This window comes from Sinohyriopsis cumingii, chromosome 1 (assembly GCF_028554795.1).
Source record: "Sinohyriopsis cumingii isolate HCF-2022 chromosome 1, ASM2855479v2, whole genome shotgun sequence".
Lineage (NCBI taxonomy): Eukaryota > Metazoa > Mollusca > Bivalvia > Unionida > Unionidae > Sinohyriopsis > Sinohyriopsis cumingii.
This window is the reverse complement of record NC_142961.1, coordinates 56,637,586-56,759,481: the sequence shown is the minus strand read 5'-3', so window position 1 is coordinate 56,759,481 and position 121,896 is coordinate 56,637,586. Positions and strand designations below refer to the sequence as shown.

The window sequence follows — 121,896 nt, the reverse complement described above, 5'->3', positions numbered from 1 at the left end:
CCAAAATTTCTGCAATCAAGTGTGAAAATACGACAGTTGACAAGCATATATATATATATATATATATATATATATATATATATACATACACACACACACACACACACACAATCCACTACAATTTAATGCAATCTTTTACAATCAAACATTAATAGGTCACAATCGACAAATAAATTTTTAATGTTTAACAAATAAGTATACTTTTATTTTTATTATAAATAACATGTTTCCTTGCTCGCATAAATAGCTTTATTCAAGTGTACATTAGGAACAATGCAAATGAGTTCATAAGTATTATACATTTTAAGTAATGTAATTATTCCTATTAGATTTATGGTAAATGGCCAATTTGACCATTATGTGGATAGGATAACCTAATAATGTTATATTAGAACTTAATTTGGCACAGCTCAGCTACTTGAAAAGTTCATTACTAGGGACTAGTTAATACAGACTCACTGACAGTCACACACAATTTCAAATTTCATAAGTGGAAAAAGTCAGATGTTAAATTCTGAAATATGTGACATCTACAGATGGACATTTAGAATTGTGGAACAGAGGACACAGGAAAAGAAACCAGGAGAAATAAAAAGGAAAATAAAGAAACAGACAGTCACAAAGACTAAGAGAAAGAAATAATCAGATATCAATTAAAAACATATGCTGAGAAACCTATGTTGCATTATCATAATGTTATTTAAGTATTTATATTTCAATAAACACATTTATTTGACATGGTTATTTCTGTGATGCAGTAACTACACATGTATATACTAGTAATCTGTCGGAATCAGCCTGCACACATGAGAATGAACAACATTATTTGTCAACACAGCAAATACTTTAAATCACAATATTTTTCATTGTATAAAAATGTAATAAATATACAATTTATTCATGATTTGTACCTTGTATAGCTATCTTAATAATTTCATACGAAGTATATGCTGAATTTATTGAATTAATGATGGGATAATATTGCTGAAATATTGTGTTTTACAATAATTAAATTATGAGTCTGTAACACAGCCTGTATCAGACCCAAACTAAAAGGTTGTTCTTGTTGTATGCTGAATAATTTTCTGAGACATGTATACACAAATTTGACATTAGCAGACAATCAAATTTCTTAATCATAAAAAACAGAGGTTCATAAAGTACAATTACTTTGAGTAATAGTTGTTCGGACATATTTTTTCACCTCTTCCTTGCAAACTGGGCAGTTTTTAACCTTTCTGACATCACATTTGACACACACAGCAAGATGTCCACAGGGAAGGAGTGTAAATCCATTTCTCAATTCTTGATTACACAGAAAGCAGTACTCTGACTTAGCTGCAATGCAGATAACATAAATATTTAACAATGTTACTTATTTACATTTTGCTTATGACATTAATTGTATATTGGACTGGTGTTAGAAATTAAATAAAAAGTAAATAAGTGGATTTTTCTTTGATAATACTTACCCAATCATGATACGTTTAGAATATGACAACCACCTCATTAATCCAGCCTCCAAGTTAACTTTCAGCTATAAAAAAGCCACAAGTTGTCTGTCCACAAAGTGGGAGTCAGATTAGAGTGATCTCCCCATGGACATAAGGACTGGAGCTTATTTTCCAGCCATACTTTGGAATGGAATGCAGCTCTGCCAGAAAGATGTAAATCCAGGGATGTTGGATAGGTGTATCTCTATTATGATTTATCAACATATTTTACTCCAAAAATTGGTTTACCTGATCATAATACATTAGGAGAATAGGTAAGAGATGGAGGCAGCTGCATCCTCTTACCCAGACAGAATGCGCCTGCTCCAGTCACCTAATGGTTAGAGTGTCTGCCTTGGATGTGGGAGGTCACGGGTTGAAACCATAGCCAAGTCATACCAAAAACTTATAAAAATGGTACTAACAGCTGTCTCGCTAGGTGCTCAACATTAAAAGATTAGTGTTAGGACTGATCAGCCTGGTGTCAGGATAATGCAACTGGGTGGGACATCATACTACATGTCACTATAAACTTCCACACTGCAGACATCGTAGTGATATGACTGAAATTTTTTTAAAGCTACGTTAAAAATCCAAATCACACACACACACCTTGAGATTGCTCATCTCTGGTCGCCCAACTTGGTATGGCTCACGAGTTTTCAACACCCTACACATGGTCGTGGGGGACTTAATACCTTCCACATTTGCTCTGCAGTGGACGGATAAATATCTACAAACCACCATTGTGTCTCAGCAGCACACCAATGGCAACTCCACTGTGGAGGGGTTGTGAACATTACTGACTGACATCTGAACAGCCAATATATGAAGACCACTGATGGAAAGACTGAGATGTCAAGAGTTTACAACCAGATACCACTTAAAAAATCAATCATTTTATTTCAGTTATATATTGAGAAAATAAAAAATTGATTTCTAAAGTCTTGTATATTCAGTACATGTACATTTAGAAAAGGTTGATCAAATGCTTCTGCAATAATTTTATGCTTTTTCAAACGTTCTGAACAAATTTATGCGCTGACTTGATGAGAGGCACATCTTGTGCTTCTCCTGAACAGCATAAATTTATCCTCTGAGATACAGATAAATGGTTTCCAAACTGACAACTGCTTCTGTTTAAAACAGCATCCAAACAATCAGGAAACACTACAATGTGAACCATGTGCTTAGTCCTTAAGCAGCAATAGCAGTCATGAGGCTGAATATAAACAACTTTGAAATATTCACTGCATGTGTACAGTAAGGGACTTACAATTTAATGTATGGGCTAGAATGTTCTTTCTGACAACTGGGTTATTGTTTTCCCTTTCATCACAAGATAAGTTTGTTTTAAGAAAAATAAGGAATGAAATAATGTCCCTTTTTATACTACAGATCAGAAGCAAAGAAAACAAATGTTGTTGATGGCTTCTATTGTGCTAGGTTATTAATTTGCACATGAGCATTTATCTTCAACAAGTGAATATGACAACCTACATGCATCTAAAATGATTTTTGTGACCATTTGTGATGAAAAATAATTATTTTAAAAAAATCTACTTGGATAATTGACATAAAATAGTTCAGTTTAAATTAAAATAAAGCTATGAAACCATAATAATGCTCTTTAAAGCAAACATATTTGCTTGTGCATGTTGATGTAGCAACTGCCAAAAAACTATGCCTATCAATTACTCCTCTATAATGCTGTGATTGGATGTCAGAAGAAATTATACATTATGCTAATGAGAGTTCATGCATGGGGTAACAAACGGAGCTTGTGCGATTTTCTTTCACTTTTAGGAATTACAATGAGATAATTTTCTAATAATTCCATGCCTTGCCATTTTGTGAGTTATCATGTGATACTTTGGTTAACTTTTAATTATTTATATGTTTCATATGCTGTAGTTCTTCTGGTTATTCTTTTTCTTTGTCTTATTAATTCCCAAGAACCCATGGAGGTGTAACTTTCTTATTTCTCCCACATACCTGCCCATGGAGGCATAGCATTGCTATTTCTCCCATATACCTCCTAGTGGTAACACACATAAAATGCATGATTTTGATATATAAAAAAACTGGCAATAATAAGGAAAATAAATAAAAACGATTGGCTCATACCCCCAAATTATCAAATAAAAGTCATCATTTGGCTGCAGCTGCTTTAGACTTTGGTAGTCAGCACACAAATCAGTTGCAGTAGAGTGCAAGCATAGTGGGAGTCCCTAGAGCAGCACTTGTAGGTAAAAAGTTAATAAAGATGACATAAACCTTCTTATTCAAGATAACAAAGTATAATAACTTTTATTTCTTCAAAATGCATATCTTTGATTTACATAACTTTAATATGAATTGCCAATATCCTTAATGAACAAACAGTACTCAACATACTCAGATTAAATTAGATAACCTGTGCAATGGTGGTTGGTCTCTGACCACCTTTACCTTTAATTGCTTCTATGACAATCAATTGGGCAAAGTCTGCCCAGAGTTGATAGTTTCTGATGATCATTAAGCACCAACATTTCTTGACACCTTGAAATAGGCCTCTAACCTTAATGTAGACTATTGGAAAAGTAAAGAGTCATGCTTCTTGTAAGAGAAGTTGAAAGCATTGTCTTATTGATGATTACCTTTCTCTTTTGTCTCATCATTCATGGCAAAAATTTCATCCAGGATCAGGTTTAAATCTGTCTGACCTGGAAAAAATGGAATTTTTAAAGTTGAAATTCATATTCATTGGTTAAAAAATGTAGTAATCTGCCTCATTCATATACATGCATGTCAATTATACAAAATGTTAAAGAGTACACATGGGGCCCCAAGTGGCCGAGTGGTCTAAAGAGCTCACCATTATGGATCACTGCCATCTCAACTCTGCGTTGCTTTGTGTCTTGAATTCAGCCAATGTTGGTATGTGAGAAAGCTTGCCAGTAGCTTCTCATGGGTCGGTGGTTCTTTCCGGGGTTTTCCCAGGTTCTTCCTCCACCATTAATATTGGCTGCCATGTATAGCTTATCATGTGCTGAAAAATGGCGTTAAACTCCACAACAACAACGAGTACACATGGAGAAAATAAAAGCTTTTGTGTATACAGAGATAATCAACCAAAACTGGTTAAATCTCTTTTTGACTGATTTTGGTAAAATTTTAAAAAGAAGTTGCATACAGAATATTAAAAGATATAAAGATTTAAATAGCCACACTGTACCTCATTAAGATGCATATGTAATTTCTTTTATTGAAGTCATACTGCAGGTTTTACTTTACTAGGTTTTTTTAATCGTGTAATTCATAATTGTTAAAAATACACCAGTGAAAAGTATCCCAGCAACACTTCCACTGGTACTCAAATTTATGTCATTTTATTGTATCTTTACCAAATTGGGCAAAATTTTAAAATAAAAAAGTGTTTAAAGAAAGGTCCTTATACCAAATGGGTATCTTAAAAATGTTGATACGTTTCTGAACTAGCAGCAAAGGGTGCATAACTGAACAATTTTATTGGCAGCAGTGTCTTAAATGGAAGAACTTTTGCTGAAAAACGACTGAAGTGTGGTTATTCAGGGACTGAACTCTTCCAAATGAAATGGAATGCTAGAAATGCAGCATATTCAAGGTTTCATTAATATGCATATGCAAGATAACTTTGGCTGAAATGTAATATTATTCAGTAAATTAATTAGTGGAAGAAAAGTTTGAAGGATGAACCATCAGTAACCATAACTCTTCTAATGATCATGTGGAAGACTTGAAATTATACTTATTCAAGATCTGATACCAAATATGGCTGAAATCCAACAAAGCTCAGTAAAGTTATATTGCAGGAACCAAAATCAGAACGATGAGCAATCATGGATCATAACTTCTTTAAATGATGCTTAGAATGCTGGAAATCAAATTATATTCATGGTCTCATCAATATACAAATGCATGCCAAATTTGTTTGAAATGCAACCAAGCTATTAAGTAAAGTTATGCTGCAGAAACCAAAGTCAGGATAATACATATTTTGAAGCCATATTAATGCCTGTAAATGATGTCATGAAATGCTGGAAACCAGAAGCACACAAGGTCTCAGCATCCTGAAGCCATCTAATTTGATTTAAATCCAGCAAATCGACAACAAACCCATCAAAGAAGCATGTAAGTCTACAAGACAATGTTCATACCAAATTGCATAAGAATGTTTGAATGGTTCTTGAGCTTTGCTAATTACATGCAACATACCATGTGAAGATATAAAATTAATTACCAATGGTCTTAGCAATATCCAAAATGGATTCAATTAGTCAAAATCCAATAGGGCACATCTAGGGCTATAAAGAAATGGCACAGAGTGCATTGAAATACCATACACTGAATGGTTCCTAGGCTATGCTGATTACAATGATTACAAGAAATGGCTGTTGTGAAAATATAATACTAAAGGAAAAAGGTAGTAACAATGTTACAATTGGACCTGCAAACACTAAAGTTTTACAAGGTACAGTCAAGCATGTCCTAACCATCACCTCAGCGGTCACCTGTTCACAATGGTCATTCTAATTCCCCACCCATCCCCAGCAAATTTTGTATATAAATGTCCTGCATGTAATGGTCACCTGCCTTCCATGCCCAGCAGCCAGGTGTATCTTAACCAAACAATGGTTCCTCCCTGAATTAAGTGATCACTGGCAAATTTCTACAGTGATTGCTCAGTCTATTCATACTAATTATTTGCTTCATGAGGAAGAATTGCTTAAAGGGGTATCATGTGAATTGATAACCAAACATTTCTTATCTTGTCTCTATTTCATACTCTAGTCACAATGACAGAGTAACTCAGAGGTGTCAATATGTAAAATTTTAAAAGCGATGCAGTTTTTATTGTTAAAATTGTAAAATAATCTGCAAATTCATATACATAATTGCTTGCGATTTAAAAGGTGAATTGTCTATTACATTATTTAGTTAACAATCATGGACCTTAATTATTCAAAATGTAGATGAGTCAAAACCTATGATCAAGGATTATCCTGGTCTATGGGACAATATACACACTAAATTGCATCAGAATATATTGAATGGTTTCCTAATCAGTATCTTGGTTACTAGACACGCATTAGTGAAGATGTAATACTAATTGAAAAGGGCAATAACTCAATCAGAACCGGACCAGAAAAGATCAATTATTAATATGCGATTCACCTACCAAATTGGCATCCAATTATAAGTAAATATTAACATTTTAAATAATAACGAATAAAATTTTCTGATATATAAATAAATAACAAAGTTTGTTTAGTTTGTTGCTTTAATTATGACAATAATTGTAAAAGGGGACATAATTCAACATTAGAACATTCTGTAATAGAACATGATTGGAAAGAGATATATATATATATATATATATATATATATATATATATATATAAATAAAATTCAGCATTTTGACACTGGCAGACATTTAAACATTTCTAAATCTAAGAGTATATGTAATCTTCATTCACTAATAAATTCATAAATTATTAAATAACCAATAAATTATTCATATTTAAAGGGAAATATAAAAAATATCTCTTCATATATGTTTCCTTGTTATAGTTTCAGTAAAGATATGTGTATCTTAATGATCCAGTTTCATGAACCTTTTAATATTTCATTTTTTGCATGTTATATATGCATTTAAGACTAGATACCTGACAACGTTTCAAAAGCCAAGTAGGGAAACTGAACAAACAAATCGAGAAATTGGGACCTAAAATCTGTAGTTTTTTGCAGCATTTTTTAGCCTCTTTTTCACTAAATATTGACCAATCTACTGTGTCCATTACATGTGACATTCTCAAAGGACATGCCATTTCTACTGTGACATGCCTTATTTTCCCCCAGGGTGTGCCCTCCTTAGATATTCTGCTCAGATGTGTTCAAACTGCACAAAAGCTAAAAGTTAGTCATAAGTAAATAAGTAAGTGCAACTTTTTAACATTTATTCCTTATCATTGCAACTGCAGTGTATCTTGTGAGAAGGACTGCCCCTCCAACATAATTCAAAGAACTCATGTTCTACAGTGTGTTATGTAAACACAAGCAACTGATTGGCAAATAATTCATGACCTATTTTGTTGTAACTAGCAATACTTAAATACGCCATCTGAAGCTAGAGTACATGTGGCAACTCATTTTCATGTGTTTTTTTTTATCCCACCTTATTTCAGTATTCTGAACTCAAAAGGCATTTAACATTGTTTATTAATTAATATATAATTTTGAATTATATTCTGAGGGCACATAAGCTGTGTGATATGTTTCTTCATTTCTTCTTTTAATTTAATCATGGCAATTAACATTTGTATATACAGTACAGCAATGTCAGGTGTTCACTCATCTAAGTTTCTTTGATGGGAATGGAGATGCTACAGCATTCACAGTGATTTCTTGGGATTGAAATTAAGTGCTGGCAATTTTATTTCTGTAGTTTATTTTTTGTGTGGTTTGTTTTCTGATTTTAGTATTTTGTAGGTTTACAAAATTTAAAATTAATGTGAATAATGTTTAAACTTAACACTATTTGCTGAAGAAAAAATTATTTGCAGTGTGACAATAATTATGTCACAACACTTCACAGGTGATAAAACAGAACATGGCTTCTGGAGTGCATAAGATATATCTATTTGTGTAGGATTTTAAAAAAAAAGTAGAAATGAAAATTGACAGACATAATCTAATAATCAGAGGTTCTCTGCAAAAATTGGGAGATATTATGAAATCAGGAGGCAGGCATAGAATGACTCAAAAAATCGTGAGTTTTTCCTAATGGTGTGAGATTTAACAGGTATGAGACTAGCTAGAACATCTCAGAATGGTTCAAGTTAATGATATCACCTTGTTTATGTCATTTTGTTTATAATGTTAATCTCTTAGAAATCAAATGTATTTATTATTGATGTAAACAATAATTTGAATTCTGACTGATGAAGCAATAAAGCAAAACTGGTCACATATTGTACATGTTGGTGTTGCTTATTTTTAAAAACTATTTAACATAAAAAGACTGTTGTAAACAAGAAAGAAAAAAACACTTCAAAAATTTCATAGGTCAAGCAGGTAGTCATTTGTTATGGAATGTGAATGAGACTAAAACACATGTTGTTCGCCGCCACTGTAGTGCAAAAGGTGTAGGAATACAGACTGAGATTAATCATTCTCTCTTAAAAGGAATGGTCATGGTTTAAAAGCTTATACATGTATTATTTATCTGTTGTGAAAACCCACACAATGCTGATATTTTTTACAATAAAAAATCTTTTTAAAGGAATTCAATGTAGCCATTGAGTACATCATTTGTTTCTGGAGTCTATAATGCCTAGTGTGATTAAGGCATTTGTCCTCAACTTTAATCAAGTGAGAATCAGTTTTCCAGATCTGATTATCCTTGTTAATGGGTTGTCTTATTTATTGCTTTTATATGTTACTGTGAATACAACCCACACCAAGGTATTATCTGTTCACCTAAGTGTAGCCAGCAACAGCATTGTTTATAGAATTAATACATTTATGTCAATGGTGGATGGTGTTTTTGGCTGTTGCTGCTAAATAAATTTATTATATTTCTAGATTAGTTCATTATGTCCTTTGGTTTCATTTTTTCATTCATATATATATATATATATATATATATATATATATATATATATATATATATATATATATATATATATATATATATATGTGTGTGTGTGTGTGCCATATTTACCCAAAGTCTGATAAAAACCGCTACAGTTGTTTATTATAACTGATCATTGATTGATTGTAACAATGACAGAACCAAAAAAGAATAAAATTCTAACACTGGAGGAAAGAACCAATGTTATTGAAAGAAGTGAAGTTAAAGACATACTAAATAAATATTACCTTAGTTAATTTTAAAATTAATATGCCAATACATGTACCTGTGATCTTCAAATATAAAATGTTAATGTTTTATGATAGATACATATCTATATTGCTGTGTAAAATTATTTTCAGCTGAATGTATGGAATATTTAACTTGAACTATATCAAGAATAATAATCATCATTGTTGTTTTTCTGAACAGACAATGGAAAAAAATTTGTCTGTAAAACATTTGTGTCTGTAGTGCAGATCCAAACAAGTGTCCCATGTGGGCTGAATATGGCTTATATGGCTTACATAACAGCTGACAATTTCACTAAACAGGTTTATACAGTATCGTAAGAACACAGCCTATGTAAACTGTGTCATAATTGTTGTATCATGTTGATTTTACCTCAGTTTTACTATATCTTGATTAAAATTCTTGATGAAAATAAAAACATAGCTAACATGTGCAGCATTTAAGTCATCCAGAGCTTGATGATAAAAAACCTATTAACATATTAACCCCTCAGGGTGAAGAGTTGTTGTTGTTGTTGTTGTTGTTGTTGTGGGGTTTAACGCCATTTTTCAGCACACGATAGGCTATGCATGGCGGCCAGTATTAATGGTGGAGGAAAAACCCGGCAAAACCCTGGGAAGAACCACCGACCCACGAGAAGCTTCTGGCATGCTTTCTCACATATCCACATTTGCCGAATCCTGGACTCGAACCCACGCAGACAGAGGTGAGATGGCAGTGATCCGTAACAGAGAGCACTTTACACCACTCGGCCACTCGGGGCCCCGGGTGAAGAGTTTAAGTGGCAGGAGGTAGTAGCCTACTGCCGAGCTCTGTAGCGTCATGGTCATGTATGATACACTAAATTGGGTGGTATTATAGAAAGGTAGACAGATTTAGCTCTACAATGATACCAAATAATCTGGGATTTCTAGTTGCACTACAAAATACAGAGGAAAAAAACTCATTTTTTGGACCCGATTTTTTTCTGCCCAAAATTAGCTCGTAGTCGGAGTCCGATTTTGTCAGGATTTTAGACTTTCTGGTCTCAGATCTAAGGCAGACAGGTATGAACTGCAAAGAGACAGATGAACCTTTGCAAAAAGTAGGATAAGATGGGCATTTGGAATAAAAAGTGGTCTCGATACGAAAATAATGTGTCTGTTAAGCAAAAGGAAAAAAAAAAAAATTTTTTTATTATTAAAAAATCCAACTTTTACCCTTCTGCTCATGCGCAAGCCAAATAGCCAATGAAAAACAATGTTTCTAGCACAAATAGGCAGTATGTTATTGCATGATCACCTGGAAGTTGGTGTTTTAGGATGTGTTCAGATGTAGCTTTCAAAATGTGTTTCCTACTTGAATTTCAGACAAAAACGACAAAAAACCCTAGGGGTTAATGTGTTACCAGATCAAAAATACAGCTTCAAGAGTGGTAACAAGGTCAGCCAATCAGATGCAAGAGCACCTCATTAATATGCACGGCTCCCACTTACTTTCAAAGTGCCTAAGATTTTGATTATATAAGCCCATATTTCAATTCTGATCAAATTTAAATAAGAATTATTATAACTTCCAGAATGGTTACCTAAATAAGCTCAGCCAAAAACATGTAAAGTTATAAATATTCATGAATCTTGCTCATCACTGATACAGTTCAAGATCTCAATGCTATACACGTATCATATCTTGACACAATATCAGATCAGAAATATTGCCTCCAGCTTGGCCAATCAGATGCAAAATCATCTCATTAATATGTGTAGATTTCACTTATTACTGAACTCATCCAAGAGCTTGATGAAATAGGGGGCCCTGAGTGGCTGAGTGGTCTAAAGAGCTCTCCGTTATGGATCACTGACATCTCACCTCTGTCTGCATGGATTCGAGTCTAGGATTTGGCCAATGTGGGTATGTGAGAAAGCTTGCCAGTAGCTTGTCGTAGGTGGGTGGTTCTTCCCGGGGTCTTACTCCACCATTAATATTGGCTGCCATGCATAGCCGATCGTGTGCTGAAAAATGGCATTAAACCTGACAACAACAACAAGTTTGATGAAAGAAGGTTTATAGTTCAAATCTGTTTAGAATCAGGTCAGAAATCTGGCCTCCAAAGTGGTAACAAGGTCAGTTAGCCAGATGCAAGAACACTTCATTAATATGCATGCATCTCATTCATTACTGAACCAATCGAAAATCCTGATGACACTGTAAAACCTGTTATGAGTGACCTCTGCAATAAGTGACCATCTGTCATTGAAGACCACAATCATAATGCATGGATCATTTTTTCTGTATATAAACACTCTGTCATGAGTGACTACATGCTGAATGTGACTGGCAACCACAATGTCTTAGCAAAATATGCATTTTGACACTGCAATGAATAACTGCATTGCAAAAACTGGGATAAACTCCAGCAACCTTTATTATATCCTTGTAACAATGACACAGACAGACACCAATTACCTTTATGTAATCATTTGTAACAACGACCACTCAGACTGTAAAAATTATTCTAATAAAAAACAAACACACAAAGAACAAAAATATGGAGTCTGGCTACTAGTTTGTAAATATGGCAAGTCAAGCATATAGTGACATATGTTATAGATAGTAAACCAGGTTAATGTACATGTTCTGAATTGCCACTGTAGAGTCGAAGTTAAGGTAGTGTTCATGTATACTGTTTGTCTTTAGAGTGAATCTGTATTGCCTGGGGAGTGAATTAGGTCTTTGTCTATTAAACCATCAATTGAGAATCATTTCTGGGATTCAAATGATAGTGTTTAAGGCTTGTGATGTTTGTTGCTTTTTTTCTCCTTGATATTATGGTGATTACATTCCACACACCAAACTGTTATCTACTGAAGCTGGTGCAACTGCTTACACACTTTACTTATAGAGTTAATCCCCCTATGTCTTCTGTGAATTAATCTGTTGACTTTTGTCTCTGAACAAATGATTCTGTTTCTGATCAGATAATTGTTTCTTTTTATGTAATTCATTGTTAGATATGATATACAATGCTTCTGTATAGAATTTTCATATTTTCCCAACCCTAGTCAAAACTGTCTTTATAAATGATATTACAACTGAACACTAATAATGTTTGCACCTAGTACCTTAACACATTAACCCCTGGTGACAAGTTTATGTGGCAGGAGGTAGTAGCCTACAAGGTAGACAGATGTAGCTCTACAATGATACCAAATATCTGGGATTTCTAGTTGCACTACAAAATACAGAGGGAAAAAACTCATTTTTTGGACCCGATTTTTTTCTACACAAAATTAGCTCATAGTCGGAATCCAATTTTGTGTCCGGATTTTAGACATTCTGGTCTCAGATCTAAGGCAGACAGGTATGAACTGCAAAGAGACAGATGAACCTTTGCAAAAAGTAGGATAAGATGGACATTTGGAATAAAGAGTGGTCTCGATAAAAAAATAATGGGTTTGTTAAGCAAAAGGAAAAAAAAGGAAGAAAAAAAGAACTCCAGCTTTTACCCTTCTGCTCATGCGCGAGCCAAATAGCCAATGAAAAACGATGTTGCTAACACAACTAGGCAATATGTTATTGCAAGATCAACTGGAAGTTGGTGTTTTAGGATGTATTCAGAAATAGCTTTCAAAATAATAACATTAATGACCTTATTTAAAGAGATTAACACAATTAGCTAAGAACTAATCTACCATGAGGCCCTCATACAAAGGAATTTATTTATTTTAGCTGCATCTCTGAAGCCACTGGATATACTGGGTTTGGAAGAAGGAAATAGAGTGGGTATTTCTAATCTCAACTGGAATACTATTCCATAGCAAAGTTCCAGAGTACTGGAAACTTTTTTAAAATAACTCCTTATTTGGTATGGGAATTTTATACTGTTTGGTAGATATGAATCGCAGGTGGGGAGTATTACCAGGAAGCCTATACTGGAATAATGAATGTAAATATTCAGGAGCACTATTATGGGATATCCAGTACATTAATTTGGCTTTTCTCAAACAGATTCGGTGTTTAATAGGTAATATTTTTAACTTACAGCTAAATTTTTCTTGCTTTCTTTCTTGATTGATATTAGCCCAAATGCTCTTTTTTGAAGATGTGCCAGCTTTGCTCTTTTTTTATCATCTGAATTACTCCATACTGTATAACAGTAGTCTAAATAGGGTTGTATGTAACTGTTATAAAATAGTTTTCTGTGCCTTTCAGGAAGAAAATGTCTTATCCTACTGAGAAGCCATAAACTTGAATTGATACTTTTTTACTGATATGTTTGATATGTTCAGTCCATGATAGGTTATTATCTACCAGAACACCAAGTAGTCTATCATGACAGACCATTTGCAAATTTGTATCCTTCCATGTCAGACATAGTTCATCACTATTAAAATTTGTCCTTTTCTGCCATGTTGAGAAAAGTAATATTTTAGTTTTACCAGTATTTACCACCATGCCATTGCATCATCATGCACCAGATTTCCAGTTTGTTTAGGGCATTCTGTAAAGAAATTTTTGAGTTCATTCTTTGTGTTTTGGATGTCTGACAATGTTGTGTCATTTGCATAGAGATCTGTAGATGATATTGAGTCTCTTAGTAAAAGTGTTAGAAAGGAATTCATTTATTTAAGCTGCATCTCTGAAGCCACTGGATATATTGGGTTTGGAAGAAGGAAATAGAGTGGGCATTTCTAATCTCAGCTGGAATACTATTCCAGAGCAGAGTTCCAGAGTATTGGAAACTTTTTTTAAATAACTCCTTATTTGGTTTGGGAATTTTATACTGTTTGGTTGACATGGATCGCAGGTGGGGAGTATTACCAGGTAGCCTATACTGGAATAGTGATTGTAAATATTCAGGAGCACTATTCTGAGATATCCTGTACATTAATTTGGCTTTTCTCAAACAGATTCGGTCTTTAATAGGTAATATTTTTAACCTACCAGCTAAACTTTCCTTGCTTTCTTTCTGGATTGATATTAGCCCAAATGCTCTTTTTTGAAGATGTGCCAGCTTTGCTATGTTTTTATCATTTGAATTACCCCATACTGTACTACAGTAGTCCAAATAGGGTTGTATGTAACTGTTATAAAATAGTTTCCTGTGCCTTTCAGGGAGAAATGCCTGAAATGCGAGCAGGAAACACATCTTGGGGGCTATTTCTGAATATAACTTAATACATAAACTTCCAAGAGATTTTCCATTAGCCTAATGCCTAGCTGTGTTAGAAACATCATTTTCCATTGGTTATTTTGCTCGTGTATGAGCAGAAGGGTAAAAGTTGGAGTTCTTTTATTGTTTTGCATAATGGACCCATCATTTTTGTATCGAGACCACTTTTTATTCCAAATGCCCACCTTGTCCTACTTTTTGCAAAGGTTCACCTGTCTGTGTGCAGTTCAGACTGGTATGCCTTAGATCCGAGGCCAAAAAGTCTAAAATCAGGAAACAAAATCGAATTCCAACCATGGGTGAATTTTGGATGGAAAAAAAAAAGGTCCAAATATTAGGTTTTTCCCTCTGTATTTTGGAGTGCAACTAAAATATCCAAAGTATTTGGCATCATTGTAGAGCTACATCTGTCTACCTTTCTATAACACCACCCACTTTAGTGTATCTTACATGACCTTGACACTACAGAGCTTGGCAGTAGGCTACTAACTCCTGCCATGTAAATGTGGGCCAGGGATTAATGAGTTAAAAAGGATTTTGGATTTTTTTTTACAAATTAGTCATGGAATGGCTAAATTTGGAATTTATGTGCAATGTTGATCCACAAGTGATTAAATATGCAAGGAATATTCAAATTTGGTTACATCATCAAAATGCACCAATTAATTTGAAATGCCCACTCTATTTCTTTCTTCAAAAATCAAACTATCCACTGGCTTCAGAGATGCAGCTAAATAAATAAATTCCTTCACATGAGGGCCTCAGGGTAGATTAGTTCTTAGCTAATTGTGTTACCCTCTTTAAATAAGATCATTATTATTATTATTATTATTATCATTAACTCATTAACCCATGGAGGTTTTTGTCATTTTCGCCTGAAATGTGAGTAGGAAACACATTTGGGGGGCTAGTTCTGAATACATCCCAATACATCGACCTCCAAGAGATTTTCCATTAGCCTAATGCCTAGTTGTGTTAGAAAAATTGTTTTCCATTGGTTATTTTGCTCACGCATGACTAGAAGGGTAAGAGGTTTTTGTAAGGGGGGTGGGTGTTGTTGCTTAACAGACCCATCATTTTCTTACTGAGACCACTCTATTCCAAATGCCCACCTTATCCTACTTTTAGCAGAGGTTCACCTGTCTGTGTGCAGTTCAGACTGGTCTGCCTTAGATCTGTCTACCTTTCTATAATACCACCCGCTTTAGTGTGTCATACATGACCTTGATGCTACAGAGCTTGGCAGTAGGCTACTAACTCCTGCTATGTAAATGTGGCACCAGGGGTTAATGAGTTAAAAGAAAATTAGCTTGCTTCCTCACCACAAGAGCAAACATTCATGAACATTGCTGAAAGATGGTGATGTAAAAAAAGCTAAAATATTTAAAGCTTTCTTCCATGGCATAATACTGCAGCCATCCACAAAGTTAGGTATATATACAGTGTGACCCAACCACAACACGCCCTGCAATAATGTTAATTTGGATATAACATGGTCATGGCGTGGCTCCCAACATTTTTATATTCATTTGCACATGAAAAATAAATTTGGGGGTTCATTGTATGTGAAATAGTGTATAAAAAATTTATTATCATTTTGGGGAAGAGATCGTGTATGAATTCGAATGTAATATGATCATGACATGGTTCCTGAAATTTTAAATACATGTATGTGCATTTTTCTTGTACCGGGAAAAAATATTTTTGTAAAAAGTACAATAAATAGTTTATAAAACATTTATTATCATTTTGGGGAAGAGTTCACATATGAATTTTAATATAATATGATCGTGGCGTAGCTTCTGAAATTTAAGAATTTCACCAGGTTCTTTAAGTGTTATGCCAAAAAACAACATTATTGGAAATGTTACTTATTACTGATCCATGAGTAAAGCCAGTAAGTTGTCTTTGTGATTGTCTTCAATTAATTCTGTGTACAATTGTTGCTCAAACAATAGCCAACATAAACATCAAAAATAAAAGCTGCCAACATGTTTGCTGGGCTTGGCAGTGTTATTAGAAGCAATCAGTTGACCAGTGAATAATGTCTGCTTTATTAGCTGGAAATTGAAAGGGTATGAAATTGTACATGCGTTCAGCTTAAATTTTTTTATAAAAGTGACTAGTGACTATTGAAGGCCAACTGCACTTGGTTCTTGGTTTTTACATGTGTATGGTGTTTGCTTATGAACTCATTATTAATTTTCTATTTTTTATAAAATTATTTTACCATTATGGAAAAGCAAGTTCACAAATGCAAGTCATTCTCTACACTTTATGCAATGATTATTATAGTAGTTTTCACACGTTTCTTTCGATATTCACAAAATCTGAAGTAAAAGTTATATGCACAGTGAAAGCATGAGTTGATTGTTAATTATTCTTGCTGTAGCCATTCAAACAAATCAGTGTACAAAAGTTAATTATTGGAAATTTACAATGGATAAATGTACATGGAAACACATATGAGAAAATGTTAGCAGTATGAAATTTGTACAGACATTGTTCATAGACCCTGAAACAGAATGAACTGTACACGTGCTTTGTCTTTCTAAACCTAATTTTGCTGTTAATTTTTCCCACTGAATTCAGACACACAATGATCTGTGATAAAATTATTGAATAGTTTAAATATGTATGCAATTTTGCAATGGAATTGCATTATGGATTAATTGCAAGCCTAGACAGTACGATATCAGATGGCAAGTAAATGGTGTTAATACTCTATTAATGCTATATATTAGACGCTGAATTCAGACACAATAATTATGGGACAAAATTATTGAATATTGTAAATCTGTGTGCAATTTTTCAATGGAATTACATGCATTATGGATGAACTGCATGCCATGACGGCATGTTAGTAAACAGTGTTGATACCCTATTCATTATATACATTAGACATGAGTTGTTATCTGAAAAAAGTAAAATACTGTAAAATCCCACATTAATGTGACCTTGCTATCAACGTGATCCAATTCTTTGGGTGCCAATTATTGTGTTATAGCGGGGTTCCATGTACATATATATATATATATATATAAATTCCAATTTTAATGAATTGACTGCGTTTTCTATGTTTTGATTGGATGTAAACGGTCATGTGATACTGATCTGGAATTTTTTACACATCGATAAATTCTGTGAACTACTTTTGGTTCCCTCTTACCAGATCATTTGATGTGAAGTTTTATCTATATCAACGCCTTACAACCTAATAATAATAACAAGCTCCCACCCACCCACTCCTGTGATTTCTGATCAAAAATGACAAGCCACAGCATAAAATCGATCATTAGAAGTTCAAACAAAATAATTGTACAGACCTTTCTGCACTCCAACACTCACCCCTTTTGCCAAAGAAGGCATATTGTAGGTCTAAGCCAATCTTCAGAAATTATTGCATTTTACCTCAACAACATGTTACATCAGTGGTTATTAAAGGTCAGGGTCATATGTCAACCAAGGGATGACACTAAAAATAGACATGATTTTGCTTTCAAAAGACCAAAATGTGTAGAAAGTAACAACACATGCCATACGCAAGCGTAATTTAAAAAAAAGAAGGAATATTCCTAGTTTAACAGCAACAACCATTTTTTTATATATTAAAATAACGATCACAACAGTATATCACTGGCATGACCCACTATGACATTCAACCCAGTATCACTGTATAAAGAATTGATGAATCTTGGCTAGCAAAGATAGGGTTATGTATTCTATCGCAGTTGAGAGGCTAATGAAAGAAAACCTCAATGTACATAAAAGTGAATGTTTTGTTGGTATCCCCTGATCTGATGTTAGGAAGGAAGTTAATTGGAATTATAAGGATTAAATGATCATGGTTGGGTATTTATCAATGCATAAATTTTACATAATCACTCACAAAGTTTACATAAACTTTATTTACTTTGTGAGTGATTAGGTAAAATTTACACATCGAAAAAACTCAACCATGTTCATTTAATCCTATATTAAATTAGATAATATTGGAAAGAGTCAAAATACAAATAGGGCTTGTTGTTGTGGCAACCAAGAGGTAATCAGGAGAGTCATCAAATTTCATCAAACTTGGATCGTCTCATGGATTTGCTCAGTATGAAATGGAAATTCAATCATGCATAAATAACAAATTTTCATACAAAATGCTTTCTAGCAAAATCAGATATCTGCCACTGACTAAACCCCAAAATTTGTTGATATCTTACTTGACAAGCAAAATCCAGTATAAATCCTAGGCAAAATGGTTTCTGTGTTTTAACAATCCAATTCTGCATCATCATGGCCATGGATTTGTACATAATATTACAATACAAATTTTAAGTTCAATGGGTACCACTCTGCATGATACAAAGTATACAGATCATGCACACTTTGCTGTATGCAAATGTTTCCAGGATCAATGGGGATGGGTTTGAGCCCAAGCATGAAGAACATTAGTTCAATTTAGTTTATCCTGAGTATGCTGGCAAATGTCTTCACATTGCAAACCATGCATAATCCTCATCTTTTAACATGATCAATATACTAAAAGCAAACAAAAAATAGTTTTTCTGCATGAAGAACATGTGCTCAAGACAGCATTTGCAACTAATTATATAACAAAAATTGTATGTATTAAACAAGTTGTAACTAGCTGGATCATGTAAGAACATTGACATACACTGACTGTAAAAGAGTCTTACGTCTCTTGTTTTGATGCTTCGTCAATACTCTCTGTATTATATCTGGTTTGCAGCCCATGTCCATCAATATTTGATATGTGTTCTGGTCAACTTGAAATGAGGGAGTTGTGTCCAACGACACATTAGACATACCTGCAAATTTAAAAATGAAATGATCAGAGAGTAACAAAATCCAACATGTACAGTTAAACATATTAACACCTTTTAATCATCCTGTCAACGTGACTGAAGTTATGAGTATATGTGAGATAAGAAATGCTTGCACATCTATTCACATGATAATCCTTTATCTTAACAAATCCTTTCTCATGAAGCAAAATCTCAGCTTACATAGAGTGAACAGGTATGCTCTAGTGACCACTTAATTAAGGCAGGGAGAAACCACTGTTTGGTTTGGAAACAGCTGGCTGCTGACCACCGAAGGCAGGTAACTGTTACATAAAGGACATTTATGTAGGAAATTTGCTGGGGGTAAATTAGAATGGCCACTGTGAACAGGCGACTGTCAAGGAAAGCTCACCTTTAGGACAGGTTTAGCTGTATGTGAAAAAAATTAGTCTAAATTCATTGTCTTTAAAGGTGCACCAAAATTGTGAACGATGTTTTGATGCTTCATTGTTCCAACAACACAGTTAAAAAACATAAAGTTTTTTCAAATTTTAAAGAAAAGGCAAAGATATATATCCAAGGCACATCTACAACTGAATGAAAAGATCATGAATGTGCATTCATATAAATTGACACCCATGAAAACAAATGAATTTACCATATGTATGAAGTCAGTTGCAGAACAACAGAATTAAAAAAAGTGTAGTCATAATTAACTATAATGCAAAGTGCTCAACATTAAGAGCTCAGTGTTAGGACTGGTTGGCATGGTGTCAGGATAATGTGACTGGGTGGGACATCATGCTATCTGTTTGTGGCATGATGCCCCAGTGCAATACATCAGTCTAAACTGCTACTCTGCACATACACTGGACAACAAATTTTTACAAAAGTCATGTTACTGAAATAAAATTAGTCAATTCTTATCAATTTTTATGTGCTGAACACGAATATGACAGTCAAATTGCAAAATTGGCTCTAGTTTTTTTGTAATCTGCAAGAAATTAATGTTTACATAACGAAATGCATTCCAATAGTAAAAGGTCAACTGTAATAGCCTACCTATAAAAAATCAAGTCATTGACTACATCTTAGATTTCTTCGCCTGTCTCTTGTACAGCTGTTCGGGAGCATCTCTGAGGAGTGTCCAGCAGTAGTCAGCCAGCATTGTAGTGGACCATTTTCCCTGGTATCTTTGTTCCATTGTTGCGATATCTTGATGAAAACGTTCGCCGTGTTCATCACTAACAATACCACAGTTGCTAGGAAAGAAATCCAAATGGGAATGAAGGAAGTGAATCTTTAGAGACATATTGCAGCCAAGTTTCTTATACTTCATCAACATGTCTTCTACTAGTTCCTTATAGTTTTCTGCCCTAACATTTCCGAGGAAGTTTGTAGAAACTAGGCGAAAAGCATTCCATGCTTGTTTCGCGTCACCTTCCAGCAAGTTGTTGAACCGGTCATCTTTGAAAAGCTCTCGAATCTGAGGACCCACAAAAACTCCCTCTTTAATCTTTGCTTCGCTGAGTCGAGGGAATTTTTCATGCAGGTATCGGAATGCTGGCAAAGTCCGGTCAATGGCTTTCACGAAGTTCTTCATCAAACCTAGTTTGATGTGAAGGGGTGGTAGCAAGATTTTCTGAGCCTCAACCAGAGCTGGGTGTTGGATATTCTTCTCTCCAATGGCTACATTCTGCCTGTGAGTCCATTCCTTCCTCATGTAGTGCATTTCCCTTGCTCAGCTATCCCACTCGCATAAGAAACACATGTATTTTGTATATCCTTGCTGCAGTCCCATTAAAAGGGCAACTACCTTCAAATCACCACAGAGGTGCCAGCTGTACTTGTTATACTCAATGGAATTCAGTAGCTGCCTTAAGTTATCGTATGTCTCTTTCATGTGGACAGCATACGCTACTGGAATAGATGGAAGAATGTTTCCATTGTGCAAAAGCACAGCCTTGAGACTCAGTTTCGAAGAGTCCACAAATAGTCTCCATTCTTGTGGGTCATGAGTGATTTTTAAAGCATTCATGAGGCCCTCAATATCGGAACAGAATATCAGATTACTTTCCTTTCTGAAGAAAGGCTCCAATTGCTGGTGGCGCTTTCGATATGCAGTAATTGTGACATCTTCTTCTAGAAGATTCCATTGTTGGAGTCTTGATCCTAGCAATTCTGCCTTGTTCTTTGATAAGTCCAAATCACGAATCAGGTCATTTAGTTCTTCCTGTGTTATTCTGTGTGGGGTTGATGATGCACCACAGTGAAAATCTGGATCACTGCATGCTGATGGACCAGGAGAAGAACAGGTCGACTCACCTTTGTCTTCGTCAGATGAATCAAGAGAATATTCTGCTGGAGGTTCTGGAATAGGAAGTCCCTCACCATGTGGAACTGGTCTCAATGCAGACGGAATGTTTGGGTAGACTATTCTCGACTTCTTTCGCTTCGTTATTCCGCCGGAAAGAGGAGGAACCAAGCAGAAGTAACAGTCATTTAGGTGGTTGCTTGGCTCTCTCCACACCATTGGGACTGCAAACGGCATTGATGACCTTTTGCAATTCAACCACTGTGAAAGCTGTGTTGTACATGTAGCACAGCATATATGCGGAGCCCAAGGCTTGTCTTGGTCACCAACCTTGCATCCGAAGTAAAGATGATATGCCTTCTTCACTTGAGAATTGATACTTTTCTTCTGGTTGGCAAATGTCACTTCCCCACAAATATAGCAAAAATTGTCCGCGGTATTAACACACTTTCGAGGCATTACTGTTCTTTATTGTACGTAAATGGATAAAATAATAAGTTTTATGTAACAGTAGCTTGAACTGTCTCGCACAACGTCTAAAATATTTTAAATGCTGAACCTATCTGATTGGGCTTTATATAGTACACTGCTTACGTCAGCTTCAGCAGCCGCCTGGCATTAGTATAATAGGCCTACACATGTATAGTACACTGCTGACGTCAACTTACTTCAGCAGCCGCATGGCATTAGTATTGCATTGCATCAGAAAATGATGCAATCAACTGTGGATGATGTGAGCATGATGGTATTAAGCAATGTTACATCATTATTCCGGATGTTGCTGCAGTCCTACTGGAGAAATTTACACAGTGAAACATAGAAAATGAGGTATATGAATATCTTCAAAACGAGAGCCAATATAAATTTTTCACGGTTATATTCGTGTTCGGCACACCAAAATACTGCAGATTAGGGCCTTTTCAAGTCAGTAATGATTTCACTGTTGACCAGTGATATCATAGTTATATGACTGAAAAAATTTTAAAGTGAGGAAAACTAATTTTTTTATAGATATTTCAGTTCAAGAGTATGTGAGACAGCTTGCCAGTAGCTTCCCAGAGGTCAGTGGTTCTTCCCAGGGTTTTTCTAGGTTCTCCCTCTACCAGTTATACTGGTGCTGAAAAAGGAGGTTAATCCCACAACAACAACAATAACAGCAGCAGAATTTCAATTCAAGACAATTATTCCATCATGCCTGGCACATTACAATTATGCCATCATACCTGGCACATTGCAATTATGCTATCATATCTAGAACAATTATAGAATCACACCAGGCACATGGCAATTATGGTGTCACACTTGGCACATGACAATTTATACCATCATAAGAGGCACATGACAATTTATACCATCACACCATGCATATGACAATAATAGTATCAAACCAAGCAATACCATAAAACTTGGACATGAGGAAGTAAGGAATGGTTTAAAAAAATTACTCAAATTTGGAACTAAATTCACTAGAAGGAAGTTGTATAATAATAGCATAATAATAATACAACAACAAAGTTCAAACCAAAATCATATTTTATAGCATGACAATGATCATAATTAAAACAACACAATGACATGAAGAACACAACCACCAATCCTCTCTTGATGACCGCACTTTGTTATGTCAATAAATCCATGAGAGGGACCTTTTAGGTTATTTATGCAAGGGATCAGGAATGAAGTCAATACCCTGGATTGTTAAATTAAATCAAAAATTTATTTATTTATAAAGGCTTGATGGTGTCACCATAATATATGTAAAAAGTACAACGAATACAAACTGTTATCTCCCAGTTAAATGCGTAATGGTAAACTAATAAAATGCAGTCATGTTTATAAGTCCTATTTTACAGTTGCTAATCCCCATTTTATACGAAAATGAAGCCCTATACTGTCCACAGCTCAAAAATGTCAACTGTATTTGCACAGCAAACAATAAACTGTGATTGTTACATACAATTGGTAAACAACAAAGAGGCTTAATGACACTTTTAATTTATTTACCATATGTTATGTCAAAAAGCGTGGACGATTTGATCCCAGTGTGTTTATTTAATTATTAACACCCCCGTCGGTGACTAGCTAAAACAGACATTGTTTATACAATCGCTGGTTACAATATGGTCACGCTACTTAGTTATTGATAGTGGCCATAGATTCTCAGGGGCTTCACTACTGTGTTTTATGTATTATTCTTCTGATTGTATTTTCACATACGATTTTTCGAATTTTCTTATTTTTGGACAGATTATTTCCGGATTATCGAGACAAGTTTTAATGTAATTTTACACTTTGGTCCCCAATTTTGATTTCCGGATCCGAACGCAGATTTCTTGATTAACGGAGCAAATTAACATTTAGGAATTCCGTTCCCATTGAATTATGTCCAGATAGCGAGGTTTCCGGATAAACGGAGTCTGGATTAACGAGGCTCCACTGTATACAACTTTTAACAATCAAAGAATGTATTGAAGACAAAGATAATTAGTTTGTTTTGTTATATCTAAATTATTTTCTTAATGTTAAGATCGGCACTGTTGTTTCTAATTAAGTTATATGTGATAGAATAAGCATGAGAGGCAACAGATCTCTGCATATTGTCAGATGTTCCTTTTCTTCACAAATAATGGCACCAAATCTTCACATTTACATTTTTTATAGGGATAACAAACAAGATGAAGTGACATGCTTTCTTAATCCCTTTCATGTGTGACCCGGGACTTGCGTCGTGTGCTAATGTGCATGGTTGTTGTGAGTGAGCGAACGAGTGAGCGATTGATCGCAGTGCATCATTCCCGTGTGTCACGTATATGAAAACCACCTTTCTGCGATACTAATAAAAGGCTAGGGAATGACTACTCAAAGAGAGAGAGAGAGAGTCATACAACACCTCGAGCAGTGCGGAGATTTGTCTTTCACGCAAGTGAAAGACAAAGGGATTGAATAAGTTAATATATTTCGGGAAAGTAATACTCTTCGAGTCTGGTAAGGGAGTCTGGTAAGGGATTGTTTTTATTTTTGTGATAAAATTATAAATGCCGGTGGGTGGGTTATATAATGTGTATTGTATTTGTTATATTATGTATTATGTTCGTCTTGTGTTCTAAGTATGTGTTTTGTTTTGTTTTAGGTTTTTTTTATTGTACCTCATACCAACAGTCATAAATCCCACAATTGACAACAAGAGTACTTATTTCTTTGCGAGAGGAGTGAGAGCTCACACACGCATAACCTGAACAGATCTATTTTAAATTTGTCTGTGCTATTTGTGCTAAAGATTGGTGGCCATAAAGACCTGAGATAATTGCTTATAATGACTGGTTGCTTGACACCAAAACATCTGCCTAAGTTACAATGTAAAGAAGCTCTTTTCATCTTTTCCGCATAACCAAAGTTGCATTTTCTTTCGGGCTTAACTAGCAATCGAGTGGCTTCCATTGCAATCAGGTTGAAAATGTAACTCTGACCCTATCCAAAATCTCGATCCTCAACCATAATTTCATAGATATGTTCCATATGATATGTTCTACCAATTAAAGTTGTTTTCATTTCAATGTGATTTAATTTTTTCATTGTTTCCTATTTGGTTTCCATAGCACCAGGTGGGAAATGTAGTTTTGACATCTTACAAAGTACCAAGCCAATCTTGAAAAAACTTGCTAGGAATGTTTGTTATTCTACCGAATTTTCAGCAGGCTCCTGTGTTAACTTGCTCCTTGGATTGCAGCATGTGAAAAAAATGTAATTTTCTGAAATTTATGAGCCAGTTTTCAATCAAACCTTGTAGGGATGGATATTCCTCAGGACATGTTCAACCAAACTTGCATTTTTTATTTTGTTTCTATAGCAATTATATGCTTTGAAAGCAACTAAGTGGAAATGTACTTTTTTCATCTCCAAATCTGCTGGTCGAAATTGGATAAAATTTTATATGAATGTTTCTTCAGACATGTTTTACCAAAGCTGTGTTTTGGGTGAAGCTTCTTCAGCAGTGTCTACCAAAACAAGAGGAAAAAATGTATTGCAATGTAAAGCCACCAGACCAGTTTTGACCAAGCATCTTATACTTCTTGAGCATTTTAAAGAAAACTGCATTGACAGTTGTTATTTTTCTAATGTTCTACCGAGGTTGAGCATTCAGAGACCTCTCTAACAAATGTTTGACTCCCATTGTGAATATCTATACATCTACCACTTCATCCAGAAATTAAACAGACTGATGAATATTTAGGGGAATAGGCACAGTTTTTTGCATAACAGTGTCTACATTTGTATGTGACTTCAATTTATCATGTCCAGGTACATGTATATAAATAACATATTTATAAAAAAAATTAAACTGTTTGATAATTTAGCAACAAATGTTCTCATAAGAGAAAAATGTCATTAAAGGTAATATTATCTATGTTGGGGTCTGCACTGAGACAAGGAAATCCCAGTCAAGGGGTTACATTATTTGTCTCACCTTGAGGCAGAACCTGTGACTGGGTTTTCCTGGACTTGGTACAAACAGTGACAGAGATTACTTTTCTCATCCAAGTTTTTTTTCCAATTAAATTAAAATAACCCTCCATTTTTACAATTTAATTAGCAGATTCAACATATTTAGTATTAATCAGAAAATATTACTGCCTCTCACTTTATATAAAGGTCATAAAGTTTTGTACTCTTTTTTTGAAAATCTGAATAATTATCAAAGTGGAATCTACTTAATTATGCAGCTTTTGAATATTTTAATGACAGGAATGGGGTAACCTGTTGAACAAAATAGACAAGTTCTACACATGGCAAAATAGAAACATAAAAACATTTGATGTTATTACTGTATTATCACATTTAATCAATGGATGTCACATGAAAATAACAACAAGTAATTAATATCTTTTATACAACAAGTAATTAATATCTTTTATACAACAAGTAATTAATATCTTTTATACAACAAGTAATTAAAATCTTTTATACAACAAGTAATTAATATCTTTTATACAACAAGTAATTAAAATCTTTTATACAACAAGTAATTAATATCTTTTATACAACAAGTAATTAATATCTTTTATACAACAAGCAAGTAATTAATATCTTTTATACAACAAGTAATTAATATCTTTTATACAACAAGTAATTAATATCTTTTATACAGATAACTTTTAACTTTCATCAGTTATAATTTGGAAGACATGCTATGGTAAGAACGGTTTGATACTTTTCTGTACAATCCTGGATACGGCTGTAACGAAGTGTGTAATGACTGTGAGGAGATTTCTAACTCATGACCTTCATGAAAACTTGTATTTTCTGTTCTGGAAATATGGTAAGTGTTCCTATTACAAGTGCAATGATATGATATGTGGAAATCTTCTTGTGGAATATTGTGTACTGATGAATGAATCACTCCGAATGGTAAGTGCATGAGTTTTCATTTGCAATTACATTATTATGTTTGAGTCAACTGGAGCAGAAAGGGGTGTTTGACAAAGTTTGAAGAAACCAGTTTGACATAAGACACTTCTGGTTGTTGCCAGCTTTGCAGCAGCTCTTTAAATTTTTGTAGCCAATAATGTGTATTGTGTGTATTGTCTGTGTCTGGAGCTCTACCAAATAGCTCAACTTCATGTGGATGTATGTGTCTCTCTCTCAAAATGTTCTGTATACTGTGTTATCAAAGTTGGAGAGACCATAAGTTGTTTTATTAGTGAAGTTTTATATATATCTATATATATATATCTGTTGATGATATACTTTTTTGTAGAGGGCCTCAAGGGAATAAGGTCTATTTAACTACCTGAGTTTCCATATATATATATATATATATATATATATATATATATATATATATATATATATATATATATATATATTCCCATCTGATGAAACAGTTAATAGAATGATTCTATCATTTAAAGTGCAACAGTCACACAAAAAAGACAAAGTTAAAAACAAACAACAGTTTCTTCAGAAAATGCTTAACAAAACTCCTAATGCATTACACACAGCACAGCGAAGTTCACAACAGGTGGAGTTATTACACCAAATAAAACATCTCAATATGCAGCATGCAGTTGTTACATAAAAGGATAAAAGGATGGACAATAGTAATCCTGCATTGTCCTTCTTATTTTATTCCATATTTATTACATTTATATAGACTTAAGAAGGTACATACAGTTCCTTAAGTGTAAATTGAAGAGAAGTTTTAAACAAAATCACTATTCTAACACAATTTTATTTTATTATAAACATCATTTAAGAGAAAACATCTGACATTTCTTTGTTTCAATTTTGGAAAAAAAAAGTTATACACATTGCTTCCATGTTACACAGACATCTATTCTGAATGTAATGTCCTAGCCAAAAGTAGCAACAAATACCTGGTAACTTATTAAGATCAATGGCCATAATTTTTGCATTATGAAGTACCCAGTGATATCCTTCCTCTGTAACAACATTAATTCATGACAGAAACAAACTGTTGGTTTTAGAAAAAATAAGACATGTAGCTTAACAATCATGCCAAGCAATGTATACATCATACTCACATTAAAAAACAGAGCTGAAAAAGTGGAATGTTGTAGACCAAATGTTTATTCTGGTAAAACAATTACTGGTTCAGAACCATAGTTTGTGTCAAGATTTTAAGCTTCCTCTCATTAGATATAAAGCAGACCAGTCCAAATATCATACAGACAGACAAATTTGTGCACAATTTTGGTTACGTCTGAGATTTGGAGGAAAAGGGTTCATGGTGGTAAAAGTCATGGGTCCAATAAGCCATAAAAAAAGGCCCCCAGAAGTCTGAATTTCACCATCTGTTCATATGCAGGCAAAACAGCCAATCCAAAACAACTTGTTCAACATACAAAGCAACTGGTGATTCTGAATCATACATACATTTAATTGGATTAAATCAGAAGAAACAAGAAAACTTCTTGCCTATTTTATTCCTTCTACATTAGAACTAAACAAATTCCTAAAATATTCATTCTTAGGCAATATTTAAAAAATTCCCCTCAAAATCCATCAACCCATCAAGACAGAATGTTGTAATTTTGCATCATGAAGAATTGCTCTTTTCTTTGGGTCTGTGATACTGTCACAATTCAAGACAGACCCATGTGGGTGGTATGAGAAAAAAGAAAAAATATGCAGTTTCATAATTATGCCAAATAATGATGATGTTCTCCTTGTGTTTAAAAAGCACAGCTCAAAAAGTGTTTTACTATGGACCAGAGATTATTTTAAGGCAAAATAGTGTTGCTTCTAGAACAAGAGTTTGTGACTGGATTTTAGACCTTCTCTCATTTGATCAAAACAAACTGTTCCAAACATCATGTGTACAGATGAACCAAAATGTTGGGTAAGTCTAAAATCTGGAGAAAAAGGAAGCCTGGAGATGAAAACCATTACGAAGTCCAACAAATATTAAAAAAACAATAATTAAAAGTCCATTTTTAACTTACCTGCTTATTTATGTGTGGGTGAAATAGCCTATCTGATCAACTGATGATAGAACAAAAGTCTTTATGAATCAGACATACCGGTACTTGGATAAAGTCAGAAGTAACAAGAACATTTTGTCTTCTACCATCATCTCGGGTGAAAATGAAAATAATATCTTGACCATGATGAGTTAATAATTTAAGGAGGGATGTAATTCACTGCAACTCACTAAATTTGAATATATTTTTACTTATTTTGATTGTGGTTGTATAAAATTGTAAAAAGATTATGAACATATTCATCCTTGCGCAATTTACAAACAAATCCAGAAAGTCCTTAAGGCTGAATGATGTAATTTTGGATTATGAGGTATAACTTAAACCATGGTCTGTGATAGCATCACCATTCAAGATTGACCCAAGCATGTGGTGTGAGAGCAAATGGAAATATGTAGCTTCACATTGATGAAAAATAATGGAGATGTTCTACTGATGCTAAAATTATACATATCTAAAAGAAGTAACTCTTGCCCATTACCTTACCTTGCCACTACTCGGTGTCACCAGTTTTAAGCTAAGCAAACTACTAACAAGGATGCTCACATGCTAGGGTCATTGGGAGGGTCTTCAAGTAATGTGATCTGGTAAGTATTCTCAGAAACATAATTCATGATAAAATTTGCTTTCTCCTTTTCCCCAATCACATTAATATTAGGAGAATAGGAAACAGGTGGAGGAAATGCTAAGTATCCTACCTATAGACTGGATATTCTTCTTGGGAAGAAAGACTGGATTCCCCATATGAATGATAACTCATTCTCCTGCTTAAAGCAGCACAGCGTATGGTTATGTGATTCATCATTGCTCTATCAGGTTATGCTGATTACTGAAGTCTTCTTACCGTCAAAATTCACTGGCAATCCAGCGAAGTTAAGAGGCTGTTATGGTACAATTGGGTCTGATGGTTATCTGGGTCACAGCCACAGGACCCACAAGATTCATATTATGTCTCTGAAGCTAAATCTCCAAGATAAAAATTCAAATAGGCTGATTCTGCATGCCAGCCAACAGCTTCTGTGATGTCACAGATCAAAACACTGTTGGAAAAAGATACTTTTGAGGTTTCCGTGACTTGTCTCTGTGCACTTCAAGTACTGCTTGCAGGCACGGACAGGATCTTGCATGGCCACTTGTCTCAACTTACCTACAGATGAGATGGAGCATATGATGACTCTCTGATCTCTCAGACTGGTATCCAGTTCTTGCCCATGAAGCTTGGCTGTGTCACAAGGATCACCAAGCCATTCAATCTGAACTGATGACAGCTCTGGTTGACTGAAAGGGTATTATAACTCACTCACCCTACAAGCTGGTTATGGCTCAAACTTTTCTTAGTTGTTCATGTAGGACCCAGAACAGATTATATTTTGGAAACAGGTTGAGGGATTTTCAAAATCAAAATTGGCTAGTAGGTCTTAATCATGACTTAGAATCTCCTCTGCCATGGTACCTTAACGTGTCAGAAATGAAGTAGCGGTAGCCTTTGATGGTAGTTGGTACCAATGTTTTGTCCTCATAGAGCCAGTGGTAGAAGAGGAATTGAGACACTCAAACAGACAATGATACTGACAGACTACACCAATGAAAACATGCCACTTTCTCTTATAATCTTCCAGAGTGGAGGGCCTTGCTCTTAAGATTTTCTCCACAATCTAAGGTCTGAATTGATTCTCTCACAAAACTATCCTGATAAAAGCCAAGCATGAAGGAGGAGATGATTCAGACAGGGGTGAAACACCTGCGACCTTGGCTGTTTGAAAAGATATGGCTTAGCTATAATCTTGTTGGGGAGGTCATACTCCAGCTCAAGTCAATCATTAACCCAGGACTTGTCCCATTTCAAGAAGGGCTATCAGAATTATCTTGCATATCTGACCCTGTATTATCAGTATTAATTTTATTACTAAGACTGTAGTGGGGGGTAAGCAAAGGCCCATAACCCCTCCAACTGAGAGACAGTACATCCAATGCCCAAGCTTGTGTGTCTGGGGCCAGTGAGACAAAGGTGGGCAGCATGTGGTTCCACCTTGTCATAAACAGGTAAATCATCAGACATCCCCAATGTGCATGAATCTGATAAAAAAAACGATGGATGAAGGGACCATTCCGTATGAATAACCTGACCTTATCTGGGCATATCATTGGCTAGAATACAGACTCTACCAGGAATGTGTCTGATTTGCACATCGATCTGAAGTTGGTAACTTCAACATATAACCTGTCAGATTCTTCCCAGTTCACTAGAAAACAGAGATGATTAAAAACGGGATAGAAGATCATTTTTGGCCTTAAGGAGAATAGCACTTACCACAAATTTTTGAAGGAGATCATCCAGATATGCTGCCATGGCCAAAGAGGATTTTGATCAGTACAATTTCGACCACACATCGTTTGAACTAGTCCAAACCACACTCACACTGGAGCAAAGGTCAGTACATTTTGTCTGCCTATACTGCCCTCCTCCTAGTAGAAAAAACAAGCTGGCTGACTCTCTCTTTTTGGAGCAGTTTCTGAATCTCCTGGAGTATGGAAATTCGATAGGTGGCAACCTAATTGTTCTTGGAGATTTCAACTTTCACTTTGACTGTCCCGGAAACTCAAATACATCAAAACTCCTAGATTCCATTAATGTTTTCAACCTCAAACAGTCAGTTAAGCAACCCACCCATAAACATAGTCACATTTTAGACTAGATTCTTCATAGACCTGATGACAACATTCTACGGTCCTCCCTGGTATCCCATGACCTTGCATCAGATCACCTCTGCATTTTATGCCATCTTGACGTTTCAGTCCCTAACCCTCCACTTTTATCTACTACTAAGAGAAACCTCCGTATGATAAATAGAACCAAATTAATGCATGACATCCAAGCTAACCTAACAGCTTGCTTACCTCCTACCGCAGAACAACTCGATAACTGTCTGCGTTCATTACTTGACAAACATGCCCCAGCTACCAAGTGCAGAGTATCAATTAAAAAGTGTTCTCCATGGTATAGCAGTGTTAGGGACCAGCTTTGCACTGCTAAAAGAGACCGCCGTAAAGCTGAGAGGCTCTGGCTTTCCACCAGACTCACTATTCATAAGCAAATATATGAAGTCGCTAAGAAGAACATCACAAATATAGTCCATGCAGCGAAATCAGCCCACTACACTACTAAGATCATGGAAAGTTTCGAGATTACTAACAAGCTAGTGTCAAGGAACAAATCAACACCACTTCCAACTACCTTCTCTCCAGTCGACCTTCCGGACATGTTTGCAAATTTTTTCCATGACAAAGTACAAACCATTAGAGATAAGCTTGACACCACAATTTCAATTGACTCGTCGTCACCATACAGTTGGGATACAGAATTTGAGTGGCAACCATTAGCAGCATTTGAACCTGTCTCTATGGATTTCGTACGTACAATCATGATGAAGAGTGCACCAAAGTCATGTGAACTTGATCCAATTCCAACATCACTGCTGCTTGAGTGCTTAGATCCAGTATTGCCTTCACTAACTTATGTTATTAATACCTCTCTCTCATCTGGGAAATTCCCAACATTTTTCATAACTGCCATTGTAAAGCCTCTGCTGAAGAAGCCAACACTAGACCATAACGATTTAAAGAACTACCACCCAGTTTCTAATCTCCCATTCATTTCAAAAATCTTAGAAAAGGTTGTTCTATCCCAGCTTGTATCTCATCTAAATTCAAACAGTCTTTTTAGCAATGTACAATCTGCATATCGCCCTTGCTACAGTACTGAAACTACTCTTTTAAAAGTAGTTAATGACATTCTCTCTGCATTGGACAGCGGAAAGATTACAGTCCTCACCTTCTCTCTGCATTGGATAGCGGAAAGATTACAGTCCTCACCCTCCTTGATTTGTCTGCAGCATTTGACACAACAGACCATGATGTATTACTTCACCGTCTCAAGCATGTATTTGGCATTCATGATACTGCCTTACTGTGGTTCAAGTCCTACTTGGTCAACAGGACACAAATTGTATCTGCAAATGGAATACACTCCAACCCAGTTGATCTATGTTGTGGTGTTCCACAGGGGTCTGTTCTTGGACCTGTTCTCTTCATTCTGTACACTCAGTCGCTCTCAAGTGTCATAGATCATCATCCAGTGTCTCATAAATTGTACGCTGATGACACGCAAATATACAAAACTAGCCACCCAACTGAAGTTGATGCTACCATCCAAGGTGCAGAGAGGTGCATTTCTGATGTGAAATCATGGATGACTTGTAACAAACTGCAGATGAATGATGATAAAACTGAGGCCATTCTGATCACAACACAAAGACTTTCTCATTCACATCCTTTACCTAAAACAATAAATATCAGCAACGCCAACATTAAATTCACACAATCAGTACGAAACCTAGGTGTTACTCTGGATAGTACTCTCACATTGCACCAACATGTCATGAACATATGCAAGGCTGCATATCTTGAGCTGAGACGCATCAGCTCATTTCGCAAATATCTTTCAGTTGATGCCACTAAAACACTTGTGTGTTCATTAGTACTTTAAGACTGGACTACTGTAACTCAATTCTGTCTGGTTCATCTCAATATCTGCTCCAGAAACTTCAAAAAGTTCAAAACACAGCTGCTCGGATCATACTTAGAGTACCACGATCAGAGCACACCTCCCCACTGCTCTGTACCCTATACTGGCTATCCATTTGATCCAGAATCAAACACAAAATTTGTTCTCTGTGCTACATTTCACTGTCGGACTCTAGTCCAACATACCTATCTGACCTCACTCATGTGTACACACCAGCAAGATACTTACGCTCCTCTTCTGACAATCGTATACTCATTATTCCAAGTATGAAAACAAAGTCATATGGACAGCGTTCTTTTGCATACCAGGACCCAGCAACATGGAATGAATTGCCCACTGAACTTAGACACAAAGACACAGTGATCACATTCAGGAGGGCTCTCAAAACTCACTTATTTCGACAGCAAGAACAAACTTAAAGACCTAATAATGTTTCCTACCTGAAATATTCTCAGCATGCTTTTTATTTTTTTTATAATGTTTATCTAATTTCATATTTGTTTTTGTAATAATATTATTATATTTCTTATCTTATAGGTGTTGTCTAAAGTTGTAAAGCGCTTAGAGCTTCTAAAGATTAAGCGCTATACCAAGTCCTCATTATTATTATTATTATTATTATGATGACGCAATCCATAATTTTGGTGAAGACCTAGGGGCTGATATTTAGACTAAAGGGAAGGACTTGAAATTGGTAAACTTTGTCATGGTAAGCAAACTAAAGAAACTTTCACAATGTCAGGTGAATAGGACATGAAATTAGGCATCTGTGAGATTGAGTCTGATTGCAGACTTGTCCCATAGCTGCCAACCTTCCAGGCTCATGATTAGTGAAAATAGGGATAAAAAGTCGTGAATTTGGACATGAATTAGTGAAAAATACCATGACAATAACTCCATCCACTCTGACTGTCAATACTACATTATATCAAGTTCGCAATATAAAACTAAAACACTACATATATGCAGAAATATTTATTTATCAAGACATGATACTGTGGCAGACTTGAACTTCCTTAACTGCTTGATCGTAAATTTGTTTTCTAAACAGTTCAGACTTCTTGCCTGCTAGTTGATCTTGGTGACTAAAATTGCTGACAAATTTTCTGCAGCTAAGGAGGCCCTAAAGTCTGTCTTATTTTTCCTCACTAGAAAAATACTCTTTCGCTGTCACTGTTGCTGTGAGGAATGCACAGGAGCTGCAGCACTTTTGGTTCTTCCACAGGAAAATTTGGAAGCGATTTTAAAGTCCGGGAACATTTGTCAGAACAAATGTTTAGCATGGTCTCCAGCTGATAAAGGTAGAATGTGTTCAACAAGAAAACTCACAAATAATGCTTCAGCGTTGGTAGCCTGCAGGTCTTCCGCCGATGGCTTAAAATATTCCAGAGCTGAAATCTGCGAATTCTTAATTTTCCCAACTTCTACGTGTTTTTTGCAACCGACATGCTTCTACACATCGTCTCTGCGATGGCACACTGAGTGCAAAAAGCATGATGAATATCAATGTTTAATGGCAGAATGCACGGCCAATTTTTGATATATTCCAAATTAAACTTCACTTTTCGAGAAATACATTTCTTTTTCCTTGGTGGTGAAGATATTTTCAAGATCTTACACGCGATGCCAAACGGTAACTCAAATCAGTGTTGGTGATGCATGCGCGGAGCAAAATTCCGGTTAGGCCCCAATTTCTCTCAAAAGCATTTGTAAAACTACTCTTATACATATAGATTAAAATAGGCTAAAATGCTTGCTACCGGGCCAACTGTACTAATGGGCTGTAGATCTACTGATATCACGACCAGCAGTACCTGACCATATCGGCAACTGCGAATATCACAAATAGCGCTTAACGGGAAATCGGTTATTTTATTAAAGATTAAAATAATTGAGGATTGGAAAATTGTGAATTTTTGGCTTGGGGCGTGAATCCATGAATTGCTGAAAAAGTCGTGAAATTCACACCAAATTCGTGAGGGTTGGCAGCTATGTTGTCCCTTTGGATGGAGAGTCAGATAGACCTTGCCGTCTCCATCTTAAACTTTGGCAGAAAAATGTGAATTCATGGAGGCAACTCACTCTATCATCAGCCTCAACTTGCTGTTGGTCTTTTTGACAAGGAACAGCCATGAATAGAAATCTGGAGACTGTTGCTTTCATAGTCTCCACGACCTTTATTTTGGTTAACGCTTAACCGTGTAGAACTGTTGTTTATATCTGACAAGTTTTTTAACTTTTAAATCACATACACAAACAATATAGACAAAGCTAACCTGAAACTTTCATCCTCATGCTAAGGACTTCATCAGCAGACTGATTTAATCTCTACTGACTGATAATATCAACTGATCGAATGGTGAGTGATGTTAATAGATTGTCCCAGTATCATGGCACATCCACAACATTTGCCTTGGAACTCATTAAAAATCCTAGATCGAGAACAACCTGGTTTGAGCAGGCAGTTAAAGAAACGATCTTTCCTCTGTGCACAAACTGACACTGAACAGGGATGGGGGCCATTACACTGCATATCTGGGAGAATCTGTCAAGTATGTCTCCAGCAACTGTTTGTTGATGACTGCAGAATTCTGGTGCCCACTGGTAGGCTGTCAACAGTTGGTAGGGGTGTTAATTCAGCATTTGGAAGCCAGCAGCATGGCTTGACAGATTTTCTGCTACCATCCCAATCCTATGTGTATTTATGCTTGGCTATATGGACTATATGCTTGGCTATAAGATTTCCATTGTTATAAATATACAAAGTCATATGTCTTGCTATATGGTTGCACCTCTCATTAGAATCCCAGTAAGTGAGCCCTGGTTAGGAATGCTGGGCTGGCTAGGCAGCCGGTACAGCTCCTGACAGTGAGATGGTACTAAATGTTGGATCCATTGGAGTTGAAAAGTTTCCCATGCGCCTGGTGTTACAGGCCAAGAATGGAATTGTGGGGATACTTACACCCATGGGGCTGCCTAAATTCAAATTATCTACAAAAGATGGAAAGATAGCTCAAACTTGGACTGAAGTCAGAAATTGCATTGACATATCCTATACCAGTTGACATATCTGTTGCTGCAAGGCTGGTGTATCCAACTGCAACTACTGCATTTATCTCCCCCAAATCTGTTGATGTTATAGTGGAAGATGCAACCCTTCTCATTGGGGGGGGAGGGACCACAGTAGCATCCCCCATGAGGTTCACAACTGATTCTATATTTAGATGTACACTTATTACATCTGTACTGGTCTTGTGTGCTTTCCCCTACTCTCTTTGTCGTTTGCTGATTTTTGCAGAATGGTTGACCAGGTGTCTTCAGACTACAAATTGTACATGTTGCAAGGGGTAGATGGTACATGTCAGGCATAACTCATGCTTGTCTTCCTTTGCTTTGTATTTCTTGCATTTATTGCAATTAGAAGACATGTTTTTGAAATGATATAGAAATATAAATGGATAAATTATTATGTCAGTGTGTTAACACATAAACCTCTGGCGACAAGTTTACGTGGCAGGAGGTAGTAGCCTACTGCCGAGCTCTGTAGCATCAAGGTCATGTATGATACACTAAAGTGGGTGGTATTATAGAAAGGTAGACAAATGTAGCTCTATAATGATACCAAACAATCTGGAAGTTCTAGTTGCACTACAAAATACAGAGGGAAAAACCTAATTTTTTGGACCTGATTTTTTCCCCCCCCAAAATTCGCCCATGGTCGGAATCTGATTTTGTGTCTGGATTTTAGACTTTTTGGTCTCAGATCTAAGGCAGACTGGTATGAACTGCAAACAGACAGAGGAACCATTGCAAAAAGTAGGATAAGATGTGCATTTGGAATAAAGAGTGTTCTCAATATGAAAATAATGGGCCTGTTAAACAAAAAAAAACAAAAAGCAAAAATTTCTTTTTGATGATTCTGCCCATGTGCGAGCCAAATAGCCAATGAAAATTGATGTTTCTAACACTAAATTAGGTAATTGGAAAATTACCTGGAAGTTGATGTATTAGGATGTATTCAGAAAAAGCTTTCAAAATGTTTCCTACTCGAATTTCAGGCAAAAACGATAAAAAAAACTACAGGGGTAATGTGTTTATAATTCATTAAATAAACAGTGTGCACAAACATTTTAAAGTCAACATGCATCAAAGATATAAGCCTGAGAAAGTGATTAATATTTCACAAATATCTGCCAAATTCAACAAATAATGTATACCACCAGCTTATGAATCAATATTAGTCCATGTGAATCCAAAACTTGGAATGGATGGTTTGGATTTCACAATCAAACATTTATGGATTAACAGGAGGCTTATTTCACCCAATGTTGTGTATGGAAATGAGGCTTTAAAACTGGTGACACCCATCAGTGACAAGGGGAGGTAATGGGCAAGAGTCACTGTCTTTTATCTACATGATATAGACAGAAAAGATTCATTTTAGTAGGGCTGGATTCTGGAGGTAGCAGGCTTATATTCCTAATGTTAATGTGATCGAAGAATGTGTTCAAAAGAGAAAAAAGTTAATCCTTTATGCATGTTCTTCTTAGCAACTGGTGATATGAATGTCACTCTGAATCAGATGTGATTGAATTCAACCAGAAATAACAAGAAGACTTTGTCATTTACCTCAATCACAGGTAGAAATGAAAATAATCTTGCAGTGTTGACAAGTAAAATTTCCCTAAATCAGACACTGATGGAACAGGAATTAGTTTACTTTAATGAAGTGGCCAATATAAACTACTTAGAAAAATTATTAAAACAGCCTCACTGAGATCAAAGTATATGACCAGTTTTAGAGGAAGCCATGTTACACGTACAATGGCTGATTTAGGGAAGTTTCAATGTATAATGTCACAAGGCAACTTTCAACAAGGGACTCTTGAATGGACTGACACTCTACCCGTATGAAATAATTAGGCGGATTCCACCTGGAACTTAAGCAGACTCCACGTGGAATCTGCCTAAAATGTTAAAAATCTGGTTAATACAAAGGCGGACATGGAAAATTTGAGAAATCAAAGATGAATCCATCTAGAGTCTGTCTAACTCTAAGATGAACTTTTGTCAATTTCCTGCTATCAATACATCTTTAGGCATAATTTTGAACTTAGTTGATTTTCCACCCACCATCTAGGTGGAATTAGGAACTTAGTCACTCACATCTATTATATGAAAGGAGGAATCTGGACTTAGTTTATTTTCTAACCAACATCTAGGCAGAATGAAGAACTTAGTCATTTACTTCAGTTAAATAAGGCATAATTAGGACTTGGCTTTTGTGTGTCTGTAAAGTTAAATGACTGAAAATATAGTGATATTTTGTGATTGTAATATCACTGACAGTTCAATAAAAATATCAATAAGATATAATAACATTTATTGTTTCTTGTACAATTTGAATGATTTTCAGCAGCATTTATATTTCCTGTTTCTGATAGCTGTAATTTTATTGTTTATTTTGGGCACAATTTATAACTTCTTTTTACAGCTTTCCATGTTAAATTTCTTTTAAAAATTTGTTGTTGTTGTTGTATTTTTGTTTAACTTCAGTTGGATTTAACTGCCCTCAAACAAGTTTTCATCTTGTTTTCTGTTTTAAAACATAATTTCGCTTTTCTCCTGATCTGAATTTCCTCGATATGGACCCAATGTTTAATATCGTCTCTGAAACTTATTTTAAAATAATGCTCCATCCGGTCCCATTCCACAATGAGCTTTCAAATAAGTATTTGTTCCGTTTATTGTTGAACAGATGATCGTTGTATAAAGCTTTCTGATTGGTCAAAATATTTTAACTGACCAATGAATCGTTGCGTAACAGAAACTGATGGAAAAGAGCATGTTTGCTAAACATGGCGATTCAAATTTTCGAGCGGGACAAGAGACTGAATAACCGTTTGAAAAATGTGTGGCAATGAGAACACCCTGAACGCAAATTTGATGGGAACATAATTGATGAATCTGTATGAAAACTGAACGTCAAGACAAGCATTTTGCATTTTGTGCCATAAAGAGCTTTACAGTAGCGGCTAACGTGCTAAATAAGACAAGGAATTGAATCCTGGAATCAGGATGATTTCGAAGTTATACAACTCCAAACTGATTAACTTTAAGGAGGGACAACGTGTAGATCACTGGTGGGAATTGTTGCCAGATATCCATGTCTATCAAAGATAGTCATATCTTTGCGAAATTTTCTTAGCTGAAAAGTAGAATCTACTTTCAATCTCGTGAGGCATTATTGTGTATATTATCAAAATATTCTTGGTGTGTTGGAATTCAGTGTAAAATAAGAGTAATTATATCATGATAAACATTTGTCACGGCTGCTTATGGAACAAGGACTAATTCGAGAGACCACAACAACATCATAGTTTGTGCAATCAAAAATCCAGTCTACAGTACAAGTGACATAAGGCAGGCTCCTAGCTTTTCTTCTTCTCATAATCAAATTGTCTCAAATGGGTGATTTTCTTTAATTTTGCATTATTTTCACGGCTGAATTTTTCAATGCAGATTAATAATTTATATTTTATATATGTTTATGTGTTCACAGATGCCTGTGCATATGTTCCAGGCTTGACACTTGTATTTTTAAAACCACTTAATTATTTAGTGTCAGATACTTCATATCATGTTGCATGTACTGTATATGTTGTACATCACAGAAGGCCTCAAGGTAGATTAGTTCTGTAACTAATTGAATTACCTTCTCTAAATAAAGTCATTATTATTATTATTAACTCCCATTTCTCTTGCCTTGGATGTCATATAATTACAACATCAGTATAATTGTTTTCATGCACACTTAAATATCACCTTGGTTAATAAAGTCCTGTTTAATTCATATCCATTATTTCTTTGAAACCTGCTGAAATGTCTGAAACACTAAAAAAAAATTCAGTAAAATACAATATAATGATCAAAATTTTAGTGAAATCTTACAAAAGTTTTAGTCAATTTTTTTGTGAAACCTCACACATATTTCAAAGAAATTTGAGTGAGACCTCAACATAATATCAAAGAAAGTTTTGGTCAGAATATTTGTGAAATCTCCCCAAACTTTAAAGTGAAATGAAAAATACTTCAGTGATGCCATGTTGGATTAGATTTTGTATGCAAGAAAGAAAATGGCATTGCCCCTTAGGACAAGAAAAACCTAAATCTTATTTGATAATGTCTGTCAAAATAAAATTTGTGATCCATTTTAACAATTACTGTGAATATTTATCATTGATTCCCAATAATGCCTAAAAATCATTAGGCAGTTTAATAGAAATCTGAAGTATATTTTTTATGGTTTAGACAGAAATTGCTTTAAAAATCTGTCTGAAATCCGCCTTGACATTTTCATTCTTGGATGGGATTTCTGCAGGTATTTCCATCTAATTAGGCAGAAGTAAAGATTCCGCCTAGTAACAGTAATATGCGCATTTCGAGCTATATTCCACCCTGAATCTGCCTAAAAGTGATAATATGGGGAATATAGGCTAAATAAGCGGAATAAACAAATTCCACCTTGTAGGCGGAATAAACTAATTCCGCCTAGTAGGCAGAATAAACAAATTCCGCCTAGTAATAGACGGACTAATTTGCATATTTCAGGCTGTATTCTGCCCTGAATCCGCCCTGAACCCATCTAAAATTTATAATAAGTGGAATCTAGGCTTTAAGTGAAATCTGCTTTAAAATTCCACCTGGAATCTGGTTAAAGTCAGGGTGGAAGTTTTCGTACAGGTACTGACTGAAATGAATTTCCAAAAATTCAAGATAAGACCATTTACTCTTTGCAATTGCTGAGTGCTGAAACCATCTCTCATAATTTCTGACCATCCATTCAGGATAAGTACTAATTACAAGATTGTCAAGTTGGATATCAGATCATTATAATTTTAATTTGGGCAAAACTAGAGACCAAGTTTTTCAGCAGAGATTCCATGTTCATATGACATTCCATTTAAGATGAGTAGCTATAATAAGATTTTCAAGACTGCTGATATGGTGGCCATATTGGATGTCAGACTGGCACCATTTTCATTTTGATTGCCTATCGTCAGAAATATTCTCTTGAAAACACCAAACTGATGTAACTTTACAGTTAAGAGTAGTGATAACAGTCATGGCAATAATACTGGATGTCAGATTGGCACCATTTTTATTTAGGACCAACTAAACATCATATGAAGTCTTTTGGTGAAAACACAATGCTGATATGACCATCTATCTAAAAGAAGTAGTAATGACACGTTTTTTAAGACGACTACTGTGATGACCATAATGGATGTAATTGTTTTCACTTAGGATCAAGTAGATGTTATAAGAAATATTTTACAGAAAACCATATGTTGATATGACTTTCTGTTCATAACAAGGCAAAAAAACAAGATTTTCAATACAGTCAATGTATTGGTCATATCCGACAAACCATAAGAAACCTTAAGGTGAAAACCTCATGGTGATATGAATCTCCATTCAGGAATAGCAATAATGTTTTAAAGATGGCTGCCATGTAGAGATACTGAATATCAGATTGGTATCATTTTCATATAGAAGAGCCAGACATCAAAAGTCAAGTATTTTAGTTTAAAAAACCCATGTTGATGTGACCATCCAATCAGATGGTGTAGCAGTTAGATTTTCAAGATGGTGTGGCAGGAAGTCCAAATGGTACCATTTTTTTAATGATCATTAACCAGACATCATGTCTTTAGCTGAAAATATCAAATCAATGTGATCATACATTCTAGAGGGTAGCAATAACAAGATTTTCAACAAAGTAATTGTGGCTCCCACATCTGATGCCGGCAACCAATACCATTTTCATTTAGGACCAACTAGGCATCATAAGATTTCTGGTAGAAATCCTATGTCAATGTAAAGTTCTGTTCAGAAGGACTAGCAATAACAAGCTTTTCAAGATCGGATATCATGGCTGCCATGGTACCCATATTGGACATCAGAATGATACCATTTTGAGGTAGGACCAACTCGATATCATAAGAAGTCTTTTAGTGAAAACCCTAAATTGATATGACCATTCATTCTGGAGGAGTATCAATAACAAAACTTAAAAGCTAGCCGCTGTGGTAGCTATAATGTCTGTGTCAAGTTTCATGTCAATCCTCCAAGTACATAATAATAATAATAATAATGACCTTATTTAAAGAGGGTAACACAATTAGCTAAAAACTAATCTACCTTGAGGCCCTCATAAAAAGGAATTTATTTATTTAAGCTGCATCTCTGAAGCCAGTGGATATATTGGGTTTGGAAGAAGGAAATAGAGTGGGCATTTCTAATCTCAACTGGAATACTATTCCAGTACTTTAGAAACATCAGTGACATAACACTTGTGCTAACTGGCAGATATTCAGACCAAAGGCCATTGTTTAGGTTTTATGGACCTTGATTGAGTAGAGATAAAAACTGATGGCAGCTGCCAACTTCAACCTCAGCCTGTGCCCTATCTAATATACAGGTGCTATAAAAACAATGACAGTTGTACAAACACTTACCATTGGTCAAGCTGTCCAGTTGCTGCCAATTATTTGTGCTGCCATTTGTTCCTTGAGTCATTGTTTGGGTGGGTACTGAGGGGATGTTGCTTCTTGCCTGTTGTTGCTCCTGAATATTGAATATAATTAAAAATATGTAGCTTTATTTCTTGTCACTACTATTGTAAAAATAAATGTGCATGGATTAAGGTCACTAAGGTCAGGTTTTAGCAAAAGATTCTACATCATGATGAACTCTGAGCAGTGCAAACATCAAATTTTAAAAATTATTCCATATATGTTTTAACAAAACACATATTATCAAACAACAACAGTCATATGTAGTTTCAGAAACACATAAATTGTCATAAAAAGCAAGGACGAAATGTCCAAGGTATCATAAACATTTATTTATAATAATCTCTGAATCACTCTACCCCAGACTTGTCCAGCATAAATGCTGCCCAGCCATTCTCTTCACCAACCCTCTTCTGTACATAATTGTCAACCATCATCTCATATCGTTTTGGGTATGAAACCAACTATTACTGGAAAAGTTCTGTCATGGGCAGGAGTAGTACTTATGCTGAGCGTATTGTTGCAGATCTGCTTGTTGTGCCTGTTAATGGTTTTGTTCTTCTTAAATTTTCTGCAACCAGTTTGATACTATTTTCAAGCACATTAAATCCAGTTTGACCCAGAAAGAAACATCTCAGCTGAGTGAGATTCCTTCTCACATGGTAGTAAATGGTAAAGTCTTTATATCACTGCTGACACTTTAAATGATAGAGAAAAAAATGAGCTTGTAGCAAAAGGATAGGTAGAAGGCAAGGCTAAAGTTCATGAACAGATCATGGGAAGTTTCACATGAAATTCCATATAAATGTGATCTGGTTGGTGTCAGCTGATGCTCAAATGATAAAAACTAACGGAACAACAGAAGTGACAAGAAGAGCGGCAGAGTAAATCATGAGGCCTATCCCAAGTTCACCAAGACCATATGATACATTGTGCCAACCATAATGTGCTACTACATGGTGCAAAAATAAGAGTGAAACATTACTACACCAAAAACTGTTATGAGCAACCTCTGCTATGAGCGACCACCTGTCATTTCCAACCACAATCATAATGTTTGGATCCATTTTATTACATGCATGCTCTGTTATGAGTGACCACCTGCTGAATGTGACCAAAATGTCTTGACAAAATATGCATTTTGACACTGCTATGAATGACAGCATTGCTAAAAAAACAGATGGAAAACCACTGACCTTGACTTAATCCTTTGCAAACATGAGAACTCAGGATACATGTAGTATGCAAACAAAGTGCACATTAAATAACACTACATTTGAACAACCATATAGCGAGATAAACACCACTAACCATCATTTAATCCTTTATAACAATGATTGCATAAATAGTAAAGATTGTTCTAATAAGGTATTTTATATATAAAAAATTTACAAGTCCAGTGTATGGTGTTATTTGTAAACTGCAGTGACCAGACTAAAGTACAAGTCACTAGCTGCCATTGTAGTGCTTAAGTCATATGAATAGCCAGTAAGATTAACCATTTTTTCATTAAAGGCAGTAATGATGGCCATACAGTCAAATTAGAGGTTTGTATTTTTTCTTTATCTTTGCGAAAACCGGCACACAACATCAGTAGTCCTAATGTCCCAGTGAGAAATCTTTTGAATTTCAAAGGGCATCATTGTAGGGTTGAGTACATCGTTTGTCTTTCCAGTTAATCCGTAATGCCTGGGGTGGGTGGGTGGGGGTGAATGAGCTTTTTATCTTTAATACTAGGAAGTGAGAATCATTTCCAGATTCTTTATTTAAATAATTTATTTTGTTACAGTGTTTCACCAAACCACCATCTGTTTACCCAGGTGCAGATGGCTGCAACCTTTGTTTATCAAGTTATAATGCTGATGATTTAAACTTCATCTCAAAATAAATGTTTCTTGACGAGTTAATTACATGTATGTCTTTTGGTTTCATTCATTGGTACCTTATATATATGTATTCCATATTTATTCCATATTTCCCCAAAACCTGATCAAAACCGAAATACATCTAGTCGTTATTACGTCAACACTAATAACAGTGGCAGAACCAGCTCCAATGAAAAAAAAAAAAATCTAACACTGGAAGAAAGAATTAATGTAACTCAAAGAAGTGAAAAAGGGGTGACCACTTGCAAAATAGCAGCTAGGTAAATCGGGTACTTATCCAACTGCAGACATTGAATATAGTGACAATGAGTCATCTGTTGGTGAAATTCTGCCTCAGGTTATTTCACATTCTACTGTCATAAAACATTTAAAGGAGATTAAAGAATATGCTTTACAACATGGCAATCCCAAACTTTTGCTTCTTTGCTCAGAAATGGATTTACATGTTCAGACCAAACAGCTGAGTAAAAAATGTCAACAAAGAAGTATAATGGATTTCTTTAAAAGAAAAGTGATTAAGTGCATAGAATAAGATATATATATGATAGTTAACTGTGCAGTTTTTGTTACATCTGAAACAACTATAAAATTTATGGCTGTGTGAAGTTACCTTATGGATATGATAAATCCCATACGAAATAATTAGGCGGATTCCACCTGGAACTTAAGCAGACTCCAGGCGGAATCTGCCTAAAATGTTAAAAATCTGGTTAATACAAAGGTGGACATGGAAAATTTGAGAAGTCAAAGATGAATCCATCTAGAGTCTGTCTAACTCTAAGATGGACTTTTGTCAAATTCCTGCTATAAATACATCTTTAGGCATAATTTTGGACTTGGTTGATTTTCCACCCATCATCTAGGTGGAATTAGGAACTTAGTCACTGGCATCTATTATATGAAAGGAGGAATCTGGACTTAGTTTATTTTCTAACCAACATCTAGGTGGAATGAAGAGCTTAGTCATTTACATCAGTTAAATAAGGCATAATTAGGACTTGGCTTTTGTGTGTCAGTAAAGTTAAATGACTGAAAATATAGTGATATTTTGTGATTGTAATAACACTGACAGTTCAATAAAAATCTCAATAAGATATTATAAATAACATTTATTGTTTCTTGTACAATTTGAATGATTTTCAGCAGCATTTATATTTCCTGTTTCTGATAGCTGTAATTTTATTGTTTATTTTGGGCACAATTTATAACTTCTTTCCACAGCTTTCCTTGTTAAATTTCTTTTTCAAATTTGTTGTTGTTGTTGTTGTATTTTTGTTTAACTTCAGTTGGATATAACTGCCCTCAAACAAGTTTTCATCTTGTTTTCCATTTTATAACATAATTTCACTTTTCTCCTGACCTGAATTTCCTCGATATGGACCCATTTTTTAAAATCGTCTCCAAAACTTTATTTTAATTAAGGCTATATCTGGTCCCATTCCACAACGAGCTTTCAAATAAGTACTTGTTCCGTTTATTGTTTAACAGAGGATCATTGTATAAAGCTTTCTGATTGGTCAAAATTTTGTAATTGCCCAATGAATCGTCGCGTAACAGAAACTGATGGAAGAGCATGTTTGCAAAATGTGGCGATTCGAATTTTCGAGCAGGACGAGAAACTGAATAACTATTTGAAAAATACCCTGAACGCAAATTTGATGGGAACATAACTGGTCAGTCTGTATGAAAACTGAAACGCCAGGACAAGCATTTTGCATTTTGTGCCATAAAGAGCTTTACAGTAATGGCTAACGTGCTAAATAGGACAAGGAATTTAATCGGGACAAATTCGATTTAGGTTTTTCTTGTCCTAAGGGGCAATGCCATTTTCTTTCTTGCATACAAAATCTAATCCAACATAGCATCACTTAAGTATTTTTCATTTCACTTTAAAGTTTGGGGAGATTTCACACATATTTTGACCAAAACTTTCACTAAAATTATGTTGAGGTCTCACTCAAATTTCTTTGAAATATTTGTGAGGTTTCACAAAAAAATTGACTAAAACTATTTTACTTAAGTTTTTTTAGTGCTTCAGACATGTCAGCAGGTTTCAAAGAAATAATGGATATGAATTAAACAGGACTTTATTAACCAAGGTGATATTTAAGTGTGCATGAAAACAATTATACTGATGTTGTAATTATATGACATCCAAGGCAAGAGAAATGGGAGTTAATACTAATACTAATAATAATGACTTTATTTACAGAAGGTAATTCAATTAGTTACATAACTAATCTACCTTGAGGCCTTCTATCTGTTATGTACAACATATACAGTATATACAACATGATATGAAGTATCTGACACTAAATAATTAAGTGGTTTTAAAAATGAAAGTATCAAGCCTGAAACATATGCACAGGCATCTGTGAACACATAAACATATATAAAATATTAATCTGCATTGAAAAATTCAGCCGTGAAAATAATGCAAAATTACAGAAAAGCATCCATTTGAGACAATTTGATTATGAGAAGAAAAGATAGGAGCCTGCCTTATGTCAATTGTACTGTAGACTGGATTTTTGATTGCACAAACTATGATGCTGTTGTGGTCTCTCGAATTAGTCTTTGTTCCATAAGCAGTCGTGAGAAATGTTTATCATGATATAATTACTCTTATTTTACACTGAATTCCAACAAACCAAGAATATTTTGATAACATGCACAATAATGCCTCACAAGATTGAAAGTAGATTCAACTTTTCAGCCAAGGAAATTCTGCAAAGATATGACTATCTTTGATAGACATGGATGTCTGGCAACAATTCCCACCAGTGATCTACACGTTGTCCCTCCTTAAATTCTGAAGTTAATCAGTTTGGAGTTGTATAACTTCGAAATCATCCTGATTCCTGATTCAATTCCTTGTCCTATTTAGCACGTTAGCCGCTACTGTAAAGCTCTTTATGGTACAAAAAGTAAAATGCTTCTCCTGGCATTCAGTTTTCTTACAGACTGACCAATTAAGTTTCCATCAAATTTGCGTTCAGGGTATTCTCATTGCCACACATTTTTCAATTGGTTATTCAATCTCTTGTCCCGCTCGAAAATTTGAATCACCATGTTTAGCAAACATGCTCTTTCCCATCAGTTTCTGTTACACAACGATTCATTGGGCAATAACAAAATTTTGACCAATCAGAAAGCTTTATACAATGATCCTCTGTTAAACAATAAATGGAACAAATACTTATTTGAAAGCTCGTTGTGGAATGGGACCAGATAGAGCATTATTTAAAAAAAGTTTCGGAGACAATATTAAAAAATGGGTCCATATTGAGGAAATTCAGGTCAGGAGAAAAGCGAAATTATGTTTTAAAATGGAAAACAAGATGAAAACTTGTTTGAGGGCAGTTAAATCCAACTGAAGTTAAACAAAAATACAACAACAACAAATTTGAAAAAGAAATTTAACAAGGAAAGCTGTGGAAAGAAGTTATAAATTGTGCCCAAAATAAACAATAAAATTACAGCTATCAGAAACAGGAAATATAAATGCTGCTGAAAATCATTCAAATTGTACAAGAAACAATAAATGTTATTATATCTTATTGACATTTTTATTGAACTGTCAGTGATATTACAATCACAAAGTATCACTATATTTTCAGTCATTTAACTTTACAGACACACAAAAGCCAAGTCCTAATTATGCCTTATTTAACTGATGTAAATGACTAAGTTCTTCATTCTGCCTAGATGTTGGTTAGAAAATAAACTAAGTCCAGATTCCTCCTTTCATATAATAGATGCCAGTGACTAAGTTCCTAATTCCACCTAGATGGTGGGTGGAAAATCAACCAAGTCCAAAATTATGCCTAAAGATGTATTTATAGCAGGAATTTGACAATAGTCCATCTTAGAGTTAGACGGACTCTAGATGGATTCATCTTTGACTTCTCAACTTTTCCATGTCCAAATTTGTATTAACCAGATTTTTAACATTTTAGGCAGATTCCGCCTGGAGTCTGCTTAAGTTCCAGGTGGAATCCGCCTAATTATTTCGTACAGGTGTACACAAATATAAATTTGATTCATATTGTTAGAAAATGTATATCTTTATTATATAAAGTTATTTTGAGAGGAATGCATGCAATATTTAACAAGATTTATGAATAAAGGATACGATACATGTACAGTATAAGAATTTTTTCTTCTTCAACAATGCTATTGACCCTGGAAACCAGTCCATTTTCACACACCTGTTATGAGAGACTGCTTTTGGTTGGCAGAAGGGGTGGTCCCTCAAAACATGTTTTACTGTAATGTTTATTCATAATTTTTTCCTACACCTCCCTCAGGCATCCTGCTGCCTTCCTGGCCATTGATCTCTCCCAGTTTTGCAACAGTGGATGATGGGCTATTATTACTACCAAAATCATGACAAATCCTGCTAACAAAAGTGTCCAAGTAGTCAATGGCACAATCACTACAATCCAAAACATTTTGCTTTGCTGTGATAAAAATGGTAAGCTTCTAAATAGTTTGACAAAATAGCAAAATCTGTCAGTTAAATCATCTGTTGGCTCATTAATATTTAAGAAATATTATACCACCCATGATTTTTTTTAATCACACAATTTTCAACAAAACTGAATAAATATTTTTGTAGTAAGTCAGTAATTGTACAATTGACACACAATCCAGTTTTATTGACTAAATATGTGATTGAAATCATCTGGGTGATCCAATCAGATCAGCAACACATTTCTGAGTTGTATTTTAATGTTCTGTCTTAAACTCATTGTAAGAGTGATTTATTGGGTTAAAGGTTTGGCCTTCTTCCCGTACGAAATAATTAGATGGATTCCACCTGGAACTTAAGCAGACTCCAGGCGGAATCTGCCTAAAATGTTAAAATCTGGTTAATACAGAGGCGGACATGGAAAATTGGAGAAGTCAAAGATGAATCCATCTACAGTCCATCTAATTATTTCGTATGGGTAATAAAACAAATGCCATAACCTTTTACACAAAATTGTACATGGTATAACCACCAATAACAAGAAACAAGTATTATGAATACAAAATTGAATTGTTCATCAAAATCAAAAGTTCTTCAGAAAATTGAAATTTCACAGCAGGACATTTATAACCTGGTTTATATTCATTCCATGAGACAGCTTGAGAAAAATGCCATTAAAATTTGATCAGGCCTGGATTTCACCAACAGAACTTAAATTCTGAACTTAATTTAAGCCTAGAATCCACTGATATGAATAGCTGTAATATAAGTCTGACTTACAATTAACCAATCAATTTTATTAAGACTGAACTTAAGACTTAGGTATGTTGATGAAGTTGGGGTCAGATTTAGTTACAAAAATGCAAATTCAGGAATGTATGTCTTGACCTTTCATTACCTCATCAATATCAAGCTGCCATTAAAAGTTTGCTGAAATACAATAAACAATAAGAAAGTATAATGTGCAGGAAAAAAACATGAGTGGATTTTACAATCATTGGCTTTAAAGGGTCAGAATGCTGATAATCAAACTTTGCCAAAGTCTCATTAAAATCAACCTGCCTAAAAAATTTAGTTATAAAATCCACTTATTTTGCACAAACAAATGTGTGCCAGACATTCATGGTTTGTAACCATGCTAAATAGTAATGCAGAATGCTGATAGCTGAACTGAAATCTGATTCAAATCCAATAATAATGGGTATTTACTGTGATTACCGTGGTGACATCAAATATTCAGCACAGGAATGCAGGTACATACAGCCAATACAATGCCATCAGTGTGGTTAAGCTTTGGACACAAAGCCAAACCTCACACTAGCTTTATGGAATAGGAAAAGGGCAATGATGCCATCTCAACTCCACAGGAAGACTATTCAGTGGGAGGACCAATCTATCTATCAAGGACTGTCATATACACCAGGTATCCCGTGTAAAACAGATTTGATCCCCTTGCTGATGCATGTTCTGAATGTGGAAACTCACCAGGTACTTACCAGGTACTTGTACAGATTTAAATATGACTGATAGTTCAGATTTATACAATGATTATAAAAGTAGAAAATGCAATTGTTGAAAAACTAATTTTTTATACAGTAATGATATGTAACGATGATCAGCGTGAACATAGTTTTAATACTTTTAATGTCTCCATGAGTGCCTCTAATAGTATTGATATTAATCTCATGAATTTAGGAGTTTCTAGCAAAGGTTTACACACAGGTCATTTAAATATTCATGGTTTTTGTGAAAAGATTGATCAAGTGAAGTTACTGCTAACCTCTCCATTTATTTGGACTCTCAGAAACAATGTTAACAGAAAATCAGGGTGAAAATTTCTTGTATATCAATAGCTACGACAAACCTTATCGAAAGGATAGGAAAACAGGTGGTGGTGGGCTCCTTGTGTATGTTAGAACTGGTACTATTTGTAAAAGATGGGAAGACCTAGAAATACAGGAAATAGAATCCATTTGGTTACAGATCACTCCAGAAAAAACTAAGCCCTATTTAGTAGTTTTTGTGTACAGAACCCCATCATCACATACTAATTGGTGTGAATATTTTGAACTTCAAGTAGATAAAATTTCAAAAGAAGAGAAAGAATTTTACATTCTAGGTGATATAAATAGAGACCTTCTCAATGATCAAATAAAAGTGAATTGGATGAATTTTATTGCTTCATTAGGTATGGGGCAACTAGTAAATGAACCCACCAGAGTAACATCTACCTCTAAAACACTTAAAGATCATATTTATACCAATACAAATGAAAATGTTTTGGAAGTAATGGTTCCAAAGATTGGTATAAGTGACCACTTTGCAATTTTTCTAACATGTAAAGTCAATGGCAAATCAACAAAAAATAATATCCATAAATCCATTACGTACAGATCCTTTCAAAACTTTGAAACTGTTAAATTCCTATAAGATCTGAAACAGATTCCATGGAATACAGACCAAATCTTTGAAGATATTGATGGTGTTTTAGATACATGGACAGATCTGTCCATCAGTATAGTGAACAAGCATGCCCCTTTAAAAACACACAGGATAAAGAAAGACCACCAGCCAGGCTGGATCTCCCCAGAAATTTTTGAAGCAATAAAGCAAAGAGACCAACTAAAATCAGTAGGAAATCAAACTGAATATAGAATTTGGAGGAATAAAGTAAATAAAATGATACATCAAGCCAAACAAGCGCACTATAAAAAAGTGTTTGATGAAAACCAAAATAATCCCAAAGCTATCTGGAAAATGTTTACAGGGTTTGGTGCAGGCAAATATAAGAGTAAAGCTGAAATTTTATCCCTCAATCAAGAGGGCATTTACACTGATAATCCAACTGACATCTCAAATATTTTTAACAAATTTTTTGTTCAAATTGCTGAAAAACTTAAAGAACCCAGAACTTCATCTGATCATCTGGAACTCAAACATTTTTGTGCTAAAAAACTACCAAACAATATAAAGTTTGAAATTCCTGGAATGAGTCCTGAATTTGTGTTGAAATATATTTAAAAAATGGATGATTGTAAAGCTACATGACTTGATATGATTGGACCAAGGCTACTAAAGGTAGCTGCACCTGTAATTGTAGAGAATATAGCTTTCATTTGCAATGAAAGTATTAGGTCTAATAAATTTCCACAAACATGGAAAACTGCCATGGTTATACCACTGCATAAGGCTGGAACAAAAGATGATGTAAATAACTACAGACCCATCTCTATCCTTCCTTGTCTTTCTAAATTACTAGAAAAACATGTACATGATTATTTTCTCAACTATTTAAACACTTATGATCTTATTCATGATAATCAGTCTGGCTTTTGCCAGAATCACTCCTGTGAAACTGCACTTGTATCTTTGATTGATAAATGGCTGAAAGCAATAGATCAAGGAGAAATGGTGGGCACCATTATGGCTGATTTTCGTAAAGCTTTTGATCTTGTAGACCATGAAATTTTGCTTCAAAAACTAAAAATCTATCAATGCAGTGAAAACTCCCTAAACTGGTTTACTTCTTACTTAACCGATAGAGTGCAAAAAGTATCTTTAAATGGTCAACTTTCTGAAAGTAAAAATATTAATTGTGGAGTACCATAAGGCTCTATCCTTGGGCCTCTGTTATTCATTCAATTTATCAATGATTTACCTCTTAAGATTGGAACTTCAATTTCTTCCACTGACCTTTATGCAGATGATACTACACTGTCTGAGATTGGTAAAACCAAGACAGTACTTGAAAATAACTTAAAAATGCTCTCAACAGACTTCAAGTATGGTGCAAGGAAAACAGCATGATCATAAATACAGAAAAAACAAAAGCCCTACTAGTTACAACACAACAAAAACAAGCAAGCTAGATATTGACAAACTCCAGGTTCTATTTGACAACGTGAGCCTCAATATGACCTCTCAAGATAGAATTCTTGGTGTATTCGTGGATAACAATCTTACTTGGTTTTAATTCACATTAAACATATTTCAAAAAAGGTTAATTCTTTTCTTTGGCTACTGAGGAAAATCAAAACATACATTCCTCTTCAGTATAGGGTCATCTTTTATAAAAGTTATATTCAGCCATATCTGGACTACTGTAATGTAATTTGGGGTAATACGTCTAATTCAAACATAACAACACTTTTAAGACTCCAAAAGAGGGCTTGCCATTTAGTTCTAGATCAAAATATAGAAAATTTTCAGGATGCAATGAATAATATAAAGGTTTTAACAATACATGAAAGAATAATTCTTAGAAAGGCCAAATTGATGTATAAAGTATCCAGAATAGACATTCCTGTCTATCTAAGCAATATCTTTCACCAAAGAGATGCTGATGGCATTCCAAATTTAAGGTCCATAAGAAGAAAAAAATTACATTATACCAAGGCCAAAGAAGGAATTGTTTAAAAAAAGTTTTCAATATACTAGTCCACTGGTATGGAACAACATTCCCAGCGACATAAGGCAGGCTCCTAGCATTTCATTTTTTCACAATCAATGTCTTAAATGGATGAAATCTTTAGAAAATTGGACAGTTATAGTGCAAAAAATACCACCTGCTTTTCTGTAATTTTACATCATTTTCGTAGCTGAATTTTTTAAATGCAGGATAATATTTTATGTTTTATATATGTTTATGTTTTCACTGATGCCTGTGCATGTGTTCCAGGCTGGATACTTTGAATTTTAGAATTACTTAAATTATTTAGTGTCAAGCCAGACTCTTCACATCATGTTTTATATACTGTATATATTGTACATAACAGACAGAAGGCCTCAAGGTACATTAGTTCTGTAACTAACTGAGTTACCTTCTCTAAATAAAGTCTTTATTATTATTATTATTATTATACTGTGCATGAAAGAAAGTGGTTGGGTCTGACAATCAGGGGCTGTAACTCTGCTAAATGATGTTGTTGAAGGCTGACAATCGAACTCTGCCAAGATTTCAGCAATAACAAGCTGAATACCAAATCTGCATAAAATCCAACAATAATAAGGAGAGTATGTGTCTGGAAATAAAAGCTGATGGGCCTGAAAAACAGGGCTAAATGAAAAGGCTGAATGCTGACAAATTACAAAACAGCCAAGGTCTCATCAATATCATGCAGCATACCAAAATTGATTCAATCTAATATTAAGGGACTTATCATATGTACTTCCTTACAAGATCAACTACAAACAACACAGACCCTTATATGTCATCACAAAATGCACTGGTAGATCAGGGTCTATGTACTGTTCTACCGATTACTCCTAAAAAACTGCACAGACTCAAATCTGCTGGCACAGTATGCAAGAGCAAATGTTGGTCTGTGCAGTTTGCAGGAGGACTCAACTAATAAGCAAGTACCATATTTACCACATATGTTGGGACACCATATTTGTTGGGACACCATAAATTAATTTTAAAAGTAATTTTTTGTGCACTGTATGTTCTGGGACACATCGTTTTTTTCGAGTCGTAAGTTGTGGGACACCTTTTAAATCATTCGAAAATTACATGTCAGAAATTGCAATCCAACTGAAATTTTATTTTTTAAATATAAAACTGTACTTGAGATAAAACTCTTTAATCCACTGCAGCAGCATCTCATCAACACAACCCTTCTCCTGCACACGTACGGTCTATTATTTTGGTACATGAATACTTTTTTAACTTTCTCATACCGTGAAAAATTGTTGGAGGCAACACACCACCTGAAGTGGAAACTGCAAGAACAAAAGGAAGATTTTTTTCAAATCTGCACTGGTCTTGCTAATTCTCACACTTTTGATGCCCATCTTATCATCAGTCCATCCAGGAATGCGATCAAAGTACACTAGAGTTTCATCCATGTTAATGATCATATTGTCGGCGAAATGATCTGTTTCTCTTCTGGCCATCATGAATTCATCATGTTGATTTTATTTTCTCCAAATCTTCTGGATGATGCTGGGTCATCGATGTTTGCACACGAAGCACTATATTGTGCTACTTTAAAACTGTTCCATTGTTTTACTTTATTGTCAAACTTTTTGTGAATACTGTTGAAAAGGAACCAAAGTTAGCTTCCATATCTCGGCCGTCTTTGTATATTCAAAGCTAAAAAAATAAATCAGCACACTTAAAAGAATCCAGTAGTTGGCATCTGAGGTCAGCTTGCTTTGCAATAAAATAACCTTTGTATTGATATCCTTTAAAAAAATTCGGCTTCCAAGTCCAAAGTTGGCTTCCAACATCTGCTTGCTTTGTAATAAAAATAACCTTTGTCTTTGATGTCCTGTCGGCAAGTTCAAAGAAGTTTACTGCTGGCTGCCAGTTGTGTTTATTTACCACCAGGGTTTTATATGTGCTTGGCATCTTTAGTAATAATTAATACAAAGGTGCACTGATGTCTGCGGGTAAATATTAATGATACTTATGTAACCCACGCTGGCGAAAAGATTGCCACTTGCACTCAAGTGAATGTGTTTTCAAATAATGATTTTTTTTTCTTTGAGATACTGGCATGCAGTATAGTTATCTCCTGGCCTTAACGAATTCATCACATGATTTTATTTTCTCCAAATATTCTGGGTGATGCTGGGTCATCGACATCTGTGCACAAAGCACTATATTGTGTCACTTTAAAATTTGTTCCATTGTTTCAATTTATTTTCAAAATTCCCGTGAATACAGTTGAAAAGGAACCCAAGTTTGCTTCCATATCTCAGCCATCTTTGTATATTCAAAAAAAATAATAAAAAATCGGCTCACTTCACATAATTCATAGTCAACTTCCGATGTCGGCTTGCTTTGCAATAAAATAACCTTTGTATTGATATCCTTTACAAAATAAAGTAACCGATGTCGGCTTCTGAGATTGCCTGCTTTGTAATAAAAATAACCTTTTGTCTTTGATGTCCTGTCGGTAGGTTCAAAGAAGGAGTTAACTGCTTGCTGCCAGTCGTGTTTATTCACCACCAGGGCTTATATGTGCTCGTTATAGTAAGGATAATTATGTAACATTAGCTGGTGAAAAGACTGTCACTTGCACTCAAGTGAATGTGTTTTCAAATGATGATTTTTATTTGCAACATATTGTCATACAGTAGACCTGGATATAATTCAATATTGATTATTTTGCACCCAACACTGTGTCATGCGTGAATGGCGTCTTCAAGATATCAGTTGACTATTTCCCTCTTGTACGCGATTTTGTTGGCTCCAGTTTTCAGTCAGATAACATGTTCAAACCTTTGAGCACAACCACACACAACTGTTTCTCAGTGTTCATGTCAATGAACAACATGGTGTGTGGTATCGGACATAATTGATACACGCTACAGTATGGAAGCCTATGCTACTTATACGGATTTCGTGGAAATATTTTATTCTTTAATGCTCATGTTGAAAAAATGAATAACTGATAACAACACAAGGTTAGTTTCTTTCTTTTTATTATCAATTAAGCGTTTTATTTATCTATTTTATTGCGACGTGCAGTTGGGGGGGGGAGCACAAATGCAATACAAATTTATTTCATTTCTTAAGTCTTGGGACATATGAAAAGTGAAAAAAATGTTTCACCATAAGTTCTGGGACAGGAAAAAAAATAATTATTTTATAGTGTCCCAACATATGCGGTAAATACGGTATATACAGTACCTGCAGAAACTAAAGTGAGTGGGTCTAACAATAAGTGGCTATAACTCTGTTAAAATGATGCTGTAGAATTCTGACAAATGAACTTGTCCAAGGTTTTATCAATGCAGTATCTAGTTGAAATTAAATAATAATAAAGGGTGTTACTGTTCAGAAATGAAATTGGGATGGACAGACAGACCCAATTTAATGCCCCCATCTTTTCTATTAAAAATGGGGAATAATAATGAAAATTTATGAAAAATGCAATTTATAGGAAGAAGCACAAAAGCACCATGTAGCCCCTCCCACTGCCTTAATGGAATTTTTAGAAAAGTTCTATTGCAGGCACAGTTGGTTTTTTTGTGATAACCTACCACAAACTGAGAACCCTTGACTTGGGCAACATAGGTGCAGTTTGAAGACAGGCGTGCATGCTCCTTCCATGGTTCATCATTATCCTTCCAGTCTTGAAAACCCCTCCCGCAAGAAAAGCAAACAACTTTATCAGGTGCTCCTAAAACATCAAATGGAATATATATTTTTAGTGAAGCTCAAGAGTTGCAATATAGTGACAGATACACATATAATTATACCAACATTTCATGTGATGACATCAATTTACCGAGGCACACTGCAGAGCAATCGACTTGATGAAGAATTAAGAGATGGCAAGTATGTTATCTAAGTATAATTCTATTTCCTCTACTAAATTACTTATATGGTCATGTGTTGAGTTCAAAATTACGGTGATCCAGTGACTCGACAAAAGAGCGCACGACAAAAGAGCACTGACAAAAGAGTGCCAACATAACGGCACTGATAAAAGGGCGCCGACAAGAGAGCGCTGACAATTAAGTGCAATAAAGTGAAGTTTCTTTTCAAAGTTTTGAGTAGAAATTAATTATTGAGCTAAGAATCAATGATGACATTTTGCATATATAGTGAAAAGTGTAGTACAAACTTTATTTGTAAAAAGTTTATTAATAAAGAAACATGGATAAGATCGAATCACAGAAAGGAAAGATTATTGGTCGACGGCTACAGATATCGCAAAGACAAATAAAATGCTGATGGAAGTACGTCATGGAGATGCTGCAGGAAAGATGGTTGCCGTGGAAGGATGAAAGTGTTAAATGACAATGTTCTGTCATCACTGGGACACAATCACGCTCCGGATCCAGCTAGAAACGTAGCAGCGATGGTTGTGTCTGCTACAAGTAGACAAGCAGTGGAAGGGGTGGAAAAACCAAGGCAGATTATATAACAAACTAGAGTAGGAATTTCAATGGAAGCTGCACCTCATTTACCATCATATACTGCATCACAACGTACAATAGAAAGACAAAGGAAACGTACACAACCCTGCCATACCCTAATCCACAGAATGTTGTGGAAATAATGATTCCCGAAACTCTTCAAACGTCAACACAAGGATCTAATTTTATCTTGTGGGATTCAGGAATGAATGATGAAAACAGAATCCTGATGTTCGGAACAATGGAAAATATAAATGGTCTCCAATCAAAAGAACATTGGTTTGTGGATGGAACTTTCAAAGTTGCACTAGCACTTTTCTATCAGGTTTTTACAAACCATGCTCTAATTGATAGTAAGTCAGTTCCATTGATTTAGGATAAAGCAGAAGCAACATACAGACGAGTTATGGAAAGAATTAAGGAACTCTGACCTGCTTTGAATCCAGCAAGCATTATGTGCGATTTTGAAAAAGCGACACTATTCAGTGCATCTCGTCGGTTGCCTTTTTCACTCAGGGTAATGTATCTGGAGAAAAGTGCAAGAATTAGGTCTCTCCCAACTTTATCACGACAACAAGGAATTCCATATGGCAGTGAAGATGATACTGGCCTTGAGTTTTGTGCCTGCAAATGATGTCGTTGCTTCATTTGACAATTTGGTGAAGGCTAGTCTGGAAGAAATTATGCCACTTGCAGATTATTGGGAGGATACGTACATAGGAAGGCGAAGAAGAAACCATAGAGCTTTGCTGTGGATATGTGGAATGTGCATGATCGCGTTAATGAAAATCTTCCACATACAAATAACTTTGTTGAAGCCTGGCATCGGGCATACCAACAAACTGTTGACTGCAATCATCCATCGATTTTCAAATTGATCAACCATTTCCGGTTGGAGCAAGATCATGTCGAAATAGAAATGGAACGTCATCTATCTGGAGTGATTCAGCCACAAGCTTCTATGAACAAATATGTCCAGCTCAACAGAAGGTTACAAGCACTTCTTCCAACATATGCTAACGATAACATGATGGATTATCTACAAGGCATTGCCCACAATTTAGAAATTTAAATATAAATCAAAGTATGTATACGTTATTTAAGTGATTTCTAATCTTCAAAATTTTTACACTTCATTTAAGTTATTTATAATGTTTTAATATTACATTATTTGTATAACCTGCACTATTGTATCTGGTGCTATTTTGTCGGGTAATCTGGCACTCTTTTATTGGCAATTAAAGGGCGCTCTTTTGTCGGCACCCCTATGTCAGTGCTCTTTTGTCGGTGTGCCCAAAATTACTGATATTATGTGTTATGTTCCAAATTACTGATATCATCAAGTGCTAAGTTCAAATAGTTCAAGCAGGAGATTTATGTTCCCCATGCATGAGGTTGGCAGTTCAATAGCCAATTTTTATTAAATATAAATGCAAAATTAATTCAACTTTTATCAATAAAAATTTCAAGATCAGTACAATTCTTTAAAAATACTAAAAAAGTTAAGGATTTCTGTTAGCTTCTTGAAACAAAAATGATTAATGTAATACATTAATGTTATACAGCAGTAAACTTTAGAGCCAATAAGTTCCAACACATAAACACTTATCAAACAGGCATAACAAATTCCATTTCAAAGATGTAGAAATCAATGTGTATTCAGTAAACAAGAAGCTGACCATGACCTTCACGGTGAACCTAGCCCTGAGTTTAACTTTCATTATACTGAAAGCAAATCTATTTAGCTAGAAAATGAAAGTGTATATTCAAGCTGTATTACAAATTTGAAGGTGGGACAAAATGATACCTAAACAAAAGAAAAGGAATGCATATAAAGGGTTTGATGGACCTATGAATGGATATGCACATGGATGCCAACGTGAAGATGATCTTTCCACTAAGGTGGTCTAAACATTACAAAGCTTGGTTGTTTGTGCTACAAGGCTCCCACTCCATGCACTTTGCTCTTCCCCAATTATATAAAAAGACCACTGTATTAATCTGTCACAAAAGCTGCAATATCTGTATCTTCTATTTGTCCAATTGGAATATATTATTGTAAAAGCTTAAATGGTATAAATCTATATGCATCTTAGAAAATTAAACAAGTTGCTATAGTAAACACAGTTGGTTTTACTGACTGATAGGTTTTGAAATGTAACTAGCTGACAGGTTTATGTATATTATCAATGTGTATAGTAGGATGCATATCAGTATGGGCTGAAAAAGAGGATTCAAGGTGATGTAATGGCAAAATTAGTAAGAAATATCTTTTCATGGAAAGGCCCTTACTGGGGTTGAGCTGACTCTTGAGCCTCTTGAGATGGGGATCAGTGGATGGGGTCATAACTAGCAGTGGGGTTAAAACTGCCAAACATTTGGTTTATTCACCCTTCCTGCTGCTTTCTTTTTTCCCTTACTTTATTCCAGTAGATTCTCTTGCATGATTTGTTCCCTGCAGTGCACATTGCAGGCATATTTTGCCTCACTCTAATCCACACTTGACAAAAGCATACATGCTTTGCCAATTAGTGAATTTTACAGAACTCATTTATGCAGTTGTTGTTGTTGTTGTTCTAGGGTTTAACGCCATTTTCAGCACAAGATAGGCTTATAATACATGGCGGCCACAATAACTGGTGGAGGAAGAACCCTGGAAAACCCAGGGAAGAACCACCGACCCACGAGAAGCTACTGGCAGGCTTTCCCACATACCCACGCTAGCCGAGCCTTGGACTCAAACCCACGTAGACAGAGGTGAGATGGCAGTGATCCGGAACAGTGAGCGCTTTAGAACACTCAGCCACTCGGGGCCCCTATGCAGTTTTTGTTTTGCACTTTTTAGTAAATCCCATTAGTGTCCAAACATGGGTTGATACCCAGTCATTCTGATATATCTTAACACTATAAGTTTTAAATCAAAATTTGTGGCATTGAAAACAGCACTTAATGGCTAAAATGAATGGGCTGGCTAAAAGAGTAGCTGTCTTTTTTTTTTTACAAACATGATATATGATGGCCCCACCCACCGCTACTGCAGATATTGTTTCAAATAAAGGAAATAATGCAGTGAATAATAGGAAAGGAAAGATCAATCAGGAAAACAAAGCACCTCAGGTTAAACTGTTCAAAAGAATAAATGATGAAATGAATAAGTTTGATAGCATGTACTGCCACTGATGAAGTATTAAAAATTAATTAGATCCTAGGGAATACACAGGAATATTTGACAAATTTTGACAGTGTAGATGTATGACATTATTTGACTGAGGTGAGATTAAAAGATGAGAGACAAACCAAAATATATTGGCAGAAACACCTGTATAAACAGTTGTTAATAGCTTTATTTTATTAATTTTTTCTTTTGCTATGAATCAAAATGCCACCCGTAATGTTTGGCTGAAGTATGTGACGTAGAACTGATATTACTGTGCAGAAACCATTTTGATTCTTTCAGTCACAGTGACTTTGTTATTTGGACTAAACATCGAAAGGGTTATCTGCCATCCCAAGTGAATGTCATTAAAAATTTTTAGGAAAACATAAATGATAAAATTAAGTTATGTGCAACCCATTTTTCTTCTTTCAAAGTAACTTTGACCTTTGACTTTTCAAAACCCCAAACTGATATGGTTATTCATTACCCACAAGTTACAAGATGTCAACAAATTTGGAAATGGTATATGGTATATAACTTATTACTGTGCAAAAACAATTTCTTTCTTTCAGTGATTGTGGCCTTGACCTTTGGCCAGATGCAAGTTCTCCACAAAGTCTGGTAGCTGCAGATGGTGGAGAACTCAAATTATTGTGCAGAAACCCTTTATTTTCTTTCAGTCACAGTGAAATTAACCTTTTTTTAACCCATGTGTTTGTTGTTTTGGGGTTTAATACCATTTCTGGTAGAGGAAAACAGTAAGAACACAGGAAGCTACTGGCAGCTTTCTCACATACACACAATGGCCGAGCCCAAGACTCAAACCCAAGTGGACAGAGGTGAGATGGTACTGTAGTAATCAGTAAAGGTGAGCACTTTAGACCACTCAGCCACCTGGGGCAAGTCTATCACAAAGTCTAGTAACCTCTGGATGGTGGACAACTTGATTTATATTGCTGAAACCAACTTGGTAACACACAGATTTATAAAGAGATGGATACATGGATGACATCATAATACAGGTGCATAAAAACAGAAAGCTTTGTTTTCCTTCAATGTGTACTTTGGTTTCACTATTTATAGATAAAAGGATCTTATACATAAACACCCACATTTGTCTTTCTTTCTTTCTTTCTGACTGTACAGCTTGCCAAACAAGAGGGTGCAAGTACAAAATTTGCAGCAGCATCACAATTGTTTTTTAAAAATTGGGGTGGGGTGGGGGTGTATTTTGTCATGTTTGAACTTTCTTTTAAACTCGCTCATCCCAATTTGTATATATATATATATATATATATACATACACACACACATGCATACATACATACATATATATATATATACACACACAGTGTGACCCCACTATAGCGTGCTCCGTTATAACACAAATTCGGATATAACACTGTTGCGGCATGGCTCATGAAATTTTATATACATGTATTTTTCTTGCACATGAAAAAATTTCTTTCTGAAAAGTACGAAAAAAACGTAAAAAGCTTATTATCATTTTGGGGAAGAGAGCATGAATAATACAAGATGATCGTGGCTTGGATCCTGAAATTTTATATGCATTTTTCTCTTACACGAAAAAGTATTTTTTTCTTCTAAAAGTACGAAAAATAACGCATAAAAAGTTTATTCTGGGATCACATAGGTCTTCACTAATCATGCAAACTTGGATTGTTTTTCCCTAATGGCTGCAAAACATACCATGTGGCAATTTTTTCTATTAGCAATGTTGTTGGCTGTTTAAACTTTTATATATATAACAATTGGTTTGGAGTGCAGAAATTCAGAGGCCCCATGAAAGGAAGCCACAAACTGGGTATAAAATGCACTGAAATTTATCTTTTGTTACTTAAACAAATTCTTTGTCCATATTGACAAACTATCTAAACAGTGCGTTGTTATATCATAATCCGTATATCTTGACGTCTAGCATGAGTTCTGCATGTTGTGAAATATCTGCTTTTTTGTTGTTGACATTTCTGGTAATGGAGATCAATCCAGATGAGGCACTGTCTGGTAATCTATCTTTCATCGGATTTTCGGTTGCTCGCTAGTAATTAATATATTTACAAAGACTGACATTTTTGTATGTGGATGGTAAGTAAAATTCCTCTTCTTTTCACTCAGAATTAAATCCTTCAGAACATTTGCATTTTCTGTAATAATCCCTGTCATCAGAACACCTACGTCTCTATCATCCGTTGACCCTTTGTTAATTTTCAGACACAAATGTAAAAAAAAATATAAAAAAATAGATACATCTTACTTATTGGTTTATTTAATAGGCATGGAGGGACAGTAACTAGGATAGTCCAAACAACGGCCAATTCCTTTTTAAAAATGTACCCAGATACAATAGTTTGCTGAAATTTCAAAGGAAACGGATTACCTTTGAAGCATCGATTGTTATGAAAAGTACTTGGCAAATGGAAAACATACCAGTCTCAATCATGCAATACAATTATTTGATGTTGCCACCACAACAAGAAATGGGCATTTGTTTGGTTCTCCAAAGCTGTCCTTTAGTGGTGACTTCAATAGCGCATACACCCTTCATCGAAGAAAGCCAACTACAATCTTTCAATAACAACAAAGAACTTTTTTCAAAGGAAGTCAGTACCAAACTTAAATAAAACTGATGGAATCTGATAGATTTTTGCATTTTCCAACATGACTGGAACACGTTAGCTGTGTTGTGAAGTTTCCTTTTTGTAGGGAAAAAGTGTATGCTTACGAATGCTACCAACGGTGGCTTAAAATGCAAACTAACTTTTACCAACTTGGAATGCTCTGAAAAGTAAATCTGATTTGTCATTCGTTACGTGATTGTGCCACGTTTTTCCACTGAATTCAGACCAGTATGACCTGTTACAAAATCATTGAATATTTTAAAGCTGTGTGCGTGCATATTTTTGATGGAAGCACTTGTATTGTGGACTCATTGCATATATTGCATATGATGAGGTTCGCGGGTGAGTACACGGTGTTTATATATAAACAGGATTCACGTATATGTACCAATTCGTGGTTCTCTAAATAAAGTAAACTATTACATGTCTTCTCTGTTTTCACTACAGGTGTATTTCTCATTTAATAAGCATCAATTTAAGATGGTAACTGTGCCAATGAAGCACGTATTTTACCGCTCGCATTTATTACCTACACAACCCCCACCAATTTTTGGGGGGTAAATTTTCTTCAGCTAACTGACCTGGTTGCTTATAACATGGTTTGGTCTATAATGTGGTCGGATTCTATGGCTCCCAACTACCTGTTATAGCAGTGTCACATTGTATATATTTAAACTGTATCAAAATGGTAATATTTTGATGACCTTTTTTAAGTAGGCCAAGTGCTCTCAATTGTTTCCAAACATACTGCAAGCAAACAAATCATCACAAATGCTACATTATGTAATGAGATAAGAGATTATATTTTGAAGGAATGGTATCCACAATGTAAAATGCAGTGTATGTTAAAAGTTCCTGTCAATATTACTGGCTATAAAAATAGGAATCTCATGTACTTACTTCTTAATATGAATTATAGAAAATAAAGTTAGAAAACATGCAAGCAGTACAGTGTGACCCCGCTTTAGCACGCTCCGTTATAACACAAATTCGGATAAAACATTGTTGTGGCATGGCTCATGAAATTTTATATACATGTTATTTTTCTCGCACATGAAAAAATTTCTTTCTGAAAAGTACGAAAAAACGTAAAAAGTTTATTATCATTTTGGGGAAGAGATTGTGCATGAATAATACAAGACGATCGTGGAGTGGCTCCTGAAATTTTATATGTACTTTTCTCGTAAACAATAAAAAGTTTTTTCTTCTTAAAAGTACGAAAAATAAAGTGTAAAATGTTTATTCTAGGATCACATAGGGCTTCGGCAATGTCACAAACTGTGATTTTATTTTCCTAATTGGCGGCAAATTATAACATCTGGCAATTTTTTTTTTTTATTGGCGACATTGTTGGCTGTTTAAACTTGTATATAAACAACCACTGGTTTAGAGTGGCTAAATTTAGAAGCCCCGTGAAATGAAGCCACAAGCCTGATATAAAATGCACTGAAATTTATCTATTGTTACATAAACAATATTTTTGTCCATATTGAAAAACCATCTTAACAGTGCATTGTTATATCATAATCTGCTCATGTTGACATTGAGCATGAGTACTATATGTTGTGAGATATCCGCTTTTTGTTGTTGTTGACATTTCTGGTAACGGAGATCAACTGGACAAGGCATTATATCATAATCTTTTGTCAGATTTTCAGCCGCTCGCTAGTAATTAACATGTTTACATAGACTGACATTTGTCTGTGGATGGTATGTAAAGTTGCTCTTTTTAACACTCAGAATTAAATCCTTCAGAACACCCACATGTTCTGTACTAATACTTGTCATCAGAACAGAACACCTGGGTCTATCATCCATTGATCCTATTAAATTCAGTGGAAGGCAGCATCACTCAGTAATGACAAATGTAAAAAAAAATCTTACTTGTTGGTTTATTCAATGGGCAGGGAGGAGCTGTAACTATGATCGACCAAACAATGCTCAATTCCTTTTTTAAAAATGTACCATATAAAATAGTTGGCTGAAATTTCAAAGAAAACATTACCTTTGAAGCACTGACTGTTATGAAAACGTACTAAGCAAATGGAAAAAAAATCAGTCTTAATAATGCAATACAATTATTTGATGTTGCCGCCACAATAAGAAACATGATTTGTTTGGTTCTCTAAAGCTGGCCTTTAGCAGTGACTTTAAAGAGCATGCACATTTCATCAAGGAAAGCTAGTAGCAAACTTAAATAAAAGCAATGGAATCTGATGGATTTTTGCATTTTCCGTGACTGGAACACATTTACCATGCCATGTAAGTTTCCTTTTTGCAGGGAAAAAGTTTGTGCTTACAAATGCTACCAATGGTAGCTTAAAACACAAATTAACTTTCACTGATTTGGGACGTACTGAAAAGTAAATGTGCTTCATCATTCGTTATGTGATTGTGCTATGTTTATCCACTGAATTCAGACCTATATGACCTGGGACAAAATTATTGAATATTTTAAATCTGCGTGGATTTTTTCGATGGATTTACTTGTATTGTGGATTCAATGTATTTGATGAGATTCGCGGGTGACTACATGGTGTTGATACTCTATTCATGCTATACTTAAGGCATGTAAATATAAACAATATACACACATATGTACCAATCCATGGTTTTCTAAATAAAGTAAAATATTAGATATGCCTTATCTGTTTTCACTACAGGTGCATTTCCCATTTAGTTTGCATCGATTTAAGATGGTAACTGTGCCAATGAAGCATGTATTTTACCGCCTGCATTTATTACCTATCCCCTTCCTGCAAATTTGTTGGGCTACATGCATCAATTTCTTCAGCTAACTGACCTGGTTGCTTATAACATGGTTCGGTATATAACATGGTCATGTTCTATGGCACCCAACTACCATGTTATAGCGGGGTCACACTGTATTTTCATAATTCTTTCCAGTAAATATCATCGTTTATTTTTCTTTATTTCTCTCAATTTATCAATGACCATATTGTCACTGTAGGTGTAGTGTTATTGTTTCAATTGTTAAAATTTCCACAGGGTCACTATTTCTAGTGATGATGATAAACAGGTTTTGGTCATTAATCTCAAACTGCTCAAAGTTATAAAGTAAAAGGAAAGTTAAAAGAAAAACTTAAAATCGTGACCAATGACCTTGACCTTCAAGATCATTGTGGTACACGCTACACAACACATAATATGGCTTGCAGCACACCAAACAGTAATCATACAAAAGTATACCAACTTTCTCTCGAATGGCTTTAAAGTTATAGAATCATGAGATAAATGTGACCATAAACTTAAAATAATAATTCATGACCTTGATTTTGAAGATAGGACCCTAAATGTTGTACTGTACACACCTTCTTGTAAATATACACTGGTATAACAAGTTTCATTCCCTTACCTCACTTGCCTCTAAAGGAAAGTACTTAAAATACTGACCAATGATCTTGACCATCAAAACAATATCAATTTTTGGTCAGTCTCTCCTTTTGATTGTACCTCTGCCAAAAGGTCAACCAATATTTAATTCAAAGATACTTGAACCATGATGGATCAACTCTGAACCCTTTATCACTTGTAAAACCTCAATAAATATCCAGTGTATCCCCCAGGGGTGTAAAATTGAGGGTACAAAAAAAACCTAGGTGTCAAAACTGGGGGTCAAATAAAAAATGTGGTGGTCAAAAATGTACTGACAAATTTTCATACGACTCGTACTTTTTCGGCTTGAAATAGGATATTGCAACTTGCACAACATACTCTCTCTCTCTCTTTCTCTAAACATACAAATACACCAACATGCACAGTTAACAAACAAATGCATTGTCCATTCAAAGAATAATTTTATTAATTCATTTTTCTTTTAAAGTCGTACTTTTAACAGTCTCCTCAACAGTATTATAACCCAACACATTACATATAAGCCAATACAAAAAGCCAAATAAATCTTTTTAACCAAATGGGAGTTAATTTACTACCTTTCATCAAATGTGTACTATCATAGGTTTCATTGTACTTTGTCCTAGAACACATTTATCCAAATATCAAGGAGGATACTGATTCATCTTCTTTCTAATAAGTTACACTTGAACTTTAAGATCTTTCTTTTACTGCAGTAAAAGTTAAAAACCAACAAAATCTGCAATGACCCGCTGACTTTGTAATCCAAATAACGCATTTGTCTCTATAAGTTTACTGATTTCTTTGTTGTGAAATAATGTCTTAGGTTATAATGTGTTCTCCAGATATCTTATGGCGAACGAGGGCCTATTTTTAAAAATTTTAAAATCCTGTCACGAAAGGATTATTCACTTTTGCAGTCTTTGCAATCACGCGATCAGAAGTCACACTGGTAATCATAACAAATATTCCAATCAAGAGAATAATTTTCTCCATTTTTCAATAAAGTTAGATCCACAGTTACTCTTTTGTGTTCTGCTTCTTTCACTTTCTTCGCTAATGCTTTTTAGTGTATGACATTTTAATCTGGAGATCACTTTCTAGTGCAACAAGCCTTGATGTTAAATATCTAGAACAGCTTGCTGAGCTCAATGGAAATCGCAAGAAGCTCATGAGATTAGGGGAAGCTACTCCATCATAACATTGCCTATGCTAGGCTGGTTCAGTGTTTTATATGTTCCCTGTGTTGCACTTTGCTATACGAATAGAGGAGCGCAAGGCAGGGAGCAAACAAAGTGGGGAACCAGTCAATGCCTATATGCGAAGTATATACAATGCCATCCATCATCCAATGCATTGGGTATTAAATAAATCATGATCATATTATGAAAATTCTTTGCGTCAAAAAAACGCACGGTAACAAAATGTGTGCATCAATTTTCTCCAGTGTGCATCCCTGACGCACAAATGTGCGTAAAGGGAAACACTGAATATCCCACCTATGGCATTAAACTTCAAATTATAACAATTAGGTAATTGTTGTTCAGCTTTCATGTACACATGTCAGCCATGGTAATCAGATCAGTGCTCACTCAGCATGCATCACTGCAACAGATACAGTCCCCAGAATATTTGTTATGACTGGTTTCTGTAATGTTTTTAAACAAAACTGAAATCTTCTCATTTTTAATAGCAGTAGATTTCAACAACAAAAACGGAATGTGCAGTTGATGCTACCTCTAAAATCATGGTATTTTTTGTCCTACCACTGGCAGAATCACATGTAAGCTTCAAATCTCTCAGATATGCTAAAGAAACATGTTTTTGAACACTGAGTGGAACAGTGGAGGAATTTTGCTCTCTATGTGTGTCAAGTTTCTTATCTTTGTTTCATAAAGTTTTAAACTTATAGAACAGAAATGAAACTGTGGAAGAAAGAGGGACTAAAATGAAAATAATGAGTCAAATATTTACTGCAAAATGATGGGGAATACAAAATTGGATCTAGCAATTTAACCAATCAGAGCACAGCAAAGTGAGAAATTATAGAATAATTAATAATATTTTTAATCTCTGATACCATATTATCATTCATACCAAAGTAATAAAAACCAGCAGATGCAAATTCCTCGGAAGTATTGGCTGAAGCTCTCCATCTCTTGGGAAAACTGTTGACCCTATCCATGTAGTCTGCATATTTTGGGTACTTAACCTGCTGATGGCAACTGTAACTGTTCTTTTTTGCATCTGCGACCCGAGTCACTGCAAAATCAATTAATATCATAGATTTACTGCTGATTGCACACATATCAACATACTATATATGCTTGCTTAAAAGTTGAGTTAAACTGCAAACAACACAAACCATGATCTGTAGTCACATAACGTGCCAGCAGATCAGGATCTATGTGGTAAGTTCTACTGATTATTCCTAACAAACTGCATAGACCCACATCCGACAAAGTTTGGTCCATCAGTGTGATGTATAAGTAATGTTATTGTCTAGAAACAAATTTTATTCTTTAATCACATTAACCGTAACATCTGACCCCAAACTGACAAGCTTCTTTACCACAAGCTATCAACAAAATCTGGTCCACGTATGTAATGTACAAATGATGTAAATGTGCAGAAACTACTTTTCTTCTTTCAGTCAAATTCACCTCTACATTTAACATTTTCATCAAAATCAACAGGGTTCCTCCTTACCCCATGAGCAAGTTGCTCCCCAAATTTTGGTAACTATATGGTGAACAACTTGGGTTATTGTGCAGAAATTTTTTCTTTCCGTCAGTGACACTGACCTTTGATTTTGTTTAACCCCAAATCAATAGGGATCTTTCTTACCCCAATCCATCTACAAAATTTGGTAAATGTAGATGTGGAAAACTTAAGTTTTTGTGTGAAACCAAAACTGTTAACAGATGGGTTGAAGGCCAATATCATAGCATAAACTCCATTATATGGTGAGCAAATAGGAAATGAGAAAAATGATGATACAGATGTTGGTGACACTGAAATGGACTCTTAACTGTTTAGAAAATGGCATTGTTTATATTCAGAACAATGCAACATAATGAAATAGTCATCATGAAAGTACCTTTTGACTTCCATGTGCAGTAAAATAATTCATAAAGAGTTATTAAAAAAAACTAAAAACATTTGTGAGTAAAATATTTATATTTATTTATTCATTAAAAAATTTGACATTCTGAAATGTACAAAATACAATTTTATTTCTTGACATATTGATGTAATTATTTATTAAATCCATTACATATTAAATTGATTATAACATGTATATTTTTATATTAATTTATATACTAATTTATGTGATATTTGTAAAAAAATTAAAAGAATTAGTAAACAAAAAGAATACATGTTCAATGTAGATTTTATAGCAACTGATTTTTCTACAGTCTGACAAAATTCTTTCCAAGATAAAGCATAATGTGTGTAGATCTTACTCATAATCAAACTAATCCAAGACCTTTATGATATAAATCTTTTTTACATGAACTATCAATGGTGGCTCAGTGGTTAGCATACTGGAGTCACAAAAAAAAAGGGTGCAGGTTCTACTACCAGATCAACCAGTACTGTGGTTTCTCCTTGGGCAAAACAATAGCCTTGGCACTAAAAACCTACTTGTGTTGCTGTGGCATATTAAACACCAAACCAAACCTTTTTAGCATAAGCAAGTTTTATCAAAACTGGATGAGACATATGGTCTCCAGATAGGTAACAATCTGGGATAATAAGAAGCAAGATCACCTCATTAATATGCATGGATGTTACTTATTAACAGAAACTGTCAAAGAAACTATCAAGTGGACTCCCACACTTAATAAATAACTATGAGGAAGGTGATCTACTAGATTCAGCTGCCTGTTTCTCAAAGGCCATGTCACACAAATAGAAGAAGAAAAAGTGGACTGGGCATGCCAAACAACTGATTCCATAACATCTTGAACTGAGATATTGCAATGAGAAGGCTCACAGAAATAGCTTGTATTTCATCAGCCAAAATCCTCGTCAGAATATATACCTGTTCATGTGAGAGACCAAAATATGGTGACTGGATGACTCCTTTTAGCCAGGACAAATAACACTTGTGTAGTTTTGTCCTGTTTTCATGGTTTTAGGGGGAGTACAAACCTCTGGCATCCAGATTGAATGGACTTCATATGCTTCAGATATATTTGAAGAGCATCTACCGGGTCTTGTAGCCTGATGGATGAGAAGGGCCATAAAGTTACTTTCTTGTTGTCAGCAGGCAGAAACCTATTCTTAGCGATAAACATCAGATAGTCTCAGAAATCAAAGAAGCAATATCCCTTAATGGTTATCAGTGCTGGCTTCTATCATTCAAAAAGAAAAGGAAAGAAGTTCAGCAGCTGGGGAATGGAGGCTGATAGTGGTATGGCATCATTTGCACAACAACAGTCACAAAAAATGCATCATTTTCCCTTGTATACTTTTAAAGTGGAGGGCCATTTAGCTTATGAGAACCTCTCCACAAATGAAGAATGGAAGTTTTTTCTGTTCAAGGCCTGCCAGACAAGTCCCATGCATGCAACAAATGTTTCTATGGACAAGGGTGAAAGAATAGTGACTGGCTGTTTAAGACGTTTCAGGATCACTAGGAGTTCTTCACGTCTGTCATCAATTTGAGCAGCCTGGTAACCCAAGACTTTTTCCATCAGAGAAGGGGAACCAAATTATTTTGCAATCTGTGCCCCTCATTTTCTGGATTAATTTTTGGAATCAGAAATGCTGGGAGGAAGGCATAGGTCTAGATTCTCTCTGTCATTTGAAACTGCATCAACAGCATTTGGATTCAGGAAGCTTAATTGTTGTTCTACCTTGTTGCAACCCATGGGTTACACACTTGGAAGATAGATAGATGGAGGGACCACTCTGTGTGCAGTAGCTGTCAACCCCTTGATAGAGAATAAGCCAAAACATTAAGTCTGCCTGGAATGTATCATACCTGAATGCTTTATATCTGATGTTGGGAACACCAATGAAGGTACTCCCATGTCAACACACATTCTTGTGGTGACTTCGTTCCACCTTGTTTCAAAAGGTTAGTGACCACCACTGAATTGTCAGACATTATTAGGACTGTTTTTGAATGAAGACAGTCTTGTCAAAGATGGGAGGATTTGATGATTACCTTTAATTCCAAAAGGTTAAGATGAACGGTTCTCTCTTGTTGTGTCCACTTGCCACTGACCATCTCAAAGTCCAGTAGCAAGCTTCCAACAGAATTCCTGATGTCTTGCAAAATAGGACAATAGCTGAGTTAAATGTTCAGCTAAATGCCGAAGGGCTGAGGTTGAGGTCAAAAGGAAGGGCACAAAATTGATACAATGCTCCCATGTAAGCAAAACACAGGTATTTTCTTGATGTTACATGGATAGGAATGTGGAAGTATGCATCTGACAGGTCCATACGTATTGTGTAATTGATAGACTATACAGACAAATGGAAAGACCCTGCTGTCATATGCATAAATGTATGGACCTTGCTGTTTCCATTTTGGGGCTTTAATGAATAGGACGAGATTGGTTAAATCTATAATTGGGTGCAATTTATCACTGGCTTTCTTGACCAAGAACAGCCTGGAACAGAACCCCTGAGATGCTGTTTTTTGAACCATCTCTACCACCCTTTTGTCTAGTAATGCTTTTATCTCCTTCTGCAATATATTGGCCTTCATGGGGTTGGTTGGAGTGGACTGATGAGAGGGTGGAGGGCTGGTTAAATGAGATGTGAAGCCCCTCTGAAAACAATTGTATCAACCAATGACCCAAGAGCTGTGGCATAAAAGGAGTCTGGCACCCAGCTGATGGTTGTCAGGAGGCAGGAGGCAGTAGAGGAGATAAGTCATTGTTTGTGGTTAGGAGGCCTAGAGGAGGAGAAAACCACTTTTCTCTCTCCCCTCCCTACCTGCCTGTGCGAAATAGGATTAGATGATCTCTGGCTGCTTGCTCTGCCTCTATAAGGTTGTCATGTCTGAGTATAACCTGTATCATTTCTCTGACAGGCGTCATCCTGTCTCTGAGGCTGCTCATGACAAGGGTGAGCCAAGAACGGATTATGTACTGCTTGTTTTCTAATTTCCTCTATACACCACACCAGTACAAAGGAGGACCCAAAAGGAAGGGTGAAAGGGGGTGAAAGGGTGTGCAAGGTCACTACATGGTGTGGTTTGAGTGATGCAGAGTGCAAAAGAGTATACTATCATATCATATCTAGGTTAGAGGAGGCTGTTAGGGCTTAGCCAGAGCGTGATGGGCCACCCTAATAATGACTTTGGAAATGCAACTGACTGCATCCCAAGGGTGATCATTTCTGCCTTTCTCTGCTACACTGGTACACTGTGAGAGAAACCAAATCTAATAGAAAGAAAATTTAGACCATATTCCGTACAAGTTTTGAAGTGGTGTTGAAAACTTGTCTGTCCATCTTTTAATAGAAAGGGGATGATACACTTATGGCAGTGAAATCTTTGTCAAGGCTGGGTACATCTGTATGAAAGGTGTTAATTTGCAACCTGTACCAATATGGAGAAAAGGTGGTCATAAGTTGACTTGCCACAAAACATGCCTTGTTATTACCAGGATCATTAATTTTTTCTGACAAGCACTGGTTATTTCCACAATCTTCAAAGAAAGAGGTATAATTGTGAAGGATCTTTGTCCTTATCAACCAAAGCCTTGAGTTTATAATTTTTATATTTGTAATCAGTGGTGGAGGTCATTCCACTGGGGGTAGGACACAAAAAGTTTCTTCTATGGCCACTTTCTTCCCATGGTACTATCAGAATTATCAGGAGACTAAGTCAGAATGATCACTGACTTGAGTGTCTTCATCCTCCAGTGGGTATGTCCTGGAATATGTCATTTCATACAGCAAAGATGCCGCTGTCAGCAAGCACTGCTGAAAATCTTTTGCACTAGAAACATATGAAAGGTGGTTAGGGGACAGTCCAGATGCAAAAATGATAGCCTGGCATGGCTGGCTGGGTTGGCATGGCTGGCTGGACTGGTATGGTGGTCGACATGATCCTTCCACTCCTATGTACTGCAGTGTATTTGGTTCAATGTTGAGCATATTGTAAAGTTAACAACTCTGTAGGGGCCCCAAGTGGCAGAGTGGTCTAAAGCGCTCTCCACTGTGGATCACTGCCACCTCACCTCTGTCTGTGGCAGTTCGAGTCTTGGATTCAGCCAATGTGGATATGTGAGAAAGCTTGCCAGTAGCTTCTTGTGGGTCGGTGGTTCTTTCCGGGGTTTTCCCAGGTTCTTCCTCCACTATTAATACTAGCCGCCATGTATAGCCTATCGTGTGCTGAAAATGGCGTTAAACCCCACAACAACAACAACAACAACAATTTTGTATTCAACAACCAACACTTTTTATGAATTAATTGAACTGCAATGGGCACTACAATGGCACTTTCACATGACAATATTTTCATGGGAAGACCCAAGCAAAAGCTCCTCAATGAGGCAATCTAGAGACCTTTAAGCTGGTGCAGATGCATTGGTAAAAAAGAATTAAAATGGATTAAAACAGATGCCAATTTGAAAATATTTTCTGAATTCACCAATAACTTCCAACCTACAAAAGTTACCATTAAACAAGTCCAGCATCTTGAATACTCAATCTACATTCCTGGAAGCGAACATAAAAATGGACCTGTATTCTAAAACAACTAAGTTTCAACAGTATCTACTCCTGACCAGGTGCCTCCCCTAGCATTTAATAAAAAGTCTTCCTTATGGCCTGTGCATTCGGACCAAACAAGTGCTAAAATCTAGTAACCCACTAATGTCAATCTGATGTGCAATGAAACCTGTCTATAAGAGGCACTCAAGGGACCACAGAAATTTTTGTGGTTTTTTGTGGGCAAGTGCCCTTGAAACAGAGGTTGAACAAGATAACAAATAGAGAAATTATGGTTGTTTATGATTAGCAAGGGACACACATGGTGCCATCAAGGCAGGTCTCACTATAAAAGGCTACAAACAATACCCTGTCTGGCAGCCCTTGACAAGATAACATTTTGCTGATTTTCAAGAAGAATTTCCATCTTGCTCAAATTTTTTTCAATGAATGTCACTACTATTTTCTGCTATATCTCACTTTGGCAATATTCCTCAAAGGCAAGAAAACACAGGATTGGGGATGATATGGAAAGGATAGAATTAAAATCTGAATTTTGAAGAGTCTCAAATTTGATTTTTCATCCCAGGCATACTCTGCCAAAGGAATACTGCAATACCCTATGTCAGATCATTCACCCATCTATCTATATCTGGGTTGAAACTCACCAAATTATCTGCATCTCATGGCGGGTGGGTGTGTCAAAGATTAAATGTATAAAAATTAAAATATGTTTTTGTCCAGACATTACAAATGCAAAAGAAAACATTATTGGGAACATGTAAATATACGTAATGAATTATGAGATATAACTATTGGATATATGGCACAGAGAAAAGGGTTTCAGATTCTAACAGTAAATGATATCAGGATTTATCATGGAAAATCATAAGTTAATATGAAAAACATGAGGGAACAAAAATCCCTGACAGATTTTCCACTAACCAGGGGGAGCTGGTATCTTTGGTTGTATCTGAAATACAAGAAACACAAATATAAATAAAAACTGTAATGACAGCAGCACACACCCACCCACACCCACACACAGATATATATATATATATATATATATATATATATATATATATATATATATATATATATATATATATATATATATATATATATATATATATATATATATTTGAAAGCGACATTTCAGTAGGGGCTATTGTGAAACCCTCCATCTATCCATCCCATATCCACAGCTTTATTTTCTCCTAATCCACTAAAGAGGGCATAGTTTTTGGGCTTTTGCCTGGGATATGGTCAAATAAATTAAATACTGCTGCAGTTACAGCATGTAGATATTACATACATTAAATGTTCTTACACTGTGACTGCATGTTTAAAATTTGGTTAAAAATAATTTGGGGTTGCAATCAAGATGGGGGAAGGGGATGGCAAAATATGTTTATATAAAAAAAAGCATTGGGGTTGTCCAATGTGAGTCATGGAAGTAGTTCTTGTTTTCCTATTTTAAAGACTACATATATGCTGACAGTAATGATTGTAACTGTAAAAAAAAAAGATTGAAAAAATGAAAAACTAATCAGCTATATGCAATTTTAGAGAAGTAATATTGCTTGCAAATTAAGTTTCTAAAGTATATGGGCAAACATGCACAAATGACCAGCTCCACAGTACAGCCATCATGACAAGATGAGGACTGCTATTGCTGACCCAGCTTACATATTTACTATAGTTTGTTGAAAATTATTGCCAACATTAAAGGCTTAAAAATTATACACGTGTTTCACCCATCAAAGCTGTACAGATGAGAAAAACTGTCTACAGAAAGGTAGCAAGTTCAACCAATCTAATGAATATCTCTTCATTAATATGCACTGGCCTAAAACTGTATCTTTGGGGTTTTTTTTGTTGGTTGGTATTTTTTCAGCAACTTTAATCTTTAATGGCACTTCAAGCACACAACTGACTATATCATGCTAAATGGAAGCTACCAGTAGGACCCATTCCCCAAGGGCACTACAGAGCTAATGAACCAGCAACCCTTGGATTAAAAATGTGACATTCTACCAACTAAGCAACCACTGGCTCCTGGTTTCTGTACCAAGAGGTTATGAATAATATTTATAACTCTATCCCCCATTACTATCAAAGTTTTTGACCATTTTCTTTTAAATTAATTTTAGCATGCATACTAATTTGAAATTTAATCTGATTACAGATATACTCCAAAAATAAATCAAGCAACTGATTGGAATATATCTAGATGGTAATATGATACCGTAATTTAACAAGCAACAAAACATTTTATGAGGTGACCACAGAACCTGTGCTCTGATCCCTTTGCATGTGTAACATCTGCAACAATAAAACGTGTTTAAATCAAACAGTATTGGAATAAAAATATGTATGATCAAATTTAAGAAACCTTAAGCTTGATTTTAGATTTTTCAAAATGATTCATTCAAACATTTTAAGTAGACTGAGCTTGTGATGGTAAGTCAATAAAATATTCTATAAGTCACAACATTTCTCAAGCATGAAATGTGTGGCTAAATTGCCTAATGGTCTGTTAATTATGCTATAAAGAAGAACTTGTCAATTTGCAACATGTCTCTAAGATCATTTCTGCCCTGTTGTGTACTTTTCCTTACTGATTTCTCACAGCAAAAAATAATGCATTACCATATTTCTGTTTCAAACTTTGCAGTCAAAGAAAATAAATAACATAAGTCCCTTGAGGAGACTAATGATCTAATGACCAAAATGAATTACAGGAATTCAAGCTAAGACCATTTCCTTGCTATAACTACAGAGTACTGAAACCATCTTCTTCAGTAATAACAAGATTTTCAAATTAACTGCTTTGGATGTCTGATCAGCAGTATTTTCATTTAGGACCAACAAGACTACATAAGAAGTCTTCTGACGGAAACTCCATGCTGACAAGACTTACTATTTTTTTGGAGAAACAATAACAAGATTTTCATGACTGCCATGGTGTATGTGTGAATTGGATTTTTAATGTAGACAGAAGAAGTAGCCATAACAAGATTTCAAGATGGCCATTGGCACTGGCATCATTTTCATTTAAAACCAACAAGATTTCATAAAATGTTTTTCAGTACAAACCCCAGGCTGATATGATCATTCAGGAGCAGAAATAACAAGATTGTCAAGATGATCTCTGTGGTGGCCATAATGGATGTCTGAGGAGCAAAATTTTCATTAGGATCAACCAGACATCATAAGAAGTCTTCCAAGGAAAACCCCAAGGAAATATTACATTTGGTTCATGAACAATAGCCACAAAAGATTTTCAAGATGGCCACTATGATGGCCATATTAAATGTCAGATCAGCACCATTTAGGATCAACTGGACATAATAAGTCTTTTAGTGAAAACCCCATGTTGATGTAGCCATCCACTCAATTCAGGAGTAGCAAATACAATTTTATTTTACAAATGCATGGTGTGGTAGCCATTTTGAATGTCCAAGCAATGCCATTTTCATTTAGGACTAACTGTACTAGGAGATGAATCTGTATGCAAAGTTTCATGGCAATCCTCCATGTAGTTTAGGAGAAGTAGTGATAATAAATTTGTGTTAACAGGTAGATGGACAATAGACCATCCCATAAACTCATATGGTTGATGACCAGTAGAGCTAAATACCGAACTGTAATCAACATTTACACAGACCACCTCTAAAACATTCAAGTACTCTCAAGTAGCCATTGTCAACAATAATTGCAGAAAATAATTTCAGACTAAAAACAGCTTGACATTGATGTGTTGGCCCCCTCTGACAGGGCATAAAAGGAAAATAGTTTTTAAAAAATAACATTTTTTTCTATGATATCAAAGCAGGAATAATATATGGAGTGATAAAAAAATAGAGAAATTATTTCCTTTTTTTTTTTTAAATCAGGCATGTACATGAGCAGAAGTAGTAAATGAAGAAGTCATTGGCTTTAGCACCAAGCCTGGTGTCAAGGGGAGATAACTCTAACTGCTAAACAGGTGGGGAGAAATTATTTAGCCTGAGAGGGCTGGATCTGCAACACAGTAGTAGAAGAAACAATGAGAAAGTCGATTATCTTGTCTTTGATGATGCTTTATTGGAAAATTAACATTAAAATATGCATCAGGATTACCAATACTAGTGACCTAATACAAACTGATATGACTATGCAGGCAAATTGCTGTTTGACAAGCCAAATGCAAAACTTAATGCAAATCACTGCAGTTTTGTAATACACCTTGCCTGAGCTAAATGCCTATTCAGCATTGATGCCAGTAGGATGGACCATCATTAAGACACAAACTGCAGTTGTCATGCAATATGGCCAAAACCTAGGAATAGAAGCAATGAATTTGAACAAGAGGAATGAAATAAGTTCTGTTTTTTTTCTTATGGGAAGATAGATATAACATAATAGGCTATATACAGAAATGAATCTTTAAACAGCTGAAGCTGGATTATACCTGGTCCTTGGGCCTAAGACAGTTTTCATTCTGATGTACACCAGACTGTGCTGAACACTGCTGACGATGCATTTTAAGGTTTGGTAATAAAACAATGGATCTGCAGATCTGGCAGTTATGAACCCCATCACCTGCAAGTGAAATATCATCATAATCTGAGACAGTAATTTTAATAAATTACTTTAACAATCATTGATAATGAAAAGAAACATGGGTAATTGCATGAACTTGCTGATAGAAAGCAAGGCTAAGGGTGTATGCCTCATGCATGTGTACTTATAAAGATAATGGCTGACTATTAATTGCTCAACAGTTTATACAGCATTGTTAATAGGCATTAGTTGTCCTAATTTTAAAGAAAACCTTTAAAAATGATCCAAAATGCAAATAATTTAAAACATGTCTCAGTGTAAATATATTCTAACAGCTAGATATTATACTTTTGATCCCATTCCCAATGACAACAACTCATACAAGTGTGGAATAAAGATAAGGACATAAAATTGTTCGAAATGAAATGTGACTGCCATAAGAACACATGTATTGACATAAATAAATAAATATCCTACTTCATAAAATGACTTGTGGTGGGAGGAGGAGGAGGGGATATATATATATATATATATATATATATATATATATATATATATATATATATATATATATATATAATGAACTTGTAGACAGATTAATTAAGTTATTAAGAAAACAAGAACAAGGGGTAAAATGTAACTCAATGAACAAAACTGATTATCAGTTTATGTTTAATTCACTACAGATGAGATAAGGCATAGGATGCTTCAACCAGAGATTGTAAAAAAGGTTATATTCTGGCACTGCTATAATTATACTAAAACACTTGTATAATGTTATCTGTCTTTTATTAGTATTGCTTTTATATTAAATTAGTATTAACGTATGTTCAATTAACTTACAAGATAAATGCCCCATTTACAGCTGCAGTTGTCTCAGCCCATTCACAGTGATAAAAAAAATGAATGCATTAACTACTCTGCAAGGTTTCAGAACAGAATCAAATCCTAAAAATGAGACAATGTATTTGCTCAACTGACTTCACAAAAATCGCACTGTCTGGTTGGATTTTCATATCCTGCCAACATCCCATCCTATGACTTAGACCTATAAAATCACTACTTATCTCCATATGTATTTAATAAAAATAATAATAATAATAATAATAATAATAAAAATAATGAGGACTTTGTATAGCGCCTAATCTTTAGAAGCTCTAAGCGCTTTACAACATTAGACAACACCTATAAGATATAAAAACATATATAATGATATGATTACAAAAACAAACACTATGAAATTAGAAAACATAAACAACATGCTGAGAATATTTAAGGTAGGAAACATTATTAGGCCTTTAATACATACTTTAAAATGGGATAGTTAATTTTGGTATCATATAATGGAGATTTTAAACATGATCACTACAGATTTTTTAAAAATAACCTACTGTGATTGAGAACTTTTTATGGGATCCTTAAGGCTGAACAGCATATTATAAACCCACTCCGTGTTTAATATAGTTCTTCATGAAGGTATTAGTAGGGTTGGTTCACTATAGACATTTTTGTATAATGGGTCTCAGCAACCAGGACATTTGGTCAGGGTATACAATCTTGTACTGAAGTTATTTTCAGAAACCATCATTTTCTTATTAGATTTACCATGAATCATGACCTATAGACCCCACAATCTATGGGTTGTTAGACAGCCACAAAGTTTGGTTAAGCATCATATTCTAAAATAAAAGCTTAAATCTGCAAAAATCATCTTCTCTTTGCACCACAATAACATGGATCTTACAGCTTCAAACTCCCAAGTCAATAGACCTTTTTTCCATATATTCAGAGCTGCCCTCCACAAAGTTTGGTCTTGGTTTTGGAATTAAAGCTATTTATGAAGAAACCATTTTTCTTCTTTCAGTTAGTGACCTCAAAATCAATAGGCTTCTTTGTCTACTCAACCTACCAGTATAAATCATCACAAATGATGGTGATGGTACATGGTTGACAAACATGAAATTTTTGCACAGAAACCATTTTCTTCTTTCAGTTACAGTGACAAAAATTATATGATTCTACCTACATCCCAATTACATGCTATCCACAAAGTCTGGTTTAGGTTTGTGGTGTAGAACTAATGTTTTCTGTGAGTAAGCCATTATTCTTCTTTCAGTTACAATGGTTTTGACCTTCTACATTTTGACCCCAAACTCAATAGGATTCTTCATTACCCAAAGTACAAGCAATTCAATTGACAAACATTTGGTAATGGTATGTGCTGTAGAACTTAAATTATCATACAAGAAAGGAAAAGGAAATGGACAGATGGACAGACAGGGTGATAGCATCATACACTCTGCTAGAATGGCAGATGCATTAAAAAAAGATTGTCTACAATCTCCCAAAGCCATGGGCCCAGACTCCAATCATAATTGCCATTTAAAAAATGTATTTGAAAGATTAATTCCTATTAATGAACTAAATAATTATGGGTGACATAAAAAGGTCAATGTTAAATACAGTCAACAATTTTATATTGTGAGAAGCAATTACCAAGATATGTGAATCCTTGCTCCTGTGGATTTAATACTGAATTTGGCAGTGGTTGATGGGAATAGCTTGAAAATGGCTCCTGTTGGTGGAAATTTTGCCACTGTGCATGATTTAATAAATCAGGATGTTGCTGGTGTGTGCCCTGGTGTGACAGTGGCTGAAATTGGGACTGATTTCCTTGACGGATGTCAGCATTACTGGAGGAGTGTGGTTCATGAGCTAACCCTGTCTGTGAGTCAGGATTATACCTTGTGGAAGGGGCTTGTGCATCACATTCCTGTCGGGAAGTTGATTCTTGTGTACTGAGAACTTGCAATCCATTTTCTCGACTGTTGATAATGTTAATTTCTCCACGCACCCTAACTGATGTAACTGAAATAAAACAATAAAGAACTTAAGCCCACAATATTATGTTTTCAAAATAAACATCATTATACAATATGCAAGCAATATGCAAGTAAATGTGGATAAAATCTGCATTTTGTAATATCACTACTTACTGGCTAATATATATATATATATATATATATATATATATATATATATATATATATATATATATATATATATATATATATATATATATATATATATATTTGTGGAACCACAAAAGTCCTGCTGGTATAGCATCAGACTTCTAATCCAAGGGTCACCAGTTCGATGCAATTAATGAAATATCACATACAATGTTTAGCATTTTTATGGCAACCAGAAAATGAAATACACCAAGCTTCATCTATTTTTCTGAAGATATAGAGCAGAAAGAAAAGAGTAACAGAAAACCTATAATACTGACCTCCCCACCCTTAATGTGGTATATGTCATACCTTCTGGATGCTTAACAGAGGGGAAAACTTTAACTAGAGCAACTGCAATAGCTCACCATTGCAAATCCAATTTATTTATATCACATATTCCAAACACCTTTCACCCCCCACCCATGACCACTATTCATCCTTGCCTCAATGACCTAGAAATCATAATGTCACATCCAAAATATATCTGATACATTTTCAAGCTTTGGCTGCAATGTTTTGTCCGAAAATATTTGCAAATGTCATTGCAACTGACATTTTGTTACTTCTGGCCTTCTGAACCCCTATCCACCCAACGGGAACTGAGGAGAACAGTTTTAAGGTATAGTTTTAAGACTGGTAGTACATGTGTATTTTCATTAAAGTCCAGGTATACATTTTGGAACACATATCTTTCAAATCAGTATTGGTACATCAATACATATAGGTCTTTAATAGGAATTGTGGTACTACTTTTTGACTTCACTTATCTGCTTAAAATAACTGAGCTCTCATATTGTAAATGTTTTTAGTTATTATCTTCAATTTGGAGAAGAACTGAAAATGTCCTCACCTTAAGATACAGCATAAAATGTAAGATTTCAATTGAAAGTTCACTGCAAACTTTAATGACATTTCAACACATCAGCATTCAAAGATGAGAGATACCAACAAAATATACTGATGTGGTCCTTAATCCAATTTAATTTTTTTTTAAAGCATTGAAAAGATGAATTTTCAAAAAATAACAATTGAAACAACTAGTTGCAACTTGAAACCAGGCAAAAGAATCCGTATATATAGCCAGGTTGATTAGTGCAAACTGTCTTGTTTGCAAGACACTAATTTCAACCAAGCATACTGCATATTTTAGGATGTAAATGTGTTACAATTAATATTTATCTTAGTTATTGTGAAGAAATGCTCAGCTAATGAATGGAAATCTGTGCGTTTTTCCATTTTTGGGCACTAAAATTTCAACAAAAAGTCATGATATAAAAGACAGCGGTTCAAATTGATGAAACGTCACTGTTTGACACTGGAAAATACGATCATGCACACTTAGGAATGTTATCTATTAGGACAGAACTTTAAGTAAAAGTATTACGATTGAAATTTATTCTAAATTGTATTAAAAGTAATTTTTTCATTAATTTATATTGAAAATAATTTTCCACTAAAATATATGGAGATAAAATTTATATATCTGTGTAATATAACTGTATGCCATTTTATAAAGATCGCACTTTACAAGCAGGTGCAGAAATCCATACAATAATACAATACATTTCGCTCGTAACTAAATATCAACAAATTGTCAGCACAAAATACATTTCGCTCGTATGTAAATGTCATCAATTTAGACTTGGAGGGAAGCTGCAGAACATACAAATTATTATTATATCAATATTGGATGCATTGCGCAGATGGTTCACACGATCGCCATGGAAAAGTTCAAAGGGGCATGTTCTCACTAACACTGAGCGAACGAAAAACTGTATAAATAGTGAATCAGGCTTACAAAGAATTAATTCGTTGCTCCAGTCAGAACAGCTCTGTCTTTTCCTTACAGCGATTCCGTACCTCATTCCCCAAGATGTAGTCGTATCTTCACGGTTATTGGTGACACCCTTGTTAGAGAGTCTAAATTCCTTTTCTCTCTCTCTCTCTCTGAACATGGGCAAAGACATTTCTTAACTTATGAGTAATCCCTTCTCATAGCAATAGATGAGAAGAAGGTTATGATGCAAGTCATGATATAAAAGACAGCGGTCCAAATTGATGAAACGTCACTGTTTGACACAGGAAAATACAATCATGCACACTTAGGAATGTTATCAACTGATATCCTCAATATGTTTATATATTATATTTGGTACAGAATCCCATACTTCTTGCACTAAAGCTCTAGACTTGCCTTAGTTACTTTTACAAGGATATCTTCATTACATCCTTCCGACTTGTGTATTTATTTTTGTTCCCACTGCTGCTGTGAATGAGGACCTGACATGAACTTTGTTCTTCATCTAGCAACCAGGTTGACCAAGCAACACAATGTGTATGAAATTACTGATGTTTCCTTCTGATTAAATCCCAACCTGTATTTAATAGCCATCTATGTAGTGACCAGTATGTAGTCTTGAACTACAGTTACTGTGCAGCAACCACTATTTTCTTGTTAGACTTAACATGACTGTGACCTCTGACCCCAGAACCTACAGGTTTGTTTATTACCCAAAGTGCAATTTATCCACAGAGTTTGGTCAAGGAACTTACTCTTGAATAAAAGATATTATACAAAAAATACATTTTTCTTTGAGCCACTTCTTCATTCATTCTCAGAAGTGACCTTATTCTGTGACTTTTTGGCTCCAAAATGATAGGTCCTTGATCCACATGCAAGACATCCACAAAATTTGATTCAAGTCTGTTATGTGGAACTAAGGTTACTGTGTGGAAACCATTTTTCCTCCTTTGGCAGTCATGATTACCTTTGGGAAAGCAAATTCAATAGGCTTCTTCTTTACCAAAACTGCAAAGTTTTATTTGTGATGTAAAACTAACATTTATTAAGCAGAAACCATTTTTGTTCTTTCAATCAGTGACTGTGACCTTTGACTTTTAAAATCCCAAATCTACAGTATTTTTCCTTATCCCATTAGTGCAAGCCATCCACAGAATTTGTTAACTGTAGATAGTAGATAAATAACTCAAGTCATTGTGTGGAAACTTTTTCTTCTTTCAGTCAATGTCCCTCATTACTTTAAATTATTTTATAAAGTCAGCTTGCCCAGTGTATAATGACTAAAAAACTGAACTTGCCCTTGGGGAAATTTGACCTAATCACCTAAAATTACAACAAAATAATGTAAAGGATGTTTGAAAGAAATCATACTACATGTATATCTATTTTACAAATATAGAACTTCCTATTATTTTTGTTTGCACCTTAAAATAACATCTCAATTATTCAAGTTATCAAAAATGATATATGTAAATACTATATGTAGATGAGGAAAGAATGGAAGGGTTAGAATGGATATATACTGTAGTTAGAAGAGCAAAAACAACAAACTGAAAAATGGATATGGAAATGTTGATAAAGGTTTTGGAAAATGGCTAGATTTTAAGAAGAGTGATGTTTAGATAAAAGACTGTAAACTGAAAAAGGAAACATCCAGGACAGAATTATGTTAAATTAATTATAATCAAGTTGCAATATCATAAAAAAAAGGTTTGTTCTACTTTTCCACTTAAAGTTCAATTGCTTGTGTAGATTTCAGTTTCATATCCAGTCAGAAAACAAGGTAAAACTGATTCCATAAATGAAATTTTCCAATGTCAATTAATGTAGTATTTGCTTATTTTCTTGAGAGTGTTCTGTCCACCAACACACCTGCTTCAAATCATCCACTTTTCACCATGAAATTAGCAACTGGCATCTAAACTAAATTCTGAGAAGCCAACTTTTTAGAATGATTGGTGAACACTTTTTCTGGTTATATTTAATTATTTTCCAAAATGTATGTATCGGTCTCCTGTAATAACCATGTAAATAACGTGTAGTAGATTTCTAGGTAGGTAAATGTTAGAGACTGGTGCTTTATACGTCCAAAAACACCTATCAATGTAATCTCACGAGTTATATTATTAACCATTATCACTTAGTCAACTTGAAATTGGTGACACGCATCAAAACAATCGCTCTGATTGTTCAGAGCTGGAAATCCTGGCTCATCTGAATGCACAAACTGCCTGTGGTCAGGCAAGGACTTAAAAGCGAGCATACAAATATTCAGATTAAAATATAACTGAGAAGTTCAAATATAGATTTTTATTCCTTCTTGTCTAAGCTTGCTTTAAAAAGAATATTCACATTATCACGTATGTTCGAGCTTACTGATATCTGAACTGTAGCAAGATCACAGAATAAATAACTTGCAGAACATTAAGCATTGTAAACTGTTAACATCTGCCCCCCCCCCCCCACTCAATTTTGCTGACTTAATGGCATGCAAATACCTTGTAAACATCAGCACTGATGAGCTGAATTTGAGCTTGTCCCAGAGTTGTGCAAATGAATATGTAAAGCTCCCATATCCTTGATTTTTTTACAAGTACAAGCAATCCACAAAAATTGGTAACTGTTGATGGTGGACAAATCAAGTCATTCTGTCTAAACTTTTTTATTCTTTCAATCACATTGACCCTAATCATTTGATCTTCTGACATCAAAATTAATAGGGTTTTCCTTACCCAATATTCATGCCATCCACAATGTTTGGTAACTGTAGATTGTGGACAATTAAAGGTGTCATACAGAAACAGAATTGCTAATAGCAACCATATCAAGAAGACCATAATATAACACTCTTCCTGGTGTAAAGATTTTACATATTTTTATGTAGATAAGGCAAAAACATTATGTGTGGTACTGGTTACCCGACCCAACTTTTTTCCTGCCAACCATACATATTTTTGGGGGTGGCGAATTTAATAAAGAAGAAAAATATTTCAGGAGAAGAAAATAAAGTAACAAATGGACGTAATTATGATCAATGTTAAATTCAGGATAGAAATGATGTTTTTTTCCTAGCTTATGTTTTGTTTAAATCAGTCCAGAACCTCCCCCCCCCCAAAAAAATCCCACTAAACAAAAAAAAAAGGTTGTAACATCCTATATACCCTAATTTGTTTTCTTCAATATAACCAGAACCACATATTGTTTATCTGGCTTAAGGATCCAAACAATCCAAAATTACTCAAAAATATATAGGTTTAGTGTACATTTTATTGTGCTACTTTTAGTTGAATATCTATCCCTAAATAATAATCATTGCTTGCAAAATGGAAAAAGTACACAGCCATCAACTATCCATAAAATATTAGCCCAAATGAAAGGCTGTATATGCTGAAGGTCATACAGTCTTCTTATCAAATGGTCAAAAGAAGTTTGTATGTTGGTGAGTTAATTTTTCTAGTGTGACTTGACTATTGAGATCACACATGTTCTTCACAACCTGTGGAAACCATTTTATGGCAGGTCATAAATCTCTAATGATTTACCCCTCATGCATAAACCAATTGGATGATGAAAGGACAAATGAAGGATGGAGGAACAGGGAGAAAAATGGACATGACTTATATACAGTTATGCCAACTTCCTTTAATGGGGCGCTAATAATTGGAAATGAAAGAGGTATCATAAAAGAAATCTTAACTGCCACTTCTTCAATAGTAGAGTTAATGCCTTGTTAGCTCCATAATGGGTACAAGACTAGAAGCCATATAAAAGGAGGCTTTGAATTAAACTTTTAATGGTCTTACAATATAGAACTGTTGGTTTTTACCTGGTGATGTTCCTCCAATATCTCCAGTCAATGGCACTGAATTACTGGTACACTCCCTTTCTGCACTCTTTCTCCATTCAGTTTGGTTCCTCTCTGAACCCATTCAGTCTGAGATCACTTTGTTAAACTGAAAATAAGTTATTAAAAAATCAACAATTTGTTTATATTCTTCCAAAAATATATATTATTTAAAACTTACAAGTGTATTCTTGTAATTATATTTGCTCCATAAGAAAACAATGGAAAATCTAAGTCTGCTACTTCCCATTATTTCAACAGGTAGCACCACATGAAAATGAAATAAAACTGGAAAGAAATAAGAAAAAAATGAAAATAAAGAACTTGCTTACCATTGATTTAAGTTGTGCGTAAGATATCAACAAATTCCTTCTGTCACTAAAACACCATCTTGGAATAAAATTTGTTTATTTTATCACTTGACAAAAACAGATAATTATTTTAAAATAATCCAGAGATAAATCCTCTCTAGTTTGATTTTAAAATCAAGTAAGTCTTATAAACAATACCATTATCATGCCTTTCTAGGCTACAATTTTTGTTCCTTACCTCTCATTAGAAAAGTCTGCAAAATGTTTGATTTTCTCATATTTGACGTTGTATATTAATGGAGTTCTTATACCTTTAAATTATTTTTTTTAAAAGCAGAAGTAGAATATGATGAATAAGATGGTGTTGTTTTGTAGGTCGATACGAATGGTGCTGAAATTATTCGAAACGAATTCAGTATGTTTAGGAACATATCGAGATGTTTATTTGATAGTTGAGAAACTGAACCAAATGGCTAAATATTCGTCGATAGTTTAACGGAACATTTTTATGAAAAATAAGAAAATCGGATCTACCAAATTTTAAATTCCTGGAGCTATATTAGGACTAGTTGGGTATCTCAGTGGCAATGTACGCTATTTATAGAACACATATAATTTTCACTATGAAAAAAGATAATAAAACATGTTTTTATTCACAAAGTATTGTCATCATTTTTCCGAGTTTGAACGTATAGAACTAACGAATTATTATGATAAATGTTCAAGTCATCCTCGGGGCCTAGCTATATCTTCGACAAACCTCAACTTTCGATTTAGACTTTTACATTCAATTTTTTTTTTCTTTTCAAGCTATATGATAGCGATATAGCGAATATTCCCTTTTATTATATAATCACAATTTCTGTCATAACGGTGCATCTATCCCATTTACCTTTAATAAAAGTATCTTAACTTTATCAAATTTCTTACCCGTCTTACCCGTTTTTTCGCTACACAGCCATTGCGCAAAAGGGAGACAACTTACCATAACCAAAATTGAGGACACTGAATCATTAGTCAGCCAACGTTCGAATCTCGAGACAACTGGAATTTCCCGATTTAAACGGGGTCAGTAGGACGAGCTCGTTCTTGGAAAAATATAAATTCGTAGTAAAATTCACAGAATACATTTAAACGAAACTGCCTGTTGTGATTTTGTAATGATCAGAAGTAGTCGTGTATGTAAAACTAACCTGAATTATAAGCTCAAGTAACTCAGCCACCTTTGAGTAACATTTGATTACGTATAGGAAAGGCTTGTTTTTAAACAATGTTGTTCTGATCATGATATTCCAAAGGTGCATAGGTCTAAAGGCTACCTTGTTCAAAGAATGTCAAGGACAACAGTCCCGGGACATTTCTCATGGGGATCGTTAGTCAGGAGGGTATTTTAAGGCTAAAGTTTATGGCAGTTTTATTGGTATTCGTCACCTCTATAAAATTGCTTAAATCTGACAGAAAATTGTATGAAACGTTTTGCGGATTATACCATTTGCACAGTTCTTTTCCGTCTCTTTTTTAATGAACTTTAAAAAAAAAATGTTCAGTCCGTAAGTGGATGAACAAGTAAGCAGGTACTAAGGTCATAAGAAGGTATTGCAGAAAGAAGATGATAGATGAATGGATACACAGAGTAAGGCGGGTCCATAAATAAAATGAGATAACGAGGCAGACCAGTAGATCGATGGGTGATAAATAATTGGTGGGTAGGTAGGTTAGTTAGTAGATAGTTGGCTAAGAAATAGAAATAGATAATACATAGATTAGTAAATGAAATGATGGATAGACAGACATGATATTATAAGCAAACAGAGGGATATGTAACATTTGTAAAGAGAGAGAGAATGTAACAAAAGTACAAAAAGGTAATGGCGAGGGGCTCTCTCAAGGACACGGAAGTGTCGTTGCTTGTCGTTGGCACCTTTTACAAAAGTACACGTTCCATCGGTCTGGAAGAAGCATAGAAAAACCCATCGAAGGTGTAACGCCGCAGGTTGAAGAAACAGTTGGTCAGGCGTATTAAACGCGTACAATATATGTTGTTATTGATGCACAGCTCAGTATACAAGCTAGACAGTTCGTGCCCGCCATATACTTTCCCGTTTCTTTGTACACAGGTGCTCCACGCGAGCTTGATGTCCTAAAAAGCAATAATCGGAAGGAAAACAATCATATCGAGTGACAAAATTACCTCTTACTATAAACGCCATGTATGCTCATGCAGAACATGATACACTATATGATAACGTACCGACTAAGGATGTTCAGGTACATATGATGTCCTGCTTCAAGAATAACCAATCTCTCAGCTAGCTGCTTTGGGTATGTCCAAAGATAACGTAGCTGCAGCTGATGTCGACATCCGTTGCAAAAAGGCTCAGCCCTTGGCCACAAAGGAGGCTTTTAAAGTCGCAGATGCTTTGGAACGTATCTACAAACATGGGTCGCTAAAGTGATGAAATCTAATATAGGCTGACACCGACTAGGAGTTTATTGATGTCGTGTCGCAACCGTTGTTCATGCACGGCATGCTTGTGAGGCGAGAGAAGCTGGCTACCTTAGTGCGCAGGGTATTGTGGAGCGATTCAACCGTACTCTGATTGAGCGGCCGTGTAGGCACCAGTGCACCCAGGAAATGTTGCTTGCCGAGACCTTGACTACAACAAGCGTGCGTGGCACAGAGTGGGTTCGGCGGCTGTAAGCCATTGTGACAGAGATAACTTGGCTCACAGTTAAGAGACCTATTACATTCGTGCAACGACGGCGCGGACTACCTACCAACCCAATTCCACATACTCCCCCAACTCTACCTACCCACACAACTCAACCTACTCCCTCTACTCTTAACTGACAACACAAATCTATCTACACACACGACTCCACCTACTCCCCCAAATCTACCTACCCACACAACTCCACCTACTTCCCCAACTTTACATACCAATGCAACGCTACATACCCACCAAACTCCACCTACTCCCACAGCTCTACCTACCCACCCAACTCCACCTACTCCCCCAACTCTACCTACCCACCCAACTCCACCTACTCCCCCAACTCTGCCTACCTACCCAACTCCACCTACTCCCCCAACTCTAACTACCCACACAACTTTACCTACTCTACCTTCTCCAGGTGAATCATTTTTTTTTACATAATCAAAAAGGCTTTGTAATATTTAGCCACATTTTTGTTTGATTTAGCCCAAAGAGCAGCATCAGCATTACCTGGAATTATTAGTAGTGTAATAGCCTGATTTTTTAGGAGTAATCTGCATTTTTATTTTCGCTGCACGTATTGTCACATATTATTAGTTGCTCTATTACTCGAATATTCGGTCAATGGTGTAAACAAAGTAAATTTAAGAGTAAGATTTAATTGACTTGTCTTAGAAAGGAAAACATACAGACGAGTATCGAAATAATTGGTTGTTTGTTTATTGTTTTTTTTTTTAACTTTTCTAAATTGATCCGTGTCATTTGAACGTCAGAGAATCGGACAGAATTATCAGATATGCTTTAAACAAGATATTGATCATGGTTCTTTTTCTTTGCATAATTTTTACTTATGTTTGTCCTCTACAACGTTTTTCGCCTTATAACTACGTTATATCACCCTTTGGAATACCTCTCGTGATTATCTCGGTATGGATGGCAATGTTAAACTCGACTTTAAATGGGTCACTGAATTTCTGTTGTTGTTTAATCCATCTCTACAACTCAGTTTCATTAACCATGTCACTTGTAACAAAAACATACTGTCACCTCCATCAGCATGGTCCAACAGTACGTTTGAATCGGTTATGTACTGTTCAGAATTTTGCCATATTGTTCTTTTGTTCTTTTTTCTTTGTCATAACCTTGCTGTTCTAGAATTAGTAGTTCCCTTAGCTTTCCAAAAGTGTCTGATACCGTCGAAACAACTCTCTCACTCTCTCTCTCTCTCTCTCTCTCTCTCTCTCTCTCTCTCTCTCAGGTTGTGCAGATCTTAAAATGTGTCAAATGTAGACCCTCTGGTGTACATTTATGTCAAACTCTAGTAATTGTATTCTGAATCCTTGGGTACATTTCTAGACTTTCCATATATAGTAGCATTAGTGGATACAATTTTCTTTGTTGTGTTGTAATTAAAATAAGCTTTGGCTAAAATTTTCGTTTATGGAGTGAGAATGCAATGATACAGAAGTTCTTTAAAAGAAAAGAAAAGAAAGAAAGAAAACAAGTCAATGTAAATAGTGAGAAAATGTTTTAAGAATCCTAATAAAAACTGAAGACAAACAAGGCAAAACGTCGTTTAAGGAAACACAAAAACGTAGGAAAAAAGGAGTTGGACGATTTCGGTTTTTGTTGTTGTGAGAATTACTGGAACGTATTTGACACGCGTATTGTTCAAACGATATTTTGGAAGGAAGAATAAGAACTACCTGGACTATTGAATAAGTCAATAACAAAGAATTAAAGAATGGAATTTTAACAAAAATTATATCTCCACTCGATTCAACATGTCAATTGAATGAACTCGTTCTTAAATTCAACATCAAAGATACGTTTTCAGGAACTTACCTTACTATCACGATTATCACCAATGTCATAGCCATTTATTTCGTGCACTTTTCTTAACGACCTAATATCACTATAGTAGGAAAACAAATAATGAAAGGAAACGAAAGTTAATAATCTTGTGTTGAATCTTGTGTGCATTTCCTTATAAAAACGTCTGTCTAGAATAATTTAATTTTAAAAAATAATTTCAAAGACCAGGATTTAATTTTACTACTATCGATATGTAAACACCCACAATCCTCTAGACTGGGTGTCAACAATGTGTCTTGTTGTTGTTGTTTTATTTTTGTTTGTTGAACAGGTTAGTACAGAAGCGAAGCTTTCTATGGCTGACAATCAACATAGGAATCCAGTGCTATAGTTACAATCAAACAAGCACATCCCATTTTACACTGATATACTGTAAATAAGAATAAAACGAGTCATGAAGATAAGACGAGATCCAAATTTGTAACATAAGTGCGTATTGAAAACTATTCAGGCCCGAAACTTGAACATAAAAATAAAATTGTGACAAATTTGTAGAAATCAATTACAAATTTGGTATACAACATAGCAGCGAGGGTGTTGTGATTAAAGATGCCAGATTTCCTGAGAAATTTAAGAATAATTATAATTATAAGGCAGCTAGAAATCTTGTGAATTTACTTATCATGGAAAATATGAGACCAACCAGTATAAAGGTAACTTCCATGCGCATGAGCTAGCTTTACAATAGGTGGTTTTATTTTATTTATCTTCTTTATTTTATCAGGTTTTTGTTGGTGTTGGTCATATATTAATCTTCACTCAGTTGTACAAGTATCGAAACAACTTTTGCATCATTTATTACACTCTCACAAATATCTGCTTCCAATCTTCTGCCATCGCATGTACGTGATGTTCTGTGCGTTCGGGCTCTAATCCGGCTTTCTGTGACGAGAGACCCAGCAAATTCAAGGCGTACCTCAGAATAATAGGGAACAGAAGGAAATATATTGATGAGGCTCTTAATAAATAAGACTTCTTCCTCTATACTTTCTATTTAAGCTTTTATCGACAAGAGCTGAGACAAGTTTGATAATTTTCAAAACCCGCGCATATTACTGATATGATAACGGCTCTGGTTGTCTGATTTTGTTGCCTCCCTCTGTACTACTGCTAGGTATAGAGAGTGTGGATACGAAGAAGTTACGTTATTTCCGATGATCTCCCCTCAAAGAGAACTGAGCTGTCTGCATTAACCAACCCATCGTCGCCAAAAGTTTCATATATGACTGTTCTCTTCTGATTCCTAGTCACGCCAACTTTTCTTTGCAGTTGTAATTTAATGATTTTCTTCATGTGCTTTGTACATTGCACCCGAGACAAATTCGGGATTCTTCATCTGTACCAAATAGTACGTGCTTGTGTTGTATTATTTCGACACTTCTGATGATGTTCTCGAGTTTGGCTCCGATGTGTGATAGTAATGTTCTGTATGTTTCATAGCTTGGCGTCTTGGTGCAAAAGCACGGGACCGAAAAAAAAAGAATGGGATGTTCATTTGTATCTTTCTTTATGATACTCTGGTTTTTTTTTGGTATACTATTGTTGTGAGATAAAGTCTTCCCAGATTAAAAGTCGGGTCAATTCTGATTGTTGATCACGTGTCCCTAAAATGTAAGTCTGCTATTTGGTTGTCAGTACATGATATGTTGGATGGCAATTTTTCTCTGTCGTGTATTATTCATTTCATAAACGGATGTTTCCTGCACATGCCCATTATCTCTAACAGCTCACCGGCAATATTTTCTGAGCACGAGCTTTGGTCTTGCTATTTTCTTTTACATTCTTCTCGATACGTTTTGTGTCTTACTTGTTGGAAGGTCCGTAGTCCATTTAAAGAGTCGTCTCGTTTTAATTCGTTATTACCTTTCCTAGATTTTGAGTAAAGCAGTCTATCTGACAGTTTATCCTTCGTGTTTGGGATTTATTCTCACTTACAGCTGATTGACATATTATTGAGAAGAAAAAAAACCACTATCTAACTGTTGTGAATAAACTACTACCCAAAGTAATATAGTGAGATACCCTAGGGACAATGGGACATTAATGTTAAACTGGGTGGGGTGGGGTGGGGTATATCTGAGTAGCGTTTCCTGTCTTCTCAGTTTTAGTGGAAATTCTCCAGTGATTATTTGGAGTATTCTTCAAGGTTCCCACTCTCACATATTTTGGTTTAATGAAGCCTCTTAACTTTTCTACTTCCTCCTCTATCATGCCTTTTACCAGATCTCTGGCTACTTTCAGGCTGGTCACTTGACTTGTCATAAAGTCTTTGGTAACTGGATATTTCCATTCATGTTCTAGCCTTTCCACCACATAGGCGGCATCTACCATCAAGTACCAGCTGTCTTTTAAGTTGTTGAACAAATCCATTTTACTATTCAATGTTGAATGGCGCGAACGATTTATTGATTGCTCATTTGGATTTAAGAGGACTTCGCACGAAGTGCATGTGCCTCTGATTTATGTCCGCACGGCGGACTGATAATTGTTCCTGGGGGAAGGAATTAGAGCCACATCTCCCAGGCGTTTATGAGCTCACAGAGCACTGCTAATTTAGCAATCAGGTCGTGGGACTAGGTGGAACGTTCCAGAACGTTGGAATTCAGTCAGTTGTGGACTGCACTAGTTGTCATCCGAAGTAGTATGTAACGTCCGCTGCAATTGGTCGCAGCGATGACGTCACATTAGGACACCTAGCTTTAGACGGGTGGAAATTATTCCACATCTCCGTCTATGTACGTTGTCAGAGAGAGGGAAGGAGGCAAGTCGGCCAAGGATGTCGTTTACACCACAAAACGCCAGTTCGTACTTAACCAACTTTAGTTGTTATTTAAAGGGACAATAAAGAGTACCAATATCGTGTCAGATACCTGTGCAATTGAGTCAAATTAAAGGAGTTATAAAAAAAATGTCCTACGTCATATCAATCTAATAATTCTGGTACAAAGTGTACGTAGTAATGTACCTACTCATTTCTGAATGCTAATGTCTGAGCGACATATAAAAAGTTTTGTCACTGTTAGGTTAATAAGGCTGGTTTGAATTTTGAAGCAGTGGTAAAAAGGATCAAGTTAGAATACAAGGTGGTTTTATCGAATTAGGATACCAAGCCAAATTGGTTATTTTGATAAGAGAGATATCCCTGCCAAATACTCGGGTCGCTAAGACTTGTCAAAGACATCTGATCTTATATGTTCCCTAATTTTAATTTTTTGTTAGCTAGCTATATGATGCTTTAATTATGGGGGAAAGGGTATTTTAGTGATTGTTTGAGAAGACAGAACCTAGTTCAATGTATGTCTGTGTGCGTGTGCGTGTGTGTGTTAGGTTTAGTAATTTGATATGGTATATTTTAAGATGCTAGATGCCTGACAGGGAGTGATGGGGTTTTATATTTTATCTTTTAGTCCTGTTGTTTCTAGGTAACTTAGGATGTTACAAAATGTTAAATTTAAATTGGGGTTGCTATTGTCTAGTATGCCTGGGTAGGTATAAGGGGTTCCAATTGCTTTTTGAGCTTTTATGAATTTTGCTCTTGCCTGTTGATATTTAGTACAATTATTGAATGTGTGTTGTAGGTCCTCAATTGCATGATAATGATAACAGTTGATATTAACTGGTTGGGGTCCTAAAAGTTTACCAAAAACTGGCAGCTAATTTTGTTTTCCTGTCATTATACAATTGATTAATTTTTAGGTCCACACTTTTAAATTTGGGTGGTTTAATGGACTTTTTGCCTGGTTTTAGAATATAGTAAACTTTTCTGCCTTTGGGGGTGGAGTTGCAATGAGTAAAGTGTGAAAGAAGCGGTGTATGTTGTATTGGTATGTTTATGTGTGCACTGTATGTGTAGTTGTTGTCAGAGATAGTGTAGTCTTACAAGGACCTCTTTTTCCCAGACATTTTATAGAAGTTTTAGTGTATTTAATTTGGAATTATATTTTAGAATTTAGCATTTATTATTTAAAATCTTCCCTTCTTGTTTTCATAATGGAGTTGATATACCATATTATGTCATTGTATAAACTCTTGTCCTCGATATTATTTGTAAACAACTGTTGCATGGCATTAAAGGTTCCATATTTATTTATGATTTTGTTTTTTATATTTTGTGTCTCCGTATCTTTCTTTGTGCATCTTAATATTAAATGTTCTTTTGAATCAATATGGTTTTTACATAACCTACATCTTGGTATTGTGTTGATTATTTGTCTGTTAAAAGTCGCATCACCAGTCATCCAGCTTCCATGTAAATATAAAAATAGTTTGCCTTGGACAGCTGGTGATTTTATGTTCGCGTAATTGTTCCATATTATCGGCCAGTTTGAATTGGGATCCTTGAATTATATTGTGTCTTTATCTTGGCTTGCTATCTCATTTAGTATATTGTATGTATTCATGTTTTTATCCCATATATCTTTGTTATCTCTATATTTATATAATATATAGCTTATTCTTTTACAAGTCCCAGGTGGTTTTAATAGTTTAGTCCCAGGTGGTTTTAACAGTTTAGCTAATAAGTTATTTTGATATATTGTATTGTTAAAACAACATAGGTATCCATATAAGTATAAGTAAATAGCTTCCCATGGTAATTGGGGAGGGTTATTTATATATTTAAAACTATTCAAAATGTTAGATTTTTGTGTTATACTTAAGCTGGGTAGGGCTAATCCTCCTTTGTCCTGAGGTCTGCATATATGGTGCTTCTTGAAATGGTGGATTTTGTTATACCAAATAAAGCTCAGTATTTTCTTTTAAACCTTATTAATCATTGCCTCTGTTAGTTGTATCGAGCTCATTTTATAGTTCAATTGGCTATACATGTAGGTTTTAGCTACCTGTATTCGGTCCATGATGTTAATCTTCGTATGTGACCAAGTTTCTATTTGTGTTTCAATCTTTATTAACAGTTCACTGTAGTTTCTGTGAGTAGAGTTCGTTCCATATGTGATTCCTAAAGCTTTTAATTGTTTCTTAATCAGGTTGGGAGGTAAACCTGGGTGGTTACCCCGCCAGTTGAATAATAATAAAATCTCTGTCTTATTGTGATTAATAGCTGACCCAGAGGCTTTTCCAAATTTTGTGAATTCGTATTGTAAATGTTTGAAGGATAATCTATCTCTGATAAAGTTAGTGCAGTTATCCGCATGTAATATAGTTTTAAAATCTCTTTTCATATTTGGTATTTTTTCCCCTGAATATTGTTATTTTGGTTGATGTTTATGTTCAGGGATTCTATAGCTATTACATATAGCAGCATAGACAGGGAACAGCCCTGTCTAACTGATCGTTGTATAGGTATTTCTTTGGAGAGATCTCCGTTTATTATTATTTTTGAACTTATATACTTTTGTACATGGCTCTTACCCAGTTTATAATGTTGGGTCCGAAGCCACATTTTCCTAATGTTTAAAAATGAAGTCGTGCTCTTTTCGATCAAAAGCCTTTTCTTGAGATACACGACTCCTTTTTCCCCTTTAGTATTTAGCAATTTAACTATAGCACTTATAGACAGAGCGTTATTCATGATATTTTTCCCCTTCCCCCCACAGCTTTGATTTATATCAATAATTTTGTTTATATAAGTTTTATTCTGTTAGTCATAATTTTACTTAGGATTTTGTAATCATTATTTAGCAAAGTTATTGGTCTCCAGTTCTTTCAGATTTTTTTTTATATCTCCCTCACATTTATATATTAGAGTAATAATTCCCTCTCTTAAAGTTTTATTCATTTCCCCTTTAAACAGTATATTATTTTATAGTAATTCTAAAAAATCTAAAAGTTCATACTTAATTTTTTTTTTTTAAATTCCGCGGTTATACCGTCCGATCCTGGTTATTTCCCTTTTTGTAAGCTGTTAATTGCCTCTAAAATTTCTTTGTTATAAACTTTTCGCACATATTCTTGTCATCTAATGATATCTGGTTATACATTGTTTCCTTTATATACCTATTTATTACCTCTTCATCTATGTTTTGAGATTTACATATCTCAGCAAAATAATGTCTTATACTTTCTAATATGTCATTTTTATTTTTTATAGACGTTATCATTAATTTGTATTAGATCTATCTTTTTGTTTTCTCCCCTTTTAATTTATAGTCTTCTGTATATTCCCCTCCCTTTTTTGTATAGGTTTTCGTATTTTCCCGCCCTTAATTTACTCCCTTGTGTAATTTTTTTTCCATATCCTCCCATTGTTTAAATATTATTTTTTCTGGCTCTGTTAGCAGTCTTTTAAGGGTCATAATTTCTGCGTGCTTTTCTTTTAACCATTGTTTTTTTTTTGTATTTTTGTGTGTCTTACTATAATATTTAGTTATCCGTTTTATTTCATTTTTAATGTTTTCCCCATTCTATCATTATATCTTCAGTGTGTTCTTATTTCATCATGCTTAGGTGCTTGCGAACAGCGCTCACGTACTCATCGAGCACGAGAGCTCTGTTCATCTTCTACACTCCATGTCCCCATGTAAGTGTGTTCGGAATTTTAGTCTCTACGAGTACTGATTTGTGGTCTGAAATCTTTTCTTGTAGAATTTAAGTTATTAGTGCATTGGTTTCACTTTCCGATATATAAAACATATCAATTCTACTTTCCTTATTATTGTCGTATTTATATGTGTAATCTCTCTAATTTTTATTCATAAATCTTAAAGTGTCTACAATATTATTTGTTTTTGTAAAGGTCCTAATCCATTTAAAAATGCTCCTGTTATTTTCCGTTAATCCTTCACTTTTATTTAGATCGGTAGTTACCCAATTAACGTCTCCGCCTAAAATGCAAGGATCCACGGCAAATTTTTTAATATATCTGTTCAAATTTTCGATAAAGTCGTCTTTTTTCCTGTGATTCCAGGTGGTATGTATATGTTGAATATATTCCACTTGTTTAGTTTTAGATGGACGTAGCGTCCTTGTAAGTCATTCGGTATTCCTATATTTTCATGGTTTAGTCCCTTAGCGGTCTGCCTGATAATTGTCGCCACCCCAGCTTTTCTCTCTGTTGGTTGGTTACTAATAAAAACTAAGGCGTCTAAGTCCTCCTCCAGTGTTTCATGACATGTATCGGCATTCCGTGCGTTTCTTGTATTAAAATTACATAATATTTTTGGTTTGTGCTGTAATGCTTTCAGTTTTATTATTTACACTATTTACATTCATAGTCAGGATTTTCAGATTTATCTCCATCTTAACTATGAGAAGGTGCTTCAGTTATATATTTAATTTTTACGTTATTGTTCAAAACAAAATTTGTTCTATAAGATATTTAGATAGTTATTTAAGTTTTGATTTTAGTGGGTAGTGGTTAGTTTTTCTCGCCCTGTATTCCTCTATGGTTAGAGCTCTTCTTTTATCGTCTCTGTTGAGACTTACTGTCCTTCTTTGTTCTTTTTCTGTTGTTTCTTTCCTAGGTTCTCTTTCTCGTGGAAATTTACATTCTTTAATGAGATTTGTGATTTCTGCTTCGGACGGCGTTCTGGGTGTAGATGTCGCTCTTTTTCTTTTTTACGTTACCTTTGGTGTTTTGGGTGCTGTATTAGTTTCCACTTCTACTTGTTATTTTATTGTCTCCTCTATCCTTGATATTTCAAGACTGGTTTGGGAATTTTCTTCTGTCAGCTCTTGGCTATTTGAGCTGTCTGCAGAGTTTGGCTGTTCTAATACAAAGAACGGTGCGTTTTTTTTTCTTCTCTGCCAGATTTGCTTCCTCTTTTCCTCTGGATTTTTCTTGCTCTTGCCTTTGCCCTCTTTCTCTCAGCTGAGTTGGTTTAGTCAGCTGATTCCCATTTAGTTTCGCCATTTATGGTTTGTATTTCCTGTTCCGGTTCGGGAACAGTTTCCAGCATGCTCTCCGTCTCTATTGGTATTATCTTGGGCGCTGTATTTGTTACAGCTGCCGCCTAAGATTTTGTAGTTGCATTGAAGGGCGCCTCCTGTGTGGCCTGTTGCGGTGCTTGTTGGCATTCCTTGGCCAGGTGGCCGGTGTTTCCGCATTTATAGCATTGCCTATGGTATTGGCATCCCCTGTACCAGGTTTTGATTTAAAAAAAAACAATGAGGTAAAAGAAGGATGGCATCTTCTTTGCGTCTTCTAGAGAAAGGCTTATTATTAATCTGACTCCCGTGTATACTGATGTAAATCCCCAGTAGGTAGCCATATAGTATCTTATCGGCTTAACTCCATGTTTCTTCTGTATTTTAGTGTGGAGCTCTATAGCTGGTATTTCCAGTGCCAGTCCTGAGAAGTGCACTTCCACTGCTTTCTCTCCGATATTTTTGATCAGGGGCGGAGGGGCGTAGATCTTTACGGCTTTTCTCCTAAATTCAATTGTTTGGTCATTCTTGTACAGCGGTACGTCTTCCTTGGCAAACAAAAAGAAGATACATCTACCTCCGTTTTGCAGTCCCTTTATGTCGCTCGTTTTTGTTCTCTTTGCCACCAGGTACTGTAATAATTCGGCTGGCCTTGGCTTTCTTGTTCACTTAAAATTTGTGCAGTCCAAACCCTGACATCCTGGCGTTCTGTATGCCAGTAGCAACCTTCTGTTTTCGGTGTTTCTCAGGTCTGTCGGAAGTAGTCCTTTATCTTCGTTTGTTTTGCGCGTACTGACTCCGACATGTTGGGCTTAGGGAAAAACTACCCACGGTTTTAGAAGGGACTGAAGCCCTACAATTTCAAAAATCAAAACGAAAATTTTACACAGATGTAAAAAAAACTAAACAACCCAGAAAACCGTAAACTACGAATGCAATCTAAATTATAGTAGAAAAAAGAAATGAAAATTAAGGTATACATGAGGGCCTTGTAAGATATTTACAAAGAAACACAGAATAAAGATTCACTATCCTGAGCTCATATCAGGTAATCCGAGAACGTCTGAATAACACTCACAAGTTTGTGACTAAATTGTTATCTTTATTCTTTCTGAAGACAAACAAACTTGTAACATCTTATGGGTGGACAGGGATACACGAAGCACAAAACATCATTAGAAAACCAGGGTGTCACTTCTAAGTCTTAACCAATTAAATGTGCTGGGATGAGACTAAGAGGTGTCAACATAGTATAATCATCTACTCTCGTATCGTCAATGCTGTTCCGTACGGACTTACCCATGTATTGCAGATTATCATGGACAATTATCCGGATCACCGATACGAGCGTTTGGAAAAGAATTTATGTGGAAAGACAATGCTGTTTGAAGAGAGTTTTCATCTACAGTCCAGAAGTCAGAAGAAGTTTGAGGAAGAGAAGACCTATGCGTTGCCCTCTACGTTAACGGAATGATGTTAGCAAATAACCAAAGGACCTTTTCAGGGCCACTTATATGCCTCGAAAAGTTTTGCTTTCTTGCCTAAAACATTTTTTAGTCAGTTTTATAGCTGTTTGTTTTTGTATGTTGTATGTGTTATATATGGTTTCCCTCCCGAATAATACCTAAGTACAAATAAAATACGTCTGCAGACTTACAACAGAAACACAAATGTGAATGAATCCAAAATCGGAATGAAACTGATTGTTCAGTTCTCTCTTTATATACACTGTTAATTGCGACCGCATTTCACAATAGACCCCATGTGACAATACACTACTCATTTTGCGTCGATTTGGCTTATTCGTGTGACCTAGCCCAACCAATGGGAAGTTACATAATTATTCTACAAACGACGAAACCCCATCAGCTACTGAGAAATTAAGCAATAAGTGCCAGTTAAGCCTTATTATTAAGATTATTATTAATAATTGTCAACACATACAATACTGTCAGTCATTTCTGCGCACTTAAGGTTTCCGTCTCTAATATTGAAGAAAAACGCATACCGAATTCGACCAATTGACGAGAATAAAATACAGCGATGCTTACCATTTGAAAAGAGGCAATTGTCACCAGAATATTCTGTTCAAAATATTAATTTTGGATACAGGGGGTACTACCCCCGTGTTTTCCTGACTCGCGATATGTCGGCCTGTTCTGCGCAGTGTTGAAAAGATGTTATATTTATTAATCGGGCAATAGAAATGAAATGCATTACTTTGGACTGTTTCTGTCAGCATTTCAGTCGAGTAATTAGGTCAGGTTTATAGCTAGTTTTATAAAATTCAATGTAATAATGCCAATAAATGGCAAGATATATTAAGCAAACAAAACCGATCTTGTAAAAAAAATTATAGTAAAGTTCAACATTTTATATATAAAAAATTTATATTATGTGGAAGAGAAACAAAAATGCATAGAATGTAATGTGTTTACAACGTCTTGCTGATGGGGAAAATTACTGAAGAATTTAGAAACAGGCTATACGTGGGCGAATTTATTGAGAATTTTTATTCTAGCGGCAAGTTGACACGTTGGGTAGCAGACGATTCTGCACGTGTGGGAGAATTTCTTGCAAAAATAGAAACTTGGATTAAAATGCAGTATTGTTTTAAGACAATGCTGTCCAACAAGCGGCCCGCTGGCTGATTTTAAATGGCCCGCCAGAGCTCAAGCAGCTATACTGTCGTTGTTTTTCAGTTTTCTGCTGCGGCCCTCGGCTTCATGAAAAACATTTTTCAGTGGCCCATGGTGTCAGAAAGGTTGGGCAGCACTGTCTTAAGGTATACATTTCCATCTTTTATATAATGTATTTATTTGTGTGATTCTAAAAGATACATTGGTAAATCGGATTTTCTTGGTTACCGGTTCAAGAAGTTCATGAAGTACGTCTTCAGATTGACATTTAGAATCACATTTTCATATGCATTTCGAGTTGAAATGCCACATATTTTTGTATACTTTTCGCAATTAAATTGCGATTGTTCTTTACTGATACAAAATGGATTTTTGACCCGAAATAACACGTGATCCAATGTTTACATAAATGACGTATCGTTCGCAGAATTACCCGACGCGCAGAATTGGCCGACATGGCGATACGTAATTGATTGATTGATTGGATTTACGTCGCGTGCGCCCAGAAGGGCATGTGCGACGGGTTTATTCCCGCACCGCGGGATGCTAAATGTTCCTGGGGGAAGGAATTAGTGCCACATCCCCCAGGCGTTTATGTGCTCAAGGAGCACTGCTAATTTAGCCGTCAATTCGTATGACTATATGTCTCTAACGACCTGAATGAAGAGCTTTCATGATGGGGAATGGGCCCAACACACACCCATGTTAACAATGAGTTGATTTGAGTCCGTTATTGACTGTACTAGATGTCGACCCAAGCAGTATGTAACGCCAGTTGCGATTGGTCGCAACGATGACGTCACATCGGGACACCTAGCTTTAAACGGGTGGAAATTGTTCCACATCTCCGACGTTATACGATGCCCTACTTTTTTCTATGTGTAAGGTTTCTTGCTTAAAACATGGTACAGGGGATGTGAATATGAGCGACCCTGCACACGCTGCCGTAAGGTTGGGCATGCACCCAAAGATTGCAAGGAACCAATGGCACAGTATACTTATGCAAGTGCGGCGGCACCCAAACCAGTCGAGGAGACTGAAATAGAACTTGAATTTGAAAAGCAGGATGAAGGGGATCCCATAACTTCACAGCTAGAGACAACTAAACAATATGGTAATACGCATGCACCTACCATAAATACAACGGGAGGCAACGATCTGGAGTGGGAGGATTTTACTACTCCCCAAAAGACTTGCCACTCGGGATCCCACAAAGAGGAGAGTGAAATACTGACAACCAATCCATATTTTCTCTTACAAATTGATGAGGATAATGCCCAAGAAAGTGAAGAAAGTGAAGGAAAAAAAAGAAGGGCCAGTAAACATAATAGGAACCAAACCTATGACGTCGACCCCTGCACCGTCCCAGAAACGCAAATACAATACGTTCTTACAAAGCTCCTCCCAAGAAGGGGAGTGGAGTGCGGCTGGACCAGACCAAAATCAAACCCAACAGACAATAATCCCGCCAGTAAAGACCAAAATAATAAAAACAATGGGTAAGAAGGCTAAGGACAAAGACAAAGACACAGACGAAGAAACTTCAAAGGAACAAACAGACAACGACAATGAAACGGATACGGAAAATGACAATGACAATGAAACAAACAACGACAATGGAACGGATATGGAAAACGACAACGACAACGAATAAAAAATGCACAACTCACAAACAACAGAAAATAACAACCCATCAAATGAGGCTCTGGAGGCAACCCAGAGCCCCATAAAAAAAACTAAACTAAAAAAAATATATCGTAACTAGAATATAAGGACAATCAGTTTACATAAAGTGATGCGGCACCTGGGAAGTGAAGCAAAAATGGAAGAACCAAACTTCCGAATCGCTACTATCAACAGCAACGGGATAGACAATGCGGAAGCAGAAAAAATAACCAAAGAAACAAACTTTGACGTAATATTGAAACAAGAAACGCAAAATGGAATTACACCGGAGCTAAATTTCTAACTGAAGACAAACTAAATGCAATAGTTACAAGTAATGCTTATATTAGTAATGATATCAGGGGAGGAGTAGCAACGATAATCAAAAATAAACCGGGGTTAAGCTGGGAAAGGATAGAGGAGGGAGAGTTTTTCAAAGTTCGCTTAATACATGTAAAAATGTTAAACTGGCATATAATAAATGTGTATATGCCAGCAAACAGAACTTAAAAACTAAATTTTATCGAAAATTTAACAAACTATCAACAACTCAGTTAAATGGAAAATTTAATAATGGGGGAGATTTCAACTGGGGTGGGGACGAAATTGACAGAACGACTGACTTAACAACTAGCGACAAAATATACAGGACCGAAATGATAAACTTATTGAATAAATATCAATTACATGACATTCACAGAGAACTCAACATATTAGGAAGAGAATTCACTTTCAATTACAAACAAACCCAAGCTAGCAGAATCGACAAATTTTATGGAAATTTCTACGATCCTTCAACCTATATCAACGCAGCCATAACTGATACCAAGCTATCAGATCACTATATGGTCACAATGGATCTAAGAGTCAGGAAAAGGATAAAATGGGGGACAGGAGTATGGAAACTGAACAACAAAATCTTAAATGAAAATGAATATATAGAATTAATAAAAAAAAGAAATTGAAACTTTCCAAAATGAAGAAACTATAAACATAATAAACGAGTGGGATATATTAAAAAATAGAATAAAAAGAATTTCGATCCAATTTCAAACAAAATATGAACTCAAATCAACCCTAAAATAGACGATAAACGAGGACGAAAAAAAGCAACTGACAGACAAAAAAATAAATAATCGAAGAAGACGAGAATCAAGGGAGAATAATAAGGGCGGGAAAATTTACAGAATTATACAATAAAGCAAATAGTCTATATAAACGTGAAGAATTTAGAAAAGGGGGCGAAAAAACTCTAAATAAAAAAAAATAAACAATGTAATTTACACGAAAAAGGAAGAAATTTTGAACAATATATTTAGCTACTACAAAGAACTCTACACTACACAGAACATAGACTCCATCACAATCGACAGCTATCTAAACAATGTTGATTGTATGACGATATCATCAGAACATAGAGACATATGTGATGATGTCATCTCGGATGAAGAAATAAATAAGAATATAGCTTCACTAACTAAGAAAAAATCACCAAGGAAAGATGGACTCACCGTAGAATTATATAAAAAATTCCATGGTGAACTAACGCCGATCCTCAACGCCTTATTTAACAATATATTTTTAAGCAAAAAACACATGTCTAAATCGATGAGGGAATGGATTATTACAATCATATATAAAGGGAAAGGAGAAAAAGATGAAATAAAGAACTGGAGACCTATATCGCTTTTAAATACAGACTACAAAATTTTAAGTAAAATACTAACAAACAGGGTAAAGGGTAGGATAAACAAAATAATCAATGTAAACCAAACTTGTGGGGGAAAAGGGAGGGATATACAAAATAACATTCTAAATATCAAAACCGTTATAGACCTTATAAATGAAACAGGCACCATGGTACTCTTCGACCAAGAAAAAGCTTTTGACCGATTAGAACATAACTATATAGAGAAGGTTTTAGAAAAATTTGGCTTCGGACCGAATTTCCGAAAATGGACCGAAATCCTATACACAGGGATAACTTCATGTGTACAGGTAAATAGAAAATGTACGAAAGAATTTGAAATACAACGATCAGTGAGTCAAGGATGTCCACTGTCGATGCTATTATATGTAATGGCAATAGAAATCCTAAGCCACAAGATAAGAAATAACCCAGATATACAAGGCATACAAATACCTAACCTAAAAAAAGAATTAAAAATGCTCCAACATGCAGACGATTGCACTAACTTTATAAGGGAGGGAAGATGTTACAAATACTTAAAAGAAGAATTTGAAAAATTCGGTAAAGCGTCGGGCTCACAAATTAATCACGATAAGACGGAAATCTTAAAAAATAGGAAACTGGAGGGGCAACCATCGTGGGCTTCCTCCCCCCCCCCCACCTACTGATAGATACGGTAAAAGCTCAAGGGGTGCACTTGGGGAAAAAAGAAAAAAATAGAAAACTACAATCAAATTATGAAAAAAAATAAAGGGAAATTTGGATATCTGGGCCATGGCGCCACTATGCATTATGGAGCGAGCCCAAGTGGCAAAGACATATTTATATTCAAATATAAACTATATAATTAAATCAATAGACGTAGATAACAAAATTTTAAATAAGATAGACAGAGAGATAATAGACTATGTCTGGAATTTTAAAATGCATCACATAAAAAAGAAACGTTATATAGAGACAAAAATAGAGGGGGCTTGGGTTTGCCAAGCCCTCTACTACTAAAACTAACAAATATAATTAATAGATTTTAAAAAATACAACCAGACCCAGCCACAGCATGGGAAGCACTATACATTTACTGGTTCGGCTTCACTCTGAGAAACAGACTAGAAATATATAAAAATAATAAATTAACCAAAAAATTAGAAGTACGATGAAAATTCAAATATATTAAAGAAATACTTTTAAAGTACAGGGATAAAACGGAACTATGGAAATTAGAAGTAAGCGAAAGTTATGCATGGATTAGAGAAGAAGTAACGAAATATATAAAGTGTAGAGTAGAGCAGGAAAACTGGGGGATAAACTGGACCAAAACTTGGAAAAACTGGGAATAAATAAGATGTTTAAAAACACAAAGTATCATTTTTAAGTATTTACACAACGCCTGGCTTACAGGTGAAGAAGCAATAAAACGTCGTATGATTAGGGAAATGCCGAAATGTCCGCAATGTAAAAAGGCCGATTTCACCAAACTACATACGATGGCCCAATGCGACAAAAACAAAAATAATAGGATCAGGGTAATAATGGAAATTTGTAAGAAATACAAGTATCATAGAAATAATATTTTATATTTAGATGTGGATTATGATAACAAAACTGTTTTATAAATAATAGACTACATAATAACAACTATGATATCCTGCGGACAAGTGATTAAGTTTTTTAAATAAGAAAACCAAACAGAAAATAAACACCATATCTACGATCTCGGGGGGTGGGGGGTGGGGGAGGCGGTGGAGGGTTTCGGTAGTACCGATAGCGGTAACGCAGATGCAAGCCGAACCCTGCCCCAACGCGCGACTAATATTTCCCTGCGGATAAAACATACTTTCAACCCCAACTTAAAAATACCTTCAACCCAAACTTATACAAGAAAAACGATTTGATTCTTTTTTTTTTTTTTTTTTTTTTTTTTTTGATTTGACGTTTTTTGTTAGTAGGGGATACAGGGAACCTCTACGTGGGATAAGTATGTTGCATAGACGTCGCAGGGCTAAGTCACAAGGCGCTACGCGAAGTGAACAGGCCTGCGAAATAGTGACAGAAAAACCCACGCAGAGGATATGGACAAACATAACAGAAACATGGGGAAATAGTAACATTTAAAGAAGAACAAGTCTATCAATACTAACTTAACTAACACATAAATACAAGTTATAACTTTTGGAACTTTCAATTACACTTTCAATAAAGGAGAGAGCTACAATCCGCTAAAGGCGAAACATTCAGAAAATAAAGGAAAATGCGGAACCTTTATCGAACAAGCCTCTCATTCAATAAAAGTAGAGAGAAAACGACACACATGAACACTCACTCAAAACAATAAGTTTCTTTTATAAAAACAAATATCACACCGTTTTCTCTACCAAATTTCGAAAACTCGGTCTAAATATTTAATGAAATAAATATCCTATGAATGCAAGAGGGACAACTGGAGAAATTCGACAATAAAGGCCGTCCCAACATATAAACATATAGCACACATACACAGAGCATATACATATAGCATACACGGGACATAGGGATCTCTGGCAAAGATCACCAAACACATAAGGGAAGGAATTTCGACATCGGGGATACAACTCAGTGTCGCATGAACAACCCTTTAGATAACTCTAGGAATTAAATACCCCATCAAAAATTCAATAACATTTTTGATCAAAATTTTACTATAAATAATACAAACATACACACCTTCGGGGGAGACAGAAACACAAAACAACCTTTTCTTTTTGGGGGGAAATGGGAGGGAGGGCATCTGTCTAGTGCCCCCCCCCCCCAAAAAAAAAATATAAAAAATAAGATGTCCGAGAGAGGCAAGAGGGCAAGGAACTCGGCAAGCCAGCCATAGATGTCGTGCACTCCCAAGAACGCCAGCTCGTACTTAGTCAAATTTAGTCTAGTTGTACTAATGGACAATAAAAAATGCCAATAATGTGCTAGCCACCTGTGCAATTGGGTCAAATCAAAACAAGTTGTAAAATTTTCCTACGTCCTAACAATCATAAAAATTCTAGTACATAGTCTACGTTGTAGATGCCCTACAAATTTGTAATAACTAATATGTCTGAGCGACATATAACAAGTTTGGTCTCTGTTAGGTCATAACCGATTTGAATTTTGACCGGTGGATTGAAGGATCAAGTTAGTGTACATACCGCCATGTCGGCCTATTCTGCGCGTCGGGTAATTCTGTGCAACGATACGTCATTTCTGTAAACATTTGACCACGTGCTATTTTGGGAGAAAATCCATTTTGTATCCAGAAAGAAGAATCGTACATTAATTAAGAAAAGTGATATTCATAAAGTGTAAAAAAAATATCCTACATCTAGACTCGAAATGCACATAAAAATGTGATTTTTAAATGGCAACGTGAAGACCCACTCCATGACCTTCTTAAACTTGTAACCCAGAAAAATCGATTTACTATGCATCTTTTAGAATCATACAAATAAATACATTATATAAAAGATGGAAATGCGTACCTTAAAACAAAACTGTATTTTAATCCAAGTTTCCAATTTTGCAAAAAGTTGTCTCACACGTACAAAATCGTCTGCTACCCAACGTGTCTACTTGCCGCTAGAACATAAATTCTCAACAAGTTCCCCGGCGTATAGTCTGTTTCTAAATTTTGTAGCAATTTTTTCCCATGAACAAGACGTTTTAAACACATTACATCCTATTCAATGTTGCTTGTCTTCCACGTAATAGCTTATTTTTCATAAAATGTTGAACTTTACTAACTTTTTTTTACAAGATCGGTTTACTTTGCTTAATATCTCTTGCCATTTATTGGCATTTTTACGTTCAATTATATAAAACTAGCTATAAACCTGACCTAATTACTCGACTGAACTGCTGACAGAAACAGTCCAAAGTAATATATTTCATTTCTATAGCAAGATGGATAAACATTACATCTTTTCAAAGCTATGCGCAGAATAGGCCGCATATCGCGAGTCAGGAAAACGGGGGGTGGGGGTGGGGTGGGGTGGTATCCCCTGTGTCCAATATTAATATTATTTAGAACTGAATATTCTGGTGACAATTGCATCTTTTCAAATGGTAAGCATTGTTGTATTTTAGTTTTGTCAATCGCTTGAATTCGGTATGCGTTTTGCTTCAATATTGGAAACGAAAACCTTCGGTGCGCAGAAATGACCAACAGCAGTGTAGTAGTTTTATCGAAACGGGATACCAAGCCAAAATGGTTCCCTGGATAAGAGGCAATATTGGTAGCCCTTAGAAGGGCTTTTTAAGCAGAAGTTCCCCGTTTTTCTTTACATTTCTCCATAGTCCTTTTTCCGCTCAGGTAATTTCGGGGAAATGGTAGCGGTGTACCGTAAAATTGTAGTTAGATAAGCTTTTATTATAGATCCTATGTAATACTAAACTCTCTAGATACCCGTCACGAAAATAAAATTTAACTAGATACATTTAGTAATATTTACAGCCATGAATAAAATTTAAAATCATATACCAGGAGTTACCAAAATATAGATATACATATCAATATATTTATAAAAGTGGTTTGAGGTAGGTTTGTGGTGTTTGCGGTAAATACATGGACCGGAAATGACCGAGGTAGTCCTAATGTCAACTTCCTTTTTGGAGTAGGTTTAGGCCAACTTTTCGAAGTGAAAGTGAAGTAAGTTTATATTCTCTAATTTAGCAATCTTTATTCAAGTCGGATGTTATTATATGTACAGTCTACTGAATTACACGAAGGATATTCATAAAATCTATTGGCCTAATTTACTATGCTTATGCGGTACATTATTAATTTGACTAATTTACCCTTTCTACGCAGTCATAGGGTTGTTTAGATCTGATTTTAATCAGATTGAGAGATAAACAAAACGGCATAATTTAGACGAAATACATACATGTTAAAGAAAGTAATGGAGCAAGAAATTCAGCACAATGAGCATAAAATGTTGATTATCGGTTGTGTTTAATAAAAATAAAGTTTTGTACTGTTTGGTTGTTGTAATTCATCCATTCACGTAAATATGATGCAGTACAGCAATGGAACACCACTTGAATATACAAGTAATGTTGATTATACCATGGTAGCAAATAAAAATTGATTTATTGATAAATGCATGCCTGCATATATGTACGTATCCAGTTAGGAGTAATTATTTTTGCATTTTTCTAAGTTATGATTTATAAGCTATTTTCATTAATGTGACTGAGGAAATATATAGTAATGTAAACAAATGTACAGAATAAAAATATTACGTTTCCTTCAGAGGGCCAGGTTTTTGAATGAGGGCTCTGCTTTTGTGAGTCCCACCTTCTTTTAAAACTTATCATGGGAATTACTTGTGTGATTATTGCTTTTGATTAAGAGAAAGAGCGTATTTCCACGTTCTAGATAGATAAAATTGAAAATACTTTTTATAAAACTGTTATTAAATGTGCTTATTATATTTATTGTTATCAATGTTATTGTGCTTGTGTTACAGCACATGCCTTCGACTCACAGAATAGACAGTACAAGTCCTGTATTTGTTATAAGAAATTGGGTTTTATTGTGCACAAAGTTGGCAAATGGAGAAAAATAAATTTCTTTTGTTTTGTTACACCCTGCAAAAAAATATATTTACTACAACTATAAATAATACCACCATCAGTGCATTGTTGTTCAGCATGTATACATTGATTCTGTTTACAATACATTCAATACGAATGATTTACTACACCACATATTTATTAATTATCCATCTAGAGAGATAGTGGACCAAATAAACCTAAACACAACAATCAGTATGTAGAGCAAAAGTAGACAGACAGACAGACAGACAAGCATATGGACAGAATGATAGGCTCATAAAAAAACATGCAGGCTGTATTTGTATTTGTATTTTTTAACATAGCTTTTACAATTTTTCAGTCATATTGTTACGATGTCTGCAGTGTGACAGTTTATAATGATGTCTAGCACTCGGGCATCATGCCACAGACATGTAGCATGATGTCCCACCCAGTCACATTATCCTGACACCAGGCCGACCATTCCTAACACTAACCTCTTAATGCTGAGCTCTAAGTGAGGTAGCTGTTAGTACCATTTTTGTAAGTCTTTGTTATGACACGGCCGGGGATCGAACCCATGACCTCTCGCATTCGAGGCAGATGCTCTAACCACTAGGCCACTGGAGTGGTGCGAACATGCATGTTGATAAGCTATTACAGATACTAAAATACAACAACATACATTCCAGAGAAATATAGAGAGTACATATAAAATGAACTGTTACATGATCCTTATTATAAATCTATTTACCTTCTCATATGGGACAAAGGTCAAGTCACATTTTTCTTCAAGCACAAGAATCACCAGGCACTTTTTGTTACTGCAGTGCCATGACCAGCACCCTTCAGAAGCTCCAATGGAATGACCACCACTAATATGCTGTTCATACTATATTGTTTATACAGACAAGTAGCAGCAAACTAACCAATCAGAAAGTTATTTACCACTTGTCGTGCAACAGAACAACCCAGCATGAAGAACAATCAGGGTAGCTTCGTTGCTCAGTAAACAAAACTTGAACAGGTAATCCTGGTTCAAGGTTGCCTAAATGGCTAAATATGTGTAAAATGAGAACACAATAATTGCAACTGATGACTTTATTTCACTCATCAATAACCATTATTTACATAAATTAATAAAATTCCTACTTCTGCCTAATTAAAATATGAATATATAAAATTATAAAATATATGCTTCTGCTTCACACTTCCCTCGACACATTTAACCATTTAGCTACTACAGCTGTGCAGTTTCACTACTGCTGAGTGCTATCATATCAGTTACTGAGACTACTGAGGCTGGTTCATACACTGAATACTAGAGCATCATCAAGGCTGACTACAGAAACTGACAATGAAAACATGGTTACATTTATATTTATTATTTCATTAAAAATAGGAAACTGGAGGGGAAACCACCCCGGTTTACCACTGCACTTGATTAAGGAAAAGGTCAAAGCCCTAGGAATAATTTTTGGGAAAAACAAAGAAAGAGAAAACTGCAAAAATATAACTAAAAAAATTAAAGATAATATTGAAATCTGGGCACTAAGGCTATCGTGCATAATGGAGCATGCACAAGTAGCAAAAACATACATGTATTCAAATATGAATTATATAGTAAATTCTGTAGATATAGAAAATAAAATTCTAGATAGAATAGATAAGGAAATTATATATGGAACTTTAAGACACATTACGTTAAAAAATCAACCCTATAAAGGGCCAAAACAAGAGGAGGCTTGGCCCTACAAAGCCGAATTCTAAAAAAATAGGCCAACATCATAAATAAATTTCAAAAGATTCTCAGTACAACCAAATAGCCTATGGGAAGCTTTATATATATATATATATTGGTATGGCTTCACCCTATGAAATAAGCAGATATTTACAGGAATAATAATCTATGCAAAAAATTAGAGGTACCTAGACATTTTAGATACATGAAAGAACTATTATGCAAATTTAGAGACAAGAAGGAATTATGGGAAAAAGACACAGATAAAACATATGATTGTATCAGGTAAAATGAGACTAAAAATGTAAGGAACAAAGTTGAGGAGGAAAATATCAGCGTACTCTGGGATAGAGTGTGGAGGCACTGGGCCAGCATCAGCTCTTTAAAAATCCAAAGTTTAATTTTTTAATACCTACATAATGCTTGGTTAACAGGGGAGGCTGCTTTAAGAAGAAAAATGATTAAAACTATAATTAAATATCCTATGTGCAAAATAGCAAACTTTACTAAATATTATGCAGTCACGTAATGTGAAAAAAGGAAAGATGACAGGATAAAATTAATTATGGAAATCTGCAAAAACAGAGATATCAGAGGAACCACATTCTATATTTGGATGGGAATTTTGACAAAAAGACAGTAATTAAGATAACCAATTATGTTATAAAAACTGTGATGGCCTGTGGACAGGTAATAACAATTAAGAAATAAGTGAACATAGGCCATCATGAACCACAGCGATAAATTATCTGGAATCCCAAATTAAAGGACTGTTTAAAGTCATTATAATTTCCTTTGATGTCTCTTAAAAGAAATTACAAAGCAACGTAAATAACTATATATAAGAAGGAATAAGCTACCAACCAGGGAACAGGGGTGGGAGAGGGGCCTTGGTAAAATGCTTATTAGGGGCATTAATGCAAATGCGGCCTGAGACCTTGATCCCACCCCGGTTCCCTGGGAGGTGGTAACCCTATAAATAAATAAATTTAATGTACTGTTAAACATTTAATCTATTTGGTTTTCAAACCTAAATATAAAACTTTACAAACAACTGTTAACAAATATTCTCCTTCCTTTTTAAAGAGGGATGGGACAGGGTATCTGTATGGGGAAAGTAAGAGGTAATGACGTCATGGGGCTATGTCACATGGTGCTACGCAAAGTGGACAGGCCCGTAAAAGAGCCTAAAAAAAAAAAAACATATGGAACACTAGCACACATGCAAACACAAACACAGCATGGGGTTTAGGCATTAGAATCTAGTACTCCTTCTGTACTCTCTCTAAGAACTATACAGCTCCTGTACTGTATAGTCAAATTTAAATCCTTTTGGAGATTTTGGCCAATAATCTAAAAAAAAGATGGGGCCAAACTTGAATCGGGAGAAAAACAAAGAAATAAAAAATGTATCAACCCTCACTCGAGTACAGCCCACCTCACTTTAAGAAATAAATCATGTGAGAAGTGACACACATAACAATGCACATAAAACAATAGGACTTTTTTTTGTTAATCATGCATAGTACACCGCTGACTTGCCAAAATTCAAAATTATAAATAAAGTAAATCTAATAATATAAAAGAAATGATACTAAAGGAAATGGGAAATTTGACTAGTATTGCTGAAACAAAACGAAAACTATATATATCACTCATACAATATAGCAAATACACACATACATTGTAGTAAACACGGGACTTAGGAGACCTCTAGCAAAGGTAAATAAAAAGGTCTAGGGGAGAGAATTCGAGTAAGGTGAAGGAAACTTGACTGGGATGAACAACCCTATAGAAAACTCTAGGGAAACCATAAATACCTCATCAAAAATGTAATCGTATAAATTTTTGACTGAAGTCCTTTTTAAAAAAAAAAAACACGTTTGGGTGACACACACATTAAACACTTTTTTGCCTCATAAAACTGAATTAGTAACATCTGTTTTTATGGGTGGTTTTTGAGGGTGAAAATGGAATTGTGATGAAAATGGCATAAATGGCAAGAAAAGGAATTGAAAATTCCATTTGACTGGTGATATTTGTGTATCAGTACCTAAAGCTTGTGTAAATTCACCTTGATAACAGTTCAAAACTGCAGTCCCATGCTACATGTATTTAAATCACTGTACATGTACCAAGATTAATTCATATTTTTTACAGAGCTCATGTTACATCTTATTTCTTAAGGCCAACTCTTAAGGCATTTAATACAGTTTCATAATTAACACTTATTTTTAATTTGTTTTTCTGGTTTTCGCTTTTTCATTATTTCTCTGTTTTATTTAATGATGGTAAGTTACATTTATATATACAGTACAGTATAATGCCAAGTGTTTATTCATGTAAGCTTTTTTGGTAGTAATAGAGATGCTATTGTATTTGCTGAGAAAACTACACAACAACCTAAATGATCATTCCTGGGACTGAAACTAACTGTTGATGATTTTATTGTTGTGGTTTACTTTTTGGTTTTAGTTCTGTTGTAGGGGTAAAATACATATAAATTTACAAGTACATTTATGATATTTGAACTTAAAATTCTTACTGAAAAATATTTTCTTTTTTTTGTGATATTATAAATGGCTAATAATTCATTATTAAAATTGCGAGCATGTGCATTTTCATTTCCCCTCGTTTCTATCCCTTCGACAGTGAGAGACTCCCTAGTTCATGCCAGAGACTCAGAAACAGGCTGTGGACTTCTGAGTTCCATGAGTGAGGAGCCCAGTAGTCCCATCTTGAAACTCTGATGAAAATACTGTTCCATTTTTGTTCTTGTATATTACTGTATTTTATCTCCATTACTGTACAAAATGTAATGTCATTCTTCTTTATTTAGAACCACATATAAATGGTATAATTAATGAATCCAGAGATTTTGTGTAAATAAAAGATAATTTATTATCAGTGGTTATATTTGATTTAACTTCAGTTACTGAAACTTTGGATTAGAATAGTGTATTCAAATTAGATAATTTTAATAGATAGTAGTATAATATGGATTGTGATGCTACTATTCATTATGTATGTTGATTGGCACAGCTTGACACTGATCAAGATATACAGACAGGGCCGATAAGAGGTGGGAGCAACCAGGAATATATCCCTAGGGCCTGGGCCCATAAAGGGGCCCAGGATAAACAACACTTTATAATTTTATAAAAGAAAAATTTTGTTTGACCAAGAACTAGGAGAGGCCCTGGTATTTCTTACCCCAGGGCTCGTGATTGCTCTCTGTGACCCTGTATACTGAAGCCCTATTTCCACTCTGAGGATAAATGATAGAGACAAATGTACCAATCTGGATAGTATATTTCATTGATCTCTTTGATACATTTGCACCAAACCCCTGTGATTGGTAGATGATCAATGATTAGTCACTCGATCCTGAACCCATGCTCTATTCGTCACTTGCACAGTTGCAGCTTATTCTAGTCATAATGTTACAGAGTAATGGATAAAGTTGAACAAAATGACATTTTTTATTCTTATTTTGAACTATGTAGGGGCTACAGGTAATGAATCATGAGACTCTGTGTAAATAATAATAATAATGAAGACTTTGTATAGGGGCTGATCTTTAGAATCTCTAAGCGCTTTACAACATTAGACAACACCTATAACATAAAAAACATACATAATGATATGATTACAAAAAACAAACACCATGCAGTTAGAAAACTTAAAACATGCTGAAAATATTTAAGGTAGGAAACATTATTAGGTCTTTAAGTTTGTTCTTGCAGTCGAAATAAGCGAGTTTTAAGAGCACTCTTGAATGGGGGATCAGTTTGATCTGTCTTTATGTATAAATTCAGTGGGCAATTCATTCCTGGTATGCAAAAGAACTTTGTCCTTATGACTTCGTTTTCATCACGGGAATAATGAGTATGCGATTGTCAGAAGAGGAGTGTAAGTAAAAAATAGTTCAGTTATTAAGATGTTAATATTTAATCTTATTTCTCTGACTGCAGGATTAGGATTTGGATTACTTATTTTCTCAGAAATTGTGAGTATTAAAATCATTATGACTTTAACCTGTTGAAAGACAAGATAAAACTATGTCATTGATGAAATGTGACCTGGTGCTCACGATTTGCATTGCTAGTCACATGAGTACACAAATCTAACAACCCACATTTTCAAATGTTGTAGAGAAGAAGAAAAAAATATTAAATGAAAGTCATATACTGGTTGTAATAAAATACAAAAACAAAAGAACACAAAATTCTTCATATTTATATATTCCGAGAACAACTTCTGGAGTTTTGTTGTATCATGTGACTACTATGTTGATATGTGCTCTCTGCTTGATAAATCAGACTGGCCATATTGCTGGTTTTTGCAAAAAGTATCTGACATTCATTTAATAGAATTGAATTTCTGTACAACAGCATTATAAAGGAGTCTGATGTTGATAACACTTGACTATTGGACTTCCGATGTCGTTATTTGAAATTTGTGAAGTCATGTGACTAAATGGTGGATTTTTAACAAGATCATCTTAAGGAGATTAGGTTGTTTGAAAAATCTTGTTTGGGATTTTATTGGCACAGATAAATTCAGGGTTAACCTCGTTTTGTTACAAGACAAGATTCTATTCTAATTATTTGCATTTATTGTTTTTTTTAATATACTGTAATAGGAGATGTTACTCTTTATGAGATGCTGCTGTTGTTGTTGCTGTGGGGGTTTAACGCAATTTTTCAGCACACCATAGGCTATACATGGCGGCCAGTAATAATGGTGGAGGAAGAACCCAAGTAAACCCTGGAAAGAACCACCGACCCATGAGAAGCTACCAGCAAGCTTTCTCACATACCCACACTGGTTGAATCTGAGACTCGAACCGGCACAGATAGAGGTGAGATGGCAGTGATCCATAACGGAGAGTGCTTTAGACCACTCTGCCACTCGGGGCCCCATGAGATGCATATACATACATACATGCATGCATGCATGCATACATACATACATACATACATACATACATATATATAGTTCTTTAGAATTAAAGGTTTGAAAGGAAACAAAACATAATTTATGTTTATTATGTTGCTCCCACTTAGCAACATAATGCAGCAAAATAAAGTTAGAATTTTTATTCTGTACATTGAAATGACTTTAAATGCCAATACATAGAAATATAATCAAACTTGTTTCATGTGATAGATTTTGTGGTTTTGTCAGTGCCAGATTAAACCTTATGGAGGCCTTTATGCAGTCAAAATCTTGGGGTGCCCCTCGCAAATTATCTACTAATACATTTTTAATTTTACCAACCAACAATTTTAATAAACCAATTTTATTACACAAAACAAATATTAACAATTATTAATGTTATAAAACAAATTAACATTTTATGTTTTTTAAAAAAAATTGTTAAATACTATTAAACAAACGTTGCGGGGCCCCTAAAAGGGGTGGGGCCCATAGGCCTGTGCCTACTCTTCCTTTTGGTAATCTGGCACTGGGTTTTGTACATGATCATCTTTTTTTACTTCAATGTTTTTGGAGAGTCTTGAAAGAGAAACATCTTTAGATTTAGAAAATGCATGTTTTATAATCTAAAATGTTCTTTAATTCCGTTTAGTAATGGTCATATGTGAACCTTGAAAAAAGTAATTTCATCTTGGAAAAACCCTGGAAGTGACCTGGAAATTTTTTGTAATCTAAAATGTTCTTAAGTTCCATTCAGTAATTTCATCCTGGAAATGACCTGGAAATTTATCTTTAGAAAAGCGTGGGAACCATGTACTCATTAGATCTGGACTGCAGTAAAATTGTGCAAATTCTATGTTTTTACAGATCTCCTTGGCCATTAATAATGGTTCATTGGCCAAAACCCTTATACAGTATGATAGCCTCAACCAACATTTGATGTCTGCCAACAAAGGAGGTGGGGGTACTAATATTTGGCAGCCACTGAACCCAAAACAGTGACAGAAGATCTAAGGGAAAGTCATAGCAGAGTTGGTAAGAGGTAAGGCTGAAAGTACTTCTTGGCTTTGGGTGGTTTAAATAGGGAATTTTTTACAGAGGGGTTGGCAAGAGGGACACATGGTATCATATCCTTTTTCTTGAATGAAGGAGAAATTTCTGCAACCAAAGAAGCATATTTTGGTGACCAAAGTAGATACTGTCAATGAAGAAATTTAGAATTTAAGCATTTTGCAAGTAAAATTGGACAAAAGAACATCCATTGATATACACACACCTCTGTAAACGTATGGGTAGAATGAGCCTTGTGTTCTTGTTTTTCTTCCACCGAATCTTGTTAGTGCAATTAGTCCTGCAGGCTTTTTGGATTGCTATGAATCTCGGTAAATATTATGGTCATCACCTGAAGATATACACATCAAAAAATCACTGTCATATAGCAGTTTTGATAAGAGTTATTGCCCTTTTTTTTTGCTAGCAATCTTATGAATTCCTTTGAGTTTTTGATGGGTTGCTGTGAAACCATAGTATTTATTTAGGTCATTATCTAAAGATTTACATGTCAACAAATCACTTTGCAGCATTGATTTTTTTTGGAGCTATTGACTTTTTTGCTTTTAGCAGGATGTGGCATATATCATAATCTCATAAACAGTAGTCTCATAGATTTCTATAGATCATGAAACTTTGGAAATGTTATTGTCATCATCATCTGAAGATGTGCATATTGACAAGTCACAGTGCTCCAGTTTGTTAAAATTGTTTTGCCTTATTTTGAATCTGAATGCTATGTATGTCAAAACCTAGCAGTGAAGTTTTTGATTGATGACTATAAAACTTGGTATCATCACCATCTGAAGATAATGTTGAATCATTGTTCTCGCACAGCTGTTGGTGCATGACTTTGATATGAGTTTTGCATTGATAAAGTCATATGATTGACCAACATATAATGGAGTGTGTTGTTAGAGTGTGTATATAATTATATATTTCAGTCGATTTCACTACCAGCTAAAACAGTTGCACATTTTATGTTTTAAATTCTTGTGAAAAATGGATACCTCCTTCAAATACACATGAAATTAGCCCCATGTTGGCCTGGCTATGAAGATAAGAGATGGTCTTACCATAGGTCATGATTCTAATTCAGATAGTATGATTTTATACAAAGAAAGAGCTTAAAAACAGTGCGATGTTCAACACTGACTGGAAGACTTCATATCCTTCAGTGGAATTTGCTGGATCATTTGGTAAGTTTTTGATATTGTTAAGTTTTGGTTCAGATCTACTTAATAATCAACATGTGAAATGAAGGGTGACCATGGGGCA

General features: G+C 35.1%; 1 protein-coding gene and 1 long non-coding RNA gene across 3 annotated transcripts in view; one reads left to right on the top strand and one right to left on the bottom strand.

The window, feature by feature from the left end:
- Positions 1 to 226: 226 nt before the first annotated feature.
- Positions 227 to 89,907, bottom strand: LOC149806913 (uncharacterized). Of its 2 annotated transcripts, none has more exons than XM_089959620.1 (11): positions 89,857 to 89,907; positions 88,598 to 88,724; positions 82,453 to 82,824; positions 79,865 to 79,995; positions 76,351 to 76,378; positions 69,826 to 69,990; positions 57,676 to 57,815; positions 43,267 to 43,375; positions 19,240 to 19,371; positions 4,133 to 4,198; positions 227 to 1,338 (listed from the first exon to the last, which is right to left on the bottom strand). In XM_089959620.1, the coding sequence occupies exons 2-11, from the start codon at positions 88,698 to 88,700 to the stop codon at positions 1,154 to 1,156; spliced, it is 1,431 nt and encodes a 476-aa protein (XP_089815746.1). In that variant the 5' UTR covers positions 88,701 to 88,724; positions 89,857 to 89,907; the 3' UTR covers positions 227 to 1,153. The 2 variants fall into 2 exon arrangements, with proteins under 2 accessions (XP_089815746.1, XP_089815756.1); XM_089959630.1 differs by having other exon boundaries at positions 89,866 to 89,900.
- Positions 89,908 to 111,942: 22,035 nt separating this feature from the next.
- Positions 111,943 to 121,896, top strand: part of LOC149806912 (uncharacterized) — a 16,648-nt gene continuing 6,694 nt past the window's right edge. Inside the window, exons 1-2 of the long non-coding RNA XR_016413764.1 lie at positions 111,943 to 111,996; positions 120,436 to 120,610. This is a non-coding gene — a long non-coding RNA (uncharacterized LOC149806912). The remainder of the gene's footprint in view (positions 111,997 to 120,435; positions 120,611 to 121,896) is intronic.

Coding starts and splice junctions, on each gene's coding strand:
- LOC149806913 (XM_089959620.1), bottom strand. CDS start 88,700: ATGGGTTCAGAGAGGAACCAAACTGAATGGAGAAAGAGTGCAGAAAGG. Junction 79,996..82,452: donor GCAAGGATTCACATATCTTG/GTAATTGCTTCT, acceptor TTTCACTTGCAG/GTGATGGGGTTCATAACTGC. Junction 76,379..79,864: donor GTCTTAGGCCCAAGGACCAG/GTATAATCCAGC, acceptor CTTGTATTTCAG/ATACAACCAAAGATACCAGC.